Here is a 121,896-nt window from a genome sequence, read left to right as displayed (position 1 = left end):
TTTTTTCATCCTCAAAGGATAAACTGCTCTACATATATTGTGGAGATGCTGCATTAGGACATGCATGTATATCTGATCCCTCCCACCTCTTAGCTTTATCTCCTAACTACTCCCTTAATCTAAAACTTTGCTGGCCCAGAGCAAATTTACTCATTTTTTCTGCAATGCCACACTTATTCTCCCATCTGTAACTATCCTTCCCTTTCTCTAAGGTGCCCCCACCTTTGACCACATGGCTCTACTCTTTCTTCAAAGTCCCTCTTCCCCTTGGGGCTTTCCTGATGGCTCTGGCTTTCTTTGACATGCAGGTCCACACTACACCTTTTTATTTTTTAATACAGATTGGGTCTCACTATGTTACCCAGCCCGGTCTTGAACTGCTGGGCTCAAGTGATCCTCCTGCCTTGGCCCCCCAAAGTGCTGGGGTTACAGGAGTGAGCCACCATGCCCAGCCCATATACCAAACTTTTTTTATTTTTTTTTTTTGAGACAGAGTTTTATTCTTGTTGCCCAGTCTGGAGTGCAATGATGTGTTCTCAGCTCACTGCAACCTCCACCTCCCAGGTTCAAGTGATTCTCCTGCCTCAGCCTCCTGAATAGCTGGGATTACAGGCATGCACCACCATGCCTGGCTAATTTTTTGTATTTTTAGTAGAGACAGGGTTTCTCCACATTGGTCAGCCTGGTCTCGAACTCCCGACCTCAGGTGATCCGCCTGCCTCAGCCTCCCAAAGTGCTGGGATTACAGGTGTGAGCCACTGTGCCTGGCCCAAACTTTTGACACCAACTACTTGTGGTCTGGGATTATTCACCCTCTTGTATATCACGTTGAAACATGAAATTGTCAACATAAAACTCCTTTTGGCCTACAGGGACGGCAGTCATATGTGGTTCAATTTATGTGTCTTCTTACCCCAAATACAATTCTTTGCATTTCTGTTGTCTCTGATAGCTTCTTCTATTGTGTAGGTGTTTATTAAAAAGAGATAGAGCTTGACTACTCTTAAATTGGCAAAATAGTAGATAAACTTCCATTTTAATCTGAACAGGATCCTAGTTCACTAATACATTCACTTAGGATGATTTGAGATGTTTGTGAGTCTCTCTGCAAAAATATCTTACTACAGCCTAAAATTTAAATATAAAAACCTCCAGTACTAGGAGTTACAGCTGTAGGCATATGTTTATAAATATTATAGGATTTTTAATACGTTTCAAAAAAATTATTCACAGAACTTTAATCAACAAATTTTATATTCATGAGGATTATTTTGTATTTATTACATAATTAGGTATACAACCCAGTTAGAACATTAGAATACTGTGCTTTTTCTAATTACACTATACAGATTCCTCTGACCATCTCCCTTACTGTGGTCTTAATTCTATACAAATTACATTAATTACCATGAGAGAAATGAATCTAGATAAGGAAAAACCTAGTGAGAAAGTATGCATGTTTTTAAAGCTAGGAGACTTACAAGGTATCTGACAACAGGTGATTCCCAAATTAGAACATTCAAAATAGCATGTTGATTGTTGAACTGCCCTCAGTTCTCTAAGGACAGAATACAATGATAACAACGGTCAAGCAGAGAATGGGGCAGCCTGTTACTTTGAGTACATCCATATTGGTAGGCTCAGAATTACGTGAGAAAACAAATCAGCATTTCATCACCTCCTAGCTCTAGTTCTGTGTGGATAGGTCAGAGAAATCCCGATTTCTTTGTCAGTGATTCTGCTGCTTAGAGCATTCACATCTTTAGAAATTGACCCCAAGTATATTTATGATGTTTTAAAGTTAGACTTTCATTTATGTAAATTCAGAACACATAAGAGACTTCATGAAGCCATATAAACATCTATTTTAGAGAAAAAATAGAATGAGCTTCATATTAGTTGATTTGCATTTGCCACTTGTCATTTTATGAGCCATTAAAAACTAATGCTATACTGTCATGATGAAGTGCAAAAATAAAATACAAACTATCTCTATAACTTGGTTCCTATTTTTCTCTAATCTTGAGATTTCCGTAGAGTGCTGTTATATAATATCTTGATGAATACAGTCTTTCTTAATGCCAAAAAAAATGGGAAGAGGTTACATTTCCTCCACTGACGGTAGGCAGCCCACCTGAATCCCCAAGTTCTTTCACTGAGATAGCCTCCACAGACATTTTAAAATATGAGAGTTTTCTTCAGAGATCTTCTTCCTTTATGTTCCCAAAAACGCAGTCATCTTTAGCTATCTTAATCTTGCTTTTTCTTGATAGAAAACTGGAATAGTCTTTCTGCTGTGAAGTAAACAGAGAGGTCAGAAATGTAAACAAGAGGAAATCATTTATAAAAATAACAAAGTCAAAGAGGTTAAAACAGTACTGAAAGGACAACAGAATGCTTACGTTTATACAAGCAATGGTTATTTTAAAGAGTTTTATCCTGCAGAAGCTTTATTTTGGGGCGAGTGTAAATACACTCGTTAGGGCTGAGAAGAGCGCCTCCTGCTGATTTTCTGAGTTTGATGTGTCCTGACCATCTTTCAAGGCCCTGGGATGTACCCCAGGTAACATTCAACTCTACCTGTCTTGCCTCTTTCCCCTCTTAAAGCCATGTGGTTTTCAGTTTTTAACTTTGCCCAAAATCTTTAGTGCACATTCCACACAAACACAAACTTTAAAAAAGAAGCCAGGTATGGCTCATGCCTGTAATTCCAGCACTTTGGGAGGCTGAGGCAGGGGGATCACTTGATGCCAGGACTTTGAGACCAGCCTGCCCAACATAGCAAAACCCATCTCTACCAAAAATACAAAAACTAGCTGGATGTGGTGGTGCACACCTGTAATTCCAGCTACTCCAGAGGCTGAGGCAGGAGAATCGCTTGAACCTGAGAGGCAGAAGTTGCAGTGAGCCGAGATCATACCACTGCACCGCAGCCTGGGCAAAAGAGTGAAACTCTGTCTCATTAAAAAAAAAAAGTATTATGCTTATTTGAAAACATTTTAGAGGTTATGGTTACCACAAATCTTTAATAAGTAATTTGCCTTCAGTACTTACGAAATCTCAAACACTGGCCATGGAAAGTGGAAAGTGAAAAAAAGATGTGGAGCCCCTCAATGGGCAGATCGGCTACAGAGTTCTTTCTACAAGGGATTTGCCTTAATAGAGGAGACTCAGTGCAAAGTGGTTAAAGGGACAAACTCATTTTATTTGTTATACGACAAATAAAGACTGTTTGGGTTCAAGTACTGGCTCTGATATCAACTGGCTGTGTGACCTTGAGCAAGTGACTTAAACTTTTTGCGCTTCGGTTCTCCATGTGGTAAGCCAAGGTTAATAATGGTGCTTTGGTTGTTTATAGGGATTAAATGAGTTATACGTAAAAAGCAATTATAGCAGTTCGTGGCCTGGGATAAGGCCAATATAAGGGTTTGCAAAATAAATTAAAACCAATATAGTTGGACACTCGGCCTCTTTCCGACCTGCTGGTCCCGCATGAGGCAGGTTGACCTGTACTAGAGTCATCTGAGAGGACAACTGAGTTGATCACAGTTGTGCTGAGTGCTATCCTTTGTTCTAGGACAGGGGCCCTCAAACTTGAACATGCACCAGATTTGTCTGCTGAGCATGTTAAAGAGATTGCTGTGGCCTTCCCCCCAGAGCTGCTGATCCAGTAGGTTTGGGGCCTGAGAATTTGAATTTCTAATAAGATCCATGTGATGCAGATGCTGTTGGTCCAGAGACCACACACTGAGAACTGCTGTTCCAGGATAATGGTTCCAATTCTGGTTGTATATTAGGACCACTTGGGGAGTTTTCAAAAATTCCATTTCCCAGCCCCTCAGACCACTTAAATCTGAATTTCTGAGGGCGGGGCCCAACCATTAGTTTTTAGAGCTCCCTAGGTGATTCCAATGCACAGCCAAAGTTGAGAACCACAGCTCCATGCTGTCAGTATGCTGCTAAAATGGGTGCATTAAAATGAAGAATTCATTACCATCTATACTTTACAGATAAAGAAATGGAAGTGCAATGCCAGGGTCCCTAATGCAGTTAGGCTTTAGATCTGTGACAATTGCCAGTAAGTGGTGGAGTTTCTATCTCCTCTCTCTGGTCCAACCAGCCAGAAATGCTGTTATTATGAAGGAGAATTCTTTGCATTTGTGCTGGTTTATTTTTCCCTGACTGCATTCATTCAAGAAAGGACTTTATATACTTACATAGTTATAAATACTGTACATTGATGCTAAGGATCATTTACAGTACATACAAATACTGTACATTGATGCTAAGGACGTGCCAGTCCCTGTGACAGGTGCTGGATAAATAAGAAATCCCATTCAAATGCTACTTAGAAGCCACTTTCCTTTCATTCACCTACACGAGGATTTGGACTTAGAAAGGAAGAGTTAGCAAGGGCACGGCTAGTTAAGGGCACAGTTCCAGGGTCAGACTGCCTGCTTCCTTCCATCAGTGCAACCTTGGGCAGGTCACATAACCTCTCTGTTTCCTCAACTTACTTACAGGGCTGTGAAGGAATGTGTTAATTCACATAAAGTGCTTAGAATACTGCCTGGCAATAATGAGTGCTCGGAAATGTCATTGGTTGTGATTTTTTTTCTGTTATTATCTGCACAGCAGACCTAAATAGTCAAAAAAGTATTTTATAAACTTAAAAGTTGCTTTATACAGAGTATACTGCAGAAAACCTATGAGACCACAATAGGCTAGATATCCTAACATATACAAAGTAGAAAGAGTTGCCTCCAAAATAATGCATGGGGTATACAGAAAAATCGCCAAAGAATTTTGTGTTCTTCTTGGAAATTTTCTACGTAAAAATTCCTTGAAGCTCTGTGGGATGCTACAGTAAAAATACTATACTTCTATAGTGGCCCTCCAATTGGCCCAATCTACCAAGAGGAGCTTCTGAGAAACAGAATTCTGGCTTATTCTTGAAAGTGGGATGAGTTTGGTTAAAGAGGAAGAAACATCAGATTTATTTATAACGTATCAATTACATAATTTTACTCACAGACCTGGCTTTGCTGAACGTGGTATTTTTTACTTTTGCTTTGTTCCAGAACTTCAATCTGCTAAACAGATTAGTGAAATGTCAGTCAGCTCAGCCCGGAGAAGCAGCACACAATCTATTCAGCTAGCACATTTTCCCTCCCACGATAATCCTCTTAATGGTCCCAAAGGCTGCCAGTCGGCAGGTACACCTGCTTGTCATCTGTGCATTCCTCTTTCATGTGTCAGGGTCTAAATGTTACCGAAAGAGAGACCTCAAAAGTTAAGTAAAACTTAATGTTTCACATTAGTGGTTGCCCATAGATTTTGTGATTTAAGAAGGCTTTTAAAAGAACATCACATGAAATGAATTGTCTTTCTAAATCCTGAAATAATTCTTGGGGTTGCAATCCATATGCTGACTCAAAGCCTAGCAGGGCTTTGGTTAATCAAAAGGCACCATTAATCAAACGAAGAATCAAAGTGAAGTTCAAGACACTTGAATATACCTCCTGTACATAAGGTAAACCCAATATACCAGCAGGAAACAGATGGTGCAATCTTGGGGTAATTGAGGAGAATTTTAGGAAGAAACCATTTAACTATTTAATGGAGGTGTGGGCAGGATTAAATCAAATCCATGAAGGGATGTTGGGGCCCCCAGGGAGCAGCAATGAAGGGGATTTCTGAAGGATTTTTACCATCTCTAGGCCCGAGGAAGCAAGGGAGCAGTTGTGACTGGAACCAGAGAGTAGCTGCAGCTACTCGGAGGAGAGATTGCCTGACAGGAGCTGCAGCCTCCGTAGAGGGGCGTTCCAGCCACAGAGACCCGGCAGGGGCCAACGTGGAGAAATAAACACCCCACTTTCACTTTCCTCCCACCCTCTAATCTCCTGCTGGGTTTCCCAGTGAGCTACCCAGGGGTGTCCTATCTTTTGACTTTCCTGGATCACATGGAAAGAAGAAGAATTGTCTTGGTCCCCACATAACATACATTAACACTAATGACAGCTGACGAGCTTTAAAAAAAAAAAATTGCTAAAGTAAATAAATAAATAAATAAAACCCTCAGTGTTTCAAGCAAGCTTATTAATTTGTATTGGGCCACATTCAGAGCTGTTCTGGGCTGCATGCAGCCTGCAGGCTGTGGGTTGGACAAGCTTGAGTTATCCCATCGAGGGCAAGGTCGCAGTACACAGTCTCCCAGAGCACAGAGCAGAGTGGGGGGTGAACCTGGAAAGGCAGAGCACCTGGCATACCTAATAAACACCACCTAACCAGGGCTTGGGGGGAAAGAGCTCTTAGGCTCTTCTTAATGGGAAAGAAAAGAACTGCTATTGAACAACTGTGCATTCGGGAAGTAACTCAAACGGCACAGTATTTATTCACCCTACGACTGTCAACGTCTCTGTACTAACTGCCTTTCTCCTCCAACAAATTAGCTCTTTGACCCTGGATCCTCAGGTTTAGCCATCACATGGTAAATACAGGCATTTGTCAATGACAGAATGAAAGAGCGGATTAATTGTTTATTATGGCTTACTACTCATGAGAACATAGACCGAGACATTTCAAAACCAGTGGGCTAAATAACATGTCACTGCGAAAAAGCATTACCTTTTAACTATGGTTAACTTCATTGTAAAATCAATTGCTTTAAGGAGGTATGCATAAGACTTCCTTTAGGTTAGTATTCTTAATGGAAATGTTCACATATTTAAGCCTATTTCAATAATATTTTATTTTTATTTTGAGACAGAGTCTCACTGTGTTGCCCAGGTTGGAGTGCAGTGGCATGATCTTGGCTCACTGAAACCTCTACCTCCTGGATTCAAGTGATTCTCCTGCCTCAGCATCCCAAGTAGCTGTGACTACTGGTGTATGCCACCATGCCCAGCTAATTTTTATAGTTTTAATAGAGATGGGGTTTCACCACGTTGGCCAGGCTGGTCTCAAACTCCTGACCTCAAGTGATCCACCTGCCTCTGCCTCCAAAAGTGCTGGGATTACACACATGAGCTACTGTGCCCAGCCTCAATAATTTTTAAAAAACCAGTTAAGTCTTGGTAAATGAGAAATTAACACTCTGATGTCTTGTGTGTTTTGCTACTGTTATTATTATTTTACAATGTTACATTAGAGTCTTTAAATAGTCTTGCACCCATGAAATGTAGAACTTGGAGCAAAATTCTCAGAATTTTTCTCTCTCCTAATCTTCTTCCCCTTCTGCTCCCTATGTCAAAGTAAATAAAATAGAACCACTACAAATGTTAAGCAATTTCATTGACTTGTTGCAGTCAGAACTTCAATACTTTATATACTAGGGGGAATAAAGCTGGGGAAAAAAGCAAATCCTTTTTCATAATGCCGTATTCCTACACTTTCTTTTTCATCAATAGAGTAGTTTCTGTTAATAACATAATAACTTTTATCTGTGCAGCAATTTCCCCCTTGCTCTCGAAAACTGTGTTCTCCTGCTATGCTCAGATCATTCTCCTGAATGCCATACACAGTTTTTCCATTTTCTGCATTGGACCATCTCCTCAGAAGCCTAACATTCCTCAGATATCAGAGGCCATTGCCCTTGGTGTTTCCCCACCACGCCATATAATAGAAACGTGTAAAAGTGCCAGTTGCCTTTTAAATAGTTTCACCTTGCCTAAAATGAAAGAAGAATGGAGGGGGAAACACATCTAGTGATGGTAGTTGAGGATGGAGTGAGAGGTATAAGGTAATCAGAGTTAGAAAGCCATCTTGTTCTTTGCCATTTTTTGAGGAAAACTAATTTTGAAATCAGAGCTACTTTTAAGAAAATCAAAAATATATATACAAATTAAGTATAGATTATTAGAAATATAAATTGTCTGTTTGCCAGGCATGGTGGCTTACACCTGTAATCTCAGCATTTTGGGAGGCCAAGGCAAGCCAACTGGTTAAGCTCAGGAATTTGAGGCCAGCCTGGGCAACATAGTGAGACCCCTCTCTCTACAAAAAATACAAAAACTAGCCAGGCATGGTGGTGTGTGCCTGTGGTACCAGCTGTTTAGGAGACTGAGGTGGGGAGGATGGCTTCAACTTGGGAGGCAGAGGTTGCAATGAGCTGAGATTGCACTACTGCACTCCAGCCTGGGAGACAGAGCCAGACCCTGTCTAAAAAAAGAAAAAAAGAAATTGTTTTTAAGTCAGAAAATTATTCACCAGCATATCCTGATGTATATCTCATATACCCAGATTATGGTTCAATATAAACAAAATAACAATGCAGTTTCAGAAATTCCTTAGGAACACATCTGTTGCATAAAATACATCTACTTTTTTTCTTGGTGTCTTTTGGAATTCTCTAAATGACAGAGATTGTTGGTAATCTACTCCATTATCCATTCTGCCCTTCTTCCTTTGTAGTTACACCCAGTTTTATTTGAATAAACAACAAAACTGGCTAAAAGACCACATTCACCAGACTCCCTTGCAGCTAGGTGTGGGCCTGTGACATGACTATCTCTTGGCCAGTGAGGTGTAGGGGAAATTCTGTGTGAGACTTTTGAAATTTCTCCTTAAAAAAGGAAGTGATATGTTCCTCTTCATATGTTCCTCTTACTTGCTGCATAGAATGTGAATGTAATGATGGTGGTTCTGGTAGGCACTTCGGGCATGAGGTGAAGGCCACACACAGAAGATGGCATCAGAAAGGTCTCTGTTGATATGGAGCCCTCATCCAGCCCTAGTCTGTCTACCTCTGGACTTCTTTCAGATGAGAGAGAAACAAATTTCTATTGTGTCTGAGACACTTGTTTTATCTTTTGTTTTCTATTACATGTAGCAAAACCTAACTCTAACTAACATACTTTATTTTACATAAAGCAATCCTTTATAATTCTGCTCTAATTAAGAGCAGCAAATATTAAGGAAATTGATTCAGGCTTTTGTATAGGAGCATAGCTTTAAGAAGACTGGTACACTTTTTTTTCTTCTGGCTCATGGTTAATATTGCCTTTAAGGCCCAGGTACAGGTGGCTCATGTCTGTAATCTCAGCACTCTGGGGAGCTGAGGTGGGAGGATCACTTGAGCTTAGGACCTCAAGACCAGCCTGGGAAACATAGGGAGACCTTATTTCTACAAAAATAAAAATAAAAAATAGCCGGATATGGTGGCACATGCCAGTGGTCCCAGTTACTTGGGAGGCTGAAGTAGGAGGATCACCTCAGCTTGGGAGGTTGAGGCTACAATGAGCCATGACTGCACCACTGCACTCCAGCCTGGGTGGCAGAGTGAGACCCTCTCTTTTAAATATATATATATATATATATATACACACACACACACACACACACACACATGCATGCACACGCACACACACACACACACACATATATACATACATATACATAGCATTTAAGAACTTAACATGATATTTTTGTTGTGGCTGTATGTTTATATTATTCGTTAGTGTATTTGCTTGACCCAAATTTTAATGATGTCTTCATAAACAGAGCACAAGTTTTAGCTTTGAAAACATTACCTAAAACTAAGCTAATTAAGTTAACAATACATTTCTTTTTTCCCTCATTCCTTCTTACGAGGATAAAACTAGCACTATTTAATCTGCTTCTAGGGACCATCTGCTTTATATATGGGGCTCATTTGGTTACAGTTCTGTCCCCTGCTCCAGATTCTTTAAGGTGATCAAAATCTTGGACTCAGAACCTGCCCTGCAAAATAAAGACCTTTGTGCCTCGTCCATACAAGCCTTCTACAAATGCTATGTGTCAATTTTGACTTTCTGTGTTTCCCTAGAAAACAAGGGAATGTCACCATGGTACATTTATATGATTCCTTTGAGCCACTAAATGACTTTAATCAACTGTCTTGTGGGGAGGCCCAGTACTCAGGATGAGTTCAAATAACTGAATTGTCTGCTCTCTCTACCTCTACCCAGAGCTTTGTAGATAAAATTCTAGATTAAAATGCAGCCTATTCTTACAAAATCCTCTTGGAAACCCAATTTTCAAAATGAAAGGTCTGAACTTTTCATTTCAAGAGCCAAAATAAGTTAAAAAAAAAAAAGAGTTTCTGGAAATAAAACTTGTTAAATAGTTGGATAAAGCAATACAAGAGTACTGACTAATGTGATTTTGCTAACCTCACAGATAAATTATGGGCTTCAATTCATCTGCAAACTTGAGGAATAGAGTGTAGTTGTTTTTCTTGAAAATTTTAAATCAATTACTACATTCTCTGTTTTACTGAGTTAATTCTTCAGCTATTCATTGTACAAGTACTTCCTGCTTCACGTACCTTACATTTTATTCATGTACATTTGAGAGCACTTCTCCTTTTTAATGAGACTACTTCAGTTAATTAATTTCTCTTTCTTCTTTTTTATACATATAATCATCTCAGCCTAAGAGGGTCCATTTTGCCTGAGACGTTGGAATTTTATTATACTACTCTTTCAAAAGAGTCTCTTTGATTCTTTTATTGCTTTGATTTACTACTCTCTAGTACACTTTGAATTGTTCAGTCACCAAGAGGCAGTGAATTTATTTTCCCTGGAAAACGTATGTTCAGTTCTAGAAGAAAGAGAAATAGGTACAAAACAACTATTTTCTTAGAAAAAAGCTGGAAAGTCAAGTAAGGATCAATGTTAACTAAAGATATCATCCATCCTCTTAGACTAAATGTAAATAAAAACATAAGGAAAGCTTCCCAATATTTTTTAGTATATTTTTAAAGATCAATGTAATATTCTACAAAAGAATTAAGTTTATGAATGTCAGCCAGGCATTGGTATTTCTTTTCTTTCTTTCTTTTTTTTTTTTCCAGATGGAGTCTTGCTCTGTCGCCCAGGCTGGAATGCAATGGCATGATCTTGGCTCACTGCAACTTCCGTCTCTTGGGTTCAAGAGTTCTCCTGCCTCAGCCTCTCGAGTAGCTGGGACTATAGGCACATGCCACCACACCTGGCTAATTTTGTATTCTTAGTGGAGATGTGGTTTCACCATGTTTGTCAGACTGGTCTCAAACTCCTGACCCCGAGTGACCTGCCCACCTCGGCCTCCCAAAGTGCTGGTATTACAGGTGTGTGCCACCATGCCCAGCCCCTTAGACTAATTTTATTTAAATTTAGTCTTAGAGGATGAATGACATCTTTAGACATTGGTATTTCTAATCATTAAAAAAAAACAAATCATACTGTCCTGTTTGGGACACAGTTATATCATGATGATGACTAGGCAATTAAAACAATTTAGGATCTAGTTTTTTCACGGCCTTCTCACCAACCCTTTTGATGAGTTACTAGGCCTTTAATAAACAAATGTGCACTAGAACAATAAAGGTTGATTTTGTATTGAGGAAGAAAATAGCCTTGAGAGTTTATCTTACTCCTTCCCCCAACTGTTAAAGGCATTTTCATTTGGCACAATGGAAGTATCAAGAGGCTATGGATTCTTTCTAGAGACAAACTTTTAATAAGATCATCCTCACTGTGTTACAGATCTCCTCAAGACCATGACTTCAAGATGTAGCTTCTATAATAAATCTGAAAGCCTCCATGTCAGAGAAGGCTGAAATAAAACAACACAGAGTCGAGAGTTAGAATTCTCAGTAAGCCAAAGATGACTTCTCATTGGAAAAATGACTTCAATTCTAAGGGCAGGCTTCCTTCTGCCCTGCCATCCTGATCACTGAGCTACCAGAGGGAAGAGGAGCTCACTTCTGTGGTTTGGAGTCCTCCCTTTTGGACCAGACCTGCTGGCCCAGGGAGCTCCTGAATGTAGTGTGGTCTCCAGCTATTGGCTTATGGTGGGAACGTAAATGAAATTACACACAGGGAACAGCACTCACCATTTCTGGATTCTCAGCAGCTAGCTTTACCGTGTTTTCTGAGATCATCTTTTTCAAGCAGCTACTCAGCAAAAAAGCCTAAGAAATGCAGAAATAAAGAACTCTTGTCACTGAAGAAATCTTCACTCTCTTCCTTCCCTCCTCACACCACAAAGCAGATTTTGAGCTCTGCCTCCAATAGCACACTTTCAAGAATTTTGATTTCTTCATTACCTTATAGAAATTTACATAAGATGCAATTAGTAAGTAACTATAAATTTTCTCAGTTATGTGGATATGTTTACAGCAAATTTTTTAAAGACATGAAAAATGGCCAGGCTCTCACTATTCATATTTTTCCTCTGAAAACTTACCCCTTTGCATCCCATGTTTCTATTATTTTGTAAGCAGATCATGTTTTATGAGCAACAAACAATAAAAACTAATTATTATTACTACAATGAGATGAACTGATGATGGTCAATCCTATATTTAATTGTATACGCTGTATACATAACTGAGAGACCTATATTGAGCATAAATAGTAACTGGATTGTTTGAAAGAATATATTAACACCTTATTGCTTCTACTAAACTGAAAAAAAAAAGGGGTTAGCTGTTTTTCTTCACATTCTTATTTTTCTTTTTTTGAGACAGAGTCTTGCTCTGTTGCCCAGGCTGGAGTGCAGTGGCTGCCATCTCAGCTTATTGCAATCTCTGCCTCCTGGATTCAAGCGATTCTCCTGCCTCAGCTTCCAGAGTTGCTGAGATTAGCCTGCCACCATGCCCAGCTAATTTTTTTTTGTATTTTTAGTTGAGACGGGGTTTCACCATGTTGGCCAAGCTGGTCTCAAATTCCTGACCTCAGGTGATCCACTGGCCTCGGCCTCCCAAAGTGCTGGGATTACAAGCATGAGCCACCTCACCCACCCCACTTCTTATTTTTTCTAGTATCTTTAATCACTCACTTTCTAGACTGATAGTCGCCTCCACTATCATTCGTGGCTTAATCGTCATTAGTTCCAAGACACTCATTGTTGTACACCTTGCTACACAAAAACTGCTTCCTTATTCCAGGCTCTTCGCTGCTATGAGGCAAAATGAAGGTTTCCTATGATTTTCCCATTTGCTTCTTTCCCACTAATCCTTTTTCTCTCTTGTCCTGCTTTTAATTTTTTACTTGCTGTTTTCTTCTTTGGTCCTACAAAGGTTTGGGACAACTGACGCTCAGAGTTGAGCCTACAGGACCTTAGTGCAGGGCTGTGTTGGAGGAGGGGATGGAGAGGAGAAGGGAGGAGAGAGGGAGAGAAAGCACAGGCCGGCGTGGTGGCCCAAGCAGAAAGTTCTTGGAGAGGAGAGCACGGAGAGCAGAATTAGAGGGAAAATGAGCTATATACAGCTCTCAATGTCCTGTAGGGGTATAGAGCATGACCGGAATTAATTTCATTTAAAAGGGGAAAAGAGGGAAGAGAGAAAAAAGGGCCGACGTCAATTTTTAAAAGAGTTAACAGATGTGACATTTGTGCAAACATTTTGACTTCCTAGTTTTGCTAAGAACTAGCCCTGTTTATCTGTGCTTATATGTGACCTATGCAAAACCGGATGATAAAATAAACAACAAAACCCGAGCAAATGCAGCTAGGAAGGATGTTTAATAATGTCCAATAACATGCAGACCAACTCCATATTCCTATACAATGTACACAAATACACAGGTCAGGGCTCTGCTATAAACTAAGTCAGGTTTATTAAATATGAAAAGACTGAAATGAATAAAAAATTTTAAAAAGACAAAGTAAAAGGATAGAGTTGTTGTTTTTTTGAGACGGAGTTTTGCTCTGTCACTGAAGTTGGAGTGCAATGGTGTGATCTCGGCTTACTGCAACCTTCGCCTCCCAGGTTCATGGGATTCCCCTGCCTTAGCCTTTTAAGTAGCTGGGATTACAGGTGCCCACCATCACACCCTGATCATTTTTGTTCTTTTAGTAGAGATGGTGTTTCATCATGCTGGCCAAGCTGGTCTTCAACTCCTGACCTCAAGTGATCTGCCCGCCTCAGACTCCCAAAGTGCTGGGATTATAGGCATGAGCCATCATGCCCGGCCAAAATTCAGATTTTGTTTAAAGGGCCTAGAAAAGATTTGGGCCCAAGCCTTCATTTGTATTTGCAAGGCACACAAGTCACATTTCCACCTTTTGCAAAAGTAGCCCTTGAGTATGTACAACTATTATGTATCCATAAAAATTATAATATTTTTAAAAAGTATCCCCGGGGTGCACATAAATAAAACTCACACTCCCGAGGAAATAAGACCTTACCAGGAATCATTTGAAAGAATGTTTATTGCACCTCTTTATGGTGGTTTATACTCATTTGCTACTGATTAGATTTAAAAATCACAGTAAAATTTAACTGCACTTAGCATTCTGAGGTTGGGAGGTAGTTTTACTACCCAAATGTCTCTCCAAGTGGCTGATTATCTTGCCTCAGCAAACCATTCTACCATTTCCTAAAGATGTTTCATATTTAAAGTGAACCTAAGGACCCCCATCTATAACCTAGGATTTTGGTTTAATACTTCATGTTTTCAGAGGACTTCGCTATAATGTAGAGTTGAAGTAGAAGTAAAGAGTTGAAAGGGGCCTTGGTTACCTGAACCAGAATGTTCCATGGAACTTAGCGTGATCACCAGAGATTCTAGTTGAATATAACATTAATACAAAGATTACTTTACTATTTGAATTCCATTTCAGAACATCTACAGTTTTGGTTCCAATTTGAAATGGCTTAATTTAGTAAAAAGGACTTTTTTGGATTTGGTTTTTAGAAATGTTGTTTCTCTTTTTTAGCATTTCTACTCCAGTTTTAGTTGACAGCCTATGGTAGACATGAATAGTTAGCTACCCAACAGCCATTGCCCCTTCTTCTTTCGTAAAGGACCCTGATTTTGTTTGGGATGATAAGGTGCTCAGCCCCAGGCAATGATTCATGCTTAGTCTAAGCCAATCTTAAATCCTGTTCCTCTTTGCTAGTTGCTTGGTTCCAGGCTCCCTTGCAGCTAGGAGTGGTCATATGATCCAGTTCTGGCCACTGGAACATAATAGAAGGTCTACTGGAGGATTTCTGGGGTAAAGCTTTTGCTTTCTAGATAAGAGAGATACAGGCTGAGCATCCCCTAATCCAAAAGTCCAAAATGTGAAACTTTTTGAGAAGATGCCACAAGTGGGAAATTCCACACTGGATCTCCTATGACTAGTAACAGTCAAAATGCAGGTGTACAGCACAGATTCTGCTGCTGTTTTTTCACAGACAATACAGGTATTCTGGTGATGCTATTGTGCTGCTTAGTTACCCTGAACACACAATTTTTCACTGTATCAAGGATATGTCGTATTTTCTACTGTTGATTATTTACATGTGAATAAGTATAAGAAATGGATTGCTTATCGGTAGCATATACATTCAGAGTCAGGAATGATGGTGATGCCCAGCAACCACAGATGGTCCACATGGGTGGCTGAGGTAGTGACATCTTTGCTTTCTGATGGCTCAATGTCCATGCACGAAATTCTTTAAAATGTTTAAAATTACCTTCAGGCTATGTGTTTAAGGTATATGTAAAACATAATTGGATTCTGTGTTTACACTTGGGTCCCATCCTCCAGATACCTCATTGTGCACAGTCATACATCACTTAATGATGATGGGGATATGTTCTGAGAAATGCATCATCAGGCAAGTTTGTCACTGTGCAAACGACATAGAGTGAGGTTATACAACCTAGACAGTATAGCCTACTATACACCCAAGATAGATGATAGAGCCTCCCACTCCTAGGCTGTACACCTGTACAGTGTACTACTGTACTGAATAAATGCTGAGGCAATTGTAACACAATGATAAGTATGTATATCATCTAAACATAGAAAAAGTACAGCAGGAAGAAAGTAAAACTTTTTTTAAAAAAAATAAAGGTACGGTAAAAGTACTGTATTATAATCTGGGACCACTGCCATATATACAGACTATCATTGGCCAAAATGTTATGTATCACATGAATGTATATGCAAATATTTCAAAATTAAAAAAAATCTGAAGTTGGAAACACTTCTGGTTCAAAGCATTTGGGATAAGGGCTACTCAACCAGTAGCTTTTTATCTGCTTGGAAAAGGTCAAGAGAATAAGAGGGATGCCAATCATCTACCTTCAGTATTCTGAGATCATAAACATCTGTATTGCCTAAGACAAGGGTTGGCAAATAAGACCAGATCATCATCTGTTTCTATAAATGAAGTTTTACTGGAACATAGCCAGATCCACTTGTTTATATACTGCCTATGGCTGCCTTTAACAGAGTTGAGCAGTTCCAACAGAGACTGTGTGGATCTCAAATCCTAAAATATTTACTATCTGGTCCTTTAAGAAAAAGTCTATGAACTCCTGGTCTAAGACACTGTTAGTTGAGTCTTTCTATTACTTGGTAACTAAATTCATTTCTAGCTGATCTAAAGGCCATGGTGACTTGTAAAATAAAACAAAAGGTATTAGAGTCCAAAACAAGAGTGCACAGAATACTCTAGTGTCCTGCTCTGGCTGGGTCAGGGTCATGCATGTGTCCACCCCAGCGAGCAAGACAGCATTTCAGCCCAGAGGGTTTTCAAGGTCTGCCCTGAGAACTCACCTGTTTGGTGTAAACAACAAACCACTGCCAGTGACTGTCCTCACTGTACTGAAATCTGAGCTCTAAGTTCTGGTTGAGAGTTCTCTGGGGCCCATCCACATCCAGCAGAGTTCCCTACAAAGGAAAATAATTTTGTATTCAATATAAATTTAAATGCTCATTAATATGTTGGGCAAAATATCAGAATAAGGGAGACTGTTTCTATTTCCAAGAAGGTATCAGTGTATGGAGGAGCCCTGAAAGTGAATCACCACACTTTGATTTATTTATTAAGAGTCGTGTTAGGAAACAAACACAGGTCTACGGAAGTAAACAGGATGGGCACCTAACCCAGGCCAGGAGGGTAAAGGAAGGCTTCCTGGGAGGGCCATCAGAGCAGAGGTAAAACTACCCGAGTTTGTTGTGGTGGTTTTCTTTTGGCAGTGTGTAGGGGAGGTGAGAGGTGGTTTCTGGAAGAAGAAATATAGCAAGTGCAAATGCCCCGAGGCATGTTGCAGACCCTGCGAGGGACCATCTGCGTGGCTGCAGCACAGGCTCCAAGGCATGGAGGGAGGTATGAGAAGAGGCCTACAACCAGATCCTCAAAGCCTGGTGGGAACATGCATGACGAGGGACCATCTGCGTGGCTGCAGCACAGGCTCCAAGGCATGGAGGGAGGTATGAGAAGACGCCTACAACCAGATCCTCAAAGCCTGGTGGGAACATGCATGACGAGGGACCATCTGCGTGGCTGCAGCACAGGCTCCAAGGCATGGAGGGAGGTATGAGAAGACGCCTACAACCAGATCCTCAAAGCCTGGTGGGAACATGCATGACGAGGGACCATCTGCGTGGCTGCAGCACAGGCTCCAAGGCATGGAGGGAGGTATGAGAAGACGCCTACAACCAGATCCTCAAAGCCTGGTGGGAACATGCATGACGAGGGACCATCTGCGTGGCTGCAGCACAGGCTCCAAGGCATGGAGGGAGGTATGAGAAGACGCCTACAACCAGATCCTCAAAGCCTGGTGGGAACATGCATGACGAGGGACCATCTGCGTGGCTGCAGCACAGGCTCCAAGGCATGGAGGGAGGTATGAGAAGACGCCTACAAACAGATCCTCAAAGCCTGGCGGGAACATGCATGATTTTTGCTTTGCAGCATCTATCATTCCCTCTCTAGTAATGGAGTCTTAAATACCTTTGGAAAAACCATCCCTCTTCTACTGTTGGCTATCTGTGTCGAACTGCCAGGGAATGAAGTCAGAGGGAGGCACATGACCCAGTTTCAGGTTAATTGGACAAGTAATTCTCTGTGCTCCTCTTGTTATTCTAGTCAGAGAGACCTAAACAGCAGGTCCTGATAGAGTTCCTATTTCTTAGAAAGCTTGAGCTCCTTCGGTTCTTAACTTTCTCAAGCCTCTGTATCAATTATTCCTTTGAATATGTACATTACTCCATATCCTCCCAGTAAATCCCCTTTTCCACTGGAGTCCAATGTGTTGGTTTCTATTGCTTGCTGTCAAAGAGCCCCAACTCTTACAGATTTTATAAGCTAAGGATCCCTTCCTGCAGATCATATGCAGTACAGAAAAAAGAAAAAGGATATTTTTCCCCACTAGGGGGCAACAGACATTATCCTAAGGGCAACGGATTAGCCAGGTGTGGTAGCTCATGCCTATAATCCCAGCACTTTGGGAGGCTGAGGCAAGAGAATCGCTTGAGCCCAGGAGTTCAAAACAAGCCTGGGAACCATAGCAAGACCCTGTCTCCAAATAGCAGGAATTAGGTTTATATTTTAGAAATATTGGTCTGGCAGCATCGATTAAAACATGAATTGGAGGTCAGGTGCAGTGGCTCACACCTGTAATCCAGCAATTTGGGAGGCTGAGGCAGGCAGATCAGTTGAGGTCAGGAGTTTGAGACCAGCCTGGCCAACATGGTGAACACAAAAAATTAGCTGGGTGTGGTGGCAGGTGCCTGTAATCGCAGCTACTCAGAAGGGTGAAGCAGGAGACTCGCTTGATCCTGGGAGGTGAAGCTTGCAGTGAGCCGAGACTGTGCCACTGAACTCCAGCCTCAGTGACAGGGTAAGACTCTGTCTCCAAAACAACAACAACAACAACAACAAACAAACAATTAAAAAACCCACAAAAACCATGAATTGGAAAACAACTGTTTTCAGACACTGAACAACAGACAATGCAGTACTGTTAACCCAGAGAGAAGGAAAACCAAATGAAGTGAGCCCCATAATTATCCCAGCTTATTGCCTGAAGGGGTTTCCAGAATATAACACAAAGACGGGGAACCCAAACAGACCCCAGAGGTCTCAACAAGTGGAGCAGAAAGAGGTAAAAGTTTCAAGAAGTTGAGATATGAATTTGTGGTGCAGAATACCAAAGACTAGAGCTTTATACACAAGAGCTCTAGAGAGTTTCTGACAAACCTTTGGCTGAATAATGACCTGTGTGTATATGTAGTAAACCTATAGGAGACTGGGGAAAGAACATTGAAAAGCAGTAGGTTGGACAATTGCAGGAGCTGAAAAACAAGGCTGGAAAGAGTTCATGTCCCCATCAGCCAGAGCAGAGAGACGATAGACAAGATGTTAGGTGGAGTCCTAAGAATGGTAGCTAAAGCATAAAGGGCTAAATTACTCCTAGACCAAAGATTGCTCTGCAACTTCATTGAGAAAGTTTAAAAGCAAGCATCAAAAAGGTAAAACTGGGCCAGGCACGGTGGCTCACGCCTATAATCCCAGCACTTTGGGAGGCCGAGGCAGGTGGTCAAGAGATCGAGACCATCCTGGTCAACATGGTGAAACCCCGTCTCTACTAAAAATACAAAAAATTAGCTGGGCATGGTGGTGCACTCCTGTAATCCCAGCTACTCGGGAGGCTGAGGCAGGAGAATTGCTTGAACCCAGAAGACGGAGGTTGCGGTGAGCCAAGATCGTGCCATTGCACTACAGTCTGGGTAACAACAGCGAAACTCTGTCTCAAAAAAAAAAAAAAAAAAAAAAAAAAGGAAAATTGGTTGAGCACGGGACCTCATGCCTGTAATTCCAGCACTTTGGGAAGGTGAGGCAGAAGGACTGCTTGAAGCCTGGAGTTCAAGACCAGCCCGGGAAACATAGCAAGACTCTGTTTCTACAAAAAATAAAAATAAGCTGGACATAGTGGCACATGCTTGTAGTCCCAGCTACTTAGGAGGCTAAGGCAGGAGGATCTCTTGAGCCCAACGGGTGGAGGCTGCAATAAGCCATAATTGTGCCACTGCACTCCAGCCTCAGTTATAGAGTGAGACCCTGTGTCTTAAAGTTTTTGTTTTTAAAAAGTAAAACCAATCCTAAGTAATTTAACTGCATGCCAGAACAAAATCTAATACTCTTTAAAGAAATTCAGTCAAATGCAACATTCAACAATGTAAATTTGCACTGTTTAACATACCACAAAAAAATTACCTGGCATGCATAGCAGGAGGAAATATGGTCTGGAAACAGTAAAAACATCAGTCAGTAGTGCATACTCACTGCGAGGAGATAAAACAAACAGAGGAAAAAGAAAAAAATTCACTCAGTAGAGTTAGATCCAGAAATGACAGAGATGGTTGAATTAGTAGCAAAAATATTCAAACTGCTATTTAAAGTATTTTTCATACAGTCAGGAATTTGGAGAAAAATAGAAGCATAAGAGAAATGGACGATATGTAAAAGACCTAAATGGAACTTCTAGAGGTGAAAAATACAACACTAGAAATAAAATTGCACTGGGTGGAATAAATAGCAATTCAGACCTCACAGGAGAAACTATCAATAATCTTAAAGCTACAGCAACAGAAACTACCCCAAATAAAGCAGGAGGGAAAAACATACCGAGATAAATAAAATCACAGTGGAATTCCATGCCACATCTACTAGGTTGGCTATAATAAAAAAATGATAACAAGTACTGGCAAGGACTGGGAGAAATTGAAACCCTCCACTGCTGGTGTGGATATAAAATGGTGCAGACACTTTGGAAACTAGGCTGGCAGTTCCTCGAAGAGTTAAACACAGAATTCTCATTTGACCCAATGATAACTCTACTCCTAGGTACATACCCAAGAGACATAAAAACATATGTCCACACCAAAGCTTGTGCACACATGTTCACAGCAGCATAATTCATAACAGCCAAAATACAAAAGCAACCCAAATGTCATCAATGGATGAATGGGTAAAATGTGCTTTAACCATCAAGTGGAATATTATTTGGCCATAAACAGAATAAAGTACTGATGATACATGCTACAAGAATGAACCTGGGAAACATGCTAAGCAAAAAGCTAGTCACAAGGATCACAAGGTATATGATTCCATTAATATAAAATGTCCAGAATAGGCAAATCTGTTCTATAGAGACAGAAAGTAGATCAGTGTCTGTTAGGGCTGGGGGGATAGGGAGGTGACAGTTAAAGGGTATGGGGCTTCTTTTGCAGGTGATAAAGTGTTCTAAAATTGATTGTGGTGACGGCTGCACAACTTGGTGAATATACTAAATACCATTGAATCTTATACTTCATATGGGCGGATTGAATGGTATATGAATTATATCTCAATAAAACTGTTGCAGAGAAAGACAATTGTAGGGTACTGATGGGGGAATATACACACAGACCAGCAAAACAGAACAGGGAACCTAGAAACAGACCCACACACACATGCCCAACTGATTTTTGACAAAGATGTAAAAATAACTCAATTGAGGACAGATAGCCATTTCAACAAATGGTGCAGGAGCAACTGAACCTCTAGAAGGAAAAAAAAAAAAGCTGGGGAGAGCAGGGGATAACCACCTTCTCTCTCTCTCTCTCTTCTGAGACAGGGTCTTGCTCTGTCTTCCAGGCTGAAGTGCAGTGTTGAGATCTAAGCTCACTGTAACCCTCACCTCCTGGGCTCAAGGGATTCTCCTGCCTCAGCCTCCCAAGTAGCTGGGATTACAGGTGTGCACCATCATACCCAGCTAATTTTTGTATTTTTAGTAGAGACAGGGTTTCATCATGTTGGTCAGGCTGGTCTCAGACTCCTGACCTCAAGCCATCTGCCCACCTCGGCCTCCCAAAGTGTTGGGATTACAGGTGTGAGCCACTGCTCCTGGCACAAAAACCTTATCCTAAGTCTCATACTCCATACAAAAATTAACTGAAAATGGATCATGAACTTAAATGTAAAACCCCTAACTATAAAACTTTTAGGAAAAAAAATAGAAAAACCTCGGAATCTATAATAGGATTTGACAAAGAGTTCTTGGACTTGACAGCAAAAGCACAATCCAAAACAGAAAAATTGATGAATTAGATTTCATCAAACTTGAAAATTTTTGCTCTGCAAAAGACCCTGTTTAAGAGGATGAAAAACTATAGAGTGGGCTGTGCGCGGTGGCTCACGCCTGTAATCCCAGCACTTCAGGAGGCTGAGGCAGGCAGATTGTTTGAGACCAGCCTGGCCAACATGGTGAAACCCCGTCTCTACTAAAAATACAAAAATTAGCTGGACATGGTGGCACACACCTGTAATCCCAGCTCCTTGGGAAACTGAGGCAGGAGAATCCCTTGAATCTGGGAGGTGGAGGCTGCAGTGAGCTGAGATCGCACCACTGTACTCCAGCCTGGTGACAGAGACTCCGTCTCAAAAAACAATAAAAACAACAACCAAAACTATAGAGTAAGAGGAAGTATTTGGAGGAAACCAGATGGCCAACAAAGAACTTGTATGTAGAATACATACTCTGAAAACTCAACAGTAAAGAGCCAAACTTGGGTAAAAGATATGAGAAGATACACGGATGGCAAATAAGCACATGAAGATACTCAGCATCATAAGCCATGGGAAAATGCAAACTTAAGTCGCGATGAAACACCTTTATACATCTATCAGAATGACTACAATAAAAAAATAGTGACAACACCAAATGCTGGTGAGAATGTAGAAAACTGGCTCACTCACACGCTGCTGGTGGGAATGTAAAATTATATAGCCATTCTCAAAAACAGTTTGGCAGTTTCTTTAAAAAGGAAACATGCAATTACCATATAACCCAGCAATTGTACTGGACATTTATTCCAGAAAAATAAAGATTCATGGTCAGACAAAAACCTGTATGTGAAGATTTATAGCAGCTCTATTTGTAACAGCTAAAAACTAGAAACACCAGACATTCTTCAATGAGTAAATGGTCAAGCAAACTTTAGCACATCCAAACCATGGACTGCTGCTCAACGATAAAAGAGACAACCTACTGACATAGTCAGCAACCTGGATGAACTTCCAACAAACTGTGCAGAGCAAAAGCGAGCCTATCCCTCAGGCAACTGATATTTACAGAATGTTCTACCCAAAATGGAAGGCACACTCTTTTCAGATACATGTGAAACATTTACCAAGATAGATCAAATCTGGAGCCACAAAACAAGTTTCCATCCATTTCAAAGGGCTAAGATCATAAAGTGTATTTTCTCCGACCTCCAGGAAGAAAGAGTGGTGTTAGGGAGAAAGAAGGGTTAGGAAGCTGCTCAATCCATCCATTCTGGGTACATTGAGACCAAGCTGTGAATGGGGAGACAGAGGGATTTTTTTTTTGAGACAGGGTCTCACTGTATTGTCCAAGTTGGAGTAGAGTGGCGTAATCTCGGCTCACTGCAGCCTCTGCCTCCTAGGCTCAAGGGATCCTCCCACCTCCCTGGTAGCTGGGACCACAGGTGTACACCACCAGGCCTGGCTTATTTTTGTATTATTTTGTAGAGATGGGATTTTGCTATGTTGCCCAGGCTGGTAAGGGAGACTTTTGAGGGAAAGTAAAGTATATTTAGCACTTAAATGTGTAGGGTGAGAGAGAGAGAGAAAAGTCAGAGATAACTTCAAAATTTAATCCATGGTAGTGGAAATTCCCTTGACCAAGACAGGGAACACAGGCAGAAGAACCCCGTGATGGGCAGAAGGCAGAAAGGACACGTCTGCTTTGGGGAAGGGCTGTGTTTGAGGTGTCTGTGAGACACCTGGTGAAGGCATCTAGAGGTAGAAAAAAACTGGGCCTTTGAGAAGGATCTGGGTGATTGATTTCAGATAGTAAGTAGAGGAAAGATGCTAGAATGCAGTGCCAGGGAACACCAGCATTTCAGGAATGCTCAGAGGGAAAAGTGGCCCATAAAAGTAGGTAGGGAAGGAAGGAGACAGATTTTTGAGAAGGAAGAAATGGTTGACAGTATCAAATGCCACAGAGAGGTCAAATAGGAGCCCAGCTAAAAAACTCCCCAGGGATTCCATGGATTTAACAAGTAGGCATCATGCTCTGATAGCTTTTGTCCTCTATTAGTTAACCTCAGTTTCCTGTGCAAAGAGGGTAACACCCCTTAGCTCACTGGGTTCTTATGGGCTGAGTTAAATAACAGATGAGACCGTGCAGCACAGCCCCTGGTACAAAGTGGGAACTCGATAAATCTGATAAGGTTTCTCTTGTGAGGAGCTGGCAATGCAAGCACGATGCCAAAGTGCTGTAAGAAGAGCTCTGCCAATCAATGCCTGCCTTGAAGGGTAGACACCTTGTCAGCACTGAGCACACAGTAAGCGCTCAACAAATAGTAGCTGTTGTTGCCATTTGCTGTTATTACTACAGCTACGCTTCAAGCAGTAGGGAGGCAGCTGTTGAAGGTGGGAAGATCAGCATCTCTGCTTCTCTGGCTGGGAACCTGTACCACACTACAGATAGGTTTTACCACTAGGTGATATTTAATGTGGCTTAGATGTCACTCTACTCGAAGTACAGATTCAAATGGCAAACCTATCTCCCTAGTGTCAACTTTGTCATCCAAGTGTGACAGGATTTTAAGTCAAGGGCAAAGCGAGGTGCCAAGATACTCACAAGGAAAGTGACCTGCCAGCACTTCACTCCGCTCATCTGGAAAATGGTGTCCTGGGTCTGGCCATCAGGCAGGGAGATGCGGCAGCTGATCTCATTATTGCCAACAGAAAGAACAGCTCCAGAGCCCGGTTCTGGGTAGTCACAGGTACAAGGATCCAGCTGCAGGTATCCATAGTGCCGTACCTCCTGGGCCAGCTCCAAAAACTGCTCCAAAGAGAGTGATGGGGGCGGGGGGGGGGCAGTGCGGGGAAGGCAAGAGGAAGCAAAGGGCCACTTGAAACAGATGAAAACATCATGTCAGAAGCTACTGCCATTCTAGAAGAATACACAGAACTGAGTCACAGTGAAAGTGGCTTTTCTTCTTGACCATACAAATGGAGGCAGTGCCCCTGTGTTGATCAGAAATTGGTGGAAATTAATGGAGTGTCCTTCCAGGGAGGGACCATTCCTACTTCCTTCACTGTTGTGTCTCTGTCCCTGTTATGGTGCTTGGTGCACAGCAGGAATAAAAATATTCCATGAGTAAATGAAGAAAAGAGTCCATAAAATGAATGAACAGATATGATTCTGTCTCAGCAGATTATAATAGCAAGTAAACAAAAAAGTGTATATTTAAAATGCTGGCTTAAAAAAAACTAAGCTGAGATCTATGTAGGAAAAGCAGTTCATTTTTACAGGCTGCTTTATGTGATGGTGCTATTAATTGTCAGAGAAAGACATTTGAGAAATGGCAATGAAACGAGGGCACGAGCTGGTCTGCTTTCTAAGTAGAATTCCAGAGAGCCCCCAGTTTCCAAGGGAACACTTTTATGTGACTTTTAAAATTTAGCTTTTCCCTCTGCTTCTGAAGTGACCTAACAACTGAGGACAGTTGCAGTCACACCACTGATCAAGGCAACCTGTCTAATTAATGTCTATCCAGGGCTTTTTATTTTATTACTGATTGCATTTAGATAAGCTGCTGTAGGTTTGGTGACCTCCACTCTCTTATTCCAGCTTTCACCATGGGCCTGGTCTAATGGCATGAGATGTGCATTAGGAGAACAGAGTTCCCACTTTAGCACACGGTTAAATCAGAAAGACCACCCACTGACAACTTGTGATCCTTTCCTGAAGCAAGGTAACTCACACCTCCTTTACAAGGACTCCGGAGGCGTTCTCAGATACAGCAAAACAGGCAGAGACAGAAGCAGTGAGGGACAGCTGACTCCTGATTTCATGCTGGCAGAAGTATTCAAAGCCACTGATCCATCCAGCCACATGTGCCAGCTCATTGTGCTATGGGCCAGGCTTCAGCTTGGGAGATGTATTAAGGCTGACCTTCAGTTGGGCCAATGAGAAACATCAGAAAGAACAGGTTGTGAGTACATGGTACTTGTGCAGTGATTGGGGTCAGGGGCTGAAATCTTGTCACAGAGCATACAGAGAACAGTGTGATGCTTCGCTATGATACTTTCTAGCTTATATGGTATAAATCTATTATTGTTCATCTTATTGTTTGATGACGCTTTTTAAAATTGTCATAATCTCTTGGCTGAAATGAACTAAAAGTAAAAGTTCTATTTTGCAAGAAAATTGGTGATGAGTAAGTAGCTTATGTAAAATGCTTGTTGACATTTGACATTCAATAAAAGGGTGTTGTGATATTACTGTGTGAACACCAGAAGATAGAAATCTACAAGTATTATCTGCTTGAAAATCAGTTAAGATTGTACCTAAAAAAGACAATTTGCCAGGTGCAGTGGCTCATGCCTGTAATCCCAGCACTTTGTGGGAGGACAAGGCAGTCAGATCACGAGGTCAAGAGATCGAGACCATCCTGGCCAACATGGTGAAACTCTGTCTCTACTGAAAATACAAAAATTAGGGAGGCGTGGTGGCACATGCCTGTAATCCCAGCTACTCAGGAGGCTGAGGAAGGAGAATCACTTGAATTCAGGAGGCAGAGGTTGCCACGAGCCAAGATCATGCCACTGCACTCTAGCCTGGTGACAGAGCAAGACTCCATCTCAAAAAAAAAAAAAAGATTGTACCTAAAAAAGACAATTTAACACAGACAGCTGCAGAAAGTATGTTTACATTAATATATTTTCATTTTGATCAGGGATTGCAAACTTTTATGTAAAGAACCATCTAGTAAATATTTTCAGCTGTACAGGCCTATGGCCCCTATTGCAACTACTTACCTCTACCACTGCCACACAAAAGCAGCCTTAGACAATATATGAATGAATAATTGTGTGCCAATAAAACTTTGTTTACAAAAAAAGCGGCCCATGGACCACAACCTTTCTCTAATTTAGATCAAATGACTCTTCTTTAAGTTAATTTCACTCATTTTCAATTCCAAGTTTTCTTGTACATGTACAAGTGTAGTTGTTAATGTGTTTGCTCCATTAGCAGAAGAACATCATAAACAAATAATATTGGTTACATATCAGTACATGCAGATGCTTTGAGAGAAAGCAACTTTCAATACTAATTAAATTTTTTTCCATTCAATTTATGTACTCAAAGCAAAGCTTTTTAAAAGAGCATTATTACAAATAGTATGGTAAATTCAGGTAAAATGTTTATCATAGAAGATAAAATTTATTTTGTGGAAAAACTACAAATACATATTTTGGCAGAGCATGGTAAGAACAATATTCCTACTAAATTTAGAGGTTTCTAGGGCAGATACGTATGAAGATTTGGCTGTGGTATACCCAGTTTGTAATTGCATCTAAAGTAACAGCAATACTTTACCCATCAAAACAGAAGCTGCACTTGTCAAAATCCACAAATACACAGAGAACATGAGCTCCTTTCATCGTGACAAAGCTGAGGTAGAACACCAGAGAGGGGAATACTAAATTGTGGCAGTATGTGCCTGTCCTTTTTCTTTTTCTGCAGTCCATCAATAAAAATCTCAAAGTGTCTGAGCCTTTGAAGAATTATTTTCTGTTAAATATACACGAGTCCTCTCAATTTTGATTGTATTTTGTTCAAAAATCAATGTTGCAGTTGTGAACATTGGCAAAGTCAAAGGAGTTTTTAAAAAGACAGCACAACAAAACAGAGGCCATTTCTTCCGTTAAAATATGTCCTGTCTGTCAGACTCACATTCGCTGCTTGGGGACAGGAGGTATGTGAGTTGGTAACACCTTTGTGGGAGCTTTAAAAATGAATGTTTAGAAAAAAAAATGAATATTTAGAAATCTGTTCTAAGGAATAATAGAACTCATACTCAAAGACAGAGAATGTTGGCTGCAGTGTTCAGGGACTCCAGCCAGGAACTGTACCAGGTGCTGTGAATACACAGAGTATGTATGAATTAGACATAGTCCTGGGCCTCATGGCTCTTGCTGCCAAAGTGATTTATAGCAGCAACAGCTGGAAACAACTTGACTTCCAATAATAGAAAAGTGGTTAGCCAAATGATAATATAGCCATGAAATGGAATACTCTGTAGTCACTAAAAATAATGCAGAGGATCTATATTAATTAACTTAGAAGAGGACTCACGATATTCTGGTTTTCTGTTTTTTAGAATCTTTAAACAATAAGCTTTTATTAATTCTGTACTCAGAACAATCAATGAAGGTATTCTTATTTGTTAAGAAAGAGCCCCACTTTTAGAGCTTGGTAGGTTTATAAATGACAGAAACAGTTCAATTCTAACATGTTTCTTTAACTCCCTTTCAAGGGATTCCTCTTGGAGCAATATTTGATTCACCTTTGTTTGATTGTCTTCTTTCTGGAGAGCTTCTAAGTTCTGCCTCTGCGCCTGTGTGGGTTTGGCCCATTCTTTTGCAATGTCCTGTATTGCCTTCAAATAACATAAGTAGTAAAATTAGCAGCAGAAATTAATCAATCCGACAAAAACATACTCTTGCATGAAGGGCTATAAAAACAAACCCAAGTGGATATATATTTAGGGATTTAGCAGGTTATAAACTTTATTTTTTAAATTAGTAAGAAGAGGTTGTTCAGCAGTTTGGAGGGAATTTGGCAACACTTGGCAAAGAAAATAAAATGAGCTCTTTCCCCACACCATCCAATCACATAAATTCCAGATAAAGATTTAAATGTATAAAACCATAGAAGAATCACGGGAAAAAAAAGGCAAATATTTTTATCTGATCTTGAGGTAGGGAGTATCTTTTTTGGGGGGGCTTTTGAGTTTCTTTTATTTTTACTATTATTATCTTTTAAGTTCTGGGGTACATGTGTAGAACATGCAGGTTACATAGGTATACATGTGCCATGGTGGTTTGCTGCATCCATCACACTGTCGTCTACATTAGGCATTTCTCCTAATGCTACCCCTCCCCTAGCCTCCCACCCCCTGCTATCCATCCCCTAGCCCCCTACCCCCAAGGGAATATATTTTCTAAGATACAAAAGCAAAATGTCATAATGAAGAAATAGTCATATATAATTATGTGAAAATATAAAACTTCTGTACATAAAGACCACCAAGAACAAAACTAAGAATCAAATGGAAAACCATGGAAAATGACTGCATCCTATACAGCAAACAGTTAATATTTACATAAAGCAATAGGAAAAATGTAAGCATCCTCAATAGGAAAATGGACAACAGCTATGTACTGGCAATTGACAAAAAGGAATTGCAAATAGTGAATATATTTGAATCATAAACATAGATATGGGGAAAATATGTTGATAGGCCATTACTATTATAGCTTATAATAATGAACCATTTTCAACTTAATATTGGCAAACACATGTATAATGCTTACTGTGTGTCAGGCAATGTTCTAATTGCTTCAGAACAAAAGTCAGTCCTTACAGCCACCCTGTGATGGCTGTTATCAAATGCCCCAAAACAGGTAACTGGGTTTGGGTATAACTAAATAATAGGCTATGCGATCATTAAAAGTCACACAGAATATTTAACAACACGGGAAATGTGTGCAATGTACATGAAAAATACCAGATTGCCAAGCAAAAGTCTAGTAGTAGACCCTGATTTTTATAAAACAACAAAAAATAAACATAAACAACAAAAAATCCTCCTATGGATACTTATGAGTCAAGGAAATGGATGTGCAAATACATGACATATATATGAAATAAATATACCCAAACAGTTAATTAATAGTTTATATGCCTGCTTGATTTAAGATTTGGGGTGTAATCTACTTTCATTTTTGAACTCTTCCATGTTTGCAAACTTTTTATAAGATAAAAACTAATTTTACGCTAAAAAATTAAAGTTGAATATATTGTTGGATTCTGTCTGGTCAGCCTAGGGTAACCACCATCAGCAAGCATTCCCAAACTCCAAATCCCTAACGGGCTTCTTGGTTGCTTCCTAATCCACCGCAGATTTCAGCAGAATGACACTGGACTCAAAGGCAGAAATCGCCTGGTAGGTAACTTGCCCACTGTGGAAGTACGTCAGCGCTGTGGTGAAGCAATGTGAAACATGGAAGCAACAAAGTCTGTGGTCTCAGCCTCCCTTCCTGGGCTAGGCAGTTGTTCCTGCACTCTTCCTCCCTCCTCTCGGCACCCAGCTTCCTTCCCCTTTAGCCAGTCTGGTCCCAGGGAGGCCGTGGTATCAGCTGTCCACCTACTCAGCCTATGCTGCTCTGACTTGTCATGATGCGGCAGAATTGGCTACTGTCCCTCAGTTAGGCTGCCAAGCCCTCAAGGGAAGACCCTGTGCCCTTTGTCTCACTGTGTCTTCCCCAGTGTCCTACATATGGCAATGCCCAGCAATTCTTTGCCAATTAACAGGAGCTTATTTTCACCTTAGTCTGAACATAAGCCTGTCTATTACATCCCTCAGTGATAGTGGCAGGTTAAGCTTTATCTCCAAGAGAAGAATGAAAAGCTGAATACACTTTAAATATTGCTGTTTAGGCTGGGGGAAAAAGACATGGGATTTAGAGAGGAGAAGAAAAATAACTAATATTTTTTGAAAACTTGTTTGAGATCAATTTTGTCATTGACTTTTTCCCAACTACGGCAGTTTCCCTTATCCTCTGGGGATACTATCCAAGACTCCTGGGGGGATGCCTGGTATTATTGTGGATAATACCAAACTCTATATATACTATGCTTTTCCTGCATATACATACCTATAATAAATTATAAGAATAATTTATAAATGAGGCACAGTAAGAGATGAACAATAATAACTAATAAGAAAACAGAACAATGGTAGCAATATTCCAGCATCACCACTCTCGCACTTTAGGGCCAGTGTTAAGTAAAACTGGGGCCTTGAACACAAGTGTTGGGACACCAGGACAGTGGGTCTGATAACTGAGATCACTACTAAGTGACTGACAGGTGGATGATGCAGACAGCACGAATCAACTGGACAAAAAGATGATTCATGTTCCTGGCCAGCAAGACATTTTATCACACTACTCAGAATGGCATGCAATTTAAAACTTAAGAATTGTTTATTTCTGAAATGTTTCCATTTAATATTTTCAGACCATGCTTGACTGTAGGTAACTGAAACCACAGAAAGCTAGACCAAAGATAAGAAGTGCCTACTGTATTCTGTGGGAAGGAACAATACCACCATCTTACAGATGAGCAAATTGAGGTTCCAAGAGGTTATGATGGTCAAGATGACCCGGAAAATAAGTGGCAGGAGTTACAGCAAACCCAGGACTGGGCACTACACCAAGCCTTCCTACCCTCGCCCAAGCCACTGAATTCTTACCAAGTAGGCTATCCACCCCGAGCCTTTCTCCTTGTTGCCAATTCTTCAAACCAAACCTACAGACCATCGAGAAAGCATGAATGTGAAGAACTAAACACTGCTTTCTTTTCTGAATTGTACTTGATGGTAGTGCCCGGCAAGGGCTGTTAGCACAGGGCAACAATATCAAAGAGAAGGGATGGCTGTGTAAAGATAAGCAGGAGTCACAGCAGTACGTGCTAACCCAAGACATGCCATTCACCACCGGAGCAACTGGATCCTCAGACAGAGATGCAGATGGCCTATAGCAAAGGGAACGTAACTGTTTGATTCATTACCTATTTTTGGTTTTTTTGAGACAGTGTCCCTCTGTCACCCAGGCTGGAATGCAGTGACGTATTCTTGGCTCACTGCAACCTCCACCTCCCAGGTTCAAGTGCTTCTTCTGCCTCAGCCTCTCAAGTAGCTGGTTCTACAAGTGTGCACTACCACACCCAGCTAATTTTTGTATTTTTAGTAGGGATGGGGTTTCACCATGTTGACCAGGCTGATTTTGAATTCCTGACCTTAGGTGATGGCTCTTCTCAGCCTCCCAAAGTGCTGGGATTACAGGCGTGAGCCACCGCTCCAGGCTGCTTCTTAGTCTTTCACATATCCCACCACCCAGGACACAGGAGGAACGAGACAGTCTCTGCCCTTGGCCATTCAGAGTCTGGCGGGGAGACTTGGGAGGAAGTCAGGCATTTTCTTCTGGGGAGAGCCAAGGCAGGCCTCCCAAAAGAGGCAGGAATTGTGGTCCTGACTCTCCTGCTGACCCTGGGGCCACCTTTGACTTCTTAGCTCCTCTACCCAGATTCAGGGAACGATGATGATGATGATAAAGGTTATTATGACATCAACTCCAATTTTTTGGAGAGGTTGCCAGGCAATGAGCTAAGATTTGAATGACAGTCTATTAAGGCTTGTAGAAAACTTAGAGACAATGTTAGTTCTACCTCATCTCTACAGGGAGGTGTCATGGTTCAGAAGGATGCAGTGGCTGGCCCAGAGTCACCCAGAGAGAGGGCCAGTGGCAGAGCAAGGGACAGAATTCATTTCCGAAACTGCAATTCAGTGTGCCTTCCATGAAGCCACCTTTTTTTCTAGCTGTGAGCAGAGGTAGTATCATCATCCATTTTCCCGTGGTTTATAACTCCTTAATGAAGACAGATTCAAAAAGTCACATTATGATGCTTGAAGCTCTGACCTGTCATACGACGAGAAGCAAAAGACATGCCATCAAGATGATATTTCCCACAGGAATGATATTAGAATGATGTGATGCAATCTCAACCAAGGACTTGGTATCAAACCAGACATAGCTAATAATGCATCATAACAGCATGGAAACAGTAGCAAGGATGGGCCTCAATAAACATTTAAAGTAGAACATTCTACTCTAAGTCATATAACCTGGTACACTGAACTTTTTTTTTTTTTTGAGACAGATTCTTGGTATGTTGCCCTGGCTGGAGTGTAGCGGTGTGATCACAGCTGACTACAGCCTCTGCCTTCTGGGCTCAAGCCATCCTCGCCCATCAGCCTCCTGAGTAGCTGGGACCACAGGCATATACTATCACACCTGGCTGACTTTTGTATTTTTGGTAGAGATGGGATTTTGCCATAGTGCCCAGGCTAGTCTTGAACTCCTGAGCTTAAGTAATCCACCTGCTTCAGCCTCTCAAAGTGCTGGGATTACAGGCGTGTGCCCCCGTGCCCAGGCTGAACATGATTATACATGGATTAATATATAATATAGAATGAACTCAAAGCCATATTCCAGCCATAAAAATATAACAGTGAACACTAAACATTTAATAAATGATATTTTGGTTTGCCCTTTTAGAATTTAGAAGAGCTAGGTGGGCGTGGTGTCTCACACCTGTAATCCCAGCACTTTGGGAAGCCAAGGTGGCCCGATCACTTGAGGTAAGGAGTTTGAGACCAGCCTGGCCAACATGGTGAAACCCCATCTTAAAATTAAAAAAAAAAAAAAGAATTTAGAAGAGCTTTGGGGTCTCGATCTCTAAAAGTCACTTAAGGAGGCATGGGCTAAGTTTCTTTCCCTCTTCTACGCCCTCTAGTAAGCCAGAGTATCAAAACCTACCCACTGACCTTTTTGCTATACCCAAAGTACTACAGTTTCATTAACATTCCCCTGGAAAAGCTCATTAAAAGTAATAACCTATCCACCATCTCTCTCCTCTCTCCTGAGTTTATAAAAGCTACTGAGTATAGCAGCTTAGAATCATGCTAAATAAAAGCCACCTACAAATAAGCGTTGTTAAATTTCTCTATCTACATCCTGTATTAATCCACACCCACTACTCAATCCTTTGTCAGCACACCTATTATTTTTCTTCTTGAAAATGTGGATGGTACCAACTGCCTTACAGAGTTGTTATGAAGCTCCAGTGACATAATGCACTTAATTAATATGATGCCAGGCCCACCACAGGGCTTAATGCTGATGTCGTGCCAGGAACGGTTCCAGTTTCTGGGTATGCAGCAGTGAACAAATAAATACCCACTTTCATGGAGAAATCATTCCAGTAGGGAGAGTGTAAACAAATGCACACAACACACACACACACACACACACACACACACTTACACAGTCAGATGATAGAAACGCTATGGTGGAGACAGAACAAGGACATTGGGATTTGGGGTTAGTCTGAGTGAGCTGGAAAGCCTGGGTGGGGTTGGAGCAGGGCAGGGCTGTGACCCGCCACCCTGCCTGCTGCCTGACAATAGATTATGGGATATTCTCAGGGAACTCAATGAAAGAAGTTTCTGAGCTTTCTTCCCAGAATGGTTGAGCCAAGCTTGGAAAAGATCAGGTCTCTGAAGATGGCAGCGTGGTGAGTATGAACACCTGGGGCAGCGGGTGACCTGCGTGTGTATGTTACAGGCAGCACCGGCTGATCATTCCACTACTTGGCAGAAGCTTTACCACATGAAGCAGGAGAAGGGAGCTGAGGCCAAGCTCGAAATTTATGGGAGGCTGGGGGTAGGGGTAGTAGGTAAGGCCAACTACATAGTTTTTTTTTTTTTTTGAGACGAAGTTTCGCTCTTGTTACCCAGGCTGGAGTGCAATGGCGTGATCTCTGCTCACTGCAACCTCCGCCTCCTGGGTTCAAGCAATTCTCCTACCTCAGCCTCCCGAGTAGCTGGAACTACAGGCTGAGCCACCATGCCCCGCTAATTTTTTGTATTTTTAGTAGAGATGGGGTTTCACCGTGTTGACCAGGAGAGTCTCGATCTCTTGACCTAGTGATCCACCCTCCTCAGCCTCCCAAAGTGCTGGGATTATATGTGTGAGCCACCATGCCCGGCCCCCAACTACATAATTTTCAGGGTCTACCTAGTGCAAAATGAAAATGCTGTTCAAAAATTAAGAATTTTGGTTAATAGGCACAAAAAAAAATTAGAATGAGTAAGACCTAACATTTGCACAACAGGATGACGATAGTCAGAAAAACTTCAATTGCACATTTAAAAATAACGAAAAGAATATCATTGCAGTGTCTGTAATGTAAAGGATAAATGCTTGAGGGGATGGATAACTTATTTACTCTGATGTGATTATCACACACTGCATGCCTGCATCAAATATCTCATATAACCCATAAATATTATACACCTATGTACCAGTGAAAAGAAATTTTTTTTTTAGATGAAGACTGTCACTGTCGCCCAGGCTGGAGTACAGTAGCGCAATCTCCACTCATTGCAACCTCCTCCTCCCAGGTTCAAGCGATTCTTCTACCTCAGCCTCCTAAGTAGCTGGGATTACAGGTACCCGCCACCATGTCCACCTAATTTTTTTGTATTTTTAGTAGAGACGGAATTTCACTATGTTGGCCAGGCTGGTCTTGAACACCTGACCTCATGATCCTCCCAAAGTGCTGGGATTACAGGCATGAGGCACTGTGCCTGGCTGAAAATTTAATTTTTTTAAATAAACAATAAAAATAAAATGAAGAATTTCAAGATGGCAACAGCGATCATTATAGAAGCGTGGGTTCTCTGAGCAGAGCCCAGGACAACTGTGCAGGCCACACACCCACCCAGCTGAAGCCAGGGGCAGGCAGGCTGCTTGTTGGCTGAGGGGCAAGAAGGCTATGTTAGAGTGAGAGTTAGGATCACGCACGGCTTTAAATGATCAGGGATATCATTTCTAGGCTCATGATGACAGTGTATCGGCTGCAAATTCAGAGGGGGATTGTTAAAGCGGAGATGGAATTCCTTTTCTTTCTCTAAACTCCTCTACTGTTTACATTTTATTGTTATCTTGGTAAAATATATACAACATAACTTGTCATTCTGACTGTTCAAAACATTCAGAGTCATTATATACATTCACAGTGTTGGATAATCATCACCCCTATTTAGAGCTAAAACTTTTTAATTGTCCCCCAACAAAAACTTGTACCCATCAAACAATAACAGCTTCTCCTTCCCACTCCCCCCAGCCCCTGCTAACCTCTGTTCTACTTTCTGTCTCTATGAATTTGCCTATTCTGGGTATGGAGGCAGAATTATTAACTACCACAAAATGTTTTTAAGTGATTCCAGGCCAACACGGCCAGTGATCTATGGTGCTGTCAGAGCTCTCGGTGACCCTCACCTGCATGTACAGCAAATCTACAGCAGCCTTGCAATCCATCAGCATGGAGTCGAGGGATGGATCCATATACCTGCAAAATTCAGGAATGTATAATTCACTCCTGTGACATGGCCATGGGTACACCTGAGAAGTGCTTTGGAAAGTGATGGCCCTGCACCCTATGAATGAGGGCACCCTTTTCAGTGAAGCCAAACGCTCCACGAGCCTCGCTTTCCCTCGGCCCCTCCACCTCTTTTGTTTCCTAATTTCTTTACGCTGTAAGCTCTTGCCTGGAGGGCTTTGAGAATAAAGAGGCACAAAAATAAAGCTTTAGGGGAATGGTCTGCATCCCTGTTCACGCTCAGCCTGACTCTTGGCCAACGAGTCCTGGATTTCCTTTCTCCACCGTACAGTGCCTGGCATAGTCGTCAGCCCCCTACAGACCCACCCTTGTATTTACCGCCCTGCACCAGAGCCACCCGCATCTCTTGCCTGAGCTGCTCTGGGAACCTCCTTCCCAGGCTTTGTGTCTCAGTCGTGTGCCCTTAATCTCATGCTCCACATTCTAACCAGCATGGCCTTTCCTGTGCAACTTTTCAGACTCTCATAGTTCCCAGAGTTTGATATTTGTTCTTCTAGCTTCCAGGGTCCTTCCCAGGACCACCCCCACTTTCATTTCCAGTTCCATCTCTCACCAAACCCACCACCAACACTACATTCTAACCACCTGTTCTCTCCTCTCCCCCCTGCCTGGAAGACCAACACCCTCACCAGTCTCCTCCCTTGATGGATTGGCCTTTCTTTATAAGCCTCATGCAGTGCCCCCTCCTCTGGTCCCTTCTCCCCAAGGCTGTGTTAGCCGCCTGTCTGCTATGCTTCCTCTGCACCCTGAGTTTATTCCAATTGTCGCTCTGATTAAGTTTTCTTGACACCAGCTGTGAAGAACTCCCAGGCCAGGGGCTGGGTCCTATCCAGAGTTGCCCCTCTGCATCGTGGTAGAGTGACTTGCAAGTAGCCAGGGCTCCGTGTCTGCCTATCAGATCCAGAATCAAGAGCAACTGAAATGAATGACTGTAGACACACAGTAGCATGTTAAGAAGGGACTGCAGCTGTCAGGAAAGGGTACCTATGGCTGGTCTCCACCAACTAGAAGACAGAGGTGAGTAGAGTCACTACACTCAGAAGAATAGGGTGAATAGACCAATGGGGTTGGCTTAGAGCAGGAAAAGGATAAATACAGTGCTTGAAGGTCAACTTCATTCTGGGGTAGGGAGAAGTAACTGAAGCATCCCTACTTACAATCCAGGTAACTATGCACCCACACATCCCAGAGGCCCCGTGTGCAGAGAACAGACCCATCCCAGACTGGGGCTTCCACAGGCCCGCACAGGCACACTCTGGCCTGGAGGAAGCCATTCCATCATCATTGAAGAGACGCACCCAGGCAATTCATGGCATACAGAAAAGTCCTTAAGATGCCACTAGTCCTCACTGACTGAGGCTTCACCTTCTGGGAATCATTCAGCTTTTGGAGCAAGCCTTCCGGCTTCCATCTGGCAAGACTTCCCTCTGGAAAGAGGATGATGCCCCTGCAGGAGCCTATGCCAGAATCTCCCCTCCGGAGAGCAGATCCTCAGCTCTAACAACAGAAGTGGGACCTCCTTTTTTCCCAGTTCCCATCAACAGAGGCAATCTGCCTGCATTTGAAATGCTGGCTTATAATTTGGGGGAGATGTTTTCTCTTGCACATATCTAGAATTTACCTATTTAACAAAGACATGGGCAATGCCTAATTTTTAATTCAAGCTTCAAGATAAGAAGCAGAATCCTCATCTCCCCTTTGATCTCAAGTTTTCAGGAGAGCACATGAGTGAAAATTTAAGCCCCAGGAGTTTTTTTTTTTTTTTTGCTTCCTATAATCACCATCACCATCAATATGGCAGTCAAAAATATGACCAAAACTTCCTGAGTATATGGGATTATTTTACGTAATTCTTACAACAATCCTATGATGTAGACACTATTTTTATTATTCCCATTTTCCAGATAAAGAAATCGAGGCTTAGAGAGCTTGAACAACTTGGCCAAGTTTATGCAGCTAAGATCTGAACAAGCCGTGACTTAGATTCATGTACTCTGATTCCAGGAACAACTGTGCTCACCACTCACTACAGTGAGCAACCTCCAGAACAGCTGTTCTCTAAACCATTGGATGGAACCTAGTCCTCCTCCCGTTCTCAGGGTTTCACACCTCAAGATTTTTTTTATTTTTTGAGATAGAGTCTAGCTCTGTCACCAGGCTGGAGTACAGTGGCGCAATCTCAGCTCACTGCAACCTCTGACTCCCTGGTTCAAGTGATTTTCCTGCCTCAGCCTCCCAAGTAGCTGGAATTATAGGCATGCACCACCATGCCCAGATAATTTTTCTATTTTCAGGAGACACGGGGTTTTACCAGGTTGGCCAGGATGGTCTTGATCTCTGCCTGCCTTGGCCTCCCAAAGTGTTGGGATTACAGGTGTGAGTCACTGCGCCCGGCCACCTCAAGATTTTCACCATTCCTCAGGATACTTCTGAATAGCAGTTTTTGAACTGTCTTGCTGAGAATGTCCTTCCACAATTCGAAGGCACAAACTGGAGTCCTCAAGCAAGGCATCACAAGGTCAAGGGAATTCTCATATTTCAAAATACCTTTCTTTAAAGCCTCTGTACTCAGATAACAGAATACATGGGCTGGGGGAGAGGAGCCTAAGGTGCACTCCCCTGTAGCCACGGTAATAAACGTAGGAACTGAGGTTACAGGACTGGGGTGCGTAAGGTCCTGCTGCTCAGTGCTATTTTCTATAATATTTTGTTCTCCACAGACCCCTGTTACTGGAGGAAATGACAGTATTTTCTGCAGAGGGACATTTGTGTCCTATTGATCTAGGAATATGGAAGGCCCTGGTACACATCCTTTCGACATGCGTAAGCCCAATACTCCGAGTTCAAATTCACTGCAAACTGGCTGAATCCATCCTTTGCCTTCAGGGAACACCACGCTTCTATGGATGAATCAGATCTGCTTGTAATCACCAACAAAGTCCCTCCATTAATACAGTCAGTGATCCACTGCAAAGCAACTCAAGGCCAGCCATTTCCCGTAATTACCTGCTCCAGTTCACATCCCCTGGTCCTGCCCATAGTTTTCAAGTCTTACTTTCTTGTTCGCCTATTAGTAGAAAGCAGAAAGATGGCCGCTCTCCTCATTTTAATACCCCACCCCACCCCAAGTATTTACCTGAGACTAGTGAAAGTCTTCGTCTCCTGTTCTTTTTTTTTGAAGACGGAGTCTCGCACTATTGCTGGGGCTGGAGTGCAGTGGCACAATCTCAGTTCACTGCAACCTCCGCCTCCCAGGTTCAAGTGATTCTCCTGCCTCAGCCTCCCAAGTAGCTGGGATTGCAGGTACCCGCCTCCATGACCAGCTAATTTTTTCATATTTTTAGTAGAAACAGGGTTTCACTATGTTGGCCAGGTTGGTTTCAAACGCCTGACCTCATGATCCACCTGCCTCAGCCTCCCAAAGTGCTGGAATTACAGGCTTGAGCCACCACACACAGCCAACATCCTATTCTTCAGGACAAATATTCAGAAACTAGTTCATTTCACCCTCTCATTTTCGTTGCTTTTATTTTCTTTTTGAGACAGGGTCTTGCACTGATACAGCCCAGGCTGGAGTGCAGTGGTGTTATCTCGGCTCACTGGGGTCTCAATCCTGGGCTCAAGTGATTCTTCTGCCTCAGCCTCCTGAATAGCTGGGACCACAGATGCACACCACCCCTCCTGGCTAAGGTTTTTGATTTTTAGTGGAGATGAGGTCTTGCTATGTTTCCCAGGCTGATCTTGAACTCCTGGGCTCCAGCAATCCTCTTGCCTTGGTCTCCCAAAATACTGAGATTACAAGCATAGACCACAGCGCCTGGCCTTTACCAAGATTACAGGCATAGACCACAGCGCCTGGCCTTTACCGAGATTACAGGCATAGACCACAGCGCCTGGCCTTTACCGAGATTACAGGCATAGACCACAGCGCCTGGCCTTTACCGAGATTGCAGGCATAGACCACAGCGCCTGACCTTTACCGAGATTACAGGCATAGACCACAGCGGCTGGCCTTTACCGAGATTGCAGGCATAGACCACAGCGCCTGACCTTTACCGAGATTACAGGCATAGACCACAGCGCCTGGCCTTTACCGAGATTACAGGCATAGACCACAGCGCCTGGCCTTTACCGAGATTGCAGGCATAGACCACAGCGCCTGACCTTTACCGAGATTACAGGCATAGACCACAGCGCCTGGCCTTTACCGAGATTACAGGCATAGACCACAGCGCCTGACCTTCACTGCTTTTCTTACAACCTTCCCTAAGTTCTTGGTCTCCAGATGTCAGGCTGTGAGCAGAATGTGACGTGACTCTGACAAGTCCTGATGGGTAATGGCAAGACACCCTCAAATGCCTTCTGTCACTTTCAGTACCTACTTACCACTTTCGGAGTCCAACCTTACAGTTTTCCACTTCAGAACTTGCAAGATGAACATAAGGGAGTTCAAAGTCCGCCAATTTTTTTACAACTAGAGAAAGGGGAAAGCCAGTCTTACTGGTTGAAACAGCACAGACAGCTTGTATACAGCAGCTTTCAAATGAGAAAATAAAACCTTATTGGAAACAATAAAGTCACAGTAAGAATATCCTCTGTATTTATACGTAATTTTAACTTTCTGAAGTTCATTCAAAAAATAAATATCATTTGATCCTCATAAAATAAAGCCCCTTGAGTGGGAGATGTTTTACACTGCGAGATAGATGAAAAAATAGGTCCAGAGACATCCAGAGCCTCCACAGATCACCACGGTGTCTAGCATCCAACCCACTACACAAACCTTTTTGCTTCCAACTCAAAGCCACCTCCCCCGGCTTCTTGAGGACATTTATAAACTACTTTAATATTAAATACCATTTCACACAAAAAAACTTTGTAATATCTAGAAACATACTGTAGAGAAAACAAAAGATAAGATGAGAATCAGACTGTCTTCTTACACTATCTCATTACACTTGAAAAAAAGAATCTATTAACTCATTGATATCATCCACAAACGTTCCTTAAAAAGGAGAAATGAGGCCAGGCACCGTGGCTCATGCCTATAATCCCAGCACTTTGGGAGGCCGAGGCAGTTGGATCACCTGAGGTCAGGAGTTCGAGACTAGCCTGACCAACATGGAGAAACTCTGTCTCTACTAAAAATACAAAAAATAGCCAGGTGTCATTAGGAGCCTGTAATGCTAGCTACTCGGGAGGCTGAGGCAGGAGAATGGCTTGAACCTGGAGGCAGAGGTTGCGGTGAGCCGAGATTGCACCATTGCACTCCAACCTGGGCAACAAGAGTGCAACTTCCATCTCAAAACAAAGAATCAAACAAAACAAAACAAAAACAAGGGGAAATGACACTGTGGTGGGGCGCCCTGACACCTGGAGTGTAGCACTCCATTCACAGGAAAGGGTACCAGCGGGTGATCAGTGGTCAGGCCCCGGCCTGGGGTAAAGGGAAAGGGGACAGGATTAGGGCTGGGGGTGCACAAGTGCACTGGACCACCAAAGTATGAGCAACTTGCCTCCACTCTACCCTAACAAGGATACAACCTCCCATTCTCCAAACCCTTAATCCAGTGACTGAGAACAGCAGTAGGGACCACACCCCGGGGGGCAGCCAGCCCCTCAGCTGTGACTCTTGCATCGAGCCCCTGCTCATACCTGCCCACCGCATCTCCTAGCTGATTCATCTGATCCCTCCTTCTTACCAGAGAGCTTGCCTTCCTTGCCAAACCGAATGAGAAAGAGGCCGAAGTAGTCCAAGAGCTCCCGACACAGTCCGATTTTGTGTGACACCACCTTTAACCAAAAACAAGCAGAAGGGGAAAAGTTAGCTGTGCCCACCATGCATCCTGTGACATGTGGAACTGGAAATGGGCCAGACTCATCCATAAAAAGTGCTGCCATTGGTTAGTGAACACTCAGCGTTTTGGAATCCAAAAATGGCACTCATTTTAAAAAATTCAAAAACACAAAAAATTAGAATAAAGAAAATAAAAATCAGTCTCACCTCAACGGACAGAGGCTGGTCCCAGTCGAGGCTGGTCATCCTATCTCAGATGTGGACACACTCCTGGATCGTGTTGGTCTTTATTTTCCCCTGGAGGGCAGCAGCCATGCTCCAGGAACGTCTGTCCTACTGTGACGTCTGTCCCTGGAGCCTACACACTAATTTGCCTTCCTGTGGGCTGCGTTACCAGATATTTGGAGAAGGATCACTCCCCACTGCTTGTCTGACATACAAACGTGCATGCGCTACTGCCCACCTTTGACACGCCAGGCCTGCTTCTCCTTGATGTTTCCTGTGATGGCCAACGTGTAATTTACCATGATGTTTGCAAAATGAAAACCTCAGATCCCGGGCATAGGTTGCCTTCCTTCACATTCCTTTGACCTTTATAACAAACGGCTTTCATTTCAACACCAGTGGCTTCATTTTTACCATCAGTCTATCAGGCTGTCCCCTCTCAGTATTGGGCATCTCCTCATCCTCCCTTAGCAGAAACTTCTGCGTGACCACAGACTACCTCCCTGCCATCCACCCAGCACAGCTCCTCAACACTGGGCTCTCCAGTAATTTCCTCGGACTCCTGGTTTTAACTCCCTAAATTACTTCCGTAACACTCAAGGAGTTGTCTCCAGGCACTGCCTGCGAGAGGGGCTTTACTTATGGCTCCCAGTTCTCTAGGTGGCAGTTGTACAAACACCAGGCTCAAAAGGGGCCTTCTCTTGTCAGAAATCCATAAATTACCCCGAGGAAACAGTCTGATTAGGTCGCTGGTATGAGTGGGTGTTGCCAACATAGCTTTGAAAATAAAGAGCAGCCCAGAAACAGTTTCAACACTTTCAACGCAATTCCCTTTCCCCTTCTTTCTGTCTCTCCCTTTCCCCCATGTTATGGGTTGCAAAACACCCAGAAGCCAAACACAGGACTCTTCTGTGTGTGGGTGGGTGTGTGGTAGGTAACAGCATATAGACATCTTTCCCAGAGTAAACCTGACCCAGGTCCACTCAAATGAGATTTTTTCTTTTGTCTAATTTAGGGAAGTCAACAAGCTTACATGCCAAGGCAGACAGAGGAGAGGTGTGGGGGCAAAAGGAAAATGAAGAAGCCTTTTGCATTCATAAAGACGTAAACACCTTCTTTTGAAAGGAGTGAGCATCAGCAAAAAATACATAATATTTTTCCTCTTAGCAAATGTTAATGATGATTCAAAATACAAACGCCATCACTAGCACCACAGTAGCCCTAGATTTTAACTTGCTGCTGGCCTTTAAAGAGCCCATTGAGGCTGATGCAGTGGCTCATGCCTGTAATCTAAGCACTCTGGAAGGCCAAGATGGGCAGATCACCGGAGGTCAGGAGTTCAAGACCAGCATGGCCAACATGGTGAAACTCTATCCCTATTAAAAAAAAGAAAACATAGCTGGGCATGGTGGCAGGTGCCTGTAATCCCAGCTACTCGGAGGCTGAGGCAGGAGAATCGCTTGAAGCCAGGAGGCAGAGGTTGCAGTGAGCCAAGATAGAGCCATTGCACTCCAGCATAGGTGACAAGAGTGAAACGCCATTTCAAAACAAACAAATGAACAAAAAACCTGAAAAGTAAAAGGCAGGCTGTGGGTCAGGCAGACCTGGGGAAGCAAAGTGAGAATGGCAGCAAGTGTGCTGGAGAAGATCCTGGTCAACGTGGTGAAACCCCGTCTCTACTAAAAATACAAAAAATTAGCTGGGCACAGTGGTGCATGCCTGTAATCCCAGCTACTCAGGAGGCTGAGGCAGGAGAATTGCTTGAACCCAGGAGGTGGAGGTTGCGGTGAGCCGAGATTGCGCCATTGCACTCCAGCCTGGGTAACAAAGAGCGAAACTCTGTCTCAAAAAAAAAAAACATATATATATATATAAATTACAGTTTTATGCAACCTAGAGAATGTCCCAGTTCCTGGAAGGAAATTCAAACCTGTGGCGGCCAAGTGATCACTCCACCTGTTATGGAAACTCTACCACTTCTAGGGTAGAACCTCCAGTTAAACTTATCTGATCCAATGACGTCAACGTCTTGGGTCTGAGTTTCTCACAAGCCAACATGATTGGAAGAGGGGAAGCACACTTTTCTGACTGCAAATGTACCTCATCAAATGTATGCTATTAGTTTCAAGGGAAATGGACAAAACAGATGGTACCACAGAACCCTGGAGGTATCTCCCTACTCGGTATTATTCAGCACTCCCTCCAGTATCAGTATCAATACCAATAATGATCAATAACCACAACTGCCATCATCTCTGCATCGTGAACTATTTCTGTCTGGGAAGTAACTTAACCAAATTCACACGGCCATTACGCAGCAGCACCATACAGCTGTGTGTTGCTTAGTGCCAGGAATACATTCTGAGAAATGCATCGTTAGGTGATTTCGTTGTGTGAACACCGCGAAGGAAACTTACACAAATCTAAATGCTATTGCCTACTGTATGCCTAGGCCAGATGGCACGGTCCGCTGTTCCTTGGCTATGAGCCTCTTAGCCCAGGTTTGTAGTAGTGTAGTAGGCTTGTGACTGTACTAAATACTGTAGACCACTGTAACATATTGATAAATATTAATGCATCTAAACATATCTAGATACAGAAAGAGTACAGCAAAACATTATATCATAACCTTATGGGACCACCATTGTACATGCTGTGCAATGTTGACCAAAAAAACCTCGTTATGTGGCACATGACTGTAATTTGAATCTACAACTCATCCTAAACTCAGAAGATAGGAGACCCCACACTACCACCGCCACCACTGCCTTCAGCTGCAGGTTTGTCTAGTTTGGTCAGCAAGTCCAGTGTGTGAAAAAAAAGTCAATGATGATGGCTTTGGGCAAGGCAGGTGCTCTCCTGTTTTGAACGATTCCATCCATTTCCAAATTATCTCCCCTCCTGCAGTTGTACCCCAGAGCTACCTGCCTGGCCCCAGACGCATGCAGTCTGTGGCTCCCATTCTATTACTGCCTTCCTACTCCTCCTTCATTTATGAATCTGTCTCTCACTTCTAGGTCCTGGGCAATTGAGGGAACTGTGTTTTTATGGTCTTTGTTTTGGGGTACAAACTCCTTCAAGCATCAAGGGCCTTTCATATTCTTTAGAAAGATTATGCTGGAAATCAGTACCAAAGATTAGCAAGACTAGAGGCAGGGAGGCTAGTTTAGGGGCAGCTGTAGAGATGTAGCTGGGAAATGATGAGGGCTGGACTAAGGTCCAGATGTGGGATGGAGAGGAAGAAATGGAGAGGCGATGAATATGAGAGAGGCTGGAGATTCAGGAATAGCTTAGGTCAAGGCAGGCCTGAAGAGCTAGCGGCCAAAATGGGAGTGTTTCCATTTCTCAGCTCAGAAAGGGTCAGACACCATAACCAAAGCACAAGAACTTTCCATCCTTTGAAAGGTCCTAGAAACTTTCTTACTCTTCTTCATGTTTATAACTTTGTATTTTCTCTTGTATGTTTCTCTGGAGGATTAGAACTAAGACCTTCCAAAGGAAAAGGGCCTGGCGCTGGCACCCCGGGAGCAGGATGTGGGTGGAGAAGACAGCATCTCCTCTGCAGCTCCACTCAGCAGATGGAAAAAGGGTCTGGGAGGCAGAGCTGAAGAAGGGGAGAAGCCTTCTGGGTCTTGCCTTGTCAGTCCTCAGAGAGTGGACCACCACTCACATCTGGATCCTCTGCACCCAGAATTAGCCCTGATGGAGCCCTGGTTTCAAGAATTTTCTCTGTAGGAGAATAGGAACCTTCAAGAATTCCCCTGCCACCCTCTGCCAGGACCTGTCACCAGCACACCGAGATATGGCCTGTTTCAGACTCTGCCAAGCTCCACTTTCCTTCCTGCTCCCAACTGCGGGGCATCCAATAATAAAGCATTTTACATATTTATAGGCCAGAGCCCTGGCTAAGTGCCAAGGAAGTGACAGCAGCCTTCCAAGAGATCTCTGGAAAATTGGTGCCCCCAGGGAGGGCGAAACCAAAGAGGCCCTGGAGGATTGGCTGTATCGCAGGTTCCTTGGTTGATCTCCCAGGAAATGCCAGTACCTCGGCAGGTAAGTCATTCACAGAGTAAAGCAACAGGCCAGAAGCTTCTGGAAGGTAACCGTATCCCGCTCTCTGCTTTCCAAACAGAACTATCCCTAGATTCGGTTCTGGGCTGGAGTTTAAACAAAGCTTACCTCTAGGATTCTTTCAGCAGTGTCTGATGTTAGAATTTCGACTGGGATACTCCGTTCATTGGGCAGAAATATGTCCAGAGAAGCTTTCTTGGTGGCGATGTCAAATGTATTCTGTAAGCAAAAGAAAAGCAAAATTAATTTCCACACCTTTGTTTTTGGAGGCAGAGTCTCACTCTTGCCCAGGCTGGAGTGCAATGGTGTGATCTCGGTTCACTGCAACCTCTGCCTTCTAGGTTCAAGCGATTCTCCTGCATCAGCCTCCTGAGTAGCTGAGGTTACAGGTGCGCACCACCACGCCCAGCTAATTTTGTTGTATTTTTAGTAGTGATGGGGTTTCACCATGTTGGCCAGGCTGGTCTCGAACTCCTCATCTCAGGTGATCCACCTGCCTTGGCCTCCCAAAGTGCTGGGATTACAGGTGTGAGCCACCGAGCCCAGCCTCCATACCAATTTTTAAAGCTGTACCATTGCAGCAAGTGAACAATCCATAGCTTCCCTTTTTGGTGCTCTTCTAGCATATGGTACCCAAAATTCCCAGGAGACATGTGCAGAGATTGGGAGGGCTCTTTGCAGGGCATAGTGGAGACAAGGCAAAGCAGTAACATGAAGCTTAAAGAATTCCCAAGTAAACAACTGAGTATCTATGTTGGAGAAAACAGCTTTTGATAAAGTCCACATCCTTGACAGTCTCAGAATTAACTTGCCCAATTTTCAGTATTTCCAGCATCCCTAAAGCCCATATCCCTGATTCTTTCTGACACTAAATGTTGGGGTGAGGGGAGGGGAGGTGGGGGGGGAGTGTTTCCTTGTAGCAACCAACTCTCCAATTCTTGAACGTCAAAATGGCTGTCCAACAAGGCAATTGGATTCTATCATGCTTTACCTGGAGTTAGCCTCAGATCCCACAAGTTCAAGGGCTCAGCTCCACAAGACTACCCTCTTTACATGCCAGCAGCAAATATGGGGCCCAAGTTACCCACATTTCTGCCCGGCTGACTATAAATTCTGGTTTCCTTGTCTCCATCTCAGGTTTCATAGTTGCTAGAACAAATCACAAAGCAGAAGAAAATGGTGAACTTACCATTCATTATTGCCTGGTCATGAAGGCTACAACTCAGAAACAGCCAGATGGAGGAGATACACAGAGCAGGGTACAGGTAGAGTTGCCATGCTCTTGTTGGGTGGCCCACCCTTCCAGCACCGCCACGTGTTCACCAACCTGGAAGCACTTCAAACCCCATTGCTTAGGGGTGGTTGTTTATGGAGGTGCCATTATGGAAGCTCCTCAAACCCCATTGCTTAGGGGTTTCTTATGGAGGTCCATGACATAGGCGTAATTGATTAAATCATTGGCCACTGGTAACTAAACTCAATCTCCAGCCACTCTCCCTTCCCCGGAGGCTGAGGGTTGAGGGGGCGGATTGGGGCCGAAAGTCTCAATCCTCTAATCATGCTGTGGTCTTTCAGGTAACCAGTCCCCATCCTGATGCTACCTCGAAGCCCTTCAGCCAAGAGTCATCTCATCAGCATAAACTCAGGCAGTGCTGAAAGGTGCTTGTTAAGGATCACAAAAGGCAGTCCTAACACCAAGGAAATTCCCAGGAGCTCTGTGCCAGGAACTGGGGACAATGGAGAAATCTTGGCCTGGGTTCAAGCAATTCTCCTGCCTCAGCCTCCCAGGTAGCTGGAATTACAGGTGCCTGCCACCATGCCAGGCTAATTTTTGTATCTTTTTAGTAGAGACAGGGTTTCACCATGTTGGCCAGGCTGTTCTCGAACTTCTGACCTCATGATACGCCCACCTCGGCCTCCCATCAAATTGGTTTTTTATTTTACCACACCATATATGCAGTAATTTATGATTTTGCTACAGCAAAAATATGAACTGCACAAACTTCGAGGCCAGTGAAGGGACATGAGTTGCCATCTAGTGAGTGAGTTTCCATCTGAAGGAGCAGCCCCAGCTGGACACAGCTCTGCAGGCTTAAGCATCCTGCGAGGGGAAGGATGTGTGCTAGAAGCAGAAACAAGTCTGGGGACCTGTGACATTCTCAGGATGGAGCTGGAGACATTGTTAGACCATCAGAGTTCAGGGAAGCACTGGCTGAGCTGGTGCTCCAGTTGTCATAGGGAGAGGTAGGACCCTAGGAGGCGGTGTGTCCAGAGAGGCCTGGCTGCTTACATGGGGCCTCACAAGGCAGCAATCTGGGGGTGGACCGTTCCTCTGCATCTTCTGAAGGTGAGGCTGTCAGTCCACAGACCTATTTTCATCTCTGGCTGATGGAGGTCACAGTTTTCTCATCCCAGATTCCCTGAGAGGATTACACTCTAATGCCCAAGGCATCTATAGTATACAATAAATTAGCTTCTCTCCTAGGCATTCAGAATGGTACTGTCATACCTCAGGAAAATGGAGAAAGGAGCCACATCATTTTCTCTGTTCAGAGACTGCTATATAAGCCAGAATACTAGTCACACAGCACAGGTGGGAGTGGTAGGGAAGTAACTTCTTTTTTTTTTTTTTTTTAAGACTAATATGTTTAGGGTATACACCTGAATTTGTGGTGTGAAAATCTGATGCCCATTGTGAACGTTCTGTATCATGTTTAGAATAACTTCAACTTTTATTTTAGATTCAAGGCGTACACTTGCAGTTTTGTTACATGGTTTGCTGTGTGATGCTGAGGTCTGGGGCACAGTTGATCCCATCACCTTCTAGTTGTCCGGATGGGAGAGGGAAGATCCAAATGACCAATAAGGAGATTACTGGGGGATCACAAAGTTGGGGCTCAGGTCAGCAGACCAGGTGAGACCCTGTCCCCACCACAGGCACAGCTCCCCTTTCCTCAGTCCCTCTGACCTTTCAGACACGACAGATGCTGCAGGCTTTGTAGGGACCTGGGGAGCCCCAGCAACTCAATCACGTTGCTCAGTTACCCCAAAAGGCTGATCACACTGGCAACAGGCCTGTTTTTCATCATTTCATTATCAAAGGGCAAGCTTTGACTTTACATGTTCATTCCCTCTCCCCACATGCTTACAGTTGCTAAATTTCTATGATTCTGAATCTAAGTTCTTTAGGAGAGAAAATTTGCTCTCTTCTACATTCAAAGGATTAGTCCAAAAAAAAGCAATATATTTATATATTATATCTATATATATAAGAATCTGTGTATATAGCACAACATTTATGGATAAAATATCTACAAATTTGTTATATACAAATATTTTGTTAGATCATGATCCTGATAATTGGGCTCATTGTTTCACATATCACTATATGCTCACTTAATTTCTATAACAACCCCATGAGGCATATATACATTTACTAATTTCATTATTTCTTCAGATGAAGTGAAGGTTCACAGAGGTTAAATAACTTGCCCAGGCTGGGCACGGTGGCTCATGCCTGTAATCCCAGCACTTTGGGAGGCTACAGTGGCTGGATCACCTGAGGTCACGAGTTCAACACCAGCCTGGCCAACATGGTGAAACCGTATCTCTATTTAAAAAAATAAAAATAAAAACAAATTTTAAAAAGTTAGCAGGCATGGTGATGGGTACCTGTAATCCCAGCTTCTTGGGAGGCTAATGCAGGAGAATTGCTTGAACCCAGGAGGCAGAGGTTGCAGTGAGCTGAGATTGCACCACTGCACTCCAGCCTGGCTGACACAAAAAGACTTCATCTCAAAAACACAAAAAACAAAAAATGAAAAACATAACTTATCCAAGGACACACTGCTAGTTGATGGCAGAGGCAAAACTCAAGGTCAGCTCCATGTGACTCTAGGTTCTAAATAGGGTCAACATCTCTCCCAGCTGGCCCAGGAGCCTGGCAACCCAGTGTGATAACTGCATCACTCTTTTCATGCTCAAAAGCTTCCCAGTTTAAACAAGCTCTATGGCTGCCCAAGCTCTAAGCTGCCATGTGTTAAGCTGCCTCTCTCCATGTAGAAGACAGTTAATATTTGACTTACTGCCAACGGGTAAGAAATAACGGAGTCAAAGAAAGATTCAGGAAGTGTTTTCAACACTCATATTCAGTCAGGTTCCAAGACCTCTGTATTTTCCATCTTAAACAATCTCTTGAGTCCATCTCCATCTCACCACCAGTACCTTGGACCCAGCTAACATTCCCTCTGCCCTAGACTCCTCACTGCAATGGCCCCTTACAAGTCTCCTTGCTTCCGTTCCCCTCCTCTACCAAGTAGTCCTCACATAGCAGCCCGAGAAATATTTTTTAAATGCAAACCTAAAAATGTCCCTCTCTTGCTTAAAATCCTCCAGCATCCTAGCATTATTCATAGGCCACCCAACTCCTTGCCGTTGGTCAGGAGGAGAGGAATTGGTGGCCACTGCCCCTGACTCTCTTTCCCCTCCTGTCTAGCACTGCCCCTGACTCTCTTTCCCCTCCTGTGTAGCACTGCCCCTGACTCTCTTTCCCCTCCTGTGTAGCACTGCCCCTGACTCTCTTTCCCCTCCTGTCTAGCACTGCCCCTGACTCTCTTTCCCCTCCTGTCTAGCACTGCCCCTGACTCTCTTTCCCCTCCTGTCTAGCACTGCCCCTGACTCTCTTTCCCCTCCTGTGTAGCACTGCCCCTGACTCTCTTTCCCCTCCTGTCTAGCACTGCCCCTGACTCTCTTTCCCCTCCTGTGTAGCACTGCCCCTGACTCTCTTTCCCCTCCTGTATAGCACTGCCCCTGACTCTCTTTCCCCTCCTGTCTAGCACTGCCCCTGACTCTCTTTCCCCTCCTGTCTAGCACTGCCCCTGACTCTCTTTCCCCTCCTGTCTAGCACTGCCCCTGACTCTCTTTCCCCTCCTGTCTAGCACATCCTCCAGGTGGCCACACTCAGTTGAATCCTCACTCCCTCAGAAGGAGGAAGGAAGAGCAGGGTACTCACCTTCAGCTGGGGCTGGTAATCTTGAAGCAAATGGAGGGAAACTCTGTGAGAATAAAGTCAATGTAGAGAAGAGCAGAGTTTAGGGTAGGGGTGAGAAGTGGGAGCCAGCCAACCTTCCATGACCTTTTAGTTCAGTCAACAAATTTCCCTTTTGTGATTTGGCCTTTACAGTGAAAACCAGCTGACTAATGGGAAGTGACTGAGTTCTACCTTCTCCACTCTGCATACTTCTTTGTAGACTGTTTTTGGCTTTTTTTATGCTTCATTTAAAGCCAGGTTAGATGACTGCCTAGACAATAAGCTCCATCAGAGCAGGATTATAACTCACCAGTTAATAAGAGATAGTCATATATGCATGTGGTGAGTTTATCTTGAAGAGTGCCCTGTACAAATAGACATTTAATAATCTTTGTCCCATATTTCTCGAAATAATCCAAGTGAGAAGAGAAAAAGAACTAGCATAGTAGCATCTAAAATGAGGGATTTGCTGGGTGCAAATCATACCTGTAATCCCAACACTTTGGGAGGCGGAGGTGGGCAGGTCATTTGAGGTCAGGAGTTTGAGACCAGCCTGGTCAACATAGTAAAACCTTGTCTCTACCAAAATACAAAACTTAGTTGGGCGTGGTGGCAGGCGCCTGCAATCTCAGATCCTAGGAAGCCTGAGGCAGGAGAATAGCTTGAATCCAGGAGGTGGAGATTGCAGTAAGCCAAGATCGCACCACTGCACTCCAGCCTGGGTGACAGAGCAAGACTCTCCCTCAAAATAAATAAAATAAAATGGGGCATTTAAAAATGGAGTATTGATATAACTTCCCTCTCTAGCCCACGACTGCATACTTATCCTACAGATATGTAAAAACAGAATATTAATGTTAAAGCTTCCAATGTAGCCGGGCATAGTGGCTCACACCTGTAATCTAGCACTTTGGGAGGCCAAGGCGGGCAGATTAACTGGGGTCAGGAGTTCAAGACTGGCCTGTCCAACATGGCGAAAACTCATCTCTACTAAAAATACAAAAAATTAGCCAGGTATGGTAGTGGGTGCCTGTAATCCCATCTACTTGGAAGGCTGAGGCAGGAGAATTGTTTGAACCCAGGAGATGGAGGTTGCTGCGAGCCAAGATCACACCACTGCACTTCAGCCTGGGTAACAAGAGGGAAACTTCATCTAAAAAAAAAAATACAAAGTCTCTGATGTTCTGTTTTGATGTTGCAGCACTGGTTTGGATTGATGTAACCTCCTCTCGGTAGAGAACCTGCACATCAAGGGGGACAAGAAGTTAAAGAGCCACCCAGCCCACAGCCATCGGTCAAGATGGACAAATCAGTTGGCAATTGCCCTCAGCTTCCTTCCTCCTTTCTTCGCTCCCTACCAGTTTGTATTACTCTGTTCTCACATTGCTATGAAGAAATACCTGAAAGTCGGTAATTTTTATAAAGAAAAGAGGTTTAATTGATTCACTGTTCTGCAGGCTGTACAGGAAGCATGATGCTGGCATCTACTAAGCTTCTTGGAAGGCCTCAGGAAGCTTACAATCATGGTGGAATGTGAAGGGCAAGCAGGCATGTCTTACATGGCCGGAGCAGAGGCAAGGGTGGGGGGAGGTGCTACACACTCTTAAACAACCAGATCTCGTGAGAACTCACTCACCGACACGAGAGCAGCAACAAGGGGATGGTGCTAAACCATTCATGAGAAACCGCCCCGTGATCCAGTCACCTCCCACCAGGCTCCACCTCCAACACTGGGAATTACAATTCAACATGGGACTGGGGGAAAAACAGAAATCCAAACAGTTGCCTCACCTTATGGAATTCTGGCTCACATTCATCTTCAACCTCATCCATTTTCCCCAAGACTCCAGCCACACTCTCCTCCTCCCTCATTCCCACCAGCTAACCTCACCTCCTATTAGCCACAGAGAAAACAGCAAGATGGGAACTTATTGTACTTCCACTCACGGCCCAGGCTTGGACCCTGCCTGTAGCCTTACTCTACCTTTCTTTATCTTGCACTCAATTTAAAAGGTGTCCTTCCTCCACCTGATCCCAGACCTCATGCAGTTCTCCTCCCAGAAGGACTTGGCGCCACTGATTATCAAGGCCCCTCCTGCATACTCTCTTCTTCCACTTCTCCTTTTCTACAGGCTCCTACTCACCAGCAGGCAAACTTACTCAAGTCTCTGTCATTTAAAACAACAGAAGGTCAGAGACTTTGGGTAGATCATCTCCAAGGAAAAGAAGCTGATGTGCTTGACGATGGGGAAAATTCTGTTTTCAGCACTGCTATAGGTGCAGAAGGAGTTAGTCATATGCTTGGGACAACTCAGCATATATTTTTTTCTTTTAAGTGATGCAGTTTTAACTCTGGCAAGGGGGTTGTGGGGGGCAAGGGGGAGATGTGCAAGAAAGTAAAAATAACCATAGACATGATCTGGCTCTGCAGTAAAAAAGCAATCCATCTTCTGTAACTGACTAAGGACTTAATTTGTAAAAATTAAAGTTGGGGAGAAGGGAAGAACAGAAGAAGTGACACAAGAAAGCCGAAATCCTCACCCCCATCACAGTCGGTGGATAGGGTTTAAAAATTGAAGAGTAATAGCTGGGTGCTGTGGCATATACCTGTAATCCCAGCTCCTGGGGAAGCTGAGGAGGGAGGATCACTTGAGCCCAGGAGATGGGAGTCCTGAGCAACATAGTGAGATCCTGTATCTAGAAAAAATAAGACAAAGAATAAGAGATAGTCATATATGTATAGAATTAACCTTCATATTTTTAGGTATCTGAAGAGAAAGCCGTAAGATTTGAAAGTCGTTGCCTCTGGAGGACAGGGGAATGTTGTAATCCTTTTTATAGGATTTGGATTGTTATTGTTTACTGTCATTTTTAAATTTTTAACTTTTATTCCCTCCATGATATCTATTTAATTTCTCTAACTATAAGCACATTTGCTCTGATAAGCAAAACATTTGAGAAGAATACAATAAAGAGAAGAACTGATGGCATCAAAAGCTCTTTGCATGGTGGGATTGAAGCAAGCACAAACCAGATCAGACAAGTTCAAAGTGGAAAACAAAGGCCACTTTGGCTCTATTTGTGATATCTGAATTTTACTAGAATGTTTTAATGTGTTTCTTATGAAATTAATGAAATGTAAGAGCAATACAAAAACTCAATCATGGGGAAAGTCAACCTGGTAGAATTGGGTTGTATAAAAAACAAAACATTAAATAAGCTGCTATCTTTTTTTTTTTTTTTTTTGAGTCACGGTCTTGCTCTGTTGCCCAGGTTGGAGTACAATGGGGTGAACATAGCTCACTGTAGCCTCCAAGCTCTGGGCTCAAGCAATCCTCCTGCCTCAGCCTCCAGAGTAGTTGGGGCTATAGATGTATGGCACCACTCCCATCTAAGTATCTCTTCTTACTATTTTTTTGTAGAGACAGAACCTCACTATGTTGCCCAGGCTGGTCCTCAACTCCTGGCCTCAAGCAATCCTCCCACCTCAGCCCCCAAAGTTCTAGGATTACAAGTGTGAGCCACCACTCTTGGCTCAGCCACCATACTGATCTATGGTGCATCAGGAATGAAAAATTGCAAGTCGTACTAGAAAATTATCAAAAATGCATTCATTTTTTTTTAAAAAAACCTCAAATTCTTCCAGTACCATGGGCTGTCTTAAGATGTTGTAGAATATGTGCTCTTTTTGAGTTGAATTTAACAGCTGGAGAAATCGAATTTTTCAAGGAGATCGGTGTGCTTTGTTGCCATTCTGCTCTGAGGCAGAAGAATGTCTAATAGCCATGGTGCCCACCCAAGAAAATCTATATGTGGACTCACCAGGCTCTAAACCTCCATCACATGCAGTGATGGGCCACTGTCATTTCTCTACAAGGGAAATGGAAAACATTCTTAAGAGGAAATGGGGAAACAGTCATTTCCCAAAGCCCCCAAACATAGCTGCAGTGGGCAAAACTTCCTAAATAAAGGAGTTTCCGCTAAGATCCCAGGCACACAGGGCCACCCCAGTGCCTTCCCGGTCTTCTTCTCAACGTGCAGCTTCACATGGGGCCCTAGAACACCCCAGTTTAAGAACCAGGAATATTAAAAAGAAAAATCTTTCATCTAAAGACTTTAGCTTTGTCTTTTCAGAAGTCCCTTTGTCTCTAAAGTGAAGACAGCAAAGAAATCCAGAGCATGGTGTCAGAGGAGGTCCAGACGCACAGAGCAAGGGGATGAGACAGGAGGCAGCAGCAGGTGGGCTACCACCACTCTGCTCACATCTTACACCATCCACGGAGCAAGGGCTCTGGGCCCAGGCTCCCTGCATTTGGAACTCAGCTTTTCTGCTCACTAAATGACAAAGCTTATCCTTGGACAAGCTGCTTAATCTAAAAAAGGGATAATACTAGCACGTCCCTCAACAAGTTAGGAGGAATAAATGGGAGACCGTGTCTGAAGCACAGACCCTAACACAGTTGAAATACACATGTAGAGGCAAAAACCCCATTTACTATGGCAGCTTGGATTTGGTGTCATACTTGATAGAGGCTTTTCTCGGAAGGACTTCTGGACGGTCACACATGATCATGTTTATAACATAGCGTGTCCTTGCCTGGAGGCAGGAAGATGCTCTTGGATTTGCCCAGCCCTGGAGAGCCAGGCCTGGAGCAGGTGATTATGTGACTTATCCCTTGCTGTGAAAACATCTGGGCGGCAGGGACAACTGCCTAACCCCACCTCCTTGGGCTTCCTTTATGGTCTAGCAAGCCCACCAATTACGGCTGCTTGTTCCATCCTCCCAGCCTACCAACAGCCCGGCAGGAGCAATCTTGCTGCAGGCACAGCCATTTCTCTCCTGCATTTCTTACATCTGTTTACTGCCAATCAATCACTCTGGCCCTGGAGAGTGATCAGGGAAAGGGTCTGCTGGTCACAGAAGTAGACTCACTCTGAACAAGTGGCTACTGCTTTGCTTTCACTAATCAGTCCCCAGACCTCCAGATACCACATTGATTGATTTTTTTCTCCCAATGGGGGGAAGAAAGCTAGAGTATATATAATCTTCTCTCCTTACCCACCCCTTCAAATGCCAGCTTAGATATCACTCCCTTTAGAAGGTCTTCCTGACCCAGGCACCCTCCCTCCCCTGTCCTGCAGACACACAGTCATCCTGTGGCAGCGCCTCCCAGCCCTCTTCTCACCAGGTCACACATAGAAAATAACAATATCAGTACTAGACACTGGGGCAAGTGGGCATGCAGCCACTGGAGGTGGCAGGGCCCACGGAGGCTGCACCAGGGCTGAGGGAATGAAAATCCCAATGCATCCCTAACCCTTTCCTGGAACACGATCCTGTATCAGAGTCCTAGGTCCTGTATCACAGGAGTGGGGGTATGGCATAGTGCTGTTACATTAATTGACTTGCCCAGTGACTTTCAATCCCCACAAGACAGCAGACTCTGTGAGCTGGACTTGATAGTGACTCATTGGTGTGCCCTGTTTCTAGAGCAGCATCTGCTCACAGCTGCCATTCGATGCACAGTTATTGGATGTATGGACCATAAATGACAGGATAAAGAAGGACAGGGCACAGTGAACACAGGACAAACTTCCTGGTTTAATTTCCTTTTCACATTCATAATATAAACCTCCTTTATCAACATCTTCCAGAGGAAAGTTACTTCTTTCCTGCCCTCTCTTTAGAGGCAAATAGAAAACAATGAAAAGGAAAGCATCTTTGAAGAAACCTACAAATAGTCCTGAGCCTGAGGTTTTCAGAAGGGCTGCCAAGTGCAGTGAAAACTGAACCTGGTCAGGAGGGAATTAGAGGTATCAAGGTACACGGAACTCAAGCAATGCATAAGCTGCCTCCTGCCTCAAAGCAGTTAATCACGTGGTGCTCAGCCTGCCTGGAAACTACTCTGGGCCCCATTGGACACCACCTAGCGGCAGGGGTTGCTCAAGAGAGGTATAGATGCTTCATCTTTGCAAAAAGCAATCTCTCAGCATGGCTGGGAAAAGAAAATGGACTGGCATTACAATTTTGCTTTTTAAAACCTATGTCTCGTCTGGGCATGGTGGCTCACACCTATAATCCCAGCACTTTAGGAGGCTGAGACAGGTGGATTACCTGAGGTCAGGAGTTCAAGACCAGCCTGAGCAACATGGAGACACCCCATCTCTACTAAAAATACAAAAACTAGTTAGGCATGGTGACATATGCCTGTAGTCTCAGCTACTTGGGACGCTAAGGCAGGAGAATTGCTTGAACCCAAGAGGTAGAGGTAGTGACTACCTCATATCCATTAACATTGTGCCAGATGATATGCTTTAAGGGTATCAGTTAATTTAATCCTCAAAACAACCCCAAGAAATAGGAGCTCTTCTCCCCATTTTACAGGTGGGGAAACTGAGGTATAAAAAGGCTGAGTAAATTGCCCCAAGTAATAAAAACCAAAAGTAGGACAGGCAAAATTTGAACCAAGGCCCTCTCACTACTTAGCCCGAACTCCTAACCCCTAAACCAAGTTTGAGGCTGCTGATCTTAATCAAAGGATTCAGAAGGCTAGATCATGATATGAGGAGCTAGGGTTTAACGCTTTGATGCTAGACAGTCTGCTCAGGCCTTAGGGTAGAGTGCTCATAAGAAAGTGCTCAGAACCAGAAACAAGATCTGGAAATGCAGCAGATTCGATGAATTCAACTCAAGCCCCTCCCCAATGCTATGTGTCAGCAAACAGCCCCTTTCAAAGTTGATCGATGACCTAAAGATAACTGGCAAGGGACCTATGTAAAACTCCTGCAAGAAAGGAAGAAAGAAACATGACCAATAAAAGGCAAAAAACATATACCAAAAAATCACATCATTATGCAGATGAAAATGATGGATGTGTTGCTAAAAAGAAGGTGTTTCTGAATGAAGACCTCAAAGAATAAATTAAATTCTCAAGAAAGAAGATAACCAAAAGATATAAAAGTAAGCTGGCAAAGTTCATGGAAGAAATGGAAGAGGAAAATAAAGCTATTACAAAAGTGAAAATTGCATTAGAAGAAGTAAAAAGAGACACTGAAAAACACAGCTAGAGGCATAAGGTTTTTGTATGAAATCACAAAGGCAAAATATTAAGGAACTAAAATCAGGTATAAAACCTTTCAAATTATCAGGAAAATAAGATATGCAAAACAAAGCTCGAAAACACTGAGTGACCCCATGAATGATCAGCAAAATCCATAACGCACCCCAGAAAGATGACCAAAATAAATCAACGTACCATTATATGTGCAGATACAGAATGAGCTGCAAGACATACTTTTAAAAAGGTCAATTAAAAAAATGTTTTTTTTCTGAGACAGAGTCTTGACCTGTTGCCCAGGCTGGAGTGCAGTGGCACGATCTCAGCTCACTGCAACCTCCACCTCCTGGGTTCAAGCAATGCTGCCTCGGCCTCCCGAGTAGCTGGGATTATAGGTATGCGCCACCATGTCTGGCTATTTTTTATATTTTTGTAGAGACAGAGTTTCACTACATTGGCCAGGCTGGTCTTGAACTCCTGACCTCAGGTGAAATGCCCATCCCAGCCTCCCAAAGTGCTGGGATTACAGAAGTGAGCCACAGCACCTAGCCATTAAAAAGCAAGTTCAGGCCAGGTGCAGTGGCAAGACTGTCTCAAAAAAAAAAAAAAAAAAAGCAAGTTCAAAAAGTGGATTGAGTGTTGTGTGCTTGTTTGTAAAATAAAATGGATAAGGGGGTGTGTGTACACACATACACACACACCCAGTCATATACCCCTTGATGATGTTTTGGTCAACAGCAAACTGCACATGTGACAGTGGTCCCATAAGATGCTAGTAGCATATTTTTACTGTATCTTTTCTATGTTTAGAAACACAAACACTTACCATGGTGTTATAATTGTCCACAGTATTAAGTACAGTAACAGAGTGTACAGGTTTGTATCCTAGGGGCAGGCTCTACCATCTAGTTTTGTGTTATACACTCTACGGTGTTCACACAGTGACAAAATCCCCTAATGATGCATTTATCAGAACGAAGCCATTGTTAAATGACACATGATTGTGTGTGCATGTATGTATATAAATATATGTATACATATGCATGCTTATATATGTGCAGAAATGTGTAGAAGAGCACATTAAACTGTAAACAACAGCTGTCACTGAGGAGGGGGCCATGAAGGAAGATAAGTTACTTTACATTGTACACACTTGTGCTATTTGAATTTTACTACTATGACCACTTCTACAACAAACTTTTCAAAGAATAAGAAAGCATGCATATATATAAACCTTCAAGCAAATGCGAAAATATGAACCCCTACAGAACAGACAGCTCTAGGGCCATTTGTCAGGTTGAGTGGGCCAGTAAATATACCAATACATTTCAACCCCGTCTACATGAAATTTGTTCTGAGAACCCGATGGGAATTTTTTTTTATAATTGAATAAATGAATGAATGAAATGTGTTCTAGTTTTTGCAAATCTGATCATTTCTCCCTGGCTAAGGATCCAGTTCACTAGTATCATATTGCTGTAGAACTTCGAATTCTTTCAGAGCTTTTCCAGCCAAGCTCATGCATACAGACATAACAATGTTTCTTTATGTGTCATTAGAATGAGTGTTGTGCTAAACAGATATACTTAGCAGTTTCAGCCTAGGAGGCAAGTGACCCATGAGTCTTTAGAGCAACAAAGGAAAGGGAGTTGCTGTATGTCATTCTGTTCATGCTGAATTTTTGCCATGATTCATTTATGATAAAGGTAGGAGCAGAGAATACACAAGCAATCGCCGGCATGGCCGGCTCTCCTGATGTCTTCACTGTTGCCCACTTGGAAATCTCAGCTACAGAAGCAGGGTCACAGACATCTTATGAGATCCCTTCATGATAAAGGCTATAGTTCTCATACTATACTTTAAGGTCCTTTTCTTCACGTCCTGTTTTGAGATGTATAATTCTCAGGCTACAGAAAAAGGGATCTGCTTAATAAAATGAGCCAACAGTCAAGTGACACACTTAATTTTCCATCTAAAATCTAAACCTTCAAAAGAACAAAACAGGAACCATCCCCTGATTGACTTGAAATGAATATATTTGGCCCAAGTCCAGGCTCTGTGGGGCTGTGGCCAGAGTGCACACATGGATCATGCACACGAGAGTGTCCTGCAGAGGAATGATGGCCTCAGTAAGGAAGAGCAAGCTTACCAGCTGTACCAGTTTTAAGAACTCAATGAAGACATCACTTCTCAACACGTTTGGGTCCATGGTTACTGAAAAACATGAGTGGTGAGCCAGGTTAGCATGGGCTGGGCGAGGCCTTGCCTATTAATTGCTATGTCCTCCAGAGATCACTCCATGCCTTGCCAGTACTCTGTCTCCTCTCTGAAGTGATGAAGGTGGAAACCTTTCAAATACAGGAAAACCCCCAAAGCTTGCCTCCTATAGGCAGCCTTACCAACAGGAACCCATGACACCCATCCAGGGTGACAGTGTTCCCAGGCATCTCACTGTATTTATACACACCCATACTACTCAACATCCATTTTGCTGCCTTACCAGCATGATAATAAAGTTTATATGAAGAAGCAGAAAGATCTTAAAACCTGCATCTAGACTTCCAGCCTAGCAAGACACTGGGTAATCTGAAATTTTGATTCAACCAAGAAACATCGATTGAGAGCACCTCTTTGGAGTCTTGCCCTGACTCTCAGGTTGCAGTGTAGTGGCATGATCTTGGCTCACTGCAATGTCTGCCCCCTGGGTTAAGGTGATTATCCTGACTCAGCCTCCCAAGTAGCTGGAACTGTAGGCACCCACCACCATGCCCAGCTAAATTTTTTTATTTTTAGTAGAAATGGGGTTTCACCATGTTAGCCAGGCTGGTCTCAAACTCCCAATCTCAAGTGATCCACCCACCTCAGTCTCCCAAAATGCTGAGATTGCAGGCATGAGCCACAGTGCCTGGCCCAGAGCACCTCTTTGAGTGATAAGAGTTCTCAAGACATTACCAAAAAGAAGCAACGATAAGGCAGTCAAAGAGATTTAAAATATTTCATTCTTCTATATTTAATGAAAATATTTTTGCCCTTAGTTTTAAAGCTCCTGATACAAATAACCAGGAGCTATGGGAAGAGCAGATGAGGCAGACACACCCCCATGAAAACTGCAAACCCACAAGGTGTGGCCTGGCCTGGTTCCTCCTGGTTCGCCCCACTTGCCACAGGTCCTCTCCTATATCCTGTGCTTCAGCTACACTTACATACTTACTAAATGCTCCCAAATTTCCTTCTGTTTTCATTGCTGTTTTACTAAATTTTTTTTTTTTTTTTTTGACAGAGTCTTGCTCTGTCACCCAGGCTAGAGTACAATGGCACAATCTTAGCTCACTGTAACCTCCACCTTCCAGGTTCAAGCAATTCTCCTGCTTCAGTCTCCCAAGTAGCTGGGATGACAGGCGTGCACCCCCGTGCCTGACCTGCTCTACTAATTTCATCAAACATCCTCTATCAGCATTCAAAATATCACTGACTTCACCGTAGGCTGTGCCTTTCCCAAATTATGTTATGCTTCTCAAAATAAACTAAGAGAGAAAGTCCCTGCAACATGAGAAACTACTTATAAAAAGCATTCCACACTGGGCACAGTTGCTCGCACCTGTGATCCCAGCACTTTGGGAGGCTAAGGCGGGCAGATCACAAAGTCAGGAGTTAGAGACCAGCCTGGTCAACATGGTGAAACCGCATCTTTACTAAAGATACAAAAAATTAGCTGGGCATAATGGCATGCAACTGTAATCCCAGCTACTCAGGAGGCTGAGGCAGGAGAATCACTTGAACCCGGGAGGTGGAGGTTGTAATGAGCCAAGATCGTGCCGTTGCACTCCAGCCTGGGTGACAGTGAGAGACTCCGTCTCAAAAAGAAAAGAAAAAAAAAAGGCATTTTGTCTTTTCTGAGGGTTAATTCTGGTGGAAGGTGGGGGGCAGGGAGAGCCCTTTCATTATTTTCTGAAATATAATGGGGCATATAGGCAAACTATTAATAACTATATTCATTAACGGAAATTCTTGGGAATGGGGAAAGCTGCTGAAAAAGGTATTCACCCAAGTGTTATTTACTGCATGACTATGAAGTACCAGTACTAGGATAAAACACTTTGCATATTTTAGCTTATCTAATCTTTTTTTCCCCCAGGCAAAGTAAAAGCAATATATTTTGCAACAATTATTCTTCCAATAAATGACTTGTAAATCTCTCCCACACCATGTTAGACAGGTAAGTGACATCACTTCCAAATTTCAACTGTTACACAGAAGATCCAGGATGTCAACACCAGTTGCATTCTACACAAGGTTACAAACAACACATACACCTTAAGTTCAAAATATCTGAATGAAACGTTTCATCCCAATTACAGGGAAAAAACTTACCTAATCTTCATAACAAACTCCAAGGTAAATGTTATCTCTATTTCATGAATAAAGAAACTGAGGCGCAGAGAAGGTAGATATCTTGCCCAAGGCCACACAGCTGGTGAGGAGCTAAAGTGGGATTTGACCCTGGGTCTGATTCTAGAACCTGTGCTCTGAGTCATGAGGCTAAACTCACTGTCTCCTTACTTGACCTTGTCAAAGATGGTACACAGGTCATCCTGATGATGTGAACAAAGACCAGGCCTGGAAAAGTGAGCCCTTAAGCACTGTGATCATCTGTTAAAAGGCCACGTATTAAAGGAGCATTTTGCTAAGACATGAGAAAAGCCAAGGGAGAATGCAAATTCAAAAGATACTGCATTTTGAACTTGAACTTTGAAAGAGCTCATTCAGCAGGTCTAAAAAGAAGTATGGTCTCCTTGACAAAAAGGAAAAAAGAATGAAAAAGAAAAAAAATTAATGGGAAATAGATAGCTTCAATAAATTTTACTTACTATGTTTAAGAAAAATATGCAGCCATGAAAAATAATGAGATAAACCTATGACTGCTGATGTAGACTGATCTCTAAGTTATATATTTTAAGAGAAAAAAGTCAACTTACAAGAGAGAATCTTTCTTTAGCTATGAAGGACATTAGTATACTAGGTGGCAACATTTTATCTATTTTTAGAGGGTCTCCATCTGTCACCCAGGCTGGAGTGCAGTTGCCCAAATCATAGCTCAGGAAGTAGAGACCTGCAGTGAGCTTTGATTGCACCACTGCATTCCAGCCTGGGTCACAAACAAGACATTGACTCTTAAAAAAATAAAAAGAAATGAGGTCTATGTTTCCAGGTTGGTCTCAACTTCCTGGGCTCAAGGGATCCTCCTGCCTCAGCTTCCCAAAGTGTTGGGATTACTTGTATGGGCCACAATGCCAGCCTAAATGTCTCAGCAGTTATATGTTTGCTGACTTCATTTTATTTTGTGAGCGAGGGTCTTTCTCTGTTGCTCAGGATGAAGTGCAGTGGTATGATCAGAGCTTACTGCAGCCTGAAACTCCTGGGATCAAGCAGTCCTCCCATCTTAGCTTTCCAAGTAGGTGGGACTACAGGCATATGCCACTATACCCAGCTAATTTTTATTTTTTGGTACAGACAGGGTCTTGTTATATTTATTGCCCAGGCTGACCTTGAACTCCTGGGCTCAAGGGATCCTCCTGCCTTAACCTCCCAAACTGCTGGAATTACATGTATGAGCTACCATGCCCAGCCTAATAGTTGGTGAAGTCTAAATGATGTCTCTAGATAAATTGTCGTATCAATGTTGTTTCCTGATTTAGACACATTGAACATTATTGTATCAATGTTGTTTTCTGGTTTTGATACACTGAACATTATTGTATCAATGTTGGTTATTAGTTTTGATACATTGAACACTATTATATCAATGTTGGTTCCTGATTTTGATAACTACACTGTGGTTATACAAGAAAGTCTCTGTGAGCTTAAGAAATACACAAAGTGGCTCAAGCCTGTAATCCCAGCACTTTGGGAGGCTGAGGCGGGTGGATCACGAGGTCAAGAGATCAAGACCATCCCGGTCAACATGGTGAAACCCCGTCTCTACGAAAAATACAAAAAAATTAGCTGGGCGTGGTGGTGCGTGCCTGTAATCCCAGCTACTCAGGAGGCTGAGGCAGGAGAATTGCCTGAACCCAGGAGGCGGAGGTTGCGGTAAGCCGAGATTGCGCCATTGCACTCCAGCCTGGGTAACAAGAGCGAAACTCCGTCTCAAAAAAAAAAAAAAAAAAAAAAAGAAAGAAAGAAATACACAAAGTATTTTATTTTGTTTTGTTTACTTTTTTGAGATGCAGTTTCACTCGTTACCAAGGCTGGAGTGCAATGGTGCAATCTGGGCTCACTACTGCATCCACCTCCTGGGTTCAAGCGATTTTCCTGCCTCAGCCTCCCAAGTAGCTGGGATTATAGGCACCTGCCACCATACCTGGTTAACTTTTTGTATTTTTAGTAGAGACATGGCTTTGCCATATAGGCCGAGCTGGTCTTGAACTCCTGGGCTCAGGTGATCTGCTTACCTCAGCCTCCCAAAGTCACAAAGTATTTTAGAATAAGATGGCTGAGGTATGTAACATTCAAGTGAGTTTTACAAAAAGATGAATAGAAATTCATATATACATATACACACAGAAGGAAAAAAGAATGATAAAATAAATGTAAGATGTGGATATCTTGGAAATACAGGTGGAGTATACAGAAATTCTTTGCATTATGTTCTCAACTTTTCTGTAAATCAAACTTTCAGAATAAAAAGTTCTAAAATTCAGGGACAGAAAAGTATGTATAGTAAACCTCAATTTGTGTTGAGCAAAAAGGGACCTACATAAACTCAAATTGCTGCTAGGGAATATACAAACAACCTGGGGTGGAAGGGGCACTTACCTTTCATTGTATTTTCTTTTTCTTTTCCTTTTGAGACAGAGTCTTGCTCTGCTGCCAGGCTAGAGTGCAGTGGGGTGACCTTGGTTCACTGTAACCTCTGCCTCTGTGGTTCAAGCGATTCTCCTGCCTCAGCCTCCCAAGTAGCTGAGATTACAGGTGTGCGCCATCATGCCCACCTAAGTTTCGTATTTTTAGTAGATACAGGGTTTCACCATGTCGCTAGGATGGTCTTGATCTCTTGACCTCATGATCCACCCACCTTGCCCCACTAAAGTGCTGAAACTATAGGTGTGAGCCACTGTGCCTGGCCTCCCATTATATATTCTTTTGGGTAGTTTATATTTTAAAAAAATATTATGTGTATACACTTTTCCACTTTTAAAAAGTTTAAGTAAAAGTGCCAGTTTTTCCATTTCCCCTCAACATCCTCTTTTCCATGAGAGCTGTGCATAGCATTTCTAAGACTCAGGTGATGTGCAAGCTGTTATACCATAAGCTTCACGGGGGCCAGAGCTGAATGTCCTTGGTGTCTTAGCATGGCTTCCTGGTAAGGACTAAGATGGAGGAACAAGCTCTGGCACTGCTAAGAAAGCCCTCCAAGGTCTCTTAAGAGCTTTCCTGTAAGTGGTTCATCTCATCATTTTGTTCATTCCTAATTGAGAAACTTTTTTTTTTTTTGACCTCCCAATCAGAGCCAAAATACAGCACCCACTATGACTCTAAACATAAAGTAGGCGGGGTGTGGTAGCTCGCCCCTGTAATCCCAGCACTTTGGGAGGCTGAAGTGGACAGATCACCTGAGGTCAGGAGCTTGAGACCAGCCTGGCAAACATGGTGAAAGCCCATCTCTACTAAAAAAAAAACAAAAAAACAAAAATACAAAAATTAGCTGACCATGGTGGGAAGTGCCAATAGTCCCAGTCTACTCGAGAGGCAGGAGAATCGCTTGAATCTGGAAGGCAGAGGTTGCAGTGAGCTGAGATCATGCCATTGCACTCCAGCCTAGGCAATAGAGCGAGACTCTGTCTAAAAATAATAATAATACTAATAATAATAAAATCAAATTAAATATTGTCTGGGCGCAGTGGTTCATAATCACAGTACTTTGGGAGGCTGACATGGGAGGATTGCTTGAAGCCGGGAGTTTGAGACCATCCTGGGCAATACTGTAAGACCCCATCTCTATTTAAAAAAAAAATTTTTTTTAATTGGCCAGGCATGGTGTGTTGCACATACAGTCCCAGCTACTTGGGAAGCTGTGGTGGGAGGATTGCTTGAGCCCAGGAGATCAAGGCTATAGTGAGCCATGATCATGCCACTGAACTCCAACCTGGGCAACAGAGAAAGACCCTGTCTCAAAAAATCAAATCAAATCAAATCAGCAAACATGTAACTGCTGAGACATTTTGGCTGAGTATGGTGGCTCACACCTATAATCCTAACACTTTAGGAAGCTGAAGCAGAAAGATGACTCGAGCCCATGAATTTGAGACCAACCTGGGCAACATAGTGAGACCTCATCTCTTTTAATTTTTTTTAGAGTCAGTGTCTTGCTGTGTCACCCAGGCTGGAGTACAGTGGTGCAATTATGGCTCACTGCAGCCTTGACCTCCTGTGCTCAAGCCATCCTCCCACCTCAGCTTTCTGAGTAGCTGGGATTACAGGCATGCACCACCACACCTGGCTAATTTTTAAAATTTTGTTTAGAAACAGGATCTCTCTATGTTGCTCAGGCTGGTTTCAAACTCCTGACCTCAAGTGATCCTCCTGCCTCGGTCTCCCAAAGTGCTGAGACTACAGCTGTGAGCCACCATGCCCAGCCAGATTTCATTTCTCTTTTTTTACAAAAAAGAATTTTAAAAACCAAATACAAAGAACACAATTATATGATCCCTTTATATGAAATGTCCAGAATAGGCAAACCTTTAAGGATAGAAATTAGAGTAGTAGTTGCCAGGGCCTGGTGGCGAGGAAAAGAGGAAGTGATTGCCAGTGGGTATGAGGTTTCTTTTGAGGGTGATGACAATATTCTAAAATTAGACTATGGTAATGCTTGCACAATGAATTATATAAATATATTTTAAAAGCATTGAATTGTAGACTTTGGCAGATGAATTTTGTGGCTTTACTTACATTGCAATAAATCTGTTTTTTTAAAAAACCTGCAAATACATACCATTTTGCAAATATTGTTCCAGCTGGTCCCTCCTCTCATCAGCCATAGCTGTGGTCATTGCCAGATAGTACTTTGGTGGGAAAGGTGGCAGGCTACTTCCAAAGACCCGCCTTAGCTGAAAGATCCAGAAAAACATAGTTAAGGTAGGCAAGCCTCCAATTCAGAGTTGATGAGATAACTAAAGGCTTCTCTTAGGGCAAGCCCCATCCCAGCACTTTATTTCAGATTAAGCCTTCCTGGTGGCCCAAAGAAGGAAAAGAGGACAATTTGATTTTCTTAAGAAGGAATTTATTTCAGTACATAACCTGGAGATGTTACTAGACATATCACAGACCAGCAGCTCCAGTCTAAGTTTGGTAGAGCTGAGATATATTTTTATTTTTCATTTGTTTTACAAGACTAGCCACTGCTCACATGATACAATATTATCTTGATTTATTACACAATAGTGTCTGTGATATCAATGACAACAGGAATTTAATTCCTCAACCCTACCTCCACCAAAGCTGAACTTGACAAATGCTTCCACCCGTGTTACCTAATGCGGTAGCCACCGGACATCTGTGGTGAATGAGCACTTGAAACATGGCTAGTTTGGATTGAGATTTGTTGTAGGTGTTAAATACATTCCAAATTGCAAAGAAAGAATGTAAAACATCTCACTGATTATTTTTTATATTGATTACATGCTGAAATAATATTTTGGATATATTGAATTAAATAAAATATATTATTAAAATCAATTTCATCCATTTCCTTTTACTCTTTTTAACATGCCTATCAGAAAATTTTAAATGGCATAGGTGACTTGCATTATATTTCTATTGGACAGTGCTGGTTACAGAATTCCTATAAGGCTGACATATGATCCCAGTAGAAACCAGCCAGGCCCTTCTCCCCGCTTACTCATGTATAACCCATGACCATGGCAGTAATTATTTTTATGAAACCTAAAAAGTGGATGCATTAAAAAATAGTTTTAAAATTAAGAACTCAAAGTGTGCCTCTTTATACCAGCCCCACACTTGCAGTGGCAGCTTGACGGTAAGGCACAGAATCATTCTCCTGAAAAGAAGATAAAGGAAACCACTCAGAAACCCAGTCAGGTTTTAACGTGGTACCTCTGAAGCAGGAAGGCTGAAATCTTACCATCACCATCTTCAGTGGTTTAAAGAAAATGAAAGATAGAATAAGAAAAATGAGGCTGCAAACAGTGAGAATTTTTAATTCCAAGGCCTTTCTCACAAATACAGTGAGTATTTGGCAAATATTTACCTTGCTTCACTTCAAAAAAGCTAAGAATCTGATGACTTCTCTCCATGCCTACTACCATCACTCTGGTCCAAGCCGCTGTCATCTCCTTTCTAGACTATTGCAGTATTCTTCCAACAAGTCTCTCTGCTTCTACCTTTGACTCCTTCAGTCTATTCCTAACACAGCATTTAAAGTGATACTTAATTTTTTTATTTTATTTTTTTGAGACAGAGTCTTGCTCTGTCACCCAAACTGGAGTGCAGTGGCATGATCTCGGCTCACTGCAACCTCTGCCTCCCAGGTTCAAGTGATTCTCCTGCCTCAGCCTCCTGAGTAGCTGGGATTACAGGTGTGTGCCACCATTACCCAGCTAATTTTTTGTGTCTTTGGTAGAGACAGGGTTTTGCCATGTTGCCCCAGCTAGTCTTGAACTCCTGACCTCGGGTAATCTGGCTACCTCAGCCTCCTAAAGTGCTGGGATTACAAGTGTGAGCCACTGCACCCAGCCTGAAGCGATGCTTTAAAATCTAAGTCAGCCAGGTGCAGTCATGCACACCTGTGGTCCCAGCCTTGGGAGGCTGAGGCAGGAGGGTTTCTTGAGCCCAGGAGTTCAAGGCTGTAATGCACTATGATAGCCACTGCTCTCCAGCCTGAGCAATATAGCAAGACTCTATTATCTCTTAAAACAAGAAAAGTCAGTCAGAACATTCCACTGCCCTGCTCAAAATCCTCCTCAACTTCTCATCTCACTCAAGTAAACCCAAAATTCATACAATGACCTAAAACTGTGCCATCTAATATGGTGAGCATTAGCCAGCTGTGAGTAAATTTAAACCTAATTAAAATCATATACAATTTTAAATTCAAGCTTCAGTCTTGCTAGCTACATTTCAAATGCATAATAGCCACTTGAAATATTGTAATTTGTTGGGCAAAGCAGATATGTAGCATTTCCATCAGCACAAAAGCTCCATTGGAAAACGGTGGTCTAACATCTGGAGAGGTTATTAACTGCCTGCCTGTGGGCAAAACACAGTTCCCTGATGCATTTTTTTTGGTGGCTGTTTGTTTGATTTTTAGATAACTGGAATTTGGTGCCAGCAGTTGTTCATGTGATTTAAAATTTTAAAAACTTGTGTCTTGAAGAGAATACAGAATATTACAAACAGTTTGGAAGACAGCTTGGCAATTTCTTACAAAGCTAAACATCACTACAGAACCCAGCAATAAATACCCAAATGATTTGAAAACTGTCCATACAAAATGTTTATGGCAACTTTATTCATAACCCCCAAAACTTAAATGACAAAGACATCCTTCAATCAGCGACTGAATAAGCAGATTGTAATATACCCATACAATGAAATGTTATTCAGAAATAAAAAGAAAATATGCTATCAAAACACAGAAGACATGAATGAAACATAAATAAATACTGCAAAGTGACAGAAGTCAGTCTGGAAAAGCTCTATACTATATGATTTCAATGATGTGACATTCTGGAAAAGGCAAAAGTATAGAGACTTTGTAAAAGGAGCAACAGCCACCAGCTTTTGGGGTAGGGAGGTACTGAATAGCTGAAATACATGGAATTTTTTAGGGTAATATAACTAGTCTATATAAAACTACAACTGTGGATACATGACACTATGCATTAGTCAAAATTAACTGAACTTTACAACAGAAGTTTAACATTTCCAAATATTTTTAGAAATAATTTAGGAGGTTGTGGGAATCTAAGGATGGAATGTCAAATGTGATAAAACTGTATTACAAATGTATGAAACCAACTCACCAAACGTGGTGAGGAACAAAGTGCTGACCTAAGTCACTTTGAAAATGAGGGCAGTCTGTAAAACTAAAGGCAAAGAAAGTCACTGTACGCAGACATCGGACTCTAGCTGATAAAGTTGTTTCCCACAGGAGTATAGGTTAACAGCGCTATACGACTAGGCATGTATACAGAACCAAACAATTAAGTAAATGAATGGCAGATAGTGGGAGTCAGGTTTCCAACCGTTTTAGTGGGAGTTTACACATAAGGGGAAGGGGCTAGAATGATCCACGTGGTAACACACTAGAGTTGAATACATTAGTATGACCTCATGTTTACTTTGACATAGATACAGATGATTACATATAGACATATTTATACACATGTCTATATACATGGGTTAGTATACACACATCTATTTCCTTGATCTGTCAGCTGAGAGGACCTAGATGCAACAACACTCCAGCAGCAATGAATGTCTCTAGTGCCCAGATCTTAGTTTCCAACACCATTCTACAATAAATGGAACCAAGGATCCATGGAAAAATGGCCGACTCTAAGACTGAGGCAGGAAATATACAAGATGAACCTGGAGTATCTTGTAGCTCCAGAAAGTAAGGAAACATTCAAAACAAACTTTTAAAAAATCAGGTCTGGGAGTCTGCCAGAGACAAAGGAGCAAAATGAAAGAGCTTCCATGAGCCAAGATGGAACAATTTGACCAACCAAGCAGTAGTGAAATATATAACTAAATCATAAAGTGAATATCCATGAGTCTTTATAGACTTGTTATTAAATAAATAGTAGCAACTAGACAAATCTCTTGGGCAGAAGAACATCAGATAATGTCTATAGATACTCACTCCTCCAGGAGGGGAACATAAATCCCCACTCTAACGCATGGGCTGCATGTAGTGACTGCCTTCCTAAGAGGACACTATGGAAAGAGAGGACAAAAGAGTAACTTCATTGTGGAGAAACCTGACAAATGCTACCTCACGCAGGTGAGGAAGATCCAGACCTGACGAACGCTACCTCATGCAGGTGATGAAGATCAAAACCTGACAAACGCTACCTCGCCCAGGTGATGAAGATCAACATCAAGAGTGTAAGTCGGATGATAGTAGGTACCCTTGATACGACTTTATCTCTGGGGTCTTCATCAGCCACAACCCATAACCTCCATCTAATCATGTGAAAAATATAAGACAAATTCCAAGAAGGATATTCTACAAAATATCTGACAAGTACGTCTTAGAATTAGCAAGGTCATTAAAAATTAAAATAAAAAATCCAAGTAACTGTCACAGTCAAGAGGAACTTGAGGAGATCTAACAACTCAATGTAATGTGGTGCCCTGGCCGGGGTCCTGGAAAAGCAACAGGACATTAGGTAAACACTAAGGAAGTCTGAAAAAGTATAGATCATAGTTAATAATGTATCAATACAGTATTGATAATCAATGTATCAATACTGATTTGTTAATTGTAATAAAGGTACCATATTAATATAAAACCTTAATAATAGAGGAAACACATGTGAACTATGTGGAAACCCTCTGTACTATCTTTTCTGTAAACTAAAATTGTTTCAAAAAATAAAGCTTTTTTAAAAAAAACTGATGTTCTGATTTCTCTTGAAAACTGAGAAGATCTGAAATCCCATTAGGCAAACCATCTGGTGAGGGGACGTATGCCATTCCGCCCAGGCTCCACTGTCTTTCACCTGCTCCTCATCTCTCATTTGAAGTACTTGCTGGTTGGCTGCTGTGGCTCGTGCTTGTCATCCCAATACTTTGGGAGGCCTAGGTGGGCAGACTGCTTGAGCACATGAATTTGAGACCAGCCTGGGTAACAGGGCAAGATGTTGTCTCTACTAAAAATACAGAAGAGTAGCCAAGTGTGGTAGCGTGTGCCTGTAGTCTCAGCTACTCAGTAGGTTGAGGAGGGAGAAAAATCTTAGCTAGAGACATCAAGCCTAAGGCTACAGTGAGCCAAAACCACACCACTGCACTCCAGCCTGGGCCACAGGAGTGAGACCTTGTCTCAAAAAAAAAAAAAAAAATTCTATATATATTAGTTGCCTGTAGCCATTTAAGTTTGTAATCTCTCATGTAAACCTAGTATTTTTTTGAGATGGAGTTTCATTCTTGTTGCCCAGGCTGGAGTACAATGGTGCCATCTCAGCTCACTGCCACCTCCGCTTCCTGGGTTCAAGTGATTTTCCTGCCTCAGCCTCCCAAGTAGCTGGGATTATAGGCATGCACCACCGTGCCCAGCTAATTTTGTATTTTTTTTTTAGTAGAGACAGGCTTTCTCCATGTTGTTCAGGCTGGTCTCGAACTCCTGACCTCAGATAATCTGCCCATTCTCAGCCTCTCAAAGTGCTGGGCATTTTTTTTTTTTTTTCAAGACAGGATCTCACTCCTGTGGCCTAGGCTAGAGTATGGTTAAACTTAGTATAAAATATTATAGCAGTAATTTTGTTTCTTTTAAACTCAAGGAAGTTTTTCTGCCCTTCTAGAGACTGTCAAAAGGAACTTCTGCTGGAGCATCGTCCCAGGCAGGGCTGCGGAAACAACCTGAGACTGATGCACCCATCTCTGCTAATTCCATTAAATAGAAGCAGAAATTTGACTTCTTTGCATGCAATTATTTTGTGGCTGATTAAGTGGTCTTTAAAAGGCAATTGTCTTCCTTGGCATGTGTTCATAAATGTCACAGATGTTCCCAAGTCGGTTCTAATCACAGCAACCCTGAGTCAACAGGGCTGCCTGAGTTATCCATCTGCAAGGCAGTATCTTGGGGAAGATCTGAGGCCAAGATCTGGGGAAAAGTTAACAAGGATTATGGTTTTAATACCTATCACCAAGCAAAAACCCTCCCAGCAGGTTTCACAACCTGAGCTGACTTCTCAAGGGATCTTTCCCCTCCCTCCTCTGATCCTGGTCTAAGGGGGATGATGAACATAAAGGAAACTGGGTAGTTAAATGTGCCAAAAGTCAACAATCAAATCCAAATTCAACCCCACCAAAGAAGGACCTTTTCTGTGGGTCTCAGCACACAGTTGAGCTATCAAAATGACCAGTGTACTGAGAATTACCTGGTACTACAGTTAAGCCCCATCTGTCTTTCAAAAAACTATTTAAAGAGGTCAAAAGGAAAACATCTTCCTTCTACTCTTTTATTATGTGGTGTTTTTGTTTGTTTGGGGTATTGAGGGGCTTAAGAATAAAAATATATATTTTTTCAATCCCAGAACAGTCCAGGTGCAGTGGCTCATGCCTGTAATGTTATCACTTTGGGAGGTTGAGGCAGCCAGATCACCTGAGGTCAGGAGTTCAAGACCAGCCTGGCCAACATAGCAAAACCCTGTCTCTACTAAAAATATAAAAATTACCCAAGTGTGGTGACGGGTACTCAGGAGGCTGAGTCAGGAGAATCGCTTGAACCTCATGGGTACAGGTTGCAGTGAGCTGAGATCACATCACTTCACTGCAGCCTGGGTAAAAAAGCGAGACTCCATCTAAAAAAAAAAATCCCTGAACAATCTCCTGCACCAACTTCCCTTTTGTACAGCTCTACCTTTTAACATGAAGAGGTCTTTACAGGCCAGTTGAAAATGTCACCTACTTCTCCCATCTTACTGCATTCATTCACAGCCCCACCCCCATACCTATGCCAAAATGACAATGGCCTGGAACTAGTAGAATTATAGACACAAATGGTATTTGTTTCTAATGTCAACTCATTCACCCCACCTCTACAAGTCCCCTTACAGTTAAAAGCCCGAATTCACCAGATAAAGGGCCACAGCTCAAAGAGTATGTGTGGTGGCGTCTAGTACCCAAAAGCATGGCCTAGAGCTTGTATATTACCCTATTTGTTCCTCAAAACAGCACGATGAGGTAGATAGATCATCAGCTCTATGAACATTGTCATCTGCCACCTTGAGCAGGAGCAACCCCAGATTCAGAAAGATGAAGTGACTTAAAACTAGGACATCCCCACCAGTGACCAGCAGAAGATGTACTCTGTCTTCTCATTGCTGTCCTCATCATCACCACCATCTTTTCCACCAAATCTCTGTTGAACAACTACCAAGGCAGAATTCCATGCTCGGCATTCCACACCCACAAACCTTCATTTTGTCCCTTCATTCAAATATTTCAGTTTTGCTTGTAAATAATCAGAGGAGACAAAATATACACACAAAAAGAGGAAGGAGCATGACAAGGTTTAAGCACCAAGTGGCACAGGAATCAGAGAAAGGCATGTCATGCAATCAAAGGGGACTTCCTAGAGGGGGTGGGGCTGAGGTGGGCTTTGAGAAACAATTGCTCCCTTGACAGGTAGACTAAAACCAGGCGTCATTCCAGGCAGAGGAAGTGAGCCAGGCAGAGACAAAGGGTAAGCCAGCCTGATAGGAACAGGAGCTATGGGTAGGGAAAGAGGAGATCAGGTTAGGTCAGAGGGGAAGCAGCCAGGTGGTCAGCACCTAGCAGGGAGGACAACTGAACCAGTGCATACAGGCTGCACAGCCCTTCCTTCCTGCTGGCGAGTCCTTTGCAAGCTTTCCCAACTTGTCCGCATTGCCATGTCTGATGCTGGCAGAATGCAAAGAAACAGAGCCCCACGGCTATTACACAGGATGACCTCGTCTCTAACTTGGTCGAAATTAGTTGATTAAATGTTTCCCTCACAGATTTCTTTAAATCTATTTGGGTGGGGTGGTGCTGGCAAGGGCAGGGGCTTAAATCAAACTGGTTTTGTTTATCTAAAGGCACAGAAAACAGTTGGGCCAGCCAGTTCACACCGCAGGAAGATGGGCAACACTGAGCAGCAGAGGGGCAAGCTGCCAGTCCTCGAGGAAGCCTCACTGGGCACAGGACTGCAGGTGAGGACAATAGGGGGCTCAGGTCACAGCTGAGCCCATAGAAACACACCCACCTCTTCCCCAGGTCCAGTTTTTCTTGGTTTTTGTTTTTGTTTTGAGACGGAGTCTCCCTCTGTTTCCCAGGCTGGAATGCATTGGTGGGATCTCAGCTCACTGCAATCTCTGCCTCCTGAGTTCAAGCAATTCTCATGCCTCAACCTCCCAAGTAGCTGGGATGACAGGCGTGTGCCACCACATCTGGCTATTTTTTTGTATTTTAGTAGAGACGAGGTTTCACCATGTTGCCGAGGCTGGTCTCAAACTCTTGAGTGAAGTGATCCACCCACCTTGGCTTCCCAAAGTGCTGGGATTACAGGTGTGAACCACATCTGGCCTCAGACTCTTTACCTATAAAATGAGAGTGGTGATGATGATGATTGAATGCTGACCTTACTGGGGCTCGCTGGAGCAAAATCCTGTGCCTGGAACTCTTATGACAAAGAGCATAAGCTGGATGCCTGGGGTCAGGGGTGAGTAGAGGGGATTGACAGCAAAAAGGATGTAGGGGCTAGCTCATGAGGCCATTGTAAAAATTAGGCTATCACGGGTAAAGTGTTTGGTACCAAACTCAGCACACAGTAACTGCTTATTATTTCAGATTAATAATAAATGCCAGTAGCCATCTAGGATCTAAACAGTTTCTTTTAAAATGTAGCAGTTTGTATAGAAAGGGAGAAAATAATAAACAATATAAGGTATATGGAAGTTGGAAACTAGACAAAGAAATTTCCACTTTTAGGAAAAATCTGGGACAAATATAAAATATTTATTAAAATTTATTTTATTAAAATCGATTGTATACCCTACTGAGGACATGAGCTGTGGTAATTCAAAATTTATAAAGGCCCCAATAGTAGATAACAAACAATTTCTACTTCATGTCTTACCAAATAGAAGGTCAAGAATAAAATTTGTTCACATTATGCCTCTGCTTCTGGACCTGCTAGGATTTGGTTCATCTGAGTTTTCCTGAAAATAAGCATTTGCCGGAGTCTGTTGGGTAAGGAGAGCCGGATTCAGGGATACTTGAAGCCTCTGAGTCCACAAATGTTTGCTGTGCATATATTATGTACCAGGCTCTGTGAGCAGCTGGCCCCTGATCTCACAAGCACCCTGTGAGGCTGACATCCATAAGGACCTATTGGCTTATTATTTCTGATGAAAAAATTGAAGGTCAGAGGAGAGGTGAAGCAATCAGTCAGGATGCAGTCGGTCAGTTACAGGCTGTCTCGCTGCCTCCTGCTCTGCTCCGCTCCTTCCCCTTCCCCACCTCACACTGCAGGAAGTCAGAGGAGGGTAGGAGAGGATACCCTGCCTCCCCCTGCCAATGCCTAAGACACCCATCCTTTGTCTTCCTTTGAGAGCCTGCCTGCCTCTGCAGACCTCCCAAGTCTCCATGTATTTCAGTCACAAGTAGCTTCTTATATTTCAGAAGTCTGAATCCATGCCATTCTTCATTCAGTCATTTGACAATTGTTCCTGAGGACCTACTGGGTCACAGCACTAGTCACCAAGATGACTACTCAAATGAACTAGTAACGACATTACAACTGTTCTTGGTTGCCTCCAAAGATACTTAATTGCACCTTGAAAATGGATTTTTCCAATGCACTATGATGTACGAACAAGAAGGCTTGCTACAGAGACCATTTCAATAGCAGAAAAAACAAACTGGCAGGCTGAGGTGGCTCATGCTTGTAATCCTAGCACTTTGGGAGGCCAAGGTAGGTGGATCACTTGAAGTCAGGAGTTTGAGACCAGCCTGACCAACATGGCGAAACCCCGTCTCTACTAAAAATACAAAAATTAGCCAGGCATGGTGGCATGCGCCTATAATCCCAGCTACTTGACAGGCTGAGGCACGAGAATCGCTTGAACCCAGGAGGCAGAAGTTGCAGTGAGCCAAGATTGCATCACTGCACTCCAGCCTGGGCAACTGAGCGAGACACCATCTCAAAAAAAAAAAAAAGTAAAAAAAAGCTAAGCCATCGGTCAACAGAAGATGGTTAAATGAAACATGGTGTATCCAACTCACTGGAAACCCAGAGACTGAAAAAACTCTCTAAAAAACGTTAGCAGCTGTTGCCTCTGGGCAATTTTTTTCTGTTTTCTCTCTACTTATTTTTTTCTTTTAAATAGAGACAAAGTCTTGGCTATGTTACCCAGGCTGGTCTCAAACTCTGAGACTCAGGTAATCCTCCTGCTTCAGTCCCTGGCCTGTACTTTTCTTTTTAACATTAGGTATATGCTCTTCATAACCTAAAATCTAAAGCAGGAAACAAAAGGCACTATTCACCCGGGAGTGGAGGAGGAGGGTAAAGTTTATTTCCAAACTTTCATTTACTTCTCTAACCCATTTTGAAGACTTATAACACCTCCTTGAAAGAACAATGAAACCCATTAAAGCAGGCTATTAAATTAGTCTGCTTCCCAGAGAAAATACTGTCAAAACAGCAGGGTGAGAAACTATCCTAGCTTGGTAAGTCAAGTTTCCTGGTTCCCAACCTGCCAGTACTTGAAGCCTCATGGCCGTTCGCATGCAAAACTAGAGACACGCCTTTTTAAAGGGGGCAACTTTAGATCTGGAGACAAAGGAGATCAAACACCCATGTACAAGACGCCAAAGACTCTGGGCCTTGCTTTAGACCTGGTTTGCTCATTTTGGAGGGAGACATCATCCTGGGGAACAGCGGGCACTGAAATGGGGCCCACCATAGCCCCAGCGCCCTCCCAGGCGGGGCTGTGGGGGTCACCGGGCTGCGAGGGTCTTGAGAGAATCACCTGCGCCAGGTTCCCTCGTCTCACAGCTGTAGGCGCCCCTGCCGCAGCGTGCGTTCATCCAACTGTATGCCAAACAATTCAGTTCATCCTTCCCACCAACCTGTTTCACAATAGGAAGCCCGAGGCCCCGAACGGCTGTGTCTTGCCAGGGTCGCGGGAACAGAGCGCTTTGAAGGCAGCTTTCTCCACCGACCCGTCTCAGTGCAGGCTCATACCCGCCTCTAACCCGCTCACCTGTTCGTTCCAACCGTGCAGCTGGCTGTAGCGCACCCTGCAGAAGAGGAAGCCGTCCAGGTACACGGAGTACAGCTGCAAACACACAGACACCCCGCCGGGTGAGCCGAGGGATAGGAGAGCATGGTCACCGGCCCCCTCCCTGCCCAGCCCGACCCCGGCCCTGGGCGCACCACATAGCGGCTCCCCAGCGCGTCGAGTCGCTGCTGGGACACCGGGATACAGAAGTGCATCTTCATGGCTGGGCCGTGGCCCCGGAGCAGCGCTGGGGACCCGACTGCGGCGGCGGCGGTGGCGCGGCGCGCGGCTCTGAGCTCGGCCGCGGTGTCCGCTGCGGGGCCCACCACGCGACTCAGGGCCAACCCCGGCGCCCGCTCGCCCTGGTCCGTGGCGTCCACAGGTGGAGCAGGGGCCGGGGCGCGCCGCCTCCCAGTCCCTGCCCCATCCAGCTCCGCCCCTTTGTCACCGGACGGGTGGCGCCCGGGGCTGGGGCGCGCCCACGGCCACCCCACTCGGGACATCGGCCACTGTTGGCATTTTCTCCAAGTAGGCCCACGAGGGGCTTGAAAACAGTTCGTGTCTCATTACCTGCCAACACTGCCTGCAGGGCACTAATTAAGATTTCTTTAATTACATAGATGTAGTAACTGCCTTATGATTGGCAGAATTCTGTTTGGTCGGTTTTTTTGCGTTGACATTTGTTAAATGTAACACAAGACATGCAGCAATATATACAACCCTGCTTTAGTATTCCTTCAATCTTGTTTTTTCCCCTTAAAATACTGGAACACCTCCCCCCCACCCCACCCCCCGACCCCCACACACAAAATGGAAATGACTTGGGTCTCTGGATCCCTGAGAAGCCCTAGTTTTGGGGCAGGTGTATTCACATAAACACTTGGCTCTCTGGGCCACCCAGCCCAAGTTCTTTCAACAGTCTCTCATTTTTAGTTGCTGTGGAAGATAATCCTCCTGATTCTCTTATTTTAGTTAGATGAGTTTGGAATTCCTCCCGCCTTGCCGTGATCACTAAGCACAGTGACGCTGCAGCTCTTGCCAGCCTGTTCCGTTGGTAGCAATCCCTGGGCTGTCTCCATTCTTCCTTCTCTCCTTTAATCCACCCATAACTCTTCCAGGTAAACAGAGGACATCCTACCATGGACAAAACAGGCCCGGGGAGTGAAGAAACTTGTTCAAACTCACAGGGCTTTTTTTTTTTTTCGTGGTTCTGAGTCGTTTACTGCAGGGTGTCATCAGGAGCATTGAAAGTCCTTTCAAGTGCCAGTCATCCCTGGGTTCAGAGCTGCATGCCTGAAACGGGAATCTGAGACTAGGGAAGGAGAAGCGATGCCAGCCAAACACCTGTGCCTCCTGCATGCTTGCTGTGTGCCAGGACCTGATGTATGCTATGCCATTTAATTTTCACAATCACCTATGGGCTAGGAACCATTGACAGTTCTGGTCTTACAGAAAAGGGAACTGAGATGTAGGGCCATTAAGTTAGGGAAGCTGTATCTTCTAGTAGTAGGAGAGCCTAAGCTTATTTACAGATTAAAAAAAGAGGCAATTTCTGTGGTGTGGTCCATGGCATACAGAACAAGGGCACTATTCACCAATTTCAAACTTTAGGCATTATCTGCATGTCACCTCTCATCCTCTTGGTGTGTAATCTTTTTGGCTTTTTGATATCTGGTACCCATATTCTTTCGGAGGTATGGATAATGAGGTATGGCTCTGTCTTGTTGTGGAACGTTCCACCTCTCCTGAGTCCTCCCCACCCTTGGGGCTCTGGGATGGGGAAGGCAGTAGGGTCCAGGAGGGAGCCAGGGAGGTGGATCCTAATGGCTGGGACTTTACACCGCAGGAGCCCAGCCGATGTGCATTATGGGTCCTTTGCTGCATCTTTTCTTATAGCTCAGGCTTTGGGCACATCACCCCAACAGTCAAAGCTGTGGCCATATGAAAACAAGGGTATTGAGCAAACATGGAAGAGATTCCTGGGTGTGGACACCTATTTTGAGCAAACACCAAAAGGGAGAGGAGCTGGAAGGTGGGGCATGCAGAGTTAAGGCTTCACATCCTGTGTGTCTTTCTTCACCTGCCTGTGTCCTCCTCACTCCTTTGAGGTTTAGACCGGTGAGTCAGAAGGGTAGGGCTGGAGGGCCTGGGATGTGTGTCTTTCTCTGTCTTTACCTGTATTGGTCTTCACTGAGTGCTCTAGGGTCTTTTGGAATTTGAGGAAATATACAAAATTATACAATACATAGGAAAACTACAAAATCACACCAGTGGTTCTAAAATGTCCATGGTTCCAGGAGAATTTTCTGGTCCAGAACACCTCAACTCAGAGACTGACAGCAGTTGGTTGAATAGTGTCCTGATTTGGAAATAGGATGTTGGCAGACATCATTAAGGTAAGGCTCAAGATGAGATCCTACTGGATTAGGGCTGCTCTACATCCAATTAGCATGTCCTTATAAAGCACAGAAAAGGATACACAGACACACAGGGGAGAAGGCCGCATGAAGATGGAGGCAGAGCTGGAGTTGTGCTTCCAGAAGCCAAGGAGCACCTCGGGCCACCAGAAGCTCAGGAGAACAAGGAAGGAGTCAGCCCTAGAGCCTTGAGAGGGAGCATGGCGCTGCTGACACTTTGATTTTGGACTTCCAGTTTCCAGAACTATGAGAGAATTCACTTCTGTGGTCATAAGACACCCGGTTTGTGGCACTTTGTTATGGTAGCCATGAGAAAAACCTACTCTGATGCTGTGGCCACAGTCAGCCTCATGCCAGAGAACAGAGGGCTGAGCCCCCAGCCACGTGCGTGTCTGGGAGGAGAATGAAACAGAGAAAGAGCAGCCCAGAGGAAAGGAGACGTGCGATCCGAGGGACAGTGTCCTGAATGTAGCAGCAAGACGGGCCAATCCTATGCAGCACTCCCTCTGGGCCAGACCGGACGCGACTCTGTGTAACATGCCCAAACTCAGTTAATGCTTGCAACATCCATCTGCGCTTGGTGGGTTTTGTTTTTGTTTTTGAGACCCGGTCTTGCTCTGTTGCCCAGGCTGGAGTGGAGTGACGTAATGATGGCTCATTGCAGCCTTGACCTCCCCAGGCTCAGGTGATCCTCCAACCTCAGCCTCCCAAGTAGCTGGGACTACAGGTGTGCACTATCACACCTGGCTAATTGTTTTACTTTTTGGTAGAGATGGGGTTTTGCCCATGTTGCCCAGGTCAGTCTCGGATCCACTGGTCTCAAGAGCTTCTCCCAGCTGAACCTCCCAAAGTGCTGGCATTGCAGGCATGAGCCACTGCCCCGGCCTTTCATGTGATTGTTATCCCTATTTTACAGGAGAGAAAACTGAAGTTGAGGGAAATCAATAACTTGCCCGAAGTCACACAGTTTGTAATAGAAGAATCAGTGTTCAAATCCAGGCTGTCTGGAAAATCTCCAAAGCCCTTGCTCCCTAATCACTTCTCTAAACAAAAATAACTTTTCAGTCCATACTTACTCACATGTGAAACTCTAGAAAGTCAAGAGTCCCCAGATTTAGGGGATGATGTCAGGAAAATACCACTCTATGGAAATGAAACTGCTGGGAATTGAGCCATGGCAGAAGTGACCCCGCCCCAGAGGATCTGGGAGTGCACAGCTGAGAAGCGTGCATCGCTGCCAGGGCCTCTGTACAGGCACTGCATTTGATGCGGGAATTGAAAGATGAAGATGGAAAAAGTGAAGATGCAGCCAGGTGTGGTGGCTCACACCTGTAATCCCAGCACTTTGGGAGGCTGAGGATTACTTGAGGTCAGGAGTTGAGACCAGCCTGGCCAACATGGTTAAACGTTGTCTCTACTAAAAATACAAAAATTAGCCAGATGTGGAGGTGCATGCCTGTAATCCCAACTGTTCAGGAAGCTGAGGTGGGAGAATCGCTTGAACCCAGGAGGCAGAGGTTGCAGTGATCTGATATTGTGCCACTGCCCTTCATCCTGGGGACAGAGTGAGAATCCATCTCAAAAAAAAAAAAAGTGAAGACGGAAGGTGGGGCCAGCTACAACAGCCTCACTGCCTAGTAATGGGAGGCAGACAATACTCAAAAACTGCTAAATACCAGCACCTTGTGGAGGGGGCATGGTGACGTCCAGTCTGCCATGACAGCACAGGAGGGACACTGACCCAGCAGTCATGAAGGGAGGAGGGGGTGGAAAAGGCTTTCTGGAGAAGGTGATGTTTGAGAGAGATTCTTCAGGATGAGTTAACTGGTAAGAGCATTTTAGGAAGGCAACACAGCAAAGGCCTGGGATGATTAAAAGAAACAAAAACAAGAAGCCAGGTGATATGGTGTGGCTCTGTCCCCACCCAAATCTCATCTTGAATTATAGCTTCCATCATTCTCACATGTTGTGGGAGGGACCTGTGGGAGATAATTGGATCATGGGGGTGGCTTTCCCCACACGTTCTCATGATAGTGAATAACTCACAAGATTGGATAGTTTAATAAGGGGAAACCCCTCTCACTTGGCTCAGCCTCTCTTGTCTGCCAACATGTAAGATGTACCTTTCACCTTCTGCTTTCTGCCATGATTGTGAGGCCTCCCCAGCCAAGTGGAACTATAAGTCCACTAAGCATCTTTTTCTTTATAAATTATCCAGTCTCAGGTATGTCTTTATCAGCAGGGGTTTGTTGTTATGGAGAAGCACAGATGAGGCCTAAGAAGTGGACAGTGAGGCTGGGGAGGGAAGTGGCCTGATTTTTGAAGGTTGCTGCTGCTGGGCCCAGAAGCTTGGATTTTGCCCTTTAGATGAAGAAGAGCTACCTATGGGAGAAGGTGTGGGTAGCGTGCGTTCCAGATGGAGATCACTGTGGCCATGTGCAGAGGCTATTGGATCAACTAGAGGTAGTCAGACCAGCAAGGAAGCTTTTTGAGAGAAAAGATTGTAGAACATGAGTCTTGTAAGGTGCTCCTCAAAAACTGGGTGAGACGCCTGGGTGACATCATCTGTGATGACCCCTCTTGGATGTTCACAAAGAGCTTTAGTGTGTGGAAGGCTCTGAGCTGTCTGCAGCAAGGAAACCTGGGTCTCTGTTTTACATTCCTGTTCACATCACAGGGGCTAATGTCCCAGGAATGACTGTCAACAGAAGACAGAGGCTAGGCTAGGGCAGTGTCAAAAGGGATGGATTTTAAAATATTTAAGAAGCACATGTCGTCTCTCAGGTCACCCTCTTGCCCCTCTTCGAAGTGTACTTTCCTTCCTTTTTTTCTTTCCTTACTAATATAAAGCTTTTTAAGAATTTTCCACTCTTGCTCTGAAAAATAGCTGGGTACAGTGGCTCACACCTGTAATGCCAGCACTGTGGGAGGCCAAGGCGGGCAAATTACCTGAGGTCAGCAGTTTGAGACCAGCCTGGTCCAACATGGCAAAACCCCATCTCTATTAAAATACAAAAAGTAGCCAGGCGTCGTAGTGGGCACCTGTATTCCCAGCTACTTGGGAGGCCGCGGCTGGAGAATCACTTGAACCTGGGATTGCAGTGAGCCAAGATCACACTACTGCACTCCAGCCTGGGCAACAGAGTGAGACTCTGTCTCAAATAGATATACATATTTACATTTTTAAATGGTTGGGAAAAGAAACCAAATACTAATATATAAGAGCACAGCACAATCTATGTAATTAGCTGGAAACGGCTCCTGTCCTTAAAAAGCCAAAAGTAACCATTTAGGGTTTAATGATTTGTTTGACCCTAAAGCGCTTTGTGATCCTTTCACAGTGTGTTACTTGTGCTTGATCCACATTCTGGAGGTTTCATGTCCTTTCTCTTGGATCCTCTCTTCATGTGTAACAGCTGCTTTCGACAATGATTCCCAGATGTGACCCTGCTCTGTCCCAGTCTGGCAGCAAAGAAGTATGGAAAAACTGAACCGGGCACTGAATCCCGAAGGAACACAGGAGCAAGAGCAAACATTCAACACTCATTCACCATGCCAAAGAGGCTTACACAGGGCGAGGCGTGCCACTGGGTAGCGAACCTTGCAGTAAATTGATATTTTGTTAAAATGTAATTGTGAAAAAAAAAAATGAGGAGGGAAAGTGACACAAGACTTGAATTAATCAGGCATGGGAAGTAAAGAAAACGGAGGGAAGGGAGCCCTGAGGATGCCTCTGGGTTTGGGGAGCCAGACTTGCTGAGACCTCATTTGGGGAGGCAGCAGGGGCAGCTGTGGAGTCCAGACTGTGCTTGGATGTGCAGGAAGGAGGTCCAGCTGGAAGGCTTGGGAGCCAATCTGAAGTGGAGGAACAAGAAGGGGATTGGGAATACGGGTGAAGGTCAGGGTCCCAGGAGATGGTGCAGTCACCTGGCAAAGACCCAGAGCTGAGGAATGAAGTGGACTTATGCTCTTGAGCCTTGTTCAAAGCCTGCCAGGTGTGGCCAAGGCAACAGGAAGACTTCTTTGGGAGCAAAGTGCAATTAGACCTGTGCTCTAGCCAATGCCACTGTCCTGTGAGTGTCTGGGAAAGGACATGAACACTCAGGGTCTTGAGGAGTCGGTGGAGTGCCTAGGAGGGGCTCCCAATAAGCCAAGGTTGCTCCAAGGTCTGTTCAGAGGAGGAGGAGGTGCATCTTGTAGACGGGAATCCTTAGCGTGGGTGCAGGGAAAGTTCAGCAGGTGTCTGTACAGCCAGGGGAAAATTTCATTCAAGACCATCCAGTTTTCTCTGCTTTGAACTGATGTTCACCAAACAACCTCTGATTAATCATTTGGGTTCCTGAGAATACCAGGAAGGGGCTGTGCTCTGCAGAGCCCAGACAGGAATATCCTGTCACGGAAAGTGCCCATCCTCCTGGCATCTTAATGAGTTAGAGCCTGGCTGGCACATCAGTCTCCTGGGAACCAGGTCCATATGTCCTTTCTGAGCCTGACCTATTCCCCAGAGCGGGCAGGAAGCAAGCACCCACAGGGCAGCACAGGCTTTTGTGTGTGTGTGTAAAGATGAATGGTTTTAATGAGAAGGATACAAGACAGATGACCTTTCTCCAAGAAATGAGATGAAAGTGAACACATGCTATTGCTGTCATATGAATGTCAGTCATGGTTATAAATACAAATCTTGACCATCAGAGTTCTAAAAACCACTTAAAGTGTTACCCAAAAGCTACAGTGGAAAGGAGTTTTCTGCCTCCCAAAGGTGGTGGGAATGTTATTGAGGAAAATTTCAGCCAAGATGTAGAAGAATCTAAATCATCATGGTGGCTTTTGATAATATTAGTAAGTACAGCTAACCCTTGGAAGATTTTCTCAGGGCCAAGGACTACCTGCTTTTCATATTCTGTACTAACTCATTCACTCCTCACAGTGACCTTGAAATAGGCGCTATTATACCTATTTCATAATTGAAGAAACAGAAGCACTGTGAGGTGAAGGAGCTTCCCCAGGGACATTCCCCTACTGTCCCTCCCTGGTGGCCTCCCCTGCGCCACCCCACAGCTCCTCCGGGACTCTCCGCAGCTCCCCACTCCGTGATTCCCAGCCTGGCTTCTTGTCTCTCCGTCGGCACCACTGGAGGCTGATTATTTACCTTTCATCCATCCATTCCTCTCAGTGAGACATCAGAAGACCCGAGAGAGCAGGGCCTCTTCGGAGATGTGGGGCTCACCCAGCTCGGTCTTCTCTTTGGACTCCTGGGGGAATCTACTGAGAGCAAGGCAGATGGAAGGCGCTGTTCCTCTAAAACTCTGTAAAATACCAGGACACAAGTATTACTATTTGGGGACCCCTCAAAACTATGTGTCTTTCACAAAGGCAAGAAAATACCATGCAGCTTTTGTGTTTGTTTGTTTTGTTTTGTTTGAGATGGAGTCTCACACTGTCATCCAGGCTGGAGTGCAGTGGTGTGATCTTGGCTCACTGAAACCTCTGCCTCCCAGGTTCAAGAGATTCTCCTGCCTCAGCCTCCTGAGTAGCTGAAATTATAGGCATGTGCCACCACGCCCAGCTAATGTTTGTATTTTTAGTAGAGACAGGGTTTCACCATTTTGGCCAGACTGGTCTTGAACTCCTGACCTCATGATCCACCTGCCTCAGCCTCCCAAAGTGCTGGGATTACAGGTGGGAGCCACTGTGCCTGGCCAAGAATATCATGCAGCTTTGGTATCTTAAGCGTCTCCTATCTGAGCTTTTTCTGCCCTTCATTCTTGTCAGTTTATGAAACTAACATCTGGTGATGTTTTTCAATAGTAACCTTGGTCACCACGGCGGGGCACGGTGGCTCACACCTGTAATCCCAGCACTTTGAGAGGCCAAGGCAGATGGATCACCTGAGGCCAGGCATTTGAGACCAGCCTGGCCAACATGGTAAAACCCCATCCCTACTAAAAATACAAAAAAATCAGCCAGGTGTGGTGGCATGTGCCTGTAGTCCCAGCTACTTGGGAGGCTGAGGCAGGAGAATTGCATGAACCTGGGAGGCAGAGGTTGCAGTGAGCCGAGATCACCCTGCTGCACTCTGGCCTGGGTGACAGAGGGAGACTGCCTCTCAAAAACAAAACAAAACAAAACAAAACAAAATAAACTAAAAAATTGGTCACCATCTGTGATTTGTTACCACTGTGAAAAATGACAAATCCCTGGCATTTTGTTTAGGCCTCGGCAGGTCACTCAGCCCAGCCTGGACTGCCCAAGGGAACCACCTGGGAAGCTTTAAAAAAATGCCAATGTCCGGGTCCCACCTTCAAGAATCCTGATTTAATTGTTTTTTGGAGGACAGCCTGGGCATCGAGATGCTAATGCTCCCCAAGTGTGAGAACAACTGGAGAGTGAGTAAAACCCACCGTGGTCAAGGCTATGATTTTGGCTCCCGCTTGCTGTCCAGGAGATGGAGGCTACTGCTGGAAAAATGGCTCTCTGGGAAGCTGTGTTAGAATCTCATCCAAGCAGCTTGCAGGGACAAAACTGCAGTCTGTGAAACACTGGCTGGGATTTTATTCCAAGCCTTTTTCATTCATCTGTAGAATGAAAGTTTGTTTCTTGTGCTGCTAGGAACCTACTGAGCGACAGTGACTGGATGCTCAAATGCTGCTGCGGAGACATTAGCCGGTATTAACAAGAATAGTCAACCTCTGGTCATCCTTCCCACGCGTCAGGCACTATCCGGGCACTTTACAATATTACTTCATTTGACCCACAGCAACCCTCTGAAATAGGTACTATTGTGTGCACTTTACTGATGAGGAAACTGAGATACAGACGGGTTAAGTATCTTGCCCAAAGTTCACAGCTGGTAAGTCCCACAGCCAGGATTTGAAACTTGAGTGCCCGCCTCTCTAGTAATCTGTGGGATACTAGGACCAGTGGGGCGTGGCCAGTGTGGACTTTGTGTAAGCACGCATGAGATGCTTCCCGGATCACCATACTTTTTAAGAAGTTCTTTGTGATAAGTCAAGGTCTCAGTTAGGGGTGAACCAGTGACTGCTGTTTGATCACTTTTGGTGGGACCTACTCTGCCCACTGGCTGCTAGGCTTGGAGGAATTCAAATTTTAATATAGTTGTTTCCAACTGCATTGTAGAGGTGGGAAGTATGTTGATTTAAGAATAACTTAGATTTATGTAGGATCCATATATGGATAACAGAGCAGGATCAAGAATTAAGTAAGGGACATAAGAAGGCATGGGGCTGGCCAGGCATGGTGGTTCATGCCTGTAATCCCAGCACTTTGGGAGGTGGAGGTGGGTGGATCACCTGAGGTCAGGAGTTCAAGACAAGCCTGGCCAACATGGTGAAACCCCGTCTCTACTAAAAATACAAAAATTAGCCAGGCCTGGTGGTGTCTAATCCCAGCTATTTGGGAGGCTGAGGCAGGAGAATCGCTTGAACCTGGGAGACGGAGGTTGCAGGAGCTGAGATCATGCCACCACACTGCAGCCTGGGCAACAGAGCGAGACTCTGTTTCAAAGAAAAAAAAAAAAAGCAGGCATGGGGGGACATCACTGGTCAAGGAGCACAGCAGGACATTGTCGAGGCTGTCCCATGTACAGGCCTCAGAGACAGATGCCTAAGATATTTGGTCTGAGGCATTTTAATTATTTTTGCTTGCTTACAGTTGATGGCTATCTTTATTGGTTGCAAGTCACAGGAATGTTTCCTGCATTTCTGAACAAAGGGAGCAACTCCAGAGACATCAGAACTATTTTTTAATGTTCTTTTTGTAAAAGCGATATCCACTCGTAGAAAGTTTAGAAAATACAGAAAAACCGAAAGAAGAGGTAAATAGCTTCCCAACCCCAAGACAAAGTGTAGCTACTGTTCATGTTTTGGTTTGGACCTTTTGGCAAACATCCAGTACAATTTCAGTTTGTAATTTTCTAGTCTTTCTAACTCTGGCGTTATAAGTTACCTCCCGCCCACAAAGCGGAGTCTTTCAGGACATACGGTTTTAGAACTTGGTTTTTGGTTTTTGGTTTTTTTCACTGAATAATCCTCTTCCTTTTTCTCCTTATTCTGTCTGCTTTCATGGGTAAAATGAGACAAACTTCGATCTACTGACACCTCTACTGTACCATGTCTCCCATATAATGCACAAGATAACAATAGAAGGATTAACAATGAAAAACGATGGAGGAGCCGTGGGGGAAAAGAATCAAAACGTAATTAAGATCACTCTTTGGCTGAAAGTAAGTTATGCCAGTGGAAATGATTTTGCTTAAATTATATATCAGTTATTATGATTATTAGTTCCCTTTCTTTGAGCACTTACCTTCTTCCAGAGAACCATTTTACATGAACTTCTGTGTTCAGTCTTCACACCTACCCACGGATTAGCTGATGGTGTTAGCAGTAGTAATAATAGTAGAAAGCTGATTTTCAGGTTAAGAAACTGAAGCAGAAAGAGGTGAGCATGTCCCAGTCACATCGCTTAAAAATGGCAGGGCCAGAAATTGAATCCAGCCTCTTTAAGCCTAAACTCTTCACAGTAATTTTTATTATTTATTTTAAATTTACCTCATTTGAATTATTAGCCACTCATGCATGCTGTTTCCTGTAAACACAATGTTTTACCCATGTCCGAGGCTCTTCAGAGTGATACTAAACAATCCTATATTACACAAGTGGGCAAGCCAGGTCCTGCAGCCGCACTCAGCACTGGGCTCGAACTCAAGGGCCAGGGGTTCCCGACCCAATGGGAGAAGGTTCTGTAGGGGTCAAACTCAATGCCCAGAAAGTTCCTATATTTATCCACCCCACTAACACTGGCCTGGCCTCTCCTAGCAGCCTGGCCTGGGCCTGTCAAACTCCAGTGTCCTTGCTCTGAATCCCTCCTCTCCACAGATGCCAACGATTAGCCATAAAATGGCTCACAATGACATTTACACTAAAACCATAAATCTGAATAATATTTTCAAAAGGGCTGCTTTGGCCAGGCCCGGTGGCTCACACCTGTAATCCCAGTCTGCTGGCAGACCAAGCCCTGGCAAACATACCTCCATGCTACTGCAGCGTGGATCCACCCCTTCATATTTTCCTGACACCACACAGTTTTTAGGAGCATTTTGATGAACAGTCAATCTTCAGAACAATCCTACCTGCCAGAAAAGCACGTCGATATTATAATTTCCATATTACCAGTGAAAAACACTAAGGCCCAGAGAGGTTCAGAGGACTAGAAAGTTATAGAATCATAAATTCTCATAAATGCAAGAGTATCAGAAAAGTCTCTCACAACCAGGGATAACCAATAAGACTAGAACTGAGTGTTGACTCTGATTCAGGTAGGTGACACCTGAGGCCCTGTGTTAAGAAGAATGAGCTTAGTGGAAAACAATGATAGCTAATCTCTCTTTCTTTAAAATTAATAGGGTCTCACTCATCACCCAGGCTGGAGTGCAGTGGCACGATCATGGTTCACTGCAGCCCCGACCCCCTGCGCTCAAGTCATCCTCTCACCCCAGCCTCCCAAGTAACTGGGACTATAACATGCACCACCACACCTGGCCAATTTTTTTTTTTTTTTAATTTTGTAGAGAAAAGTTCTAACTATTCTGCCCAGGCTCATCTCAAACTCCTGGGCTCTATCCATCCTCCTGCCTCAGCCTCCAAAAGTGCTGGGATTACAGGTGTGAGCCCCTGCATCTAGCCACTGCTCTTTTTGTTGTTTGTTTTTTGAGACAGCGTCTTGCTCTGTTGCCCAGGCTGAAGTGCAGTGCTGTGATCTTGGCTCACTGCAACCTCCGACTTCCAGGCTCAAGCAATTCTCTTGCCTCAGCCTATGGAGTAGGAGGGATTACAGACTGGCACCACCACATCCAGCTATTTTTTGTATTTTCAGTAGAGACAGGGTTTCGCCATGTTGGCCAGGCTGGTCTTAAACTCCTGGCCTCAAGTGATGCACCTGCCTTGGCCTCCCAGAGTGCTAGGATTACAGGCATGAAGCACTGTGCTAGGCCATATTGAATCATTTAACCTCTTGACATGTAGTAGGTACTCTTCTGCTGCTCCCTTTATGGATGAGCTAACTGAAGAACTGCCTGATTGAGAAAACTGCCCAAGGCTATGCAGCTGTTTGTTAAATGACAGAGCCAGGATTTGAACCCAGACTCTGGTTCTAGAGCCCGTATTGTCAACTGTCATGCTAAACTGCTATGATCACTTAGCAACGCCTGTCGGGGGAGAGGTGGGGAGAGATGGCACTTGTACCATGTATTTGCAGCACCCAAGCTCTTAAGAACTGCCATCCTGGGCCAGGCATGGTGGCTCATGCCTGTAATCCCAGAATGTTGGAAGGTGGAGGCAGGCAGATGACTTGAGGTCAGGAGTTCAAGACCAGCCTGGCCAACATGGTGACACTCCATCTCTATTAAAATACAAAAATTAGCCAGGTGTGGTGGCAGGCACCTGTAGTCCCAGCTACTCGGGAGGTTGAGGCAGGAGAATCACTTGAACCCAGGAAGCAGAGGTTGCAGTGAGCCAGGATTGCGCCGCTGCACTCCAGCCAAGCCAGAGTGAGTCTTTTTTCAGACAGAGCGAGACTCTGTCTCAAAAAAATAAAATAAATAACTGCCATGTGTGTACCTACGCAACTGTCTTGCATGTTCTGCTCATGTACCCCAAAACCTAAAATGCAATAAAAAATTAAAAAAAAAAGAAAGAAAAAAAAAAACAACCCTGGGACACGTGTTCACCTACAGAACAAACTTTCACATGTACCCCTAAACCTAAAATAAATGTTAAACAAACAAAAATAGAAAATAAATAAATAAATAAATAACTGCCGTCTGTCCCATCTAAACTGTCCCACAGACGTGTAAGTTCCCTCTACAACATCCGTTTCAGCTGTTGCTTGAATGGAGAACATTTTGAGGTAGGAATCTGCTCAGCATTAGAAATTTTTGTTCCCAAAAATAGAGTATCATAACACACTTGGCCTAATTTAAAAATACGTATTTTTGACTTTTGAAAATAAATCAATGCTCAGCTATAGAAAACAACAAAATCATGTTCTTTGAAGCAACATGGGTATAGCTGGAAGCCATCATCTTAAGTGAATTAACGCAGGAACAGAAAACAAAGTACCACATGTCCTCACTTGTAGATGGGAGGTAAACATTGGGTCCACACAGACACAAAGGTGGGAACAACAAAACACTGGGGCCTCCAAAAGGAGCTGAGGTTCAAACACTGCCTGTTGGGTACTGTGTTTGCTACCTGAGTGACAGGATCATGAGAAGCCCAGCCCTCAGCCTCATGTAACAGACTCTGTGTAACAGAGCTGCACAGGTGCCCCCGATCAAAATGAAAATGAAAAAAGAAATAGCCGGGTACAGCGGCTCACGCCTGTAATCCCAGACTTCGGGAGCCTGAAGTGGGCGGATCATAATGTGAGGAGATCGAGACCATCCTGGCTAACACGGTGAAACCCCATCTCTACTAAAAATACAAAAAATTAGCCAGGCATGGTGGCATGTGCCTGTAGTCCCAGCTACTCAGGAGGCTGAGGCAGGAAAATCACTTGAACCTGGGAGGTGGAGATTGCAGTGAGCCGAGATCATGCCACTACACTCCAGCCTAGATGACAGAGTGAGACTCCATCTCAAATAAATAAATAAAACGAAAATCAGGAATATTTGATTGCCACTGAGTATATCTTTGTCTTTGAGAGTTAAAAGACAGAAATAGCTCTTTTCTTGACAGTACAACTAGAAATAACCCAACCAACACTTTTTTGAATGCACAGGGCTTTTGAGGAATGCTTTTTCAGAGTTGTTTTGCTTCTGCTTTTGATTCTTTTTGGCTCCTCTTCCTCAGCTGCGAGGATATCATGTGAATGATGATGGCCATGTCCCCCAGCTCTGAAGCAGTCAGAGTGGGGTCCTCTGGAAACCCTATTGAGCAAAAAGTCCTATAAAGAAGATTTTGTTTCTTCAGCAGAAATGAGAACCACGGTCCATGGCTGGGGAATAAAGGAAAGGCATTTTCAGCCACGCCAGGGTGCACCGTAAATAAAAACGTGCCTGGGTACATCCTGCCTGCTGAGCTTGTCTTACTATTCAGCTACCAGACTTTTATTTTGGTTAAGTAAACATGAACTTGGGGACAACCAGCTTTTCTGCATCTCTAGTCAGGGAGTTGTAGGAGCAAGGTTGAGCTGGTGGCGCTGGCAGTGAGCTGGCCAAGCAAGGTGGCCTGGTATTCAGCCAAGAGAGGGGAGAATGAATATACAGTGGACAGCTACGGCGGGTCTGGCACTGTGCATGGGCTGTGGGCCCTGCAGTAGACATCTCTGTGCTTGTACAGTCTTATGGGGAAGCCAGATACTCATCAACAAAGAACATAAGTGGATTAGATTCCAAGCGTGATCCATTCTATGAAGGGTAAGCATAGAGCACAGAGCGGGAGCAGCTCTAGGGGGGTCAGCCCTGAGTCTGAGGACAGGGAAGGCTTACCTGGACCAGGGACATTTAACCAATGCCTGAAGCATGAGTCAAGATTAGCTAGATGAAGAACCCCTGCAGAAGGTGAGAGCAAAGGTGAAACCAGCCCAATTTTCCAGCAAGCTGGATATCCATAGAACTGAAGCTTGAAAAACTTGCACATTCACCCAGTGAGACGCACATGCTGCCTGTTGACCCACTCTCCTTCCTTACCCCTCCCTAACTCCTGCTTTCCTACACATGGTTACAGTGAGACTCGAGACCCCTCATTCAACCACCCACTGCCTTCTGGCCACTTCCTTGCCTGGCTTTCATTGGAACTGTGGGATGTATTTGAGGTTTAGCTCCTATCTCTTTGGCTGATGTTACCTGTAATATAATAAAGGCTTCTTACCTGGCAATACTGCCGTCCCTCTCATTGGTTTTCTGTGTAGCAAGCAACAGGACCTAGACCAAACTCCTGTGTTAAGTAACAAAGGGAGTTTAGGCAGAAAAAAATAGCAAATGTAAGAAAGCTTCAGGCTGGGCGCAGTGGCTCACGCCTGTAATCCCAGCACTCTGGGAGACTGAGGCAGGCGGATCACCTGAGGTCAGGTGGTTGAGACCAGCCTGGCCAACATGGTGAAACCCTGTCTCTACTAAAAACAAAAAATTAGCTGGGTGTGGTGGCACGTGCCTGTAATTCCAGCTACTTGGGGGGCTGAGGCAGGAGAATCACTTGAACCTGGGAGGCAGAGGTTGTAGTGAGTTGAGATGGTGCTATTGCACTCCAGCCTGGCCTACAATAGTGAAACTCAGTCTCAAAAAAAAACGAAAAAACTTCAAGTTCTCTTGGAGACACAGTAACCAGGAGGGGAAGTACAGGAGGTGAGGGGGAGTCACCGAGTGCAAGGGCTCCTGTAGAACACACCAGCTTTTGTTTTACTTTACAAATCTTACGTCATATAATCTTACAAATAACACTGTGAGGCTGGTATTATCTGTTCAACGATACTAAAGAGGAAAATTAGGCTCTGAGAAGTGAGCGTGCTCAAGCTTCTGTAGCTGGAACTCCCAATCACCACTCATCCTTGTATGACATTTGACCATGTCATCCCACTTTATTTCTATAAATCCTTTAAAATGTGCCCATTTTAAAGAAGGAGAGGCTGGGCGTGGTGGCTATCACCTGTAACGCCAGCACTTTGGGAGGCCAAGGCAGGCGAATCACTTGAGGCCAGGAGTTCAAGAGCAGTCTGACCAACATGGCAAACCCTGTCTCTACTAAAAATACACAAATTAGCCGGGTGTGGTGGTGCACACCTGTAGTCCCCATTACTTGGGAGACTGAGGCACAAGAATCACTTGAACCCAGGAGGTAGAGGTTGCAGTGAGCAGAGATCGTGCCACTACACTCCAGCCTGGGTGACAGATCAAGACCCTGTCTCAAAAAAATAAAAATAAAGAAGGAGAAACTGAGGGTCAGGAAAGCTTTGCTCAGGAAGAGCCAGAAAGCATCAGAGTCGGGATTTACATCCTGCGATTCTGCCTCCAGAGCTTTCTCTCTCTCTTTCTGAATTAGGAGGAGCTTTTAAACTTGAGCGTGAAAAAATAGTAAGGAGCTTTTAAAAAGCGCAGGGTCCCTGACCTTATCCCATTATTTGCTTCAATATGGCCATGGGGAAATCACCTGGCTCTAAACACACCAGCTTTCTGATCTGCAAAACCTGGACCAGGGACATTTAACCAATGCCTGAAGCATGAGTCAAGATTAGCTAGATGAAGAACCCAAAAGACGCAGATCTTCATTCTCCATGTGGGAGATCATCGCAGCTGCCTAATCCAGAAAAGAAGTTGCAAGCATGACATTTGGTGGCATGGAGGGTGATCAGCTAGATGAAGGAAAAGGTGCCTCTTGAGAGGGAGACACTGGGGTGAGGCCTGAGCCTGCTGTTTCTACATCTATCTTATAGAACTAGTTGATTCTCTAGCCTGTATGCAACTACAGTCTTGATTTTTAAAAAATTTAAAAATGAAAAATAAAATCAAATTGGGGGGTGAAACTAGATAACCTCTGTGCTTTGTCAGAATTTCTCATTAAAATTCAGATCTGGCCAGGCGTGGTGGCTCACACCTGTAATCCTAGCACTTTGGAAGCCTGAGGTGGGCAGATCACCAGGTCGGGAGTTTGAGACCAGCCTGGCCAATATGGAGAAACCCCATCTCTACTGAGAATACAAAAATTAGCCGGACGTGGTGGTACGCACCTGTAGTCCCAGCTACTTGGGAGAATGAGGCAGGAGGACTGCTTGAACCTGGGAGGTAGAAGTTGCAGTGAGCTGAGATCGTGCCACTGTGCTCCAGCCTAGGCAACAGAGTGAGGCTCCAACTCAAAAAAGAAAAAAAATCAGATCTAATATACTGCCTATTGTGTAATGCTTTGAGAGTAATTGGTTACAGCTATATACCCTAGAGTTCACCTCCCCGCTTCCCCTCCTTTTGTTTTGAGATGGAGTCCTGCTCCGTCACCCAGGCTGAAGTGCAGTGGCACGATCTCGGCTCACGGCAACCTCTGCCTCCCAGGTTCAAGCGATTCTCCTGCCTTAGCCTCTGATGTTGCTGGGATTAGAGACACCTGCCACCACCCCCAGCTGCACTGTATGTTTAGCAGAGTCATGGTTTCACTATGTTGGCCAGGCTGGTCTCGAACTCCTGACCTCTAGTGATCCACCCTCCTCAGACTCCCAAAGTGCTAGATTACAGGTGTGAGTCACTGTGCCTGGCTCACTTCCCCTTTCTTGAAATGTGGTAAGGAGGAAAGGGGAAGGCATAGGAGAAACAGTGTTTGGACACCGACTTAGGCCCAGGTGCTGTGCTAAGCACATTTGTCTCCATTTCAATGAACTGTCATGGTTGTTATTGTCCTAAGTTTAAAGGTCAGAAGAATCTGAAGTAATTTACCTAAAGAAACACAGCTGATGAGAGTCCGAGCCTGAATTGGAACCACAGCTCTGATAGTTTCTTGTGTTGACATTTGAACCCAATGGCATCATATTACCTGCCCATCCCCAGCCAAACCCCTTGAAGGCAATTTTGCAGAAGCTGATCCTGCTATGTGGTATGGCTTTATGATCTAATTCTACCTAATTTAATGTGAGGAGAAAACTTAAAATACCTATAGAAGTCAGGTGTGAGCTTAGAACTCTTTAGACACTAGTCATAGAAACTCACTAGAAATATCCTAATTTTTTTTGTGTGTGTAAAGACAGAGTTTTGCCATGTTGCCCAGGCTGGTCTCAAACTCCTGGACTCAAGCAGTCTGCCCACCACGGCCTCCCAAACTGCTGGGATCACAGGCTTGAGCCACTGCCCCCGGCAGAGATATCCAGAATAAAAAGGGGAATGTACTTAGCCCACAGGGGTTCTTTTAAGACCTGTAGGACAGGAGATATATGTATATATATCGTTGAGTCTTGAGAAGGGATGAATCTTGAAACTGGAACGTTTCTGAAACTCTCTGTATCTCTTTTCTCTGCACATCTGCTAATCCGTTTCTCTTTTTCCCAAAATTACGTGGCAGACTCTAGTCGCTGTATAACTCTCGCCCTCCTCCATCCTCGTTTTCACGTTACCTGTAGCAGTTCCAGCCTTAGAGAGTGATTCAATCTGCTAGCACCCTGGTTTGAAGTTCCTGGGAAAGAGAATTTGATTTGTCCATGCTTGGTCTAATCAGCAGAGAATGCGGCCAACCTACATGAATATGCCTGTGTGTGTGCATAGCAGTTCTATGAGAAAAAGAAAAGGTAGGGCCATGTGCCCTCACAGGCTTTACTAAGTCTGACCTGCTAGGACATATTTGTGTTAATAATAAAATATCATTAAAGAAGCAAAACAAAAAGATTAAATTATATGTACAGCAGTCTTTGAAATATGTATTAGTCTGATTTTATTTTTGGTTGCATATGTCAGAAACTAAACTCAATGTAACTCAAGCAAAAAGGAAATTGAACACATGCAAACTGGGAAATACAGATGTAATCTGACATCATGCATACATGGATGTGGGAACTCAATATCTTCAGGGCTCTGCCTCTCTTACCACTTCTCTTTTCTGCCTTCCTCTCCTTGACTTCATTTGCTTCTTCTATAGATGGCTGCTTGACTACAAGTAGCTCCGGCTTACCAGCAGTTACAGTCACTCACTCCGGGAACAGTGCTTCTTCATGTGGGGAAGGGGAGGGCAGTAGCGCCCCCTGAAGAGCATTTTGGGAATTTGTGGGAATGGTTTTGGTTATCACAATGATGGTGAAAAGCTACTGCTTAAATTTTACGCTAGACATGCTGGGATGCATGGAACAGTCATACACAAAGAATTATCTTGTGTCCCACACAAATTTCTAATGTCCCACTGGACATTTATGTGGGTGGAAAGCCTATTTGTCACTGAGCCTAAACTTAACCCCATTTTACATATAAAGTATTCTTGCTCAGTTTTAATATACATTGAATTGTCCATAAATACTACCTTGTGTAAAACAAGAGAAAGTTGTATTTTCTTTTGTTCGGAATGTTGCCAAGGGCTGTTCATTATTTCACTGTTTCAGAAAACATATTGCTGATGGCAATGACACTTACGGAGGAATCACACAGCCCATCTGCATGTGGCTTCATCTGCAGCTGTCACACTCACGGTGATTCTACATGTCTGAGCAAGCATCTGACACCTCATTGTGTCTTCTAGCGTGGGCATAACAATGCATGTACACATTGATGCATTATTATTTTATTATGTGCTATTTTAGAAATGATTTTATTTTATTATAAGCTATTTTAATTTGTCTTGTACTATAGTTAAAACATCATGGTTTTTAAATTTTTTTGTATAGACAGGGTATTTTTGTTGTTGTTGCCCAGGCTGGCCTTGAACTCCTGGCTTCAAGCCATTCTCTCGCCCCCAAGTACGAGGATTACAGGTGTGAGCCACTGCACCCTGCCTGATGTTTTAAATAACATGTACATTATCTATGAATTACCTTTTTGCATATCAAAAGGATAATAATATATTTGTTTATAAAAAGAAAGCATTGGATTTTAGAACCACTGTCTCAGAGGAAGAGGGCTGTGTACTCCCTCCCAAAGAGCATCACTTGCCAACTTGCAAGGATGACCCTGATGGTCTAGTGTGGATCATAGTCCACCCCAGAACCCAAGGGTCTTCTCTGTGACCAGGAAAGGAAGTGTTGCTGGCTAGCTTGGCTAGTGGGGCACCTTGGGAAAGGGGTAAGGAGGGAGGCAGAACAGGCAGGACCCCAAGATACATAGTCCCTCAAGGCGACATGGAGTGGGGAGGGGCTCCCTAAAGGGAAAATGGGGTGCTGTTACCACATGAAGGCAGAAGGAAAGCTGGACAGGCTAAAGCAACAATTATGCCCAAAACCCCAACACATACATGACTTAGAAACCTATGAAATGGAAAAGTGTTGACAAAACATTCCCTACTACAGCCTGCAGGGCTTACAGAACAAACCCACAACACACCAAATTGCCAAAGACGAAGAGAAATAGAAAATGATCATTAAAATGCAAGAAAACTGCAAGGGAAAGCCACGATCCCTCTAAACAACATCATTGATGCAACAATAACAAAGCGTCCTGCCCAGGACTGGCAGGAATTCCAGCTATGCTGTGCACAGTGGGAGATAGCCATGCCAGAGTGGGGCTTGGCAGCCAAGCTCTGGCTGAATGTTGAATCCGTGGCCAGGAAACGCTAGCAGAGCACTAATTTTGGTAACCCCTGACTGCATATAAACAGTTGTACATAATAATGGCACTCCAGGGAATTGTAGCCACTCACTTGGAAGAATCAAGCAAAGGATTTGTGTTGTTCTCATCAACTGGTGGCCCATCTGGACGTCCTCCTTGTGGGCTGCGCTCTATATTTTCTTACAAAAAAAAAAAAAAAAAAAAAAAAAAAAACGCCTTAAAAGAGCTCCATAAATACCACTTCTTTCAGCTGGGTTGTGCGCGGAGCTAGGGAGTAAACATTTGAGCTTAGAATATTGGTATTCTAATTGGCTGATGGAGGGGCCATACAGGTTAATCATTATTTTTTTCTTTATTCAATAAACATTTATACAGCATATTCCATAGCCTGGTACAGGACCAAGTGACACAAAGACTTGAGACTCATAGCTAGCGTGAGACCATGATCCACCAGCAGAAGCGCTGGGTGGCATCGTGGGCTCTTTCCATGTTCACTCCACCCCATGCATTGCTGCCCTCTTCTTCTTGGGCCTTTTAAGCCAACTCCTACTTCATGCCCTTGTATTTGGCTATTTCCTCATCCCTAGATATTTTATGAGTCCACCCTCTCTTCCGTCAGGTCTCTGCATAATTGCCACCTCCACAAAGAGGCCTCCTCTTCTCTAACCACTCCAGGTAAAAGAACGCCTCTCACTTCTCCCAGCCCTTATTCTCTTATTTCCACCTGTTTCATCCCCTAACCTAGTTTGATTTTTCATCAAAAGAGTCTCATTAATAAAGCTGGAGAAGAAAATATTATCAGTATCTTATGTTAAAATAATGGTTACTTCTTATTAAACATTTTCTTCTATGTAGGCCAAGCGGTGGCTCATACGTGTAATCCCAGCACTTTGGGAAGCCAAGGTGGGCGGATCACCTGAGGTCAGGCATTCGAGGCCAGCCTGGCCAACATGGTGAAATCCCATCTCTACTAAAAATACAAAATCAGGCAGGTGGTGCAAACCTGTAATCCCAGCTACTTGTGAGGCTGAAGCATGAAAATTGCTTGAACCTGGGAGGCAGAGGTTGCCAAGATGGCACCATTGTACTCCAGCCTAGGTGACAAGACCAAAACTTTGACTCAAAATGTGTGTGTGTGTGTGTGTGTGTACCTGAAATTGCTGTGTTTTAAGCACATTACTTTTCTTTTTTCTTTTTTGTGACAAGTTCTCACTCTGTCACCCAGGTTGGAGTGCAAAGGCGCGATCATAACTCACAGAAGCCTCAAACTCCTGAGTTCGAGACATACTTTGGCCTCAGCTTCCCAAATAGCTGGGACTACAGGCACATGCTACCATACTCAGCTAATTAAAGGCATTGACATTTAATTCTCTACCAATAACTTTATAAATTGGTACTGGACTTGTTCTTATTATCTTTTTTGAAAAAATTAATAGGCTGGGTGTGGTGGCTCATGCCTGAAATCCCAGCACTTTGGGAGGCCATGTTGGGAGGATTGCTTGAGGCCAGGAGCTTGAGACCCGTCTGGTCAATATAGTGAGACCCTGTCTCAATAAATAGGTAAATAATTTTTTAAAAATTGACAAACTTTACTTTTTAGATCAGTTTTAGGGTCACAACAAAATTGAATGTAAAGCACAGAGTTTCCATCCATATACTCCTTGCTGCCCACCCCTCAGTCTCCCTGACCAGAGTGGTACTTTTGTTATAATTGATGAGTCTACACTGACACATTACTATCATCCAAAGTCCATGGTTTATATTAGAGCTCACTCTTAATGCTGTATATTCTTCATCTTCTTTTTACAAATGAGGTTGCTCGTGTCCATAATCCCAGCACTTTGGGACACCGAGGTGGGTAAATCATGAGGTTAGGAGTTCGAGACCAGCCTGGCCAACATGGTGAAATGCCATCTCTACTAAAAATACAAAAAATTAGCTGTGTGTGGTGGTGGGCACCTGTAATCCCAGGTACTCAGGAGGCTGAGGCAGGAGCTTGAACAGGGGAGGCGGAGGGTGGGTGCTGTGAGCCAAGATCGTGCCACTGCACTCCAACCTGGGGGACAGTGCGAGACTCCATCTCAAAGAAAGGGAATAAAAAGAGGAAACTGAGTCAAAAAGGGCTAAGTAACTTGCCCAAGGTCACACACAGCCAGGGTTTGGACTCCAGCTAGGTTAGGTCCAGGCTGTGAACCACCAGACTCCACAGCTGCTCTCCACATTGTCACTAATCTATTGACATCATTTGGCTGCCAACTACCTCCCCTCTAGAATGTAATCTCCAACATGGCAGAGATTTGTCTTCTCCACTGCCTTGGGGAGTGGCTGGCACAGAGTCAGTACCTAACATACCCTAGAGGAATGAATGGATAGTGGCAGAAGGCAGACAAATTCTAGGCAGATAGTGACAGGTCCCCAGTGAGACCCACCTTCAAGCTGAAGACAGACTCAAGCCTAGCTACACGTCCCAGATTAATCCACAGACCGGATTGAGAACCTTTCTTCCCGTTTGGCATGCCTTCCTCTGATTGATCCCCGCTCTTCACCTGTTTTACATATACCTGCCCTTCCCTAATTGGCTTTTTACACTGTCATACCCACCTTTGAGTGGCACTTTTGTTTTAGCCTTTTTTGCATACTCACAAACCAATCAGCAAGGACTCCCTGATTCTCAGCCCATAAAAGCCCCAGACCTAGCTACACTGAGAGAGAGAGACCACCCGCAAGTCTCCTCTCCACTGAGAGCTGTTTTATCACTCAATAAAATTCTTCTCTGCCCTCCTCACCATCCAGTTGTCAACATAATCTCATTCTTCTTGGATGCAGGACAAGAGTTTAAGACCCACCAAACATGGATATGAAGAAGTCTGTAACACTATAACCCTCCTGGCCTCTGTTGGCAGAGGGCAGCTGCCTCACATGGCAGGAAGCAGTGATGAGGCTGGGCCAGTCCTGGAGCCTGGGACCAGAGTGGAGCAACAGGACTGTCAGAGCTGTTAATATGCCCCTGTTTGTTGGGCCATAGATGGCAGGACTAAAAGAGCTATTAGCACGCTGTAACACCCCCTCTAGAGCTTTGGGGCCATGGGCATCGTTGTTCAGGTGCCACTGCATACTGCATTCTCTTATAGACATTGGAGTCCACTATGGAAGTTGCTTACAACACTCCTGGTTTAGTTGCAAGCACTGCATGGAGCCCATTCCTGTGCTGGTGCTTGGAACAGCCAGCCAGACTCTACATTCACTTGCTCACACATTCCCTCCCACTGCAGGCTGAGTGTGAAGTTCCAGAGGCCACGGGATCCACCCGAGAGTGCAAGCCAGGTGCAGTCCAGCAGGCCAAGTGAGCAGGGACATTGCCAGCTATAGAGGTCTCCAGCTGGCAAAGCAGTAATAAAATATATCCTGCTTCATTTCAACGTTGGCAAATATTCTGGCCCTGATCCCCAAGATACTCCAAGACCCTAAAGGGTTCTCTGAATCACCACATGATCAGGACTTGGGAAGCTGTGGCCTCACACTTAACAAGAGGAGCACTTTCCACCAACAGATCTCAAGGCTGGCTGCACATCGGCATCACCTGGAAGCTGTTGAAATGCCAATGCCTTGACCTCACCATAGATCAATCAATTCAGGGTCTCTGGGTGGGACATGCGTCTCGATGTTTACAGAGCTCCATTGTTGATTTTACTGTGCAGCCAAGTTTGAGAAGCATGCTCATAGTTGAATTCCATCCAGTGGTAAAGCAGCCTGGGTGGAGTTATAAAATATTGTCTCCTCAAATCTGGGGATAAAGTCAACAAAAGTTACAAAAGAATTAAGCAAAGAGTATTTGAGTAATTTTAATTTGGGGACTGTTAAAATCCAACCCACCACAACCTTCTGGGAGAGCAAGAAATCCTTCCCTGTAGACTCAACTTGCTCCTCCTTGTCATTAAAAAATCAAACTGAAACAAAAACACACAAAACTCTGCTTAGATCTCTGTGTCTTCAGAATACAGAGATGTTCAGCATACGGAATAGTTATGTCCTGGCCAAAACTATCTGATTGGTCAGAAATGTTAGCCTTGTCATTAGAAGGAACCCCCTAGTTTGCCTGGGATGTTTCCTTCCTGGGTATGTGACTTTACCCCTGGAAACTCTTAGACATAGTCTTAAAGATAATAAACATACACGCATTGAATCAATGTTTTTGTGTTACATTTAGAATTGGTCTATGTAATATTTATCAATAGGCACCTACAATGATGCAATGTTCGCGCTGTTTAAGAGGACTTGGCACGTTAGGGAATGCAACATACCAGCCTTGTGAGTCCGGTGTAAAATGTGTAATTCAGTATTCAGTTGTAGAATAACTTTTAAGTTGACAATACGGTAATATTTGAAATAACTGGCAAATCACTGTTGTTACTCATTTAATTCATTAGCTTTTCTATGGTAGCTTAAGTATTTGGGAAAAGCTTCTTAGCCCAGAATTTGAGAAGCTTAAACTTGAATATGTTTAATGTGCAAACATGGCTTAAGATATTAATATTTAAAGGACTTGAACTGTATTGTAGAAGGGAGCGAGCACTTGCTTCGGAGACAGCCTGGATTCTCTCTCACACACATACTCCATAACTCATCCATTGACAAAGCCTGGTGGCTCTTCCTTTAAAATATATCCAGAATACCACTCCCTTTCACCTTCTCCTACACCCACGCTGTGTAACCACCATTCTCTCTCACCTGGATTAATAACATAAACTCCAACTCACACCTGTAATCCCAGTACTTTAGGAGGCCAAGACGGGTGGATCACCTGAGGTCAGGAGTTCGAGATCAACCTAGCAAACATGGTGAAACCCCGTCAGGAGTTCGAGATGAACCTAGCCAACATGGTGAAACCCCATCTCTACTAAAAATTCAAAAATTAACCAGGCATAGTGGTGGGCACCTGTAATCCCAGCTACTCAGGAGGCTGAGGCAGGAGAATCATTTGAACCCAGGAGGAAGAAGTTGCAGTGAGCCAAGATTGCACCATTGCACCCCAGTCTGGGCAACAAGAGTGAAACTCTGTCTCAACAAAAAAAGCATGTAGGTGAGTGGCTGCCCTGCCTAGGCCTGGAGAGACTGGGGAGACAGGGTGAATGGGTGTGACAGCTAATGGTCACAAGGTTTCTTTTTTTGGGGTGGTTAAAATATCCTAAAATTGATTACAGTGCTGTTGGCATAACTCTGTGGATATACTAAAAATCATTTAATTTTACACTTTAGATAGGTAAATTGTGTGGTATGTGAATTGTATCTTAATACAATTGTTTACCAAAAAAAGAAAAAAGAAAAAAAGTCTCTACCATAGCCCCAACCTCCAGCCTCAGGCCTATTGAATCAGGTTCTCCAAGTGACAGGCCCTGGGAATTGAGCACATGTCACAGCTCCGAGAGGACGCTGATGCAGCTGGGAGCCTCCTCTAACCCGGGGAGTGACTCAGACTCAGTAATTAATCTTTATTTCTTTATTTCTTAACCAACCCTTGCCTTGTTAGTCAGAAGAGAAGCACAGATTCGTGAAGACCAGAAACCTTCTCCATTGAGGTAATAATGGAGCTGTCGTTTGTCCGTGTGCCGGAGTTGTTTTCGTTTTCTGGTGTCTAGCAATGGAATGGAAAATTCCACACATTATGAATTGGCATGCAATGCCCCCCTGTGGACTGTTGCAATAAGAAGTCCCAGTGTTGACATTGCTTTTAGATCTTTTAACCAAGTATCTTTCCTGCCTGCATCATTTTACCATCAGTTCATTGGTCTTAGAATCCAGATGGAGAGCACATCTTAGGTCTTGGAAAGTACAAGATGAGAGAAGGCACTTTGAAAGGTGACATTTCCAGAATTGGTGAAAGTTCAGGAGCAGATTTCTTGAAAGTAAGTGAGGTCTGGTCACCTTGCTTGCTTTCAGGTTGCCACTGTAAAAGGCTCCAGCTGCATCAGAGGGCTTTTCAGTCGGCGACGCAGCACAACATGGCAGTGTGAGCACAGCACCCTTACCTGCTCCTGGCGGAGTGGAACCTTAGCGCCCTCTCTTCTCCTCTATTGTTGTCTGTTCCCTCCCCAAATGGACCTTGGCTTCGGGTGCTTCCTGACCACTCAGACAGACCTGGGCTGCACTGCTGGCTTGATCAAGCACTGTGGCAAGTGCTTTTCATGCGTTATCCTAATTAATTATCAAAACAATCTATGAGAGAGGTGCTGGGTTTTTTTTTTCCTTTTTTTTTTGAGACGAAGTCTCGCTCTGTCCAACTCCAGACTGGAGTGCAGTGGCACAATCTCAGCTCACTGCAACCTCCACCTCCCAGGTTCAAGCAATTCTCCTGCCTCAGCCTCCCAAGTAGCTGGGACTACAGGTGTGCGCCACCATGCCCAGCTAATTTTTGTATTTTTAAGTAGAGATGGGGTTTAGTATATCTACATCTCTGCTAAACCCCATCTCTACTAAAATTAGCCAGGATGGTCTCGATCTCTTAACTTCATGATGCGTCTGCCTCGGCCTCCCAAAGTGCTGGGATTACAGGTGTGAGCCACTGTGCCTGGCCTTTATTTTTAAGACAAGGTCTCACTCTGCCACCCCGGCAGGAGAGAGCCTTGACCTCCCAGCTCAAGTGATCCGCCTGCCTCAGCCTCCTGAGTAGCTGATAACACAGGTGCATGCCATCATACCTGGCTAAATTGTTCCTAGGGACTTCAAATGAGGAAACTGGTGCACCAAGAGCTTAGGTCGATTGGGTGTGAAATCACACACCATAGTGCATGGTGTGCAGCAGGGTCGTTATCGTCTCCCTCCTTCTCCAAGTCCTATTCTGCCCTTTGCTGATCAATTTAACACACCCTTGATAAGCATTCCTGTCTTCCAATGACTAATTAAAAAGCACAAATAAAGGCCAGGCAGGGCGGCTCATGCCTATAATCCCAGCATTTTGGGAAGTCGAGGCGGACAGATCACCTGAGGTCAGGAGTTCAAGACCATCTGGCCAACAAGGTGAAACCCCATCTCTACTAAAAACACAAAAATTAGCCGGGCATGGTGGCACATGCCTGCAATCCCAGCTACTCAGGAGGCTGAGGCAGGAGAATCGCTTGAACCTGAGAGGCAGAGGTTGCGGTGAGCTGAGATCATGCCACTGCACTCCAGCCTGAGCAACAGAGGGAGACTCTGTCTCAAAGAGAAAAAAAAAAAAGTACCAGTGAAAGTATGAGCACTTTTAAATAGCATGTACGCATTTTAACAGGGGTCTTTGAGCAATCAAACATAAACCCCAAACTGGATCCCTAATACTGGGATGTCAAGAGCTGTATCTTTCATGGTAGTGAAACAGGATGATCTGAGGACTTTCCAGGTGGCCTGCAACGTATCACCTGGGCACATGGTAACACTTACTTCAATTTGCCGAATGCCTCTCTGCTGGGCAGTTTATGTATTTATCTGTTAATTCTCCTGATTACCCGCAAGGGTTTGATTGTCCCCGTTTTACAGCAGAGGAAACGAGGTAAGGCCAAGTGTCTGTGAGCAGCAGAGCCAACATTCACACCCAGGTCTTCCTGGCTCTGAAGCCTGTGCTCCCGAGCACGCTGTGTGGTGCTCCATGCAGCCTTTCAGGAGTGAGCTCCCTGAGAGGAGGTCTGGGCACTTTTTGTCTTTCTATTTATGTCTATGCCACCCTCCCTAACAAACTATGCTATCAACTTCTCCAGGGGACGGAAGCGTATTCACTGTTTCCTATAGCATCTGTGTTGCTCGTAGGTGCACAATGCATGTGTGTTGCATCACTGGATGGCTGCTTAGACACGTGGCTCCTTGTCTGTTGCCACCCATGTACTCAGCATTCAAATGAAACATTTCAGCCATGCCACAAATGCTTGCCAGCAGGCTAGGACACCTTTCCTGTGGCAGATAGCAATGGGTATCTGTGCAGCCTAACTGTAGTAGGCCAAGTTAGCTACGCCATATACAATTTTTAACTTATCTTTAAGCCAATTTTTTCCTAATGTCCTAACCTAATGTCTCTCCAGTCCTGGATCTCTAGGCCCAGGCCACTGGGTTGACTTGCATTAGCCAGAGATCTTTCTTTTCTGAGTGACAAAATCCCAACTCAAACAACTTGCATAAACTGGAGAGCTACTGGCTTTCACAACTGGGAATGACTTGGGAGGCTAGGAGAACTGAAGGAGGAGCTCCTGAGCCCAGGGACCTGGGGATGGAATGAGGGCCCCTAGCCGGCAGGGCCTCCTCTCCTCTCCACTTGCCAGGTTTTATTTTGCAGACAGCTGAGCGCATGAGGCAGGAAAGAGAGTCATCTGCAACCCAGAACCTGCCTCCTTGTATCTTATGATCCCAGAGGAAAGGAGAGCAACTCTCCTCCCACTTTGATTTGGAAAATTTGGGGGAACGGCTCCAGTTGGCCTAATGTTGGATGCCCACCTCTTGGACCAATTCATTCACTGCCAATCATTCAACAAGTATGAGCAAAAATGGTACTGGGCCTAGCCTCATGGAGCTCAGACTCACTGGGGAGACAAACATAACTCAAGTCGCCAGCCAGTGCGAAACACACTGTGGCATGTGCTTTGCAAAGGAGACCGATGGTACTCTGAGAGTGTACACGGAGGATTCGACCTTGGAAGGTGGGGGAAGCTTCCCTAAGAAAATGATGTTTGCACTAAGACAAAAAGGATGAGTTACCTAGGTGGAGGATTAGGGAAACGGCATGGGATGGAAGAACCTCTATGCACAAAGCAGCATGTTAACACCAGAAACTGGGGCTGCAAGCATGGCGAGTAGCTAAACAGCAGCGAGCAGGACAACGTGGGACAGGAGAGGCAGAAAAGACAGTCCATGGGGCTTGTGGGCCACATTAAGGAATTCTGTCTTTATCCTAAGGCTGTAGGAAGCCAAGAGCAAAATTGGGGGTGTAAGGTGACACAATCCTATTTGTCCTTTGAAAGAATGACTCCAGCTGCATGGAGGCGTTCCAGAGTGAACGTGAGAACATCAGTTAGGAGGACACCCAATTGTTCAGGAGTTAAATGATAACAGCTGGGACTTGAGTGATTGAGGAGATGGACAGGAAAGAGATCCAGGAGGCAAAATTCACAGATGGGGAGCTTGGAGAGGGCAGGTAAGGGAGAGGTTGTTGTTCAGGATAACCTCCAGCTTTCTAGCTTACTCAGCAATGTCCAAAGGGATGCAGGACTGAGTTTGATCTGGCTGGGTCCCATTCTCGCCCCTATGGACAGGATCAGGCACTGCCGGTCATCAACCTCACTGGATTCACCTAGAGTTCGGGAGAGATTTCCAGAAGAGAAGTGGTACTGTTACCAGGAAAAGAGGGATGGGAAACCCGGCTGAAGAGACCCCAGCTGTAGCTACCACAGCCACTGCAGGGATAACACAGAGTGGCCGGTCTCTGGCCGCCCTGGGATACTAGCAGTATGTGCTACATCGATATTTGCCATTAAACATCAGTTTGCCTATGCCATAGGGCAAGACAGCAGGGTCACAGTACGACTGCTTCAGGAGCCCCCGGGGGAGGTTTCCTGCTGTCAAGTTCACTGTCGTAAGCACTCACCGGTAGGGGCACTGTTACTCTTCTCTGCCACTTCCCTGACCCCTGAGGTGGCCAACCAGGTGGCATCTTGGCCCCAGCCTGAATCCGAGGTTAAAAGGGCAGAGGGATTAGTTCCAGCGGTTTCAGCCAGCCTTGGAAGTGGCAGGAGGAGCTACAGTCATACTGCATAGGAACTAGTTTTGCACAAAGACACACACTTAGGCGCTCTTTGGCATCTTTAAATCTTTCCCCATCATGACATGGAGACAATGATCTAAGAAGAAAAAATGGTCTTTATTTATCTTAGGAATTTCTGCCAGTGGTACCTAGGCCACTGGCAAATATCTTTGAATTATAAACCAAAATGATAAGCCAGGGAGGAAGTCAGAATAGTAAGAACTGGTCTTTCAAGGTGCTCTGAGGTACTCAGCCAAACTGGCTGTATTAATGACAAAGTAAAAGAAGCCAAATTACCCAGGATGTTTGTCTAAGAAAATGATAGTGCCACTTTTCACGTGTCCAGTGACGGACGCAGACTTGCGAGGGTTTGCTGAATTCTTGTAAACAGGCAGGGCGGCTGCAGGCTTTGTCATGGAGAGGATGTGTACAAAGTCAAATGCTCTATCCTTGCTTGTTTTTTTTTCCCCCCAAAATATTGTTTAAGGGCCATGTACAGTGGCTCACACCTCTAATTGTAGCACTTTGGGAGGCCGAGGTGGGAGGATCATGAGGTCAGGAGTTCGAGACTAGCCTGGCCAACATGATGAAACCCCGTCTCTACTAAAGATACAAAAATTAGCTGGGCGTGGTGGCGGATGCCTGTAATCTCAGCTCCTTGGGAGGCTGAGACAGGAGGATCACTTGAACTTGGGAGGCAGAGGTTGCAGTGAGCTGAGATCACGCCACTGCACTCCAGCCTGGGTGACAAAGCGAGATTCTGTCTCATAAAAAGAAAAAAAAATCTGTTGGAAATAGTTTGAGCAGTCACGAATTTAAAAAAAAGAAAGCAAACTCAGGGAAAGAAAATACACTGTCTACACAGTAACAATCAGGAAAGTCCTGGGTATCTGCCCCAGAGGGAGAATTGTAAACGAAGCTGGCTGCAGTCCTCTCCAAACTGGCGGAAATACTAATACTTTAGTACTAAGTAAACGGATGGCGTTTCCAAGTTGGTGGTTTCTGTACTTCCTGTGGAGCAGGTCTCTGGGCCTGAGCCCACCCTTAGCGTTGGCAGCCCCCTCCAGGGCAGTGCTATCTTTGCTATGGTATCTCTGCTTAGTAGTAAGAACTGATGTGATGGGAGCTCGCTGTGGGCCAGGTGCTCCAAGAGCTTTGCATAATAGTTGTTTCCACCAAATCTTCACAACAACCTGTGAGGTAGCTCTATACTTGTCCCCCCTTTTTTTTAGTAGAGATGGGATCTCCTTATGTTGCCCAGGCTGAGCTCAAGCTATCACCCGCTCTTGGTCTCCCAAAGCACTGGGATTACAGGCATGAGCCACTGCACCCATCCTCATCCCGAGGATGAGGTACACCGAGCCCTAGCATAGAGCTATAACTTACTGAAAGCCCCACAGCTGGTGAGTGGTGGCACTGGGATTTGAACCCGGGCAGTCTGTTTCCAGAGTCTGCTGGCTGAGCTACTGTGCAGGACAGTGCCTTCCAAACATTCTTTTCTACCTTATTGCCCCTTGAATTTTGGCCCTGGGTCTAGTTTAGGGCCAGGCAGAAGGTAGGAATAGTTGGCATGATGGTAGCAGGGTCTGTGTGAAAGTGGGGGTTTGGGGCTGGGTGTAGTGGCTCACATCTGTAATCGCAGCATTTTTGGAGGCCGAGGTGGGAGGATTACTTGAGACCAGAAGTTCAAGACTAGTTTGGGCAACACAGCAAGATGCCATCTTTAAAAAATAAAAAATAAAAAAGGAGCCAGATGTGGTGGCGTGTACCTATAGTCTCAGCTACTTGGGATACTGACATGGGAGGCACTCTTGAGCCTAGGAGTCTAAATGTGCAGTAAGCCATGGTTGCACCACTGCACTCATGGAAAGAAGAAAAGAGAGAAAGAGAAAGAGGATGGGTACAGTGGCTCACGCCTGTAATCCCAGCACTTTGGGAGGCTGAGGCAGGGTGATCACATGAGGTCAGGAGTTAGAGACAAGCCTGGCCAACATGGTGAAACCCTGTCTCTACTAAAAACACAAAAGTTAGCTGGGCATGGTGGTGGGTGCCTGTGGTTCCAACTTCTTGGGATGCATGAGTTCCAGCTTCTTGAGGCACAAGAATTGATTGAATCCAGGAGGTAGAAGTTGCAGTGATCCAAGATCACACCACCGCACTCCAGCCTGGGTGACACAGCAAGACTCTGTTTCAAGAAAAGGAAAGAAAGAAAGAGAGAGAGAAAGAAAGAGAGAGAGAAAGAAAGAGAGAGAATGCTCGCTTTGGCAGCCTATGTACTATAACTAAAATGTTACAAAAATTAGCATGGCTTCTGTGCAAGCATGAAACACAAATTCCAAAGCATTCCATATATTAAAAAGAAAGAAAGAAAGAACAAGAAAGAGAGCAAGAGAAAAAGAGAGGGTTGAGGTGGGGGCTTTACATTTGTCCTTCATCTATGGGCTGACCGTAGTGACTTTCCTGATGTCCACGTAGGTGACTGGCTGTTGTGCCTACTGTCAGCTGCTGCTACCAACAATTTCCCAGTACTCTGAGAGTACACACAGGCTGCTACCAAGTAAGACCAGAGGGGCAGAGACTTATTACTTACCCAATAGCTAGCATCTCTTTTTTTCCTTAGGAACAGAACATTAAGGCAGAAAGCGGTGGCTCACACTTGTAATCCCAGCACTTTGGGAGGCCAAGGAGGGTGGATCGCCTGAGGTCAGGAGTTCAAGACCAGCCTGACTAACATGGTGAAACCCCATCTGTACTAAAAGTACAAAATTAGCTGGGGGTGGTGGTGAATACCTTGTAATCCCAGCTACTTGGGAAGCTGAGGCAGGAGAATCGCTTGAATCCAGAAGGTGGAAGTTGCAGTGAGCCAAGATCGTGCCACTGCACTCCAGCCTGGGCAAAAAGAGCAAAACTCTGTCTCAAAAAAAAAGAAAAAAAGAAAGAAACAGAACATTAATTTTACTTAGCTGGGCAATGGGCCCAACTAAAAGACTAGATTTCCCTGCCTCCCTTACGTGTAGGCATGTGACTAAGTTGTAAACACTGAGACATTAGCAGAAGTGTTTGGAGAGACTTCGGGGATTAAAGGGACCTGACTCAACAGGAGGTGAATTCTTTTGTCCCCTCCTCCTTCCTGATGCCTGAAATGCAACATGATGGCTGACACTCAGAGAGTGGACAGTAGAGTCTACTCTGTCAGTGAGCAGTGCTTCCAAAGCTTTAACGTGCCTGTGAATCCCCTAGGGATCTTGTTAACACTGCAGATGGATTCAGTAGGTGCTGGACATGTTTCTTACATTTCCTAGCTCTGTTCATAAAGGGAGCATAGGTGCAGTGGCTGCCCTGATGTATAGGAGGACACCTGACACCCAGATCTTGGCTTCTAAATGCCATATTGCACTAAAAGAAACCAGGGCTTCTTGGAAAAATGACTAATCATGGGGCCGGAGCTGGGAAAGTATGAGAAAAGACTGGCACATTTTGTGCCATAAAGCCAGGAAGTACTCAAAAATAATGGGGACATATCGAAAGGTCACAGAAGCCAACTTGAAGGCGCTGCCACTAGTCACATCAGGGACAATCTGAGCACTAAAATTAATAATGACAGTCATTGTTTCCTGCCAATGAAAAAAGAGAAAAAAATGTTTTAAAAAATGATAGTGACAGAATAGGAAACCATGAACTCACACAGACATGAATAAATCATGAACGAATGAAATGTCTGATGGGCAATCAGACACATACATAGTTTCAGAATACCTCCCTACAACATAGTAGTTATAAAGAGAAAAATAGCAACTTTTTGCTATAATATCTTTTTTTTTTTTTTTAAGTAAGAGCTGGCCTTGAACTCCTAACCTCATGGATCACGAGGTCAAGAGAACGAGACCATCCTGGTCAACAAGGTGAAACCCCGTCTCTACTAAAAATACAAAAGATTAGCTGGGCATGGTGGCGCGTGCCTGTAATCCCAGCTACTCGGGAGGCTGAGGCAGGAGAATTGCCTGAACCCAGGAGGCGGAGGTTGCGGTGAGCCGAGATCGCGCCATTGCACTCCAGCCTGGGTAACAAGAGCGAAACTCCATCTCAAAAAATAAATAAATAAGAAAAAGAAGAAGGAGGAGGTATCAGACAAACCCAGATTGAAAGATATTTTATAGAATAACTGGTCTATAATGTTCAAAAGTGTCAAGTTTGTGAAAATCAAGGACAGACTAAAGCACTGGTCCAACCTGAATGAGCAATTCTTACGTTTTAGGCACGGCACTGAAATGTAACTCCCGATTTTGAACTGGATCCTTTTGCTATGGAGGACATTATTGAAGCAATCAAGGAACTTGAGTGAGGCATGAGGATTTGATGGTGGTGATGCTTTTACATGGCAGTATCATGGTTATGGAGGAGAACAGCCTTGCTTCTAGGAAATAAATATGTGTTTGAGTATGATGCCTCAGGTTAGCAACCCTCAAATGGTTTAGAAAACAATTTTTTGTACCGTGTTTCCACCTTCTCTGCAGCCTTTGTCATTGTTTCAAATTAAAAAATTAAATTCCATTTATAAAAAAGCTTAGCGCCAAAGTGAGACATTTTGATTCTGCTACTCTGTTGTGGGGATTTGGAGGCTTGGATGTGGATGATTGTTCTGATTGTTTAAAATGTAAGATCACTCTTTGGGATGCAGAGGACTTAAGTTTCACTTCAGACCTAACTCCCCATCTCACCCCCAACAAATCTCCATGATGAAGGACTTTTACTTTCTGCTGAATTCCGAGTCAGTTTTTAAGAGGGCGGTTATTTTTAAAATAAGAGCAAGGACAAAACAATGAAAACACCTTTTAAAAGTATGCTGTAACTGGGTTAGCCTCTAAGGTTGTGCTGTTCATATCTCATCTCCAAACAATTAAAAATATTATTTTAAATTGTTAGAATTTAAAACATTAATATACTTAATAAATAATATAAATTATAGTATAATTAAGTATAACATATAAGTATAATCAAACATACTTCAAATATTAATATTAAGTATAATACAACTGGGGGTGGTGGCTCATGCCTGCAATCCCAGCACTTTGGGAGGACAGGGCAGGTGGATCACTGGAGGCCAGGAGTTTGAAACCAGCCTGGCCAATATAGTAAAACCCTGTCTCCACTAAAAATAAAAAAATTAGCTAGACTCAGTGACTCATATCTGTAATCCCAGCTACAGGGGAGGCTGAAGGAGGAGAATTGCTGGAACTCAGGAGGTGGAGGTTGCAGTGAGCCAAGGTCATGCCACTGCACTCCAGCCTGGGCAACAGAGTGAGACCTCTTCTCAAAAAAAAAAAAAAAAAAAAAATCAATTGCATATACACAAGTAATAACCAGTTGGGATATATAATGGTGGAAGAAGAAATCCCATTTACAAGCAACAAAAAGCTAAGATAGTTAAGAATAAAACTTAACAAGAAATGTTCAAAACCTATATGAATGAAACTATGAAACACTCTTAAAAGACCCGAAAGTAAACTTGAGCAAAAAAAAAAAGACATCTGTTCTTGCCTAGGATAGCTCAGCTTCATTAAGATTTCAATTCTAGGCATGGTGCAGTGGCTCCCTCCTATAATCCCAGCACTTTGGGAGGGAGGATCACTTGAGATCAGCAGTTCAAGACCAGCCTGGCCACCATGGTGAAACCCCATCTCTATGAAAAATACAAAAATTAGTTGGGCATGGTGGCCCACACGCCTGTAGTCCCAGCTACTTGGGAGGCTGAGGCACGAGAATCACTTGAACCTGGGAGGTGGAGGGCTGCAGTGAGCTGAGATCCCATCACTGCACTCCAGCCTGGGTGACAGAGCAAGGATCTGTCTTGAAAAGAAAAAAAAAAGATTTCGATTCTAAGTCAATATATAAATTTAATGTGATCCGAATATAATTCTCAAAAAGCTTTTTTTTTCTGGAGATAAATTGAAATGATCATGTAAAAAAATAAATATGCAAGGATAGCTAGGAAAACTAAGAAGGAAAGGCTCTGAGGAGATACCAGTCCTAAAGATATGAAACCACATTACGAAGTAGGTATGATGAAGAGAATGGTTGTGGAGCATGAGCAGACAGGATAGAACAGAATAGAAAGCCCAGAAATAGATGCAACTACAAATAGAAATTCAGTGTATGATAAAGGTGGTACCACAAGTTACCAGGGAAAAGGTGGGCTTTTAAATACAGGATACGAAAACAATTGAACATGCCAAATCTTTCTGGCTTGGGAGAAAAAGAGAAAGAAAAACAAACAAAAAACTGGACAGCCATTTGGGAAAAGATAAAATTAGATCCATTCTTCACACAATCTTTTCACACAAGCATAAACTCCAAATAGATCAAAGATCTAAATGTAAAAAATGAAACTAAAATTAGTAGGAAAAAACGTGGACAAATTTCTCCATAAAATTGGTGTAGGAAAAGTCTTTCTCATTATAAATCAAAATCTAAATGAAATAAAAGATTGATAAATTTGACTACATAAAAAAAAAACTTTTGCATAAGAAAAAAAATCACTGTAAACAAAGTTAAAAGAGAAAATACAAATTGGGAGGAAGTATTCCCGACATACATCACAGACAAATTGTTAATATCCCTAATACGGCACATAAAACTCTCTTTAAAATTGAGGACAAAAAGACCAAAAACCCAATAGAAAAATGGCCAAAAGGCATGAGCAGACAATTCAAAAAAACATAAAAATGGTCTACATTTTGTGTGTGTGTGTGTGTGTACACGCGCACAACTGTGCCACACCTGTGGTCTCAGCTACTCGGGAGGCTGAGGTGGGAGGATGGCTTGAGCCCAGGATGTTAATGTTAAGGCTGCAGTGAGCCGTGTTCCCCCCACTGCACTCTAGCCTGCATAACAAAGAGAGATCCTGTCTCAAAAACAAAAACAAAAAGAAAAGAAAAGAAAAAGAAAAAGAGGCCGGGCTCGGTGGTTCACGCCTGTAATCTCAGCACTTTGGGAGGCCGAGGCGGGCAAATCACAAGGTCAGGAGATCAAGACCATCCTCGCCAACATGGTGAAACCCAGTCCCTAATAAAAAATACAAAAATTAGCTGAGCGAGCGTGGTGGCGCGTGCCTGTAGGCTGAGGCAGGAGAATGGCTTGAACCTGGGAGGGTGAGATTGCAGTGAGCCAAGATTGCAACACTGCACTGCAGCCTGGCAACAGAGTGAGATTCCATCTCAAAGAAAAAAAAGAAGAAAAAAGTACCCTGAGCTACCCTTTCTCAGTCATCAGAGTGGCATCAATTCACAAATAATATGTGCTGTTGATGACAAGTGTCTCATACAGCTGGGGACAATGCAGAACGGTATGAAAGGGAATCTGGCTCTATCTAAGAAAACTACATAGGCATTTATCCTGCCACCCAGCAATCTCATTTCTAGGAATTTATCTGAAGAAAAAATTTCAACAATAAGCTTAATATTTTACATATTTTTAAATTAAACTAATGAGATGGAGATAAAAAAAAAAGTAAAAGAAACCAGACGATATTACAAATAAATATCATAACTACCCTGGGGGGACAGAGCAGGGGGAAACTAATGCTAATAACATTTAAACATGCTCAATCCACATGCAAACAAGTTTTGAACTCTTTGTAGTGTGAGGTTTTGTAGAGGTCTAAGTGCAGCAATTAGGAAACTAACGTATGTGTTAGTGTTAGTTTGAGTAAATGTATTGGAGCCACAGTTCTTACTGTGAAGAATGGAGATACAGATATGGAATGGAGGAAAGAAGAGAACATTTTGGGCTGGGCACAGTGGCTTATGCCTGTATCACAGTACTTTGAGAGACTGGGGGTGGATGGATCATTTGCAGTCAGGAGTTCAAGACCATCCTGGCTAACATGGTGAAGCCCATCTTTACTAATAGTACAAAAATTGGCCGGGCACAGTGGCTCATGCCTGTAATCCCAGCACTTTGGGAGGCCGAGGCAGGCAAATAACTTGAGGTCAGAAGTTCGAGACCAGCCCAACCAACATGGAGAAAGCCCATCTCTACTAAAAATACAAAATTAGCTGGGCATGGTGGCACATGACTGTAATCCCAGCTACCTGGGAGGCTGAGGCAGGAGAATTGCTTGAACCCAGGAGGCAGAGGTTGCAGTGAGCCAAGATTGCACCATTGCACTTCAGCTGGGCAACAAAAGCAAATCTCCGTCTCAAATAAATAAATAAATAAAAACAAAAATTAGCCAGGTGTGGTGGCATATGCCTGTAGTCCCAGCTACATGGGAGGCAAAGGTGAGAGAATCGCTTGAACCAAGGAGGCAGAGGTTGCAGTGAGCCTAGATCGCACCATTGCACTCCAGCCTGGGTGACAGAGCAAGACTGTCTCAAAAAAAAAAAAAAAAAAAGGAAAGACTTGTCAGCATAAACTTTTATAACTCTTATATTTCCTAACTCTGAAAGAGCTTAGAAGCAATGTCAAATCAATTGCAATGAGTACACTTAATGTCTTGACCTTGGTTTTTACTCCTTAGAGGAATGTCTGGTTCTAGGGCTGGGGTAAGGAAAGTACAAAATAAACCTCAAACATTTTGTTAAGCCAAGAAGTGACAAAGTGTTCAAAACATGAGGGGAGATTGTTAAATGCACACAGGACCCAATCTGAACGGGCTCCCACTGGCCAAGGCTGACAAAATGTGAGCACTAAACTAAGAATATAATGGATTATATCCTGGCTATAAAACGGGAATTCTTTAGGTCATACTGATAATCAAACAGTAAGTGTGGGGAGGTGCCCTTCCTTACTTATACCAATGGATACGTGTGAAGACAGTTGTGAAACTGGAAAATCATTCTCAACCATCCTCCTAACGGTTGGTCCAAATAAGAATAATTCATGAATGCTAAATCTACGGGGAAAGTTTTATGAGGAGTAGAATATTTATAGTTTCAAAGTGTCTCTCCACATACTAATTAGTTACAAAAGGTAAAACAGTAACTCTACAGTAGAGAAAACAGACAACACCTTGATCTCTACAGTAGAGAAACTCTACAGTAAACAGACAACACCTTGATCTCTACAGTAGAGAAAACAGACAACACGAGAAACAGAGGAACAAAGTGTGCCTCTGGATGTGATACACTGGAAAAGCTACAACATTATTTGGGTTGGGAACAACTCAAATTGAAGAACATTTGTAAAATATGGACCAATTTCATGAAAGCTAATAAACGGCTGAGGAACAGTTGCGGATTAAAGAAAACAAAACAAAACAAACAAAATGCAAAACATGATCCTGGACTGGGGGAAAAATTCCATGAACATTATCAGAGCAATTGAAAAAGTTTCGATATAAGACTTAAGATTTTCTCAACATTAAATTCCTGAATCTAATAACTGATCTATAGTTATATAACAGAATATCTTTGTTCTCAGGAAATACACAAATAAGAAGGAAGAGGAGCCGGGCACAGTGGCTCACGCCTGTAATCCCAACACTTTGGGAGGCCGAGGTGGGAGAATTGCTTGAGCCCAGGAGTTCAAGACCAGCCTGGGCAATATATCGAGAAGCCCCCCCCAGCCCCCATCTCTAAATATGTATGTATTTTAAAAGGATTTTTAAAAGTAAGTAGTATGAGGTAAAGGGAAATGATATGTGTGACCTATTCTAAAATGGTTCAGAAAAAAAATATATATATATATATGAAGGGAATGAAAAAAGTATGTGGCAAAATGTTAAACATTTGTAAATTTGGGTAAAGGATGTATGAAAATTCTCAATTTTATTCTTGCAATTTCAAGTTTGAATTATTGCAATGAAAAGTAAAAAACGAAAGTATGCCATGTCTCAGGTAATCAGTTTCTAATTTCAGTAATTCATAACCTGAAGAAAAATGGTATCTCATGTTCATTCAAGTATTTACTGAATTCATTCAACAAGTATTTACTGAATGTGCCAAGTGGTAAATGGAGAGAGAATATCCTGTCTTGCCCCTACTCTTCAGTGCTCAGATAGCAGACCTGTTTCCATGTTGCTGGAGTCACCTCATGTAGGATCCAAACGTCAGGGGTGGGTATCAGTGCATATCCCTGAATCTTCATCATTGTTTTATCACTGCAGTTGTCATTATCATTGTAGTCTTTCTCTTCTTTAAATAGCAAAACGCCTTCCTAACACTTGAGAAAAGGTGAATTAAGAGAAAGCAAGGTATATGTAGGTTTCTCTTAAAGTCACAAAGTAGTAGTAATAGCATACATTTCAAGACATCTCATTTTATGAGGACAGTAATTATTCACATTTTAAGACTTGCTCTGATTTTGCAGAGCTTTTGAAGACATTTTCCTCTTGTTTGGGAATCAATATGAAAACACTGACTGTCCTGCAATTATCAATGTTACATTGTCTCTGGAGTTCCTGGCCTGGCTTCAATGCAATAAATCAAGTTGAAGCTTGCTGGTGGCCTTAGCAGAGCCACTATCGCTGCAGCAACATAATATCCTGCTTGCTGCCTTATTGTGATTCAGAGACCTAGTCACAAGCTTGCTTTTTATCTAACAGCCAAGAACTAAAAACTCAAGTTTCCATCATCAATAGAAGGAGTAAATTTGGTGTATTCACACATGGAGTCCTATGTGGCAACACAGGAGCTAACTACTGCTATATACAACACGAAGAAATCTCCTTTAGGAGGCCGAGGCGGGCGGATCACGAGGTCAAGAGATCGAGACCATCCTAGCCAACATGGTGAAACCCCGTCTCTACAAAAAAAAATACAAAAATTAGCTGGGCATGGTGGCATGCACCTGTAGTCCCAGCTACTCGGGAGGCTGAGGTAGGAGAATTGCTTGAATCTGGGAGGTGGAGGTTGCAGTGAGCCAAGATCCCGCCACTGCACTCCAGCCTGGCTCCTGGCAACAGAGCAAGATTCTGTCTCAAAAAAAAGAAAGAAAGAAATCTCACAGACATGATGTGGGACAAAAGCAGACAAGCACAAGTCCCTATGTGTGAATTTATTTATATAAAATTCAAATCAGCTACCACAAATATAGGAGGTAGGAATAATGTCTACCTTTGGGGAAGGGATCAAATATTGAGTAGGGACACAAGGGAGCCCTCTGACGTGCTGGAAATGTTCTATATTTTTATATGAGTAATTACAGCACATAAACATTGGTCAGGGCCAGGTGTGGTGGCTCATGCCTGTAATCCCAGCACTTTGGGAGGCCAAGGTGGGCGGATCAGCTGAGGTCAGGAGTTTGAGACCATCCTGGCCAACATGGTGAAACCCGTCTCTACTAAAAATACAAAAATTAGCAGGAGGTGGTGGCGCGTGCCTATAATTCCAGCTACTCTCAGAGCTGAGGCAGGAGAATCACTTGAACCCGGGAGGCAGAGGTTGCAGTGAGCTGAGATTGTGCCATTGCACTCCAGACTGGGTGACAAAGCAAGACTCAGTCTAAAAAGTAAAATAAAATAAGCCAGCTGCAGTGGCTCACCCCTGTAATCAATCCCAGCACTTTGGGAGGCTGAGATGATGGGTGGATCACCTGAGGTCAGGAGTTTGAGAACACCCTATCCAACATGGCAAAACCCCATCTCTACTAAAAATGCAAAAAATTAGCCAGGCATGGTGGCACACACCTGTAATCCCAGCCACTTGGGAGGCTGAGGCAGGAGAACCGCTGGAACCTGGGAGGTGGAGGTTGCAGCAAGCCGAGATCAACCACTGCACTCCAGCCTGGGTGACAAGAGCAAAACTCCGTCTCAAAAAATAATAATAAATAAAATAAAATAAACATTGGTCAAAAATAATAAAACTGTATCAACTGTATATAAATAATGCCTCCATTAAAATACTAAATAAAATTTATACATAAAATCGGGATGTAGTAAAAACAAAGAGTAATTTTTTTTTTTTTTTGAGACGGAGTTTTGCTCTTGTTACCCAGGCTGGAGTGCAATGGCGCAATCTCGGCTCACTGCAACCTCCGCCTCCTGGTTTCAGGCAATTCTCCTGCCTCAGCCTCCTCAGTAGCTGGGATTACAGGTACACACCACCATGCCCAGCCAATTTTTTGTATTTTTAGTAGAGACGGGGTTTCACCATGTTGATCAGGATGGTCTCGATCTCTTGACCTCATGATCCACCCGCCTCGGCCTCCCAAAGTGCTGGGATCACAGGCGTGAGCCACCGTACCTGGCCCACAAAGAGTAATTTTCTAAAAACCCAAAGAAAGCCAAGGGGTGATATTCCCAAATTGCCATGTATCCAAGATGTGATGAGAAGGAAATTCTTTGAGGGCAGTTTATTTATGGTCTGCTAGATGTCTTCTAGCTCCTTCACACATGATAAATAACACCACCTCTCCAAGTCCACTGGTTTGTTTCTTCAGGGGAAGAGCTGGAATAGGATCAATGTTTACTCGCATGACACAAAACATGTATGTCATCTCCATCTGAGATCAGATGAAAGCTAAGTTTAAATGACAGTAAAAAATCCTTGAAAAGTTATCCATTAATATAACTAGAAAAGAAAATATAAAACATTCTTGCCTGCATAAATAGCAGGAGAAATAAAAGCAAAATTAAACACAGCGAGACCCTGAAGTCAGAGGGCCAGGAGTTCTAGATGAATCTTTGCTACTTAACTGGCAGTCTGTGTTACTTATCTGAAAGAAAACATCCCCAGTTTGTTGGAAAGTTCTTCTTTAGCAAAAGTAGTTGGTGTTTTATCCAACATATTTCTTAATAACTGTTGAGAAAAGGTTGAGACATCTTCCTAATTGGCACAGAAGTGCAATACCAGGTAAGAACATAAATTCCGCATGTTCTATTAAAAACTCATGGTAATTACAAGGTTTTTGTTAAGTCTATTTACCCATTCCAAGAGAACCTAGAACAGGAATATGAACAAGCTCAGCAAAATGATCACAAGGCCACTAAAGGAATGTCTGATACTCCCAGGCAGTCAAAGATGCTCAAGGGAAGAAAAGGATCCTGATTTAGATTTTTATAGCCAGCATGATTAAAGATCTCCTTTTATTCTTTTTTGAGATGGAGTCTCACTCTGTAGCCAGGCTAGAGTTCAGTGGTACGATCTTGGCTCACTGCAACCTCCGCCTCTCAAGTTCAAGCCATTCTCCTGCCTCAGCTTCCCAAGTACCTGGGACTACAGGCGCGTGCCACCAAGCCCAGCTAATTTTTGTATTTTTAGTAGAGATGGGTTTCACCATGTTGGCCGGAATGGTGTTGATCTTTTGACCTCATGATCCGCCCACCTCAGCCTCCCAAAGGGCTGGGATTACAGGTGTGAGCCACCGCACCCAGCGATCTCCTTTTATTCGATTTAACTTTCTTTTTTCTTCTTTTTCAAGACAACCCATTACTAGGATTCCTTTTCTTCTAAACAATGAGTTTCTCATTCCTTTTCGCTGCCTTAAAATGTGACAAGAAAAAAGCATCTTTGCACA

The 121,896-nt window shown here is 43.7% G+C and overlaps 1 protein-coding gene across 4 annotated transcripts; it reads right to left on the bottom strand.

Annotated features, from left to right (window-relative positions):
* Window positions 1-1,183: 1,183 nt before the first annotated feature.
* SNX31 (sorting nexin 31) lies at window positions 1,184-78,409 on the bottom strand. Of its 4 annotated transcripts, none has more exons than XM_002759349.6 (14): window positions 78,185-78,409; window positions 78,012-78,086; window positions 67,034-67,148; window positions 60,191-60,255; window positions 46,063-46,173; window positions 41,564-41,654; window positions 40,248-40,335; window positions 35,741-35,810; window positions 28,117-28,209; window positions 24,399-24,602; window positions 16,519-16,632; window positions 11,858-11,935; window positions 5,037-5,093; window positions 1,184-2,294 (listed from the first exon to the last, which is right to left on the bottom strand). In XM_002759349.6, exons 1-14 carry the CDS (start codon window positions 78,248-78,250, stop codon window positions 2,199-2,201), a joined length of 1,323 nt encoding a protein of 440 aa, XP_002759395.4. In that variant the 5' UTR covers window positions 78,251-78,409; the 3' UTR covers window positions 1,184-2,198. The 4 variants fall into 4 exon arrangements, with proteins under 4 accessions (XP_002759395.4, XP_017821145.4, XP_017821146.4 ...); XM_017965656.4 differs by having other exon boundaries at window positions 1,184-2,291; XM_017965657.4 differs by having other exon boundaries at window positions 5,037-5,090.
* Between the last annotated feature and the right edge of the window lie 43,487 nt (window positions 78,410-121,896).

The sequence above is a fragment of the Callithrix jacchus genome, chromosome 16 (genome assembly GCF_049354715.1).
Source record: "Callithrix jacchus isolate 240 chromosome 16, calJac240_pri, whole genome shotgun sequence".
NCBI lineage: Eukaryota > Metazoa > Chordata > Mammalia > Primates > Cebidae > Callithrix > Callithrix jacchus.
This window is presented reverse-complemented; position numbering and strand designations above follow the sequence as displayed.

Coding starts and splice junctions, on each gene's coding strand:
- SNX31 (XM_002759349.6), bottom strand. CDS start 78,250: ATGAAGATGCACTTCTGTATCCCGGTGTCCCAGCAGCGACTCGACGCG. Junction 67,149..78,011: donor TGCACGGTTGGAACGAACAG/GTGAGCGGGTTA, acceptor TGGATCTTTCAG/CTAAGGCGGGTCTTTGGAAG. Junction 16,633..24,398: donor GCTGGCAGGTCACTTTCCTT/GTGAGTATCTTG, acceptor TTTCCTTTGTAG/GGAACTCTGCTGGATGTGGA.